This window comes from Littorina saxatilis, linkage group LG6, assembly GCF_037325665.1.
Source record: "Littorina saxatilis isolate snail1 linkage group LG6, US_GU_Lsax_2.0, whole genome shotgun sequence".
In the NCBI taxonomy this organism is placed as follows: Eukaryota; Metazoa; Mollusca; class Gastropoda; order Littorinimorpha; family Littorinidae; genus Littorina; species Littorina saxatilis.
In genome coordinates, this window is record NC_090250.1 from 1,347,675 (window position 1) to 1,491,853 (window position 144,179).

General features: G+C 41.8%; 5 protein-coding genes across 7 annotated transcripts in view; 3 read left to right on the forward strand and 2 right to left on the reverse strand.

Annotated features, from left to right (window-relative positions):
- Nucleotides 1-3,437: 3,437 nt before the first annotated feature.
- Nucleotides 3,438-52,575, reverse strand: LOC138968253 (nuclear pore complex protein Nup98-Nup96-like). Its single transcript, XM_070340815.1, has 39 exons — nt 52,433-52,575; nt 48,041-48,109; nt 45,746-45,784; nt 45,023-45,184; nt 44,107-44,229; nt 43,024-43,134; nt 42,171-42,334; nt 40,299-40,452; nt 38,719-38,882; nt 37,559-37,687; nt 36,295-36,442; nt 35,721-35,903; nt 33,488-33,551; nt 32,718-32,817; nt 32,151-32,300; nt 31,429-31,622; nt 30,441-30,551; nt 29,762-29,978; nt 28,927-29,137; nt 27,058-27,197; nt 25,309-25,422; nt 24,180-24,293; nt 23,082-23,274; nt 22,644-22,772; nt 21,133-21,303; nt 20,397-20,696; nt 19,917-20,059; nt 19,287-19,428; nt 18,818-18,916; nt 17,791-17,900; nt 17,120-17,299; nt 14,905-15,038; nt 13,607-13,894; nt 11,652-11,807; nt 9,517-9,646; nt 8,993-9,116; nt 7,159-7,304; nt 6,649-6,845; nt 3,438-6,018 (listed from the first exon to the last, which is right to left on the reverse strand). The coding sequence occupies exons 2-39, from the start codon at nt 48,078-48,080 to the stop codon at nt 5,916-5,918; spliced, it is 5,577 nt and encodes a 1,858-aa protein (XP_070196916.1). The 5' UTR covers nt 48,081-48,109; nt 52,433-52,575; the 3' UTR covers nt 3,438-5,915.
- A 195-nt stretch (nt 52,576-52,770) lies between these two features.
- On the forward strand, nt 52,771-75,589 carry LOC138968263 (sorting nexin-5-like). Its single transcript, XM_070340826.1, has 13 exons — nt 52,771-52,918; nt 54,277-54,552; nt 55,077-55,207; nt 56,305-56,380; nt 60,682-60,765; nt 61,716-61,790; nt 67,531-67,561; nt 70,590-70,674; nt 71,460-71,499; nt 72,475-72,561; nt 72,983-73,072; nt 74,839-74,904; nt 75,272-75,589. The coding sequence occupies exons 1-13, from the start codon at nt 52,910-52,912 to the stop codon at nt 75,407-75,409; spliced, it is 1,188 nt and encodes a 395-aa protein (XP_070196927.1). The 5' UTR covers nt 52,771-52,909; the 3' UTR covers nt 75,410-75,589.
- A 25,238-nt stretch (nt 75,590-100,827) lies between these two features.
- Nucleotides 100,828-112,366, forward strand: LOC138968241 (uncharacterized). 2 transcript variants are annotated; one of them, XM_070340798.1, is made up of 6 exons: nt 100,828-100,905; nt 101,293-101,442; nt 102,558-102,746; nt 104,433-104,691; nt 106,028-106,242; nt 107,008-112,366. In XM_070340798.1, the coding sequence occupies exons 2-6, from the start codon at nt 101,317-101,319 to the stop codon at nt 107,455-107,457; spliced, it is 1,239 nt and encodes a 412-aa protein (XP_070196899.1). In that variant the 5' UTR covers nt 100,828-100,905; nt 101,293-101,316; the 3' UTR covers nt 107,458-112,366. The 2 variants fall into 2 exon arrangements, with proteins under 2 accessions (XP_070196899.1, XP_070196900.1); XM_070340799.1 differs by lacking the exon at nt 100,828-100,905 and adding an exon at nt 100,998-101,120.
- Nucleotides 112,367-112,783: 417 nt separating this feature from the next.
- Nucleotides 112,784-128,806, forward strand: LOC138968242 (uncharacterized). The gene is made up of 8 exons (XM_070340800.1): nt 112,784-113,044; nt 116,546-116,940; nt 117,969-118,115; nt 119,890-120,037; nt 120,645-120,831; nt 124,062-124,251; nt 125,604-125,753; nt 126,302-128,806. The coding sequence occupies exons 2-8, from the start codon at nt 116,553-116,555 to the stop codon at nt 126,541-126,543; spliced, it is 1,452 nt and encodes a 483-aa protein (XP_070196901.1). The 5' UTR covers nt 112,784-113,044; nt 116,546-116,552; the 3' UTR covers nt 126,544-128,806.
- Nucleotides 128,807-131,541: 2,735 nt separating this feature from the next.
- Nucleotides 131,542-144,179, reverse strand: part of LOC138968243 (TBC domain-containing protein kinase-like protein) — a 40,364-nt gene continuing 27,726 nt past the window's right edge. For both annotated transcript variants that reach the window (XM_070340802.1, XM_070340801.1), the window contains exons 17-26: nt 143,778-143,840; nt 143,173-143,350; nt 142,171-142,254; nt 141,604-141,689; nt 140,872-140,908; nt 140,441-140,602; nt 139,886-140,058; nt 138,260-138,435; nt 137,527-137,686; nt 131,542-134,186 (exon numbers count right to left, since the gene is read on the reverse strand). In XM_070340802.1, coding sequence (XP_070196903.1) covers nt 134,076-134,186; nt 137,527-137,686; nt 138,260-138,435; nt 139,886-140,058; nt 140,441-140,602; nt 140,872-140,908; nt 141,604-141,689; nt 142,171-142,254; nt 143,173-143,350; nt 143,778-143,840 — 1,230 coding nt within the window. In that variant the 3' untranslated portion in view covers nt 131,542-134,075. The remainder of the gene's footprint in view (nt 134,187-137,526; nt 137,687-138,259; nt 138,436-139,885; nt 140,059-140,440; nt 140,603-140,871; nt 140,909-141,603; nt 141,690-142,170; nt 142,255-143,172; nt 143,351-143,777; nt 143,841-144,179) is intronic.

Consider the following 144,179-nt stretch of genomic DNA (forward strand, 5'->3'; position numbering starts at 1 on the left):
CACACACAAATACACACACACACACACACACACACACACACACACAGTAACACTAACACTAACACATGTGCACAAAATGAACACAAACACACACACTGCGCGAGAGAGAAAGACTACAGGGAGGCATGACGTCATGATGCATTAATTGACGTCAAAGACTTTCGACCGTGACGTATTCTTCTTACGCGAGCTTTATCCATAGACTTGGAAACTACGGAATTTCTACCCGTCCAAAGCGGCCTGGGGTGGCGTTTGCTGAAAAAATGGGGGCGCCTATTTTACCCACCGTATTTTTGTTAATATGGTCCCCATTTTTGGTGAACTTCCATCTCCAACTGTAGCACGTAGCCGGGCACAACGAATCCTTCTTTATCATGTATTATTCGGTGTGCACATTTCTCAAATCGATTACAGTATAGCGTTCACGGGATACCTCCAGCTTCGCTGGGATTAAACAAATATCAGAAAAGCCAAGACAATAAGCCAACATAGAAAACAAAAATGATCTGTTTATAGGTTAAAGCTGCCATAATATTTATGACTAGTAGATGGGCTGAATTGATTCCCCTGTACAAATGGGCGGGGATATAGCTCAGTTGGTAGCGCGCTGGATTTGTATTCAGTTGGCCGCTGTCAGCGTGAGTTCGATCCCAGGTTCGGCGGAAATTTATTTCACAGAGTCAACTTTGTGTGCAGACTCTCTTCGGTGTCCGAACCTCCCCCCGTGTACACTACATTGGGTGTGCACGTTAACACTATTGTGACTAGCACTGCCACGGCGTTAACGTCCTGCCTGCCCAAGCTTGCCACCAAGAAACTTCCCAAAAATCAGTAACTGTAAAGAAATCTGTCTAGCAAGCTTGAATTAAGTCCAATCACCACCAAATTTTGTGTACTAATTCAAAAATGGATGCCCAGTTCAGTCGTGCTATTTATAAGTTTGTCACGCGATTTGTTTTAGCAAAGGGGGGTGAAAGGGGGATAATTTGTGTTTTTTAACGTTTTTTTGTGTGTGTTTTATTTTCCACTGCTTTTTTTAAAAGTTATTTTTTAACAGAAAGTATTATAAATAATGTTATAACCAAACAAGGTGTAAAACCTATGAATTAGCTGAAATATTGTTAACATTGTACACAGAAATAAGGAGACAGTACAAAGAAAAAAACAAGCAAATCACGCATTCACTCACAGCATCCTGACTCAAATGAAACAAAACTGTAACACTCACCAAATGATGTCTAGGTAATCCATATTGAATATAAGTCACATTTTCACAACAAAGTACCAACTGTACACCTATGAACAATTCCAAAAGGATTTGAAGGCTCCAGCCATCCATTGTTATCAGTGCTGCCACGCCCCCATAGCTCCTGCACGATTCCGAGATACATGTTCGTCTAGCAGTATCACCCCCTACCACGTGTAGTTTGCCGACTCGTACTAGCAACAACGGGACTGTTTCTTCCTCAATATCACTGCTATTATCGCTTTCTTGAGGCTAAAACGACACGATGTATCATGATCTACAGGATCCTCAAGATCCAACATCCGGAGAATCTCCTCCCGTGACAAGGCTCGCCTTCGATTCATTTTTTTTGTTCGAAAACACCACGCAAATCTGCACTAATTTGATCAAGCCGGAAGAGAAAACCACGTGTATCAAGGGAAACAACTCATTTTATTGCAATCTTCAAAAACCGGGAAGCAATCACGAGTCTTGTACCTTGTATGACTGGTACTGAAAAATGCGCGTCCCGTCCATGGGCGTGTCGGCGCGGTTACTGATTTATCAGTGTCCCGTCGCGAAAGTGTTAAAGATCCCACGATTGACAAAAGGGTCTTTCCTGGCAAAATTGCTTAGGCACAGTTAATAATTGTCTACCTATACCCGTGTGACTTGGAATAATAGGCCGTGAAAGGTAAATATGCGCCGAAGTGGCTGCAATCTACTGGCCGTATAAAATTTCATCTCACACGGCATCACTGCTGAGCGCCTAGAACTGTACCCACGGAATATGCGCGATATAAGACTCATTGATTGATTGATTGATTGATAAAATTGAAGCTGCCATAACATCTATCACTACTTGATTCGCTGAACTGGTTTTGCTGTTTACAGCCAACCAATCAAATTAAAGGGCAAGATTTTTATTCTGCTGTTACCGGAAAGTTAAATACTAAAAATATGGATATATTGTCGCCTCAACAGGGATGATGAAAATATCAGTTTGTGTTTATAATCATGTGTTTTTGAGATCACATTGTTTATATGTCATTTTATTGAATTAAATGAATTACTTTCCTGATGCGTGTCTTAATGCTTCTGTACTTTTAAACCCCTGTGTGCATGTGTATTTGGGTGTGTGTGCATGCGTGTGTATACATGTGTGTGTGTGCGTCTCTTTTGAATTGACGGACAAACTTTACACCTTCAAAGCGCGTCACTTTTGAATCGACTGACTAAACTTTACAACTTCAAAACACGTCACTTTTGAATCGACTGACAAACTTTACGACTTCAAACCACATCACTCTATTCCGCTTCGACACACAAAAAGAACTCAAAAGTACTACGCCTTTGTTAACGTTTATAACAGATTACTTTGAACATTGTATCAGTTAAATTTGAACATAATGGGTTCTGTACCACATAAGATAAGCTTACAAATGAACTACGTTTTGAATAGGCGTGAATGGGCATCTTTTCTTTCTTTATTTGGTGTTTAACGTCGTTTTCAACCACGAAGGTTATATCGCGACGAGGGAAAGGGGGGAGATGGGATAGGGGAAAGGGGGGGGAGATGGGATAGAGCCACTTGTTAAGTGTTTCTTGTTCACAAAAGCACTAATCAAAAAATTGCTCCAGGGGCTTGCAACGTAGTACAATGTATGACCTTACTGGGAGAATGCAAGTTTCCAGTACAAAGGACTAAACATTTCTTACATACTGCTTGACTAAAATCTTTACAAACATTGACTATATTCTATACAAGAACCACTTAACAAGGGTAAAAGGAGAAACAGAATCCGTTAGTCGCCTCATACGACATGCGGGGTGCAGAGAAATAAGGATGTGGAAAAGAAGACTTTTGGTAAGTGAAATAAAGGTGATGGATCCAGTCAGGTAGAAATAAGACAAGAAAAGAATTGGAAAACTGCAGGGAATAGTAGGGAGAGTTTTCTTGGAAGAAAATATAGGTGAAAGGACGGGTAAGGCAGAAATAAGACAAAAGAAGAGAAGAAACAGAACCGTTAGTCGCCTCTTACGACATGCTGGGTAGCATCGGGTAAATTCTTTCTAGTCCCAACCAATATGGGACTCCCCCTAACCCGCGGGGTGTGTGAATGGGCATACATTCAGAGAGAGTGTGTATGTTTGAGTGTTTAGTGGGAGAGTAAACATTCAATTCGACAAAACTGACACAGTCGCAAAAACATGATTCTTTCCTTGGTCCTTTTATTCTCAATACACATACACCATTACTTCACAGCTACAATCAAAGACGATGCTCCGTCTCAATATCGCTCAAAAGACACACAACACAATCACTCTACATACACGACCCATATCATTAAAATGTACACGACACAAACAAAAAAATTCTCACTAACTGATTTAGCACATAGTGCATGCTTACTCTCCTCTGTGAACAAAGAACTGGTAAATATTTTTATAAATTCGCTGTGTTTTTGTTGCTCACGATTTGTATTATCATTTCCCTGTTAAAAGTAAGTTAAGCCTTTTTACAAAGATGTGAGAAGTAACTCTGTCAACATAAGCACAGCGAGTTTTCCAAAGTAGGAATGCTCAAACCCAGTGGAAAGCTAGCAGCAACAAGAGTGGCGCTACCCAGGTGTGTGCGTGTTTAGGTGTAATCAGCCACCTGCACTTATGACAGAATGACCGAGGTCTTTTACGCACCACTGTGGTAAAACAGAGGTGGGACATGGATACTGTCTCTGAGTCTGCACTTTAAGTTGACCTGTGTCCGCCCCTACCGGGATTCGAACCTGTGACCTTAGGATAAGAAGTCCATGGCTCTACCAACAGAGCTACACGGCCCCCAAATGGGTTCTCTAGCAGGCGATATTGAGCGTTCTGGGAGGCATTGGGTCAAGAGTACCCTGTCCCACACTTAGTCCTGCTGCAAGGCCAGTGCACGACCGTCACCCTTCAATTTCTTCAAAATGTACACTATACAGGTTACCAAAATTTTTATATTTTAGAATAATAAAAAAAAGTCACCAAAGCCTCCAAAACATAACTTTCTTGATTTGTATCTGTAGGTGCGAGGGGCATGAGAGGCCACCTCCCATAAAAGAACATTCTATTTGTCCCTTTGTCTATTTCGACCAAACTATACCTTTCATGACAGGTTACCTGCAATGCAGGGACACCTTTGGCTGGTCACACTTCCAAGGGTGTCCTTTCATCACAGGTACCACTGTAGTCATTTTGACCTTCACTCAACTTCACTGCAGTCATGCCACAAGCGCTCACAGAGTTTGTCAACGCAGTCACAACAGACCTCTTTCACATAATACATCATCAAGTTCAAATAAAACAAGTTGAACATATCAACAGTGTTTACAACGTTTCCATAAAGACATCAAGGCAGAATCATATTTACATCCTCATTTTTTTTATTCCTGAATAATGGCAGGGATTTACTGCCTCTTGATTTGGTTAATTTCTTCTTTGCTTTCTGTAATGTAAATACACACAGTGCCTGAAAAAGGGGGGAAAGGGGGGGGGGGGGGGGGGGGCGGGGGGAGCAAACAAGCTGTGGGAAATTTACAGTTATAGTTGCATTTCTGATCTTGAGACAAATGTGTTTGAAACCTACACATGCACAGTTTCACCAAAATGTCAGCAAAGAAATCCCCATCCATGTTCCAAAATCATAACCACAAATCAAAAATTGTTTCTTAGATCATGTCTCAGAAATTTCACAAACTGAATCAACCTGACAAAATGATTTCTATTCTGTTCCTCCATGCTAAAAACTTGAAATAAATTACATCCCCCAACAAAATTCAGTTAAAATCATACTATGCACAAGAATATGGGTAGTTACAACCTCTGCTGTCTGCTGATCGACACACATTTTGTGGACAAAATATTGTGGAGATTTCTGCAATACCCAAGCTTCAAAGACTGCCGTCTGTTACTAGAGGTACATCTCTGCTTCAGAGAGAGAGAGAGAAAAAAAAATCCCCTTGTTCAGTCTATCCAGTCCAAAGGAAAACACTTGGATGATCTCCAGACGGAGAAAGTCTATTGGAGACTTGGATGAACTCTGTGCAGTAGTATGTTAACCATGCAGACTGTCAAAAGCACACAAACTACTTTGCAAATGTTCACTGGTCTTACAACTGATAGTGTTGGCACTGAACACAGTCCAAAACTGACCTCCACAGAAACCTACATCAACTCTGTGCAGTAGTGTCTAAACACAGAGGCTGCCCAGAGCACTTGGCAAACGGAGAAGCCTTGGTCTTGAAAACTGATAGAACTGCAACGTCCAAAACAGAAGTTCGCTGAAGCTCACATGAACTCTATGCAGTACTGTCAAGATGAAAAACGGCCGAGGAAAAACAAATGTCTGAAAACTTTCCAGCCCTTTCTCAGGTTTGTAAGACAGAACCTAAATTTATGAAGGTAATCTGATGATCTCTCGTGACAGCTAGAACACACACACAGTGGATGTGGAATTATGCCGGACTCCTCCATTACTTTCTGGGAGTACATTTTTTCTCTTGGAAAATATTGGATCATGGGAGAGTCCGCCAGCCTGTATTGACGTAACCATGGAGACTGCCCAGAGCACCTGTCAAACACAAACGCCACTGGTCCTTAAAGTGACTGTGATGCACAGTCCATCACGGCGGAAATGTTCCCCAGGCACCACGACTCAGCTGAGAACCTCCATGAGATGTGAGCGGGTCAAGTCACGCAGCTCCTGCAGGGCGTAGTCCTCGGGCAAAGGCAGGCCGCTCAGCGTCTGAGCAAGCAGGCTGAAAGAAAAAGAGAAAGTTATGTAACAAACGTGACCACTGCATTTGAACCACTTTCCACTGTAAGCTTCGAATCCTAAACTTCTTATATCAGGTTTCCTGTAATAATTGTAGAATCGTTTAAGCTGGACCCTCATTTGGGGAAACAAACCTCTCAATTGCTACAGTTCCATTCTTAATGTTAATTCTGCTGCTTCTGATATTACTTCTTTACACACAATCTCTCTCCATCTCTCCGCCTCTCTCCGCCTCTCTCTCTCTCTCTCTCTCTCTCTCTCTCTCTCTCTCTCTCTCTCTCTCTCTCTCTCTCTCTCTCTCTCTCTCTCTCTCTCTCTCTCTCTCTCTCTCTCTCTCTCTCTCTCTCTCTCTCTCTCTCTCTCTCTCTCTCTCTCTCTCTCTCTCTCTCTCTCTCTCTCTCTCTCTCTCTCTCTCAGCTGAAGCATTTTGGCCTTGAAAATATGAATTTACCCCCCTGTGGTGAAAGATAAATTGTGCATGTTAAAAAAACAAACACTAATTTTATTTTTTTTAAATTTGTTGGTGCTTTTGCGGAAATCGCGGAGATTTGGATTGCCTGAACACCCACCAACACCAACACCACCCCCACCCCCAACACACACACACACTCACTCTGTGGCTGCAGCACCGGTCTCCATGGTGGCGGCAGCATGCAGCAGGATGGTACGCAGCATGGTCATGGCTTGCGACGCCATCAGCGACTGGCAGTGCCGGTCCAGCGCACACAGGCAGGGCAGATGACGCACGCGGCCGCACAGACTGCGCACCTCCGACTTCAGGTGCTCCAGGTCATATGGGGTCACTTCATTCTGAAATGAGCGAGGGAATATTTCAGATTTTGTTAGCTTGAGATACACTGAGATGAGTCTGTCAGTCTGTGATAACGGCAATGAAGGATGCCTTGTAATGCGAACAGTGAAAATGGTCACAGAGCCCGTACAGTGAGATCTTTCTTCTGAGACCCCCTCTGTTTTAATAACATCTTGTTTCCAAACATTTTCTCTTCGTAAAGTCTGTAAATTTACCATTATTTTAAGACTTCCTCCGTTATAATGCCAAACAAAACCAACACAGTTATTTCCCAATATTATCTATTTTCAAGACAGAATAACTAAAACCTACCGGAGACTGCTGCAATATAACCATGTGTCGCGACAGGACGATGAAATCGTAGAAGACTTTGCCGCAAGTGTTCCAGTTGAGAATTGCCACGCTGCGCTCCGGTGCCGCCAGCACATCCAGAAACTCCATCAAGTCACTGTGGTTGTCTGGAAGAAAAGAAAGAATATTAAAAGACGGCAATGGAATATATGGACACACCAAAGCAACTTAGCTTTTATTATCACCTCAATATTTTCCAGTACCATTAGAGTTCTGCTGGAAACTTTAAATCAAGTCATACACAATGGTCACACATGTGATTTGACAGAAATGTTCAACAGGACTCTAAAACTATATATATTAATAGTGATAACAAAGAATAATATACACATGAAGCGCCAGCAAAAGTTCATCATGGCAAAACAAAGTGTGCAGAAACCAAGACTACAGCGGTACATGGGATGAAAGGACACCCTTGGGACGAGACAAATGTCCTTCTATTGCAAGAGGCCTGTCATGACAGGCACATGTTGGTCGTGTATTGACAATGGGAGGTGTCCTCTGATAGTAGGGGCCTCACAGGGTAAGTACCACTGTACTGAACATTTTCCCATGCAAAGTTATCTTCTTCAGACAGCAACGCCTGTGGGTGATCAATTCAAAGTTATCTTCTTCTGACAGCAACGCCTGTGGGTGATCAATTCAAAGTTATCTTCTTCTGACAGCAACGCCTGTGGGTGATCAATTCTTGCCAGACCTGCCAACCCCTGTGATTTGGAATTTTTTGGAATAGTCAGCGAAGCTGATGGTGTTTACGTGTAGCATTGTCTTAAATCTAATCCACATTTATGCTATCTTGTGCAAAAATATACATTCGTAATAACCTTATTTGGAAAGCACAAACATAATTATGCCCATAAGAGTGTTTGCAGTGCCTCTTTTCAGTGAGGAATTTTTTTTGTTGTTAACCCATATTGTGACCACTATATATGAAGGGAGAAGCAGAAATGAGTACAAGGACTCACAAGAAAGAGAGCACTGTCACATGATTGTGATTATTTGTTTGAGTGTAGCAATTTTTGGCTTGACGCAACGGCATACAGATTTCTGTTACAGTGGACCCCCCCTTCTAAGACCCCCCCCCCCTCCCCATTTTAAGACACCCCCCCCATTTTAAGACCCCCCCCATTTTAAGACCCCCCCCCCATGTTAAGACCTCCCCCATGTTAAGACATCCCCCATGTTAAGACACCCCACCATTTTAAGACACCCCCCATTTTAAGACACCCCCCATTTTAAGACACCCCCCATTGTAAGACACCCCCCCATTTTAAGACACACCCCCATTTTAAGACACCCCCCCCCCATACCCCATTTTAAGACACCCCCCCCCCCCATACCCCATTTTAAGACATACCCCCCATACCCCATTTTAAGAAATACCCCCCATACCCCATTTTAAGCCTTCTTTTCTTTTAAGACCGTGTTTTCTCACATTTTCTTTTCATAACTTCTGTAAATTTGCCCCCATTTTAAGACTACCTCTTTTTCAAGACCTCTTTTTTCAAATTTGTTTGAGGTCTAACAAGGGGGGTTCTACTGTACAACAGAGCATACTACGCTGAAAGCGTAACAGTTGACAGCTGTACTTGACGTACCATTGACGATGGCATCGGCCGCCAGGTGGGTGACGATCACCTGCCATAACTTCTGTAAATTTGCCCCCATTTTAAGACTACCTCTTTTTCAAGACCTCTTTTTTCAAATTTGTTTGAGGTCTAACAAGGGGGGTTCTACTGTACAACAGAGCATACTACGCTGAAAGCGTAACAGTTGACAGCTGTACTTGACGTACCATTGACGATGGCATCGGCCGCCAGGTGGGTGACGATCACCTGGTGAGCCTCGTTCCAGCGTCCCGCCTCCAACAGGTGAGTGGCCTCCTCCTTGTGTTCCCGCAGGTAGTGAGCTTTGGTCGCCTGGTTGTCGCAGAGAACAAAACATGAGTTAGGTTTTACAGTAGAACCCCCCCCCCCTCCCCCCCCCCCCCCCTTTTCAGACCTTCACAAATCTGAGAAATTAATGTCTGTAAAAGGAGGGAGTCTTACAATGCGGGCAGATTTACCGACACTATGAACAGGACATTTTGAAAAGCAAGGACTTAAAAGGTGAGGGTGAGGGGGAGAGGTCTTAAATGCAAACCAGTCTACCATAACACTTTTACAGTCACATGCTTTCTCCCCCTATATTTCCTATATCAATTAAAACACACATACACACACACACACACACACACACACACACACAGACACACACACACATACACACACACACACACACACACAAGCACACGCACACACAACACACACATACAGTTACCTTGGCATCATGAATCCACTCAGGAGGGATACTGAGGTTGTCCACCATAAAACGTTCCAGCTCCAGGTAGGCATCTTTCTCCGACAGCTGAACGTGCCGCCCGAGTAACTGCCTGATGGCATGCTCTCGTCTGCAAATTAACAGTGTACTTTTAAATTGCTACGTCAAGGAAATCCACGAGGTAAATCACATTATTTAAGCAAGTTTTTTTTCAATGACGTCAAGACTTTTCAGGAAGAGATTTCAAGGCGAGATGTTGGTTTTCAATACAGTCAAACTTCCAAGTTCAATTGAGGTGATGTACATATATTTGAAAGAAATATCAGTCATGAAATGGACAAGTCTTTATTGGGAATCACAAGTTCTGGACCCCATCCCTAGCGATAAAATGTCCAGTTTGAATTTCATTAGCAGGTAGGCAACTGCTTGAAAACTCACTCTTTGCTGTAGTTGTCACTTGATTGAGTTATGTTCCTTGACTTGTTGCTATCAGGGCAAGGGGAAGATAGAGTTATGTTCCTTGACTTGTTGCTATCAGGGCAAGGGGAAGATAGAGTGGGACCCTTCTTCTAAGCCCCCCCCCCCCCCCCCCCCCAATATAAGACTCCCTCTCTTTTAAGACATTGTTTTCTCAGATTTTCTGTTAATAAGCACTGTAAGTTTACCCCCATTTTAAGACTCCCTTTCTTAAGACCTTTATCTTCATTGTTCATGGGTTGAAACTCTCACCATCTTTTACGCGTATACCATTTTTACCCCGCCATTCAGCCGCTTTCGGGTGACTTTTTCAGACCTGATTTTCACCTATATGTAGGTCTTAAAAGGATGGTTTGACGGGCGCAGTGGCGTGGTGGTAAGATGTCGGCCTCCTAATCGGGAGGTCGTGAGTTCCGAATCCCGGTTGCTGCAGCCTGGTGGGTTAAGAGTGGAGATTTTTTCCATCTCCCAGGTCAATTTATGTGCAGACCTGCTAGTGACTTAACCCCCTTCGTGTGTACACGCAAGCACAAGACCAAGTTCGCTCGGAAAAGATCCTGTAATCCATGTCGGAGTTCGGTGGGTTATAGAAACACGAAAATACCCAGCATGCCTCCCCCGAAATCGGCGTATGCTGCCTGAATGGCGGGGTAAAAACGGTCATACACGTAAAAATCCACTCGTGCTAAAAACATGAGTGAACGTGGGAGTCTAAGCCCATGAACGAAGAAGAAAACAAGTCGCGTAAGGCGAAAATACAACATTTAGTCAAGTAGCTGTCGAACTCACAGAATGAAACTGAACGCAATGCCATTTTTCAGCAAGACCGTATACTCGTAGCATCGTCAGTCGACCGCTCATGGCAAAGGCAGTGAAATTGACAAGAGGAGCGGGGTAGTAGTTGCGCTGAGAAGGATAGCACGCTTTTCTGTACCTCTTTTTGTTTTAACTTTCTGAGCGTGTTTTTAATCCAAACATATCATATCTATATGTTTTTGGAATTAGGAACCGACAAGGAATAAGATGAAAGTGTTTTTAAATTGATTTCGACAATTTAATTTTGATAATAATTTTTATATATTTAATTTTTAGAGCTTGTTTTTAATCCAAATATAACATATTTATATCTTTTTGGAATCAGAAAATAATGGAGAATAAGATAAACGTAAATTTGAATCGTTTTATAAATTTTTATTTTTTTTTACAATTTTCAGATTTTTAATGACCAAAGTCATTAATTAATTTTTAAGCCACCAAGCTGAAATGCAATACCGAAGTCCGGGCTTCGTCGAAGATTACTTGACCAAAATTTCAACCAATTTGGTTGAAAAATGAGAGCGTGACAGTGCCGCCTCAACTTTCACGAAAAGCCGGATATGACGTCATCAAAGACATTTATCCAAAAAAAGAAAAAAACGTTCCGGGATATCAATCCCAGGAACTCTCATGTCAAATTTCATAAAGATCGGTCCAGTAGTTTGGTCTGAATCGCTCTACACACACGCACGCACACACACACATACACCACACCATCGTCTCGATTCCCCCCTCTACGTTAAAACATTTAGTCAAAACTTGACTAAATGTAAAAAGGGGGGTTCCACTCTATTTAAAGGTCTTACAAGGGGGGTTTCACTGCATCACTACGTGGGACTTACTGTGTGGGGTGGTGGATGTGAAGCAGGGGGAAGACGGCCCAGTGCCACAGTCCGACAGACTCCAGCTGAGAGGCGTAGTTAGCGTGCAGTGACGCCCTGCTGTGAGGCGACAGGTGGTGGAAGTCCAATGCCTGCAGGACACACTGGAGGTGCCAGCTGAAAAACACACAGAACAAATCTTTAAAAATAATTATACATATAGTTGGAAAAAAGAATTCTGTACACTTATATAAGGACAGCACATACCAAACTAAATCAAATGTTCGTTTATGGAGGCTTCTTCAGGCTTCTTAATAAATAAATAAATTAACCAATATTCTGATGTGAGCTGCTTCAACATCCTCCTTTATTACAAGCATACATGTAGACAAAGGTTGGTCCAGTAATTCAAAAGACTCAAATTGAGTCCTAACCTATTGAAAAGAAAAGGTCCTATTTGTCAACCCCCCCCCCAGGCGGGGATGTAGCTCAGTCGGTAGCGCGCTGGATTTGTATCCAGTTGGCCGCTGTCAGCGTGAGTACGTCCCCACGTTCGGCGAGAGATTTATTTCTCAGAGTCAACTTTGTGTGCAGACTCTCCTCGGTGTCCGAACACCCCCCGTGTGTACACGCAAGCACAAGACCAAGTGCGCACGAAAAAGATCCTGTAATCCATGTCAGAGTTCGGTGGGTTATAGAAACACGAAAATACCCAGCATGCTTCCTCCGAAAGTGGCGTATGGCTGCCTAAATGGCGGGGTAAAATCGGTCATACACGTAAAAGCAGTGGGAGTTTCAGCCCATGAACGAACAAACAAAAATGTGTCAACCCTACGTGATCTTCCTCACCTACCTTCTTTCTAAACCTGCTGCCACTCTCTTCTTTTTTCACAAAATAACTTTTTCACGGTGAATAAAAAGTGGCAACATGGACTGCTCAAAACTCTCAACATTTGTTTGGGTTGTGAAAGAGTGAATACGCTTGCTTTTTTCAGTCAAACTTTCCCGCGTGATATCATAGCCAATCACTACTGTGGGATGTGTCGTAAACATGTGGACAAGGTGCAAGTGTAGAAAGCTTGCTTTCACTACTCATACAAACACAACAGAATTATTTCCAGAATTCTGTTATTACCTAAATCTTGTATGGCCATTTCGGCAATTTCACAACAAGAAACAAGAAGGGCAAAGCCCATACGACTCACATGCTTTACACATTTTTCCTACCAAAATACATGTGACCTTGACCCAAGGTCAAGGTCATCCAAGGTCATGCAACACAAAGCTGTTAATTCAAGACATAGGAAGTACAATGGTGCTTATTGGCTCTTTCTACCATGAGATATGGTCACTTTTAGTGGTTCACTACCTTATTTTGGTCACATTTCATAAGGGTCAAAGTGACCTTGACCTTGATCATATGTGACCAAATGTGTCTCATGATGAAAGCATAACATGTGCCCCACATAATTTTTAAGTTTGAAACAGTTATCTTCCATAGTTCAGGGTCAAGGTCACTTCAAAATATGTATACAATCCAACTTTGAAGAGCTCCTGTGACCTTGACCTTGAAGCAAGGTAAACCAAACTGGTATCAAAAGATGGGGCTTACTTTGCCCTATATATCATATATAGGTGAGGTATTGAATCTCAAAAACTTCAGAGAAAATGTGAAAAATGTGAAAAATAGCAGTTTTTTAGGCAACATTTATGGCCCCTGCGACCTTGACCTTGAAGCAAGGTCAAGATGCTATGTATGTTTTTTGGGGCCTTGTCATCATACACCATCTTGCCAAATTTGGTACTGATAGACTGAATAGTCTCCAAGAAATATCCAACGTTAAAGTTTTCCGGACGGACGGACGGACGGACGTCCGGACGGACGGACGGACGGACGACTCGGGTGAGTACATAGACTCACTTTTGCTTCGCATGTGAGTCAAAAAGAAGGAAATCCCACGCGAGTGCAACTTTACCTCAGACGGTGGTCGAGACTGTTAGCGGTGACACAGGTGGGGTTGAGAATGGTCTCCAGAGGGTATCCCTTCTGACAGAACAGTTTCAACAGGTGGTAGCAGGCATCCAACACGCGGCTCCCGTCAACGTCGCTGTCCTTCAAGAGGTCAAGGTCAAGCCCTGCCGACTCCTCCAAATACGGGGGCAGGGGTGGAGCTGCATAGGATCGTGTGTCCTCCGTGCCTTTGAAGGCGTTTTCGTAGTGCTTGAGGGCTTGTGGAATGGGGGCGTTGGGCTGGCAGTGGTACCTGAACCACAAAGATAAGGATGAGGACACAGTCATGTGAGGTTATCCTCAAGGAAATCCAGATTGCCTTCTCTCTTGGGAAAGCGAGCTGCCATACAGTACTACACAGTCATGTGAGGTTATCCTCAAGGAAATCCAGATTGCCTTCTCTCTTGGGAAAGCGAGCTGCCATACAGTACTACACAGTCATGTGAGGTTATCCTCAAGGAAATCCAGATTGCCTTCTCTCTTGGGAAAGCGAGCTGCCATACAGTACTACACAGTCATGTGAGGTTATCCTCAAGGAAATCCAGATTGCCTTCTCTCTTGGGAAAGCGAGCTGCCATACAGTACTACACAGTCATGTGAGGTTATCCTCAAGGAAATCCAGATTGCCTTCTCTCTTGGGAAAGCGAGCTGCCATACAGTACTACACAGTCATGTGAGGTTATCCTCAAGGAAATCCAGATTGCCTTCTCTCTTGGGAAAGCGAGCTGCCATACAGTACTACACAGTACATTTGTTGTCCCTGCATGTGTGTGTGCTCATGTTTGCCAAGTTCTGACACTTTCACTGTTAACTTGGGACAGAACACAGTTCTGACACTTTCACTGTTAACTTGGGACAGAACACAGTTCTGACACTTTCACTGTTAACTTGGGACAGAACACAGTTCTGACACTTTCACTGTTAACTTGGGACAGAACACAGTTCTGACACTTTCACTGTTAACTTGGGACAGAACACAGTGTCCTTCGCTGTCAAACTCTCCTTAAGCACACCACCACCACCCCCCCACCCCCCTTGTAACACTGCCCTTCTTACGACCGAATTTTACACTACAGACTTAATTCACTACATATAACTGACCCCCGTTAAACCCCTGTTAAATGATGGGAGCGAGAGGGACAGGGGGGGGGGAATGGTTTGAATAGAAATTTATCCGAACACTGGTGTACCTTGCAACCTAACAACATTAAGCCTGAGAAACTCTTTCGACAGGTCTATGCCAGGCGTTAAAGTGGAGCTTACCAGAGATGCAGGGCGAGGGCTCGCTTCCAGTCCATCCCACAGCACGTGTTGACCGACTGAGGTCCGTCCCAGATCAGCAGACCGGCCAGCAAGCAGAACACTCTCTGTCGCTGCTCCCTGATGAACTCTGTGACCTGAAATACAAAAAAGAGTGTACATCATTATAACCAGCTGTCCAATGCCATAAGGCCAGGGCTGAAAGTTGGGTCAATAGACAATCATGAAGGGGGTGGGGGTAGGGGGGAGCCAGTGGTCCACCAGGGATGAAAGTTGGGTCAATAGACAATCATGAAGGGGGGTGGGGGTAGGGGTAGGGGGGAGCCAGTGGTCCACCAGGGATGAAAGTTGGTCAATAGACAATCATGAAGGGGGGTGGGGGTAGGGGTAGGGGTAGGGGGGAGCCAGTGGTCCACCAGGGATGAAAGTTGGGTCAATAGACAATCATGAAGGGGGTGGGGGTAGGGGTAGGGGGGAGCCAGTGGTCCACCAGGGATGAAAGTTGGGTCAATAGACAATCATGAAGGGGGTGGGGGTAGGTGTAGGGGGGAGCCAGTGGTCCACCAGGGATGAAAGTTGGGTCAATAGACAATCATGAAGGGGGTGGGGGTAGGGGTAGGGGGGAACCAGTGGTCCACCAGGGCTGAAAGTTGGGTCAATAGACAATCATGAAGGGGGTGGGGGTAGGGGTAGGGGGGAGCCAGTGGTCCACCAGGGCTGAAAGTTGGGTCAATAGACAATCATGAAGGGGGTGGGGGTAGGGGTAGGGGGGAGCCAGTGGTCCACCAGGGCTGAAAGTTGGGTCAATAGACAATCATGAAGGGGGTGGGGGTAGGGGTAGGGGGAGCCGGTGGTCCACCAGGGCTGAAAGTTGGGTCAATAGACAATCATGAAGGGGGTGGGGGTAGGGGTAGGGGGAGCCAGTGGTCCACCAGGGCTGAAAGTTGGGTCAATAGACAATCATGAAGGGGGTGGGGGTAGGGGTAGGGGGGAGCCAGTGGTCCACCAGGGATGAAAGTTGGGTCAATAGACAATCATGAAGGGGGGTGGGGGTAGGGGTAGGGGGGAGCCAGTGGTCCACCAGGGATGAAAGTTGGGTCAATAGACAATCATGAAGGGGGTGGGGGTAGGGGTAGGGGGGAGCTAGTGGTCCACCAGGGATGAAAGTTGGGTCAATAGACAATCATGAAGGGGGAGGGGGTAGGGGTAGGGGGGAGACAATCATGAAGGGGGGGGGGGGGGGGTAGGAGTAGGGGTGAGCCAGTGGTCCACCAGGGATGAAAGTTGGGTCAATAGACAATCAGGAAGGGGGGGGGGGGGGAGCCAGTGGTCCACCAGGGATGAAAGTTGGGTCAATAGACAATCAGGAAGGGGGGGGGGGGTAGGGGGGAGCCAGTGGTCCACCAGGGATGAAAGTTGGGTCAATAGACAATCATGAAGGGGGTGGGGGTAGGGGGGAGCCAGTGGTCCACCAGGGATGAAAGTTGGGTCAATAGACAATCAGGAAGGGGGGGGGGGGGGAAGCCAGTGGTCCACCAGGGATGAAAGTTGGGTCAATAGACAATCAGGAAGGGGGGGGGGGGGAGCCAGTGGTCCACCAGGGATGAAAGTTGGGTCAATAGACAATCAGGAAGGGGGGGGGGGGGGAGCCAGTGGTCCACCAGGGATGAAAGTTGGGTCAATAGACAATCAGGAAGGGGGGGGGGGAGCCAGTGGTCCACCAGGGATGAAAGTTGGGTCAATAGACAATCAGGAAGGGGGGGGGGGGGAGAGCCAGTGGTCCACCAGGGCTGAAAGTTGGGTCAATAGATAATCAGGAAGGGGGGGGGGGGGAGCCAGTGGTCCACCAGGGCTGAAAGTTGGGTCAATGGACAATCATGAAGGGTGGGGGGGGGGGGTGGGGGGGGGGGGAGCCAGTGATCCACCAGGGCCGAGGTGTACAACAAGGTCAGATTGATTAAAATCGAGATCTCGCAGCTGGTTCTTACCCAGTTGGGTGGCACCCACTTTTGCTTTGTGCATGTCAGCCCAGGTTCCCGGGTGGGGTGAAAGGGGCAAATCGCTAGGCTGTCTAAAAGTAAATTATCTTGCTTTTATTGAGGCAAACTTTCCCACGCGACATACAAGGCCAGTCACAAGCGAGCAGCTTGTGTCCACACATGGTTAGTGAACATCTCCGAACGGCTGTATAAAACCACACGAACCCAAGTGTACTCACCCCCATCTCTGCCCACTTTGCAAGCTGCACGGCCACCATCTGTCTCGGGACGTTGCTCCCCGCTGCCTGGGCCAGTAACAGAGCCAGGCGGTCGTCTCCAGCGTCCTGTGCCAGGCTGCACGCTTCACCGACCTGACGGCCGCTCAGGTGTGCCATGATGCCTTCAAGGTGACCTTCAGTCTGGCGGAACATGAAAGTTTGCAAAATCATCACTTTGTAGAAATGAATCAACTAGGAATGAAAAGGTTATAAAACACTTTGTGAAAATGAATCAACAAGTGCTTTGTTCTTATTTTGTTGGTGTTGAAGGGAGAGGGTGAGCTTCAGCATGGTACAGAACAAAAACGTTATAAAATCCCTTTCCCAAAAGTGAATTCAGGAAAAGAGGCCCTTTACTGTTCTTCTACTCAAAGAATGACAAGCCTCAGCCATAATGCAAATAATGTAACACTTGCCACAGTTGACTTTTCACTAAAATCACACCTCTTCAATACCTTCCCTGAAGGATTCATTCAGAACAAATTACAACAAACTGAATTTCTCAAAATGTGCACATTATTTTCAAATGTGTTACATCCACAAATGCGAACAGCCCACCAGTTAAAAAATTAAAACTCTAAGAAATGATCCCTTTCTCTGTTTCAAAAGGTTGACCAACACAGCATGCTCACCTTATGTGCTGAAGCGGACACTTCTGACTGTATCTTGGTCTGTGCTGCAGACGTCAGCCACCTGGACAGGGCCTCACGTCGCGCCTGGCATTCTGTGTAGCCACCACGCTCTGTTGCACACAGCAAAAGAAACATGGCTACTTTTAGGTTATAGCAGGGTTCCTGCAGGGCAGAGCTGATACAATTCAATGAGTTTTCAAGGACATTTCCAGGACCAAATAAATGCTTTTCAAGGACATGATTTTCCCCAAATTAATGCAAAGCACCAAGCTTATCTTCAGTTTTTCAAGTCTGCAAACTATTAGTCATTCCGTAGTTGTTTCCCTTGCCAACTTCCGGGAAGGGAAGCAACTACAGGTGACTAGTAATAGTTAGTTCGTCTGCTTTCGTTTTCACTCGATCTTTTATTCTCCCAAAATGTGTGTACTGTATTTGACGAAAAAAAAAGGGAGTTGCATTATTTTTTAAATAAGACAAGCTGCTGACGAAATGGATAGGCAACAATTTGGAAAAATCAAGTACTTTTCAATGACTATTTAACAAAACTCTATTTTCAAGCACTTTTCAAGGCCTGGAAAAGGTTTTCCAATTTTCAAGGAGTTTTCCAGGGTTCAAGGACTCTGTACGAACCCTGTTATAGATATGTTAACTTTTCATCTCCATAGATTCTAATATATGTGAGAATTGTCACACTTGCATGAGCCTTTGACACGTAAACTGACAGGAAAAAGAAGAAAAAAAGAAAACTAGGGGAGTTCGAAGGCTTGCTCCCCCCGAACAAAAATTCAGCAGGATCAATGCCATAAGCACAGTCCCTAAGCAAAAGACCAATGATAGTGCTTTAAAAAAACAAAAACATTTTTAACCTAAGATTATTCTTCCCGTGGTCAACACTTTTTCATTTTTGAAATCTATTTTACTGCCGCCAAAATTAGAATTTTCACAGATGATTCTAATGCCCGGAGCTTCTGAATTTGGGTAGTTGAATACATGAAAGTTTTAAGACAAAGAGAAGGTTTCAACTGACCGGTATCTTCTTCCAGTTCAGGAGGGTTTCCCCACAGCGCCACACAGAGCTGCCACACCAGTCTCATCTGTAACTGGGTCCCTGCGTCACCGTGACTCTCTGCAAGTATGTACAGGGAGAAACTTTGAGGTACAGTGGAACACACAAACACACACTAACTTCATTACACCCAAACAGTTCTCTCTTCTTCCTGCTCTTGCAAATCAACTTTCAACACACGCACACAAAATAACCTGCATTCAAACACTCTCCAGCGGATCCAGACATGGCCTGACCAAACAGATCTGAGGACCAAAATGTGGGGAGCACTGGAGGACCTGGAAAGAACGTCCATGTTCATGGCATCCTCCAGATTCCGAGTCTGACACAACCGTCGTACGAAGAAGAAGAAGAAGAAGAAACACTCTCCAAACTGTAGCAAACCTCTACGGTTCCGCTGTATGACTGTAGCAAAGGCTACAAGACTCACCCAGCACAGTGTTAGCGGCAGAGTTGTCAGCGTAACGGTGCAGGGCGTCCGTGCTGGGGGCGGGGGCGGCCACAGGGCAGCCCGCTTCCTTCCCCACACGGCTGTTGGCCAGCGCTATCTCCAGCAGCTGTTCGTGGCTCTTCTGCAAACATTACATGTACAATAGATCATCAGTGAAACCTATCATTTTACAGACATTTTATTATTTTCTTAAACATACTACTGTGGTTTATTTGCCTGAGTGTGTGTGTGTGTGTGTGTGTGTGTGTGTGTGTGTGTGTAAGTGTGTGTGTGAGAGTGTGTATGTGTGTGTGTGTGTAAGTGTGTGTGTGTGTGTATGTGTGTGTGAGTGTGTATGTGTGCCTGTGTGTGTGCCTGTGTGTGTGTGTGTGTGTGTGTGTGTGTGTGTGTGTGTGTGTGTGTGTGTGTGTGTGTGTGTGTGTGTGTGTGTTTGTGCGTGCGTGTGCACATGATCAACGTGGATGTCAGCACAAAAGTACACCTCCCACTCTACCAGACTGCTGATGTTTGATGTGAGTCCAAGTGGAAATATACTGTCATGTTATCTGTGATGATTTACAAGATGTTCTACACAGAAAAAAAAGGTATCTTTAATCAATTCTAACTTACCCTGATGACAGCATCAGCAGGATGGAAGAAGTCGGACACGTTGAGTTGTTCCAGGGACACTGTCCAGGCTTTCCTGCGAGACTGGGACTGACCGCCTCCAATGGACGGCAGCAAAGAATACGCTGATTGCTTGTTGGACTCTCCTGTCAAACATTTAAGTTCATTCACTTGAAATGTCAGTGTGTTTGCAATGATAAGTCAAAAACGGATGAACTAACTTGCCTGTGCTACACTTTTTGATAACAAAAATACATAGAAGAAAAAAAAAGTCTGCCCTCAAAGAAATAAACAAATATACACAAACAGAGACTTCATTAAAAACTCTCACTTTTCCACAAACACTCAATTAAAAACTTTCTCTCCATTTACCATAAACACAGACATCATTCAAAACTCTCTCTCACCTTTCCACAAACAGAATTCATTAAACACTGTCTCACCTTTTCACAAACACAAAATTCATTAAAACCTCTCTCTCACCTTCCTCCTCGGACATACAAGGATTCCCAGCATGCACCAGGGTCCAGCCGGGCCCCCAGCCCACGCGGAAGGAGCGCCCCATGAAGCAGGCAGCGTCCACCGACACCTTCTGTTTGTGGTACACCAGCGACTCACTCAACTCCGGCACCTCGTGCTGCACCCTCAGGCCCACGATCTTGCGAGGGACGTCGTCTTCCATCAGACCGCTGCTGATCAGTTTGTGCTCTGTGGGCGGGAGGTGCAGAGAGGCGGGTGGTGGGCGGCCGAACGTTGTCTGGCCGAAGGTGGCTTGGAAAAGACCTTGGTCAAAATTACAGAAGCAAGTTTTTATTGGGATCCTTCGATACTTTGAATGACATGAAAACTTTCAACCGAGATGATAACTTGGTTGAACATTAGCTACGACAAGCAGAATGTGCGTGTCTTTAGAACAGCAAAAAAAATCTTTGTGCTAAAGGAATGCTTTTTGTGACAAAGTTTGGGTCAACAAACCATGAAAGAAATTTGACTCATATCACTCTGTGAGAATACTCCATCATTGCTAAGGATCAAGCCCCTCAAATTAGTCACGACCATGCATTATTTTCTACACCATAGCTACAAGAAATAAACCTGTATCAAATTTACTTTTCTGTGAGAAAAACAATAACAATCTTCTTTTTGTAAGAAATATCTTTGTTTGTGATCCCACATATATATCAGAGAAAAACGGATTCCCGCAACAACAAAATCTCACTTTTCTTCTCTCTCATCATCATCTCCTTGGGGTCTGGCGACATGGAGCGAGGCGTCAGCGACTGTTTGATTCCTAGCGACGTGTTGAAAAGCGACGGCATGGCTTTCTCTCCACTCTTCAGCATCACACCCTCTCCTCTGTACCACGGGCTTCTTTCTTCATGCAGCGATTCTGGTACAATTCATCAAAAATATTGAGGAGTTAGATGCCAGTGTAGACTGAGTGTGATTAAAAAAAGTCCTCTGCTTTGAGGTACGCAGCAAAACTTACTCATCCTTGAAGAATAGAAGTCTGTTTGCTTGAAAAATCAGCAGGAACCTCTTCCTTGAGACTCTGATCTTCGGAGGTGGTATCATTCCTATCATAGTATTAGTGTATTATGTATAGTGTATACCTGCAGCTTTAGCTGTGACGCAAGAGAGAGTGTGTGTGCCATTAACTGTGAGAGTCAGAGAGAGAGAGACAGAGAGAGAGGGAGAGAGAGAGAGGGAGAGAGGGAGAGAGATGGAGGGAGAGAGAGAGAGAGGGAGAGATGGAGGGAGGGAGAGAGAGAGGGAGAGAGGGAGGGAGGGAGAGAGAGAGGGAGGGAGAGAGAGAGGGAGAGAGAGAGGGAGAGAGAGAGGGAGAGAGAGAGGGAGAGAGAGAGGGAGAGAGAGAGGGAGAGAGAGAGGGAGAGAGAGAGGGAGAGGAGAGAGAGTGAAGAGAGAGGAGAGAGAGAGAGAGAGAGGGGGAGGGAGAGAGGGGGGAGGAGGGGGGGGAGGGGGGGGGGGGGGAATAGAGCCACTTGTTAATTGTTTCTTGTTCACAAAAGCACTAATCAAAAAATTGCTCCTGGGGCTTGCAACGTAGTACAATATATTACCTTACTGGGAGAATCCAAGTTTCCAGAACAAAGGACTTAACATTTCTTACATACTGCTTGACTAAAATCTTTACAAACATATATATTTCTTCTATACAAGAAACGCTTAACAAGGGTAAAAGGAGAAACAGAATCCGTTAGTCGCCTCTTACGACATGCTGGGGAGCATCGGGTAAATTCTTCCTCCAAACCCGCGGGGGGTGTTGGCAGCTCTGTTTCTTCTTCTTCTTCTTCTGCGTTCATGGGCTGAAACTCCCACGTACACTCGTGTTGTTTGCACGAGTGGAATTTTACGTGTATGACCGTTTTTTACCCCGCCATTTAGGCAGCCATTCGCCATTTTCGGAGGAAGCATGCTGGGTATTTTCGTGTTTGTATAACCCACCGAACTCTGACATGGATTACAGGATCTTTTTCGTGCGCACTTGGTCTTGTGCTTGCGTGTACAGACGGGGGTGTTCGGACACCGAGGAGAGTCTGCACACAAAGTTGACTCTGAGAAATAAATCTCTCGCCGAACGTGGGGACGAACTCACGCTGACAGCGGCCAACGGCAGCTCTGTTTGTAAGACATCATTTTCTCATATTTCTGGAGGCCTTCAAAGAAAGTTCCACTGTATCACTCAACTTTTCTTTGGTCAACACCAACCTTTGTCCCCCTCCACCATCTCCTCCGTGAAGAATGAGGCCTTCATGAGCTGAACGTTGCGTGCAGACACGCCCAGTCGCAGGGGTAAGGAACCAGGCTGCGTCTGCTCATCATCCTCCATCGTCTCCGCTGAGGAGCACAAACAGAGAACCAAGAAATGTCATCAACAATGGAAAAATAAACACAGGGAATGATATTGTGAAGGTAGAATGCACACAGTCTGGAAAGTGAATGAACAATCTGGAGATGTGTGAGTATGAGTATTTTTTGTCTAGGCCCGTAAGTTGAATTAAAAAACAACTGGTATTTTACACAGCAGGGGTGCAAAATTATACTTGCCTATTTTTAGCCAGTAAAACGCACATTGAACACACAGTCAACGTGTAGAAATCACAGGCAACACACAGTCAACGCGTAGAGATCACAGGCAACACATACTCATCATGTCAGAGGGGAACTGCTCCTGGGTGATGTCTGGAAGCATCTCCACCCCCTCCTCATCCTCTTCCTCCTCCCCCTCTCCCATCATGGCCGTAGCCCCCATCTCCCCCGCCTCCGCCATCGCCATGCCAACGACTCCCTTCCCTTTCTGCGCCTGCTTCTTGGCTTTGAACATCTTGATCTTCTGTTTCTGTTGAAAAATACAAAGATAGTATTGACACTGTCAGTAAAAACACAAGTTATAAAACCACAACAAACACTTCCTCCTCAAGGCCGTACTTGGATATTTGTCAGTAAAGTTCAGTTTTGGATTGTATTTTCAATGCAGGTTATCAGAAATTTGCACCTGGAACAATAAACGTTTTCCGGAAATAACTGTCAGGGTTCTTTACGGAATACACCCTTACTCAACACGACTATCACTCATAATCTTCACTTCTTAAACTTTTGGGGGAGCAACTCTAGCATACCCCATAAACACTTCAACAGTGTCATTTCTGAACATCGTCTATTCATCACAGATAATGCACATTCACTTCAATCAATCAATCAATGACGCTTATATCGCGCATATTCCGTGGGTACAGTTCTATACGGCCAGTAGATTGCAGCCATTTTGGCGCATATTTACCTTTCACGGCCTATTATTCCAAGTCACACGGGTATAGGTAGACAATTATTAACTGTGCCTAAGCAATTTTGCCAGGAAAGACCCTTTTGTCAATCGTGGGATCTTTAACGTGCACACCCAATGTAGTGTACACGGGGGGGGAGGGTTCGGACACCGAAGAGATTGTTTGTTTGTTTGTTTATTTGTTGCTTAACGTCCAGCCGACTACGCAGAGCCATATCAGGACGAGGAAGGGGGGGATGAAGGGGGCCACTTGTCAAGCGATTCCTGTTTACAAATGCACTAACACCGAAGAGAGTCTGCACACAAAGTTGACTCTGAAATAAATTTCCGCCGAACCTGGGATCGAACTCACGCTGACAGCGGCCAACTGAATACAAATCCAGCGCGCTACCAACTGAGCTATATCCCCGCCCCACTTGTACTTACATCAAGTATAATCACTAAACATCACTGTGATTTACCTGCACAGCTCTCTGCTGTTCCTCCAGAGTTTTCAGTTTCTTTTTCTCCTGCTCGGTGGGTTCGATCTGTTCGTCGTCCTCCTCCACAAGCCCGTACTTGGAGAAATGTGGAACCTGTACACAAAATGTTCCTCTTCATGCATCCGATACAGGTTTTTCTATTTCATAACAACAGCCTACATTTTCATCTTCATGCATCTGAGACAGAATGTTCTATTTCATAAACTGCCCGGCCATCTTTTAAATTGAAAAGGAAGGAAGGAAGGAAGGAAGGAAGGAAGGAAGGAAGGAAGGAAGGAAGGAAGGAAGGAAGGAAGGAAGGAGGGAGGGAGGGAGGGAGGGAGGGGGGGGGGGGGGAGAGGGAGGGAGAGGGGGAGAGGGAGGGAGGGGGGGAGAGGGAGGGAGGGAGGATGGAAGGAAGGATGGAAGGAAGGAAGGAAGGAAGGAAGGGAGGGAGGGAGGGAGGGAGGGAGGGAGGGAGGGAGGAAGGAAGGAAGGAAGGAAGGAAGGAAGGATGGAAGGAAAGAAAGAAAGAAAGAAAGAAAGAAAGAAAGAAAGAAAGAAAGAAAGAAAGAAAGAAGGAAGAAAGAAGGAAGAAAGAAAAAAGAAAGAAAGAAAGAAAGAAAGAAATAAAGAAAGAAAGAAGAAAGAAAGAAAGAAAGAAAGAAAGAAAGAAAGAAAGAAAGAAAGAAAGAAAGAAAGAAAGAAAGAAAGAAAGAAAAAACATGTAAAGTGACATCAAAACATTTGGTCAACCCGTCGGCCAGGAACTAAAAAAATCTACACTGAAACCCGGGATCAACCATAAAGGACACTAGTAAGGCTTGGCTGGACAAAACCGGAAGTTCGAGATGGGTCGGGCCGGTCTCGGCAAGACATGAAAACATAGGACCTAATTTGCGCCAACCAATTTTCTTTATTTTGAGCATATATTTAGATTCAACATGACATGTCTATATATTTTTGGATCAGGGAAACGACAAAGAATAAAATGCGATCATTTTTGTATCTCTTAATGACATTTTAATTTTAATTAGAATTTGATGAATTTTAATGAACAAACTGACTACTTATTGTTTAAGCCTCCGAGATGAAAGGGCATCCAACAGTCCAGACTGACGCTACTCACCTCAAAGACCCAGGACCCTGTCTCGGGGCGGTAGTCAATGAACTTGGCGTTCATCCGGCTGGAAATGTTCTCTAGTTTCTCCTGGTAGTTCATTGCAATCAGTCGCTCAGGATCCTGCAACAAAGCAACTTAACGAATTCAACTACAGGCAACTTGACAACATTCACATCTCAATCAATTGTTCAGCAACAGGCCACATCTAACTTGACAACATTCACATCTCAATCAATTGTTCAGCAACAGGCCACATCTAACTTGACAACATTCACATCTCAATCAATCGTTCCGCAACAGGCCACATCTAACTTAACAACATTCACATCTCAATCAATTGTTCCGCAACAGGCCACATCTAACTTAACAACATTCACATCTCAATCAATTGTTCAGCAACAGGCCACATCTAACTTGACAACATTCACATCTCAATCAATTGTTCAGCAACAGGCCACATCTTACTTGACAACATTCACATCTCAATCAATTGTTCAGCAACAGGCCACATCTAACTTAACAACATTCACATCTCAATCAATCGTTCCGCAACAGGCCACATCTAACTTAACAACATTCACATCTCAATCAATTGTTCCGCAACAGGCCACATCTAACTTAACAACATTCACATCTCAATCAATTGTTCAGCAACAGGCCACATCTAACTTAACAACATTCACATCTCAATCAATTGTTCAGCAACAGGCCACATCTTACTTGACAACATTCACATCTCAATCAATTGTTCAGCAACAGGCCACATCTAACTTAACAACATTCACATCTCAATCAATTGTTCAGCAACAGGCCACATCTAACTTGACAACATTCACATCTCAATCAATTGTTCAGCAACAGGCCACATCTAACTTGACAACATTCACATCTCAATCAATTGTTCCGCAACAGGCCACATCTAACTTGACAACATTCACATCTCAATCAATCGTTCCGCAACAGGCCACATCTAACTTAACAACATTCACATCTCAATCAATTGTTCCGCAACAGGCCACATCTAACTTAACAACATTCACATCTCAATCAATTGTTCAGCAACAGGCCACATCTAACTTGACAACATTCACATCTCAATCAATTGTTCAGCAACAGGCCACATCTAACTTGACAACATTCACATCTCAATCAATTGTTCAGCAACAGGCCACATCTTACTTGACAACATTCACATCTCAATCAATTGTTCAGCAACAGGCCACTTCTAACTTGACAACATTCACATCTCTATCAATGGGCGATCTCTATCAATGGGCGGTTCTGGTGAGGTTATGCCCCCTCTTTCTTTCGGCTGGTAACTGGCGCCACCTCGCGGCAAGATCACACGAGAAAGGAAAAAAAAACCTTGCATTGGTCCCAAATAGCATATCCGTTTGGTAACAGTTTGTGTGTAAGTCGTGCATTTTATACGGTAAACAGACAATGGTCGATTCTGGTGAGGTTATGCCCCTTCTTTCTTTCGGCTGGTAACTGGCGCCACCTCGTGACAAGATCACAGGAGTTGTCTCGCGTTATCACCCCAGAAGCGCTCATTGTTCAACAACAAGCCACATCCAACTTGACAACATTCACCTATATTTATTTAAATTTTTGTTTTAGATTTAAAGACAAATCCTGTCAACTCACAAATTGGCCACTGAAAATACCGAAAGTCATACAACAGTAAAACCTGGACCACTTTTGTTGCTTTTTTTGTTTACTTGTTTGCTGATGCTCTCGTTCTCTCTCACTGACCTTGATAGTCTGCCGTGTTGTCTTGTCAGTGGGCCACACAAAGTTAAGCGTGACTTCAGCGCGTCGGTTCAAACCCTCTCCGACAGGGGGCTTGGAGCTGTCATCTGGGTACACCACAATCTCTTTGCGTCGGAAATGAACTGCAACAAATAGCAAGTAAAGGCATTCAACAACCAGGAAATATACACATATTATGTTTGTTTCCACAACATAAAGCTCCAGTGAAAGTTACCATAAAAGTTCCAAAACTTAAGTTTGTTTTAATCTTTTCAGGTCATCATAATATTTTTAACGCACAAATGATCTAAGCAGAAAATAAACCACACATTCCTCTTCATAAACGCCTCCCAAATTGCCGTGTGAAACAACAAAGGACAACAAGAGGCGAAGCCTTCAAGGCTCCCGTAAGAAATCGACAAACAGTAACACAAACTCAATCACTCCGTCACCCATACAGTAAGCATAGACACGGTGCAAGAGTGGGAGACGCTAGATCTAGATCTGTCTGTCTGTAGCCTACTCAAGTTACGGGGACACGAGTCGTCGACTGCCACTGAGATCGACACTGCCCTTTCGACAGCGCTTCCTCACGCAGACACTGAAAACTTGCTGTGCAGATCAACCTGTAGGAAATCTCCTTTGGTATCTTCTTTATCTATTTTTTCTGGAGCCGCTACGAAACCGAACAATGTGAAATCGTCTTCAAGAATCGGCGAATGCAGCTCGGTTAGAACTGAGAAGTGAATCTATACCACAATCCTTCACGCGATCTGACCTAACCTTGACCCCTGACCTGGTCTACATACCACACCCAACACAAGCCAGTCACCTGTTTTTACCCCCCCAAAACCCACCACCACCCGTTTTCTTTGGATACACACTTTATCTACATACGTGCCGACGAAATGTTGATCATTGCTTCAATACTTTGAAGCTGTTGCTTGGATAATAACCCGGTAAAATTAGTATTTCGGTGTTCAGTCAAATGTTAAAGTTTCTATCACACACATAGACACACACGCACAGACAGACAAAAGTTAGCATCGCATAGGCTACACTAACGTGAGCCAAAAATGACAACTGGAGAATGGTTATAAATCTGCAAAAGTTCTGTTCTTGAGTGTTATGAGAAGAAGAGCAAGTCAAGAGATACAAAAGCAGAGAAGACCTAAGATCTGATTACACCCATGAAAGCTGCTGTCTCACAGCTGTTCCTTGCTTGCATTTCAGCTGAGGAAGGGGCGAGTTAAAAATAGCCAGGGCAGAGGGAACCATTTGGCTGCCAACACTGCAGCCAGCGTGCTCTTGAGCTTGCTTGCTTGTTATACAAATATGCTTCTGCGCTTTGCCAGGAGATGGGACTTATCAGTGGCTGGCCAGGAGATGGGACTTATCAGTGGCTGGCCAGGAGATGGGACTTATCAGTGGCTGGCCAGGAGATGGGACTTATCAGTGGCTGGCCAGGAGATGGGACTTATCAGTGGCTGGCCAGGAGATGGGACTTATCAGTGGCTGGCCAGGAGATGGGACTTATCAGTGGCTGGCCAGGAGATGGGACTTATCAGTGGCTGGCCAGGAGATGGGACTTATCAGTGGCTGGCCAGGAGATGGGACTTATTGGCACTGAGATAGCCTGCTGCTGTTGTGTTTTCTCTGCTGTGGGGGAAGGATGGTTGCTCAACATTGCTTGGCCTGCCTGCAGCTAAAGAGGCAGAAATGAAACCCTGGGAACAGCTGTGGTCTGAAGGAGCAAGGAAGAAGAAAACTCTTTATAAATCCACAAAAGTTATATTCTTCGAGCGTCCTAAAAAAAAAAAGCAGCTCAAAAGAAAACCAACAGACAAAACAGAGGCATCCAATTGCACGAACCTATGGAGTCCAGATCCAAACCGGCGACGTTGATAACGCCGTAGAAGAAGACACTGCCGTAGTTCTCGCGGCCGATGGTCAGCTCCTCCACTAAACAGTTACCGTCCTTGTCCAACATGTGCGCCAGCTCATCCATGGACGGAATGGTGTAGTAGCCGGGCCGGGTCAGGCGGATCCCCGCCGGGTGAGGGGGCCCATCCACTGGTAACGGCTGTTGACAAAAAATGTGGCAGGAATGAGGAAGTACATAAGAGAATCAAGCGGTCTCTGTGTTTGAAACTATTCACATTTAGGTCTTTCACTGTAATGGGTGTCTGCTAGCTCAGCCGGTAGAGTACAGGACCTTTTATCCTCCAGTCACATTGACAAATCTGAATCAGGGCTGACATGTGCACGAAGCGAAAGTGGGTGGGAGCCAGCAGCCGGGTATGATTGGTTGAAATAACCACAAACCACAGTGTCAACCAATCAGACCCGGCTGCTGGCTCCCACCCACTTTCGCTTTGTGCATATCAGCCCTTGAGAGCAGGTGGGTGATTACACCTGACAACGCACACACCTAGGTAGCACCATTCTGGTTGCTGCTAGTTTCCCTTCCAGACAAAGTGAGACTAATTTCAAAGGTAATGGTTAAATGACTGGAATAAAATATCTTTGTTCCTCGAAAAGATTAGTTAATGAATTTGCTGAGTCAGCAAAGAAAAAAGTGTTGTTTTAAATATTAAGAGAGAGAGGCAAGGAATTTAAACAAAACACAAAATGAAATGTATATATCACTGTGCACTTGACTGTATATATATATATATATTTTTTTTTTTTTTTTTTAAATCCTTACATCAAGCGAGGCATTGGACAGGTTGCTGTTGGTGACATTTCCATCATAGGTGACGTCCTGTTCCGCATGGTTTGATTCTCGGCTCCGGTCGTACTCATCTCTCTCCTGGCCTCGGAAATCCGTAGACTCTGGCAGCCTGGGATAAAGGTTTCCACCTGTGTTGGACTCCGGTAATCTGGGGTACAGGCTCTCAATCGTGTCGTCCATTGACCCGCGCCTGAAAAGAGTGTGGGATATGTCAGATAGGCAAACTATTATTATTTTTTTATTTTTTATTTTTATTTTTTTTATTTTTTAGAACAAATGTCTGGATTGAAAAACGACATGTATCTATGCACAAACACATATACTTATATGTTGCACGCTCCTGTGCACAAGAATTCAAACAAGCACACGTTGACGTGAAAAAACTTGTAAACTGACACAAGCACACATATCAACATTACTGAATTAACAAATACCAATGGCTTTTATGTTATATGGCAGATTTTTTGTTGTTGTTGTTGTTTGTTTTGCTTAACGCCCAGCCGACCACGAAGGGCCATATCAGGGCGGTGTATGGCAGAATAAATTCTTCCTTTTTTTTCCCTCCTTTTTCTGAAACAAGTCCAGTTACACATGCACGCACACACAATCTCTCTCTCTCCAAGTCAACCCACTGAACATTTGTTTAACTCACTCTCTGAGCTGATGGTCGTCATTCCTTGGAGGGGGGATGTCGGACAGACGGTTGAGTGTGATTGTGTCCCCCCTGTCTGCGTCGTCACCTTGACCTTGCTGTTGTAATTGCCTGTGTAAAAAACATAGCACTTTTCATTTTGTTTCCCCATGAAAGTGATCCGTTCTACTGAAAGAAGAATTGTTTGGGATTCACTTAGTGGGGCCGTGAACCTCATACTGGGCTAAATCAGGTTATTACCCTTCATTTTATTGCCCCTGACAATATCTCATCTGAATGCATCATCTTTATAGTTGGTTCTCTGACTCCAAGATTATCAATCCATAACCAAGGGTGTAAGCATAATGTAATACAATCAAAGCAAATAAAGTTCAACAGGACGAAACAAAGAATTTTTATTCGGCGCAAGAGGTGAATGAATTGTCCATACCAAACTAGCGAGAGTGATACTGTTTACTTTTTATCAACATTTTAGTCAGACTTTACTGAAAAAGCCACAACTGCCCGTTATTTGCACCACACATGCATGGCCTAACACTCCTCGTTACCAAGGCTCTCCTGAACCCCCCCTTTTAAGACCCCCAATGCAAGCCTCCCTTTCTTTCAAGACTCTCTTTTCTCGGACCTGTTCATAGCCTCTATAAATGTACCCCCATTTTAAGAGTACCGTATTTGACGGATTACAAGACGCACCGTTTTATAAGCCGCACCCCCGACTTTAAAAAAAGAAAATTGGGACGAGCCACGTATAGGCCGCGTAACTGATATTAGCCGCCGTCGAAAAAAAACAAGGAAAATTGCGATGCAATGTCGGGCGGTTACATACATATCAACTTAGAATTAAGAATTGCAATAAAAACGCTAAATCATATCACATTTACTAAGAGTTGAGAGTTGCACTAAATAACATCCCAAATTCCTAAGCAGTCACTCATGGGACACACACACAAACACACACACACACACACACTCACACCAACCAACTCACCTGGTGATAGGAGTGACATTCTGGTTGACCGGTTGAGGGCTGTTGCGACCATCAGAGACCGAGCGACTCATAATGCTGCCTCCTCCCCCTCCTCCTTTCTTTAGCACCAGCTTCTTGACGCTGCGCCGGGGGACGAACGTCTCGCCTCCAAACCCAAGGTCTTCCTCGTTGTCCAGATTATCAAACAGCTGGCCCTGCGTAGACGAAAGATTTGATAGATGTTGAAACAATTCCCCAGCTTACTACAGTATGTGTTGGTGCATAGAACCGATTTTGAATCCAGATATGTTTTCTCGAAAGAAACTGCTTAATTGACTTATTATCCCCCCCCCCCCCCCCCCCCCCCGCCAAATCTCACTGACAATGCATTGGAATAAAAGCCAAAGTGCTATCACATCACAGATACATAGCAACACATCCCCCCCCCCCCCCTCCAAAAACAAAAATGCCCCAAAAGCTTGAAAATAGCTAGGATACTTTCAGGCAAATTCATATGTTAGTAAAACAACACGTTGAAAAATTCTCCACAATTCTACTTTTTATTCACACTGTTAGCAGACCTCTTAAGGATAAGAATTCCTATAGTCCTGTGAGGTTACCCTCATGGAAATTTGGGCTGCTTTCCCCATTTTTTGTTGTTGATGCAACATGCATTCATAACATCACACCAACCAGTGGCCATTATGCAAGATCATTAGTGCAATCAAAGACCGTCATCTTACCTTGCTGCCAGACAGCAGACTGTGCAGAGACTTGGGCTTGATCTTCGCCACTGGTCTAGGGCTGACTTTGTAACCGCCGGAACTCAACACGGCTTTCTGGGCTGCTGGGTTCGTAGGTTTCAAGATCTCCTCACGCTTTCCAGCATTTTGCTGCAAGAATGATACAAAGCATGAGGAAGATTGTTCAGGTAACGTGCACATGACAATAGTGTCATTTAACACCTCTCTCCCTCCCAATTCTCAAAGTTTGACTTCTAAAACTCACAGAGCAAGATTTATGTTAGCACATGCCGGTTTTAATCAAGCTGTGCAAGTTAAAAGACTCCAACAAAGGATATCTAACTGAAGGAAAAAAGCAAACCAACTATGCCTCTCAGCCATCATATTCAAGAATCTTTAACATGGGCAAACAATCCACATAATCCTAAACCATGAATTAATTAAACTAATAGAGTATTAGAAAGGCGCTCATCCATTAAAACATCTGCAGAGTTCATGCTGGACGAATTTAAACCAATCAACAACAGAAACTTGAATATCAAAGACATTATTACATGTTATGCTTACATTTTTGAGATTCCAGAAGAGCGGGGAATCACCGTAGGGCGAGACGGCCAGAAGTTGCTGTTGAAGCTCTGCCGCTGTGTTGCTGGTTGTGCTGGTTGTTCTAAAAATGAAGAAAAAATAACATTTATAACAAAGCCTTTTCTTCTTCTTCTTCGTTCATGGACTGAAACTCCCACATTCACTCATGTTTTAGCATGAGTGGGTTTTTACGTGTATGACAGTTTTTACCCCGCCATTCAGGGTTTATACGCCGATTTCGGGGGAAAAGCGTTTTAATATGGCCCTACTCACCTTTTTTCTGCAAATAGTGTTTTGGCATTTTGTAACTATGTTACCTTCCCCACCTGCCATTTGTCAAGGAGTGAATGTGGAGTGTTCTGTGTTACCTTCCCCACCTGCCATTTGTCAAGGAGTGAATGTGGAGTGTTCTGATGTGTGTGGTCCAGTCACAGAAACTTCAAAACACCATGGAGTGTTGAGGGGAGTTATTTAATATTCAAAAATACTAATGAGAATTAATCAGTTTCAAAAGACTTCCTGACGGGTTTTGACTGAGAAAGAGCGCTAGACTATACAAAGCAACTGTGCAATGCAAAAAAAAAACCAAAAAAAAAAACCATCATACTCCAGACACAGCCCTGTAAAAGTGACATCACATATTGAAAGAAGAGTAAAAATGTGAGATTCCTTCAGTGTGACAGCGAAGCTCACACAGGGCTTAGTCTGAATATTGCCAGACAAACATTGTCCAGTAGGAAGCAAGGACTTACGTTCCAAGAGTTGCTGCATTTCCACCCAGCAAACCACCAGTGGAGGTACCTCCCAGGGAAAACGCTGAAACACAAAAAAGTAAAGGCATAACATGAAAAATGCATCTTGACTTCAAAAGCTGTCAACCACAACATGAATTTCTCAAGTTGAATTTTTAAGGTTGTTTTTTTTCCACTGACACACAAAAAGTTTATATAGTATTATGTTGTACAGCAGTCCCTGCAATGTACGGCCCCCGGCGTGAGCGGACACCTGACATGTACGGACACATTTGCTCGGCACGGAGTGTTTTCCTTCTATATTTGCCCCCCCTTAAACGGACACCTGCAAAACGTGGACACGGACACTCATTTTCGGTCCCAACAGCAGGTCATACCTCCAATGTACGGACAGACCATCGTCAAATTTTCACCACAACAAAATCGATAACAGAGCAGTCCGGCTCTTGGTGCAAAGATCACAGCCGCAATGGCGTGACGACAGTCACTGGTAACTTGAGTGCACCTGTACCCATCAGCAGGGGGGGTAGTTTTGGTCAGGAGTGGAGTACATGCGAAGATGCCAACATGAAACTGCACTGTGCTCTTTATTCTTGTCTGTTGGACGTAAACAACAGAAACCACAGTCGATGAAGGTCCTGAGCGAAAGAGAGTGAAAAACCGGCCACAGTTCTCAGCATCGTGTGTCTGTGTGTAACCTCTTTCATTGACAAGATACTCTTGTTTCCCCTCAGCCTTGACCAGTGAGTCGGTTGCCTAATCTGTGAACCCTTCAGTTGTCTTGCTGTGTCAAAAGTTACGACACAGTCAACTGGTTTTGCTCTGAGTGAACAGTTGGAGCTGACCTCTCTGGCCACAGCCCAACAGTACATGGCTGGAGGGAGTGAGAGAGAGAGCACGGACCTACATTCTAATGTAGGTCCGTGGAGAGGGGGAGGGGGGGGGGATGGAGGGGTAGCTGGCTAAACTCTGTGGGGTGTCCGGTGTCACTGCATGTCAGCAGGAAGAGCATTGGAGAGAAATAGAGAGGTGTACTCTTCCACACAATTTCCAAGCATCAGTTGTCACGGCTTGGGAGGCATTAGTGAGGGAGAGTGGGAGCTGTGTTATGTACAGTGTATTTCCGACTGAAGAGTGAAAAGTCACTGCCATGCCACATGATCGGCATGCAGTCAATAAAGCCAGACAAGATGAAAATAAATTACATGATTATGACATGCAGCTCTATCTGCTGCTATTTATTCAAACTGGGTTTCAAGCTTATTCTTGCAAAGCATCTGCACACGCTCCTCTGTGCTGTGTTTGTGTGGCTGCTTTCGTATGTCAGTGCATGGTGAGTGTGTTCACTGCCTTGAGGATTTATTTTATCTCTTCTTTTCAACACTTTTCATACAAATCATTTTTACAGAATGTTTAAAGAAGTATTAGGAGTTTATTGTTTAGTAGCCACAAGAAGTGATTAGCATAGACTCAATCCTGTTGTTTGTGTGTCTCTGTGTGAGTGTATGGGGGAGGGGGTGGTGTGGTCACCCCTCCCGTGACCGGACACCTGCAATGTACGGACAGTTTTGCTACGGCCCAAGGGTGTCCGTTCATGAGAGGGACTGCTGTATACTGAACGGCAAAAGTTAGGGACCGCCCTTGAAAAAACCCAGGCCGTCCTGACCTGGGCCTCTCCAGAACGCTGTTGGTGGCCTGGAACTTCTGATGCAGCCTGACCACGACAGAATGGGACACTCCAAGTCGTCTGCCCACTTCTCGCTTGCTTACGCCGTCTTGCAGCCATGTGATGGCCCGGGCTTTGTTGAAGGTGGTAACCTTACGTCTGGGAGGCATTGTGAGAAGATGGTGGCTAGCGGAAAATCGCGGGACTATAAAGCCTAACTGGTGACAACAGTTCACTCTCAACACATCCCCCCTGCACGTGCATAACGAATTTTTCATCTTTCCCGCCCAGGCTTGCCCACGCGCCAGCGTAAAAATGGTCCACTTTTTGCAGTTTGGCAGTTTCTGTCTCGTGCCCTAGCCAGGCCTCCGTGGATCCCGAGCAAGTTTCCTGCTAACACAGCATTGCTCACCCACTGGTGTGTACAGCCTGACAGCCATTTGGTTTTATAAACTTAGGAACAAGGAGTTTGGCACAGATGAAGTCAGCTGGTTTTTTCAAGGGCGGTCCCTAACTTTTGCCGTTCAGTGTATAACTACAGAAAGCATAAATCTAAAATAAACTCACTTCCAGTAGTCCCTGCGGGGTTGAAGTTGAAACCAGTTTTAGCCTGCGGGTTGCCGAACATACCCCCCGTGGTGCCGGTGGTGCCCAAGCCGGTTCCAAAAGAGGACCCAGCTCCCAGACCAGTTGGCGCTCCAAATCCACCTGGTTTGCCGGCTCCAAACAAACTACCACCTGTTGTTCCCCCTGTGGAAAAAACGTGGTGCGTTAAATCTTCTTCATACATTTTTTTAAGAAACAAATCAACGTAAACGCTCCATATACATACAACAAGTAAACAAAAAGATATTAACGCTCCAAATACAGAAAAGTGAAAAATATGCGAACCAGTCTACTGGTAATACTCGCTGATTTACAAGTTAAATAACTGTTATGACTCTTATAACAGGCACTCTATTGGGATTTTAACAGGTAATTTACTGAAAAGACACAAATTCTACAGTTAAACAACGGTAACTGAAATTCGGACGCTTGTTCAAAATGCGGGGTTTTTTTAATGGCATTTTTAACTGCACGAACAAAGCCATTGAAGCACAAGGCAAAGTGCCTAAAACTCTCTTCTTTGTGAATGACTTACCACCAAATCCTGTGTTGCCCGTTGGGCCAAAGGAGAAAGCAGAGGAGGCGGCCGGTTTGTTGAAGAGGCTGCCACCACCAACCCCGAACCCTGTGGATGCCGTCGTGGTTGTTCCGAACCCCATGGGTTTGCTGCCCAGCAGGCCTCCCTGAAAATAACGTACAAACGTTAAACGCAACTGAAGCGACATAATCATTGCCTCCCCTGAATGTGACACATTTTCATGGGTGCAACCTGGAAAATTCCAAAAACCGGCAAAAGTTGGGGTCCAGCTTTTTTAGTATTTAAAATGCCAAAAAAATCCTCTCCTGGAACAAAAACATCGGCAGCCGATGAAACCCAAAACCGGCTGCCGGCGTGTAGCCGGCAGAGTTGCACCCATGCATTTTCTGCATATGGCTAGTTTCTTTTGAAGTCAACCTGCGCCGCTCAGTCATTTGGTGTCACTCCCAGTCAATTGTATTTTAGATTCAGAGGTACACAATAACGTGCCATTGCAGATGTAGAGTTGCTTTGAAACCGCAAACGACTCTATAGGTATGAATAAAGTTGGTCACACGGGGCCCCGATTGGCTCAGGGGTTGAACAAACCACGAGAACTGCTGTATGGTGGCATTCAATGTCGTTGAACGCTATTGCGAGTGTGTCCCCTTAGAAAAGTAGAGCTTTCTTAGTGAAAAGTTGTCATCTGGCTGTAAAGCTGAGAGGCGGAGTGGGCCTGACTCTCTCCCTGTAAGACCTTGTTAGGGGCGGGGATGTAGCTCAGACGGTAGCGGGCTGGATTTGTATCCAGTTGGCCGCTGTCAGCGTGAGTTCGTCCCCACGTTCGGCGAGAGATTTATTTCTCAGAGTCAACTTTGTGTGCAGACTCTCCTCGGTGTCCGAACACCCCCCCGTGTGTACACGCAAGCACAAGACCAAGTGCGCAACGAAAAAGATCCTGTAATCCATGTCAGAGTTCGGTGGGTTATAGAAACACGAAAATACCCAGCATGCTTCCTCCAAAGCGGCGTATGGCTGCCTAAATGGCGGGGTAAAAAACGGTCATACATGTAAAATCCACTCGTGCAAACAACACGAGTGTACGTGGGAGTTTCAGCCCACGAACGCAGAAGAAGAAGAAGACCTTGTTTTCTCAATTTTCTGTTCATAACCTCTGTAAATTTACTCCCATTTTTGGACTCCCTCCTTTTTCAGACGCAATTTTCTCAGAATTGTTAGATCTTTAAATGGAGGTTCCATCATTTGTAAAGAAAAAGCTTACCCCTGTCGATCCTGTTGCGCCAAAGCCGGTGGAGGCTCCGAATGCTGTGGACGTGCCGAAGGCTGATTGTTGGCTGGTGCCGAACATTCCACCGGTCTGTGGGGTTGATGTCGGAGTACCAAACAGAGGCTGAAACAAACAAACCAAGTGACATGACAACTGACGTGATCAAAAAACAAGCAAGGTATGTTATACAGTGGACCCCCCATTTTAAGACTTCCTCCCTTTTAAGACCCTGTTTTCTCAGACTTTTTGTTCATAGCCTTTGTAAATTTACCTCCATTTTAAGACTCCCTCCCTTTAAAAACCCGATTTTATAAGATTTTTGGAGGTCTTAAAAGGGGGGTTCCACTGTACAGTAAAACCTGCATCTAGCGGACCCTTATTTCGGCGGACACCTTAGCATAACGGACAATTCAAGTGAGGACGGATGTATTTTACTCTCAAAAACACCTTAAAAGAGCGAACACCTCAAAGGCGCGGACGCGGACACCCTTTTTTAGTCCCGATTGGGTTCGTTACTTGTCAACAACGGACAAACCCTTGAAGCAGACAGCTTTTAGCAGACGCTGGTCCGCCATCTTGGTTGTGCAAATACAATCTCGCTGGCGATGTGAACGCGCGAGAAGCTTATTTTGTAAGCCAATGAGAGCACTTGAAAGAAGTTGATTTTTGTATGGTGCACACTCATTGGTCGATGCCGTGATTTCCTGCTGTTGGTGTTATGTGCGAACGCTCGACACACGACAGCAACCTTCAAGTTGCAAGATTTGTTTGATACAGCTTACAGAAAGTACAGTGAACCCTCCCCTTTAATTTTTCTTTTCTACAGATTTTCCGTTGACAACGTCTGTAAAGTCACCTTCATATCAAGACCTGATTTTCAAACCATTTTGAAGGTTCTTCTAAGGGGGGTTTACTGTATAGCAACTTAAGTTATTCTCTATTCTAATAAGATGAGGAACTGAATGAACCTTCATTCAAGTTCTTTATGGACCCATGATAATCTCTATACTCTGACGTCCTCTAGCCTTACTTGTATTTCTATTCTTACGGTAGACAGGCACAGTGGCCTAGCCGGGTAAAAACGGTCATACACGTAAAAGCCCACTCGTGCAAATGGGAGTTTCAGCCTATGAACGCAAAAAAAGAATTCTTACCTTTGCCTGACCAAAGACGGAGCCTGTCTGTGCGGGAGCGGCTGAGCCAAAAGAAAATCCGGACTGGGTGGTGGCGGTGGCTGTTGCGGTGGGTCCGAACAGGGGTTTGGTGCCCCCAAACAGCCCCCCTGTGCTGGTGACGGTGCCTCCGCTACCAAAACTAGCTGAAACACATCAAGGCAGAATATTACAGCTTTCGTTTTCAGCACCCAAGAGTCGCCTCCTTGTAGTGGTTTGGAGGCTTGCATGGCTCACTGAACTACAGAGTTACACCAGCGGAAGCTTTGTACTAAATGTAACAAGAAGAGCAAACGCTCGATCGAGTCACTTTCGCAGTTCTGAATATTATATGAGGCATCAGATGGACAGGAAGAAATTGCTATTCACAACACAATGAGTCACGTTCACATAAAATTTGAGCCCGGTCACTTTTATAGTTTCCGAGAAAAGCCCAACGTTAAGTTGTGTGTTGCCGAACAGAAAAGGCTAGTTATCTCCCTTGTTTTTCTGATAACGTTCGTAAAAGGCTACAGATGTAAATACTTTGATGTAAAGAATAATCCTACAAAGTTTCAATCACATCCGATGAACTTTGTCAAAGATATAAAATGTCTAATTTTTCCTTTGACGCTGACCTGTGACCTTGAAAAAGGTCAAAGGTCAACGAAACCATCGTTAAAGTGTAGAGGTCATTGGAGGTCACGACTAAACAAAATATGAGCCCGATCGCTTTGATAGTTTCCGAGAAAAGTCCAACGTTAAGGTGGTGTCTACGGACGGACGGCCGGACGGCCGGACAGACTAACACTGACCGATTACATAGAGTCACTTTTTCTCAAGTGACTCAAAAAGCATATTAATTGCAGGAAAAAACAACAACAAATTGCAATTCATAACCTAACGGGACCACAATATAATACAGAACCCAACGCTAACACAACAAGAGGCGAAGCCTTCAAGGCTCACGTAAGAAATAGACAAACAGTAACACAAACTCAATCACTCCGTCACACATACACACCCACACACACAGTAAGCTTAGGTGACACTGTGCAAGAAAGAGAGACACTAGATCTAGATCTGTCTGTGTCTGCATGTAGCCTACTTACAGGGACACGACTGCCAAATAGTCTCGGCCCGCTCAAAATAACAATGACCGAGACCACACACACCACGCGAGAGAGAAAGACTACAGGGAGGCATGCCGTCATGATGCATTAATTGACGTCAAACACTTTTGACCGTGACGTAATCTTATGCGAGCTTTATCCATAGTCTTGGATAACCACTCACACATAGACTCGGAAATGTTAAGGTTTCTACCACAGACATACACACACACACACACGCACACACACACGCACGCACAGACAGACAAAGTTACGATCGCATAGGCTACACTTCGTGAGCCAATAAAAGCAAATGCTTTATACGACTCTCCTTCGTCATGTCCCGTGACAGTGGAACCCAACCCCCCCCCCCCCCCCCCAATGGACAGCCTGCCGGCCGCCTAACACTGCTCATTCCTAAGTAATCAGAAGAGTCAAGAGAAAGCTTGTGGACACGCAGTAACTACTCACAGAAGCCTCCGGTGGACGCGGCAGCAGGCTGACCAAAGGAGAAACCCGTGTTGCCGGCCTGAGTGGCCTGAGGAGCTGGCTGGCTGAAGAAACTTGTGGCTGTTCCTGCCTGCTTTCCCTTCCTGTTGGCTGTGTAGTCCTCCATTCTCAGCTCCTGCACACACACACATCTCACTTTTATCACACAAACATCTCACTTTTATCACACACAAACATCTCATTTTTATCACACACAAACATCTCATTTTTATCACACACAAACATCTCATTTTTATCACACACACAAACATCTCATCTTTATCTCACACACAAACACCTCACTTTTATCACACACAAACATCTCATTTTTCTCACACACAAACATCTCATTTTTATCACACACAAACATCTCATTTTTATCACACACACAAACATCTCATCTTTATCTCACACACAAACACCTCACTTTTATCACACACAAACATCTCACTTTTATCACACACAAACACCTCACTTTTATCACACACCAACATCTCACTTTTATCACACACAAACATCTCACTTTTATCACACACAAACATCTCACTTTTATCACACACAAACATCTCACTTTTATCACACACAAACATCTCACTTTTATCACACACAAACATCTCACTTTTATCACACACAAACCACTGACTGACTCACTATCACTGCTGTGTTCAACGCACCCAACCAGGGAACCCCAATTTTGCAATTGAAGTGGTTTAAAAAAAAAATTTAAACAAGAAGGGCAAAGCCCATACGACTCACATGCTTTACACATTTTTCCTACCAAAATGCATGTGACCTTGACCCAAGGTCAAGGTCATCCAAGGTCATGCAACACAAAGTTGTTAATTCAAGACATAGGAAGTACAATGGTGCTTATTGGCTCTTTCTACCATGAGATATGGTCACTTTTAGTGGTTCACTACCTTATTTTGGTCACATTTCATAAGGGTCAAAGTGACCTTGACCTTGATCATATGTGACCAAATGTGTCTCATGATGAAAGCATAACATGTGCCCCACATAATGTTTAAGTTTGAAACAGTTATCTTCCATAGTTCAGGGTCAAGGTCACTTCAAAATATGTATACAATCCAACTTTGAAGAGCTCCTGTGACCTTGACCTTGAAGCAAGGTAAACCAAACTGGTATCAAAAGATGGAGCTTACTTTGCCCTATATATCATATATAGGTGAGGTATTGAATCTCAAAAACTTCAGAGAAAATGTGAAAAATAGCTGTTTTTTAGGCAACATTTATGGCCCCTGCGACCTTGACCTTGAAGCAAGGTCAAGATGCTATGTATGTTTTTTGGGGCCTTGTCATCATACACCATCTTGCCAAATTTGGTACTGATAGACTGAATAGTGTCCAAGAAATATCCAACGTTAAAGTTTTCCGGACGGACGGACGACTCGGGTGAGTACATAGACTCACTTTTGCTTCGCATGTGAGTCAAAAATACAAAAAATGGTGTATGTTCAGAAAAATGAGTGTTGTTCACAGAACACTGAAAACATTCAACCATTCAGACAAACGATTCACTTTTACCGCTGTGCTAAACAGATCTGGGAACCCCAATTTTGTACTACAAAAAAAGTATAAATAATAAAAACTTTGAGCGTTCTCCACACAACATTGGAAACATTCAACCATTCTTTTGTCCTTTGAGTGTGGGACAACACTGCTTACTCTACAGTGGCACCCCCCCCCCTTTTCAAACCTTTTTTTGTCAGATTTTCTGATCATAACCTCTGTAAATTTACCCCCATATAAAGGCTCCCTCCCTTTCAAAACCTGACTTATTTTTAGGTTTCAAATTCAGAATTCAACTGTATCACTCCACATACACACACATACCTCCATGCTCTTGTTTTCATATTCCTTCATAGCCGTGATGCACTGGTGCCGTGTGTTGATATTGGTGGTCACTCCGCTCTTGGACATGGTGTCCTGCCCTGACGGTGGGTTGAACTTGATGGTCGTTCCACCGGCAGCCCCTGTCCCTGGGGTCGAGCCAAACACTGAAAGAGGAGAGTGCACCACATTTTAGAAAGGACGAGGAGATAAACGAGGGAAAGAGAGTGCATGACATTGAAGAAAAGATGAAGAGATAAACAAGGATGTACTAAGTGTACTACAAATCCAGCAAGACCCTGCCTCAAGCGCTGTACCATCAAGGTTAACAAAACAAAAAGAAGCAACAACAATGTTAACCAGGTAACCAGGCACAAATAAACTAAACATTCAAACAGTTAATTAAGTCTTTCGCTGTCTGTAGGACGTCGGCTGACGTTCTGGGTAACTTGCTTTAATAATGGACAACAAAATAAATAAAAGAAGAATAAAAGCAACAAACAAACAATCTGTGTGTGTGTGTGTGTGTGTGTGTGTTTGTGTGTGTGTGTTTGTGTTTGTGTTTGTGTGTGTGTGTGTGTGTGTGTGTGTGTGTGTGTGTGTGTGTGTGTGTGGTGTATTCATCTATACATCAAAGGCACACTGTAAGTTTTCAATTCATGTAAATACAGTTAATGCTTTGCATACAAATAATTTATTTCCTGGCAGGGAGCAGGTTAAAAACTTACTGAACTAAACTATTCAAATATTTTACCAGCAGACAGCATAGTGTTGTTCAAATACTGATCATAGTTTCTTTGCGAAGATGTACATGTATCCTAGCTGGCATGAAATAAGAAGACAAAAGACAACTTACAGCCACCGCTGGGCTGGCCAAACAAGGACGCTCCACCGGTGCTTGGTTGCTGGGTGGTGCTGCCAAACAAACCCCCTCCTCCGGTGCTGGCGGTCTGAGTGGTGCCAAAACCTGTGCAGTATAAAGGTCACTCTTAGGGGTATACTGTACTTCTAAATGAACTAAACATTCAGTGGTCGAAGAGTCAGTTACTATATATTCAAGAATGAAACTAATTAAGAAATCGGTATGAGCATCTTCTTCTTCTTCTTCAGCGTTCCAGAATTTTTTTCATTTTTCTTCTTTTCTGGTTACGTGTGAGCTTGTTTGCCCATTTGGGTTCCCCACACTATACTCTAAGAGCATAGTCAGCTTCATTCCGCTTTCGTTGGGTAGGCATGCTGGATATTTTTGTGTTTCCATAACCCACCGAACTCTGACATGGATTACAGGATCTTTTCTGTGCGCACTTGGTCTTGTGCTTGCGTGTACACACGAAGGGGGTTAAGTCACTGGCAGGTCTGCACATAAGTTGACCTGGGAGATCGGAAAAATCTCTACTCTTAACCCGCTAGGCGGCAGCGACCGGGATTCGAACTCACGACTTTCCGATTAGGAGGCCGAGGTATGAGCATCAAATCAGTTAACAGACCAATACAAATGGAAACAAAAACAATACTGTATTTATCACATCATTACAAAGCCTTGACAGAAGGCGTCCTGCAACGGGAGAAGTCCACTCTTCAGAAGGGCCTCACAATTGCAGGAACCGCTGTATTAGCTTTATCAACTAAAACCGTAACAGGTTTCAAAGTTTAGCTAGCAGTCTACAAATCATTTGACGTAATAATGACAAGCACACACAAAAACACTCAGCATTTTCTACACCCTCAGATCCTAGAGAATCTTATGCAAAGGAGTAAGACTCATGAGGATTATTATGCCAGGATGCCCTTACTTCCCTTTGATTCTCAGACCAGAGATCCTAGATGTAAGCAGACCCAGACCTTCAAGACTCATGAGGATTAGTATGCAAGGATGTGCTTACTTCCCTTTGATTCTCAGACCAGAGATCCTAGATCTAAGCAGACCCATTATACTCACCTCCAAAGCCCTGAGGCTTGGTGCCAAAAGCGGATCCAGCTTGTGGCGTGGAGAAGAGACCGGAGCTCTGTTGTCCGAACAGTCCCCCAGAGGCTGTGCTGGTGTTGCTGGGAGTGCCAAAATCTGAAAGCAAAGCAAAGACCTCAAAAATGTAAAGTCTTATTTCAATAGTACATGGTTTTAGTTCAATCAAACACACACTCTCAGTTCTTCTGTCAAACTGAACATTGCTTCAGAATAAACCAACTAACTTCTGCTTTAAAGTTACTGCCTTTCCTGGCCTTGCCACAAACAAGGCCGCATTTCTTCTTCTTCTTCTTCTTTGTTGATGGGCTTAGACTCCCACGTTCACTCATGTTTTTAGCACGAGTGGATTTTTACGTGTATGACCGTTTTTACCCCGCCATTCAGGCAGCATACGCCGATTCCGGGGGAGGCATGCTCGGTATTTTCGTGTTTTTATAACCCACCGAACTCTGCACATGGATTACAGGATCTTTTCCGTGCGCACTTGGTCTTGTGCTTGCTAGTACACACGAAGGGCGTTAAGTCACTAGCAGATCTGCACATAAGTTGACCTGGGAGATCGGAAAAATCTCCACTCTTAACCCACCAGACGGCAGCGACCGGGATTTGAACTCCCGACCTCCCGATTAGGAGGCCGATGTCTTACCACCACACCACTGCGTCCGCATTTCAACTCACAAAGTACCAGCACACTGTAGCACACAACCAAGTCGAAACTGTCTATAGTATAATGACCACCCAAAAGTGGTTGTTAATGTAACAGATTGCTGATCTTTACTGAAAGGTGAATTGTAGAGAAAAATAAACTCGTTGGGAATCCTTTGGGTTGTTTTGGACAGGTGGTCGCCGGGGCAGGTACAGCTGTAAAATGAAACAAATAAATACTTACTGAATCCTGTGGACGGCTGCTGCTGCTGCTGCTGCTGACCAAAGCTGCTAGCCGCCTGTTGACCGAACAAGCCTCCAGTCGTGCCGGTGGAAGGTGCTCCAAACAGACCCCCGCTGGCAGGCGTCTGTGCGCCAAAGGCTGAACCTCCAAACCCGGTGGTCGCTGAAAACAAAACAACCATAATTTAAAAACCCTGCATACCATGTCTATGGACCCGTAGCTTCACAATCTGTTTATATTATATGTCTTCATTAGTTTGTGAGGTTAAATGAAAGGGTTACAAGAAAAATAGCTGCAAATAAAACAACAATAATTTCAAAACCCTGCACACTTATCACTATGGACCCGTAGCTTCACAATCTGTTTATATTATGTCTTTATTAGTTTGTGATGTTTAACTGAAAAGGTTACTAAAAAAATAGCTGTAAATTACCACCCCGAAGGTTCTGAAATAGAACATCAGAAAATACACATGCTTTAAGTTTAACAGTAACACACACACACAAAAAATGTGACTCAAATACAAAGTACAGTAGTTAAACCTCTAAGTTCTAATAAAGTATGCAGTAATAACCAAACAGAACAATACAATCATTGCTCTTTGTCTCACTATTACAGAAACATAAAAAGCTAAAAGAGACAAATTTTGAATGTCAGACAAATTTACCCCCAAATCATTGCCAAAACGAATATCGAATGCATGTAATTGAAAGGGACTTTTACCTTGACCACCACCAAAAGGCGTAGCTGTTCCAAAGGAAGCTGAAAACCAAATTTAGTAACTGATTAGATAATTTGCAGATAAAAAACCAACAAAAAAACCTCAAAGGTTCACCTCAGGTATCGCATAATCAATGGATTTTAAAACACATATATATATATGTCTACAATAATAGAAACACAGATATATTTCATTTTTGGCATGAGCTAAACTGTTTCTTTAGTTTTGTACCAAAAAATAATATACACAAATAAACAATCCTCAAATTAAAATACATCGAAGTAAATGATCAATAGAAAAATCATTAATCTGAAAATATCACACAAGCAAACACGGCTTCCGAAAAACATATTACACAAGTAAACAATATACAGTCGAACCCACTTAAAACGAACACGCTAGTTACGAATTTTGACTTATAACGTATTAGTTTTAAGTTCCCAACTGAATACCTCTTTCTTCATGCTTAAAAAAATATGCTTAAAACGAATTCTTTATAACAAATTTATGCTTATAACGAGCACTTTTTGGATTCCCAAGCATGCATAATGTCTGTAATTTACTCACGCTTATGACGAAATCTTTAAACTCGTCCCGAGATCGACATATCATGGGAATTTAATTTGAGAAGTTTGAATACATGTGTCAGTCTTCCCTTGCGTCGACTGCTTGAACCATTGCTCAACCGATCACTGAATAAAATTAAACTGATTACACTGTACTCACAAAACAATTTCAAATTTAGAATCAAAGTGATTGATAGCTCAGACACTGAACATGAATGACTGACTGACATTTATTTCCTTCGCGAATACCAAAAACGAAACATCAATGTTTTGAGCGGGAGCCATTGCCAAAAAATATAGATATGCCAGAGTGGTTTCCCTTGGACAAGGGAAACCACACTCTCAACGTTTGCGTTCGCCGGTTCGCGATAGTTTATCAGTCAGTCAGTGCTTTCGATTTGGATTTGAACATCATGTTGCAACAAAAAAAAAACAAGAAGGGCAAAGCCCATACGACTCACATGCTTTACACATTTTTCCTACCAAAATACATGTGACCTTGACCCAAGGTCAAGGTCATCCAAGGTCATGCAACACAAAGCTGTTAATTCAAGACATAGGAAGTACAATGGTGCTTATTGGCTCTTTCTACCATGAGATATGGTCACTTTTAGTGGTTCACTACCTTATTTTGGTCACATTTCATAAGGGTCAAAGTGACCTTGACCTTGATCATATGTGACCAAATGTGTCTCATGATGAAAGCATAACATGTGCCCCACATAATTTTTAAGTTTGAAACAGTTATCTTCCATAGTTCAGGGTCAAGGTCACTTCAAAATATGTATACAATCCAACTTTGAAGAGCTCCTGTGACCTTGACCTTGAAGCAAGGTAAACCAAACTGGTATCAAAAGATGGGGCTTACTTTGCCCTATATATCATATATAGGTGAGGTATTGAATCTCAAAAACTTCAGAGAAAATGGGAAAAATATGAAAAATAGCTGTTTTTTAGGCAACATTTATGGCCCCTGCGACCTTGACCTTGAAGCAAGGTCAAGATGCTATGTATGTTTTTTGGGGCCTTGTCATCATACACCATCTTGCCAAATTTGGTACTGATAGACTGAATAGTGTCCAAGAAATATCCAACGTTAAAGTTTTCCGGACGGACGTCCGGACGTCCGGACGTCCGGACGGACGGACGGACGGACGACTCGGGTGAGTACATAGACTCACTTTTGCTTCGCATGTGAGTCAAAAAACTAAATTGGCCAAGGTTTGCTACCCGTCGCCAAGGTAAGTGATTCCGGACAAATGATAGGAACACCGCGAATGTGGACAGTGTCAGTGTGTGCGTGTGTGTGACCAAAAACGTAACAACTGGATGAAACATCTGTGTGCTCACTCTCACTCAAACTCAACAATCATCACTCAACATGAGACACACATGAACATGTAACTGAATATGTCACTTTATTGTCTAAACGTGAAGCAGCATGAAAGTTGCGAAAGAAACAAATTGAAACACCATAAAATGTACAAGACTTTATAAAAAAACAAAAATAAAAAATAAAAAATCAATCAATTTTCTTAATACGAATTTTGGTTAAGACGAACTTTTTTTCCGATCCCCAGTGATTCGTCTTAAGCGAGTTCGACTGTATCAATATTCAACTATCTAATGTATGTTAATCTATTTACAATTAAAAATGTAACCTTGAGCACACACACACACAACCACACACAAAGTGAGTGACTCACTGACTGATTGATGAAAGTAACTTACATGTGGTTGTACCAAAGCCACCCAGCTTTGAGCCAAACATGGTGGCGGTGGTTTAGCTGCTACACAATCCTGAAAAAAACCCCTTAGTGAATATATAATTCAGACCTGCCAACCCCTCTGAGTGTGAAGCCTCAAGCAAGGTTTAGCCTGGGAGAAAAAGGCAATCGGATATTTGTCCCCCTCAACTTAATTCCGATGGGACATAGTCAAAGGCAAGAAGCGCCAATAAGGCATGTACGCGTTTTGACCAAAGATGCAAAATGGTGCAATAAGGTGCCATGTGATAATTAGCCGCTATATCGTGTTATCTGTGTGTGTGTGTGTGTAATCCGATGTAAAGTGTCTTTCTTTCTTTCTTTATTTGGTGTTTAATGTCGTTTTCAACCGTTCAAGGTTATATCGCGACGGGGAAAAGGGGGGGGGGGGGGGGGGGGGGGGGGGGGGATGGGATAGAGCCACTTGTTAATTGTTTCTTGTTCACAAAAGCACTAATCAAAAAATTGTTCCAGGGGCTTGCAACGTAGTACAATATATGACCTTACTGGGAGAATGCAAGTTTCCAGTACAAAGGACTTAACATTTCTTACATACTGCTTGACTAAAATCTTTACAAACATTGACTATATTCTATAGATACAAGAAACACTTAACAAGGGTAAAAGGAGAAACAGAATCCGTTAGTCGCCTCTTACGACATGCTGGGGAGCATCAGGTAAATTTTTTCTCGTCCCAACCAATATGGGACTCCCCCTAACCCGCGGGGGGTTAGTAGACACATAGTTACACATAAAAAGTCTGACAATAAAACAGAACTCACATAAAAGCGTACAGATCTAAAACAGAACGAAGATTATTCTTAAAGTCAACAGCTCCAAGCAATTCAAATGTAGTCAACATCATTGGATCGATATATAATACCTTAATTCAAACTTAATACTAAGGCCAAACAGAAAAATATGTCTGTTTCCGGTAACCTGACCGACCCTATTTTTAAGCGCCGACCCTGAAGTGTTTTTTTCGCTTTTCACACACACACACACACAAAAACAACAACAAACAAGTCGCGTAAGGCGAAAATACAACATTTAGTCAAGTAGCTGTCGAACTCACAGAATGAAACTGAACGCAATGCAACGCAGCAAGACCGTATACTCGTAGCATCGTCAGTCCACCGCTCACGGCAAAGGCAGTGAAATTGACAAGAAGAGCGGGGGAGTAGTTGCGCTGAGAAGGATAGCACGCTCTTCTGTACCTCTCTTCGTTTTAACTTTCTGAGCGTGTTTTTAATCCAAACATATCATATCTATATGTTTTTGGAATCAGGAGCCGACAAGGAATAAGATGAAAGTGTTTTTAAATTGATTTCGAAAATTTAATTTTGATAATAATTTTTATGTATTTAATTTTCAGAGCTTGCTTTTAATCCAAATATAACATATTTGTATGTTTTTGGAATCAGCAAATGATGGAGAATAAGATGAACGTAAATTTGGATCGTTTTATAAAAAAATTTTTTTTTTTACAATTTTCAGATTTTTAATGACCAAAGTCATTAATTAATTTTTAAGCCACCAAGCTGAAATGCAATACCGAAGTCCGGGCTTCGTCGAACATTACTTGACCAAAATTTCAACCAATTTGGTTGAAAAATGAGGGCGTGACAGTGCCGCCTCAACTTTCACGAAAAGCCGGATATGACGTCATCAAAGAAATGAAAAAAACGTATGGGGATTTCATACCCAGGAACTCTCATGTCAAATTTCATAAAGATCGGTCCAGTAGTTTAGTCTGAATCGCTCTACACACACACACACAGACAGACACAGACAGACACACACACACACGCACGCACATACACCACGACCCTCGTCTCGATTCCCCCCTCTACGTTAGATAAATACTGTATTCTGTATTCTGTATTCTGAAACATTTAGTCAAAACTTGACTAAATGTAACAAGTCACGTAAGGCGAAAATACAACATTTAGTCAAGTAGCTGTCGAACTCACAGAATTAAACTGAACGCAATGCAACGCAGCAAGACCGTATACTCGTAGTCCACCGCTCACGGCATAGGCAGTGAAATTGACAAGAAGAGCGGGGTAGTAGTTGCGCTGGGAAGGATAGCACGCTTTTCTGTACCTCTCTTCGTTTTAACTTTCTGAGCGTGTTTTTAATCCAAACATATCATATCTATATGTTTTTGGAATCAGGAACCGACAAGGAATAAGATGAAAGTGTTTTTAAATTGATTTGGAAAATTTAATTTTGATAATAATTTTTATATATTTAATTTTCAGAGCTTGTTTTTAACCCGAATATAACATATTTATATGTTTTTGGAATCAGCAAATGATGGAGAATAAGATAAACGTAAATTTGGATCGTTTTATAAACATTTTTTTTTTATTACAATTTTCAGATTTTTAATGACCAAAGTCATTCACTAATTTTTAAGCCACCACGCTGAAATGCAATACCGAAGTCCGGGCTTCGTCGAACATTACCCGACCAAACTTTCAACCAGTTTGGTTGAAAAATGAGGGCGTGACAGTGCCGCCTCAACTTTCACGAAAAGCCGGATATGACGTCATCAAAGACATTTATCACAAAAATGAAAAAAACGTCTGAGGATATCATACCCAGGAACTCTCATGTCAAATTTCATAAAGATCGGTCCAGTAGTTTAGTCTGAATCGCTCTACACACACACACACAGACAGACAGACACACACACACACGCACATACACCACGACCCTCGTCTCGATTCCCCCCCTCTACGTTAAAACATTTAGTCAAAACTTGACTAAATGTAAAAAGGGAGGTAATCGGTTGATGAGACTTCACAATCGAAGAGACTTGTACCTCCCGTTTCCGTCGTCACGGGAAAAAAACATGGCGGCCAATGACGCCGGGAAAAAAAACAAAACGTAAAAAGACGTTAACAAAACGTAAGAAAAAGGTCCAAAAAATATTAAATTTTTTTTAAAACGACCGACCCTATTTTTTTCGGCGATGTTACCGGAAACAGACATATTTTTCTTTTTGGCCTAAGCAATACAGTTTTGTTTCCTTCATAGAAATATGAATGACACTATAGGGACTGCGACAATATTTGATAACTAAGGTGTTGAATATTTAGTCTAAATTACAATGCTTCTAGTTTTATTTAGCAAATTAACCCATCCTTAGCCATCTTGTTCAGACGAATCAGAGATGGAATAAAAACTTGAAATATGTTTGGTTTTACACAGCGTTTATAATAAACACTCTAATAGTAATACTATTACTCAGTGTAACTGGTGACTTCTTACTCTTACTTCTTGATGTCAAATTGAACATACTTAGCTTCAAAATAAACCAACTAACTTCTGCTTTAAAACATTGATATCGGCCCTGCTCTTTACCTTGTTTGCATAGAAATATGCTATGTACGGGTGTGCACAAAACAAACAAATACGGTAATGTTGAACTTTAGCGTTGTAAAATCATAGCTCACAATCCACAGCAATTTAAGCCTCCAATTTTGCAAATCCTGCCCTTGTATTTAGTTGTTAGCATAACGAGTCATTTTAGATACCTTTGCAGTTACGGAATGAACTGTACAGATGCCTTACTTTTAAATGGCTTTTAGAAATAGAAGGAGAACATCGGCACAGACCTTTTATCAAAGGATGCGAGACAACTCTGTCGATATTAGGTTTTTTAATTTTTTTTATTACATTTGCATTTTTTCTCGTCATTTTCGTTTATCAAATTACTTTAATTATGCTTAAATTTGGATCTCAATCCGTCAATTAATTTCACGAGCAATATTCTTTGGTTTGATTAAAATTAAACTAAAGGGACTTGTTGTACCAAAAATAAGTCAACAAAATGAACAGTGGCACTGGATTGTGACTGTGAGAGAGCTCTATGAATGTACAACGCATAAGTTTAAACACTACCACAAATACAATAATAGTTTTTAATACATGTATTAACCAAAGGCATGTTGTTTCTGTTCTACCAATGAATTAGATCCATTCCTACCAATGAATTAGATCCATTCCTTTTGGCGTACATCATAATCATATATATATGTCACCCACACAAACATTCAAATTTTTTAAAACACTGCATGAACAAGATTCATGATCCTTGCCGTGACAGGCTGTTACATTGGCTAAACAGAATCCAAGGAACGAAAAAACAAGAGAATGACGACTGTACAAAATGTAAACAAAGAATGTGCTTTCAAACCTTCCCAAGAACAATTATTATCTGATCTCTCAAAACTTTGTCAATCCCCAAACTGAAACTTGATTTTCCAGGGAACAAGTTTGTTAGGGAGATTGGTCAACACAGTGTATAGTGTATATGTAAGGCAGTTCTGCGCGTCAGGGCAGTTACCTTGTGTGTCTCTGACTTTCACGCCGATTCCTGCCAATATATAGGCACAGAATTTCTGTAGATTGTTCAGTTCCAGGTAGTAGGAACTGCTTGGCGCCGCTTCAATCTGGGCTATGGCGGCGGCGTGGAAATACAGTGTTACTAAAATTAGACCGACGTCATTATTTCGTAGTTTTTTGATTTTTCAGTGGGGCAAAATGGCAAAAGACCGATCAGGTTCATCCAAAATTATCCTACGGATTGTTAAAAACTTTGATTAATATACAAAAGTAAGACAAACTATGACTTTTCATTTGTAACGACAGATTATTGAGTACGGCAAAGGAGACCTCCCCGACCTCCCTGCTCTCGCGAGTTCGCGTGTTACTTCATTTTGGACAATATACGAATTTCCTGTTTGTGAATTTCCCGAAGAGAAGGAAGCAGTGTACACCAACCAGTGCTGGATCGAACTCGACAAAACTTTTTCCAGCAAACATGTCAAACGTAAGACGTGTAGTCCTTTCTCCCAAAATAGACAAAGAGCATAACTCGTGTTGTTGTTTTGTTCTCTTTGATTTTCTTACTTATTTTTGATGGATAACATTATTGTTAAGTTTGAAGTTAGTTTTTCATGGCTGCTGCTGCCTGCATACGCCCCCTTGTTAGCCTTGTAGTTAGTCATGTTTGTAGCTACAGGACTGAACCGCATCTAAACATGAACAGTTCACGTTCTTCATCAGAAAACCGTGTATTTATAACTGTTGACATATTCAGTTTTGTTTTAATCACTGGTTTCTAGTTGGAATGGGATTTATTCATTCACAGTTTTGGTTAAGACTTAAGGTTTTCCATTTGTTTTTGTTTTGTTGTTGTTTTTGTGAAAAAAAGGATTGTGTGCATGCAGCAAAAAACCATGAGAGTGAGGACATTATTATAATAAAGGTTTTAACATTGAATGTGACAAAAAAAGTTAAAAATTAGACACTTATAAATCTGTGGCAGTTTGATAATGTTCTATTATTATTTCATCAATTTTTTTTTTTGGGGGGGGGTAATTTTTTTAAAGGGGGGTGGGCAGGGGATGGGGGGAGGGTGAGGAAAGGTAATTGTAAGTTGTTTAGATAATATTGGTGGTTGGACTTGGAGGTACTCTTTCATTTTACTTTTCTGACATTTTAAACGAATAGTGAAAATGTCAAATGCCCATGCATTAGATACATGTATCTCTTCCACAATTAAACTCTTAACGTAAGAGCTATGTATGCCTTAAAACCAACATTATATTTTAGCCATGCTAGTCAGACAGATTATGCCTGACCAAATATGATATGATATGTATAATGAGAAGATGAACACATAGCTTCCGTGCATCCTTTGAAGGTTTAGTATTGTAGTTTGTTAAATGTTCCTATTATTAACCTATCTTATTTTGCTTGTTCTTTTACTTCTGTTCCATCAGTTTCCATTTCAATATAAGCTCAGAACTTGGTTTGTACTCAGCCAGAAAAATGGGAGGGGGGGGGGGGGGTGCTGGGTAGTTCAGTTGGTAAAGGGCGCTGGACTCGTGATCCGTGGGTCAGACAGACACGGATCAACTTTATGTGCAGACTTAGAGATGATACCCATGTTCCGCCCCCGTGTCACAACTGTAGCACATAAAAGACCTCGGGTCATTCTGCCATAAGTGCAATTAGGTGGCTGATTACACCTATACATGCACACACCTGGCTAGCGCAGCTCTGTTGCTGCTAGCTTTCCACTGGAAGGAAGCAGCCCTAATTTCCCAGTGATGGGACAATCTGAAAATGAAATTGAAAATTATGACATTAAAAATGAAAATGAAATTGAATTTTTTTTTTCAGGATGAAGAATCTCCTACGGTACCTTTTGAGGACTCCGATGACCCAGACCAGGAAGACGATGGAGGTTTCACCCAAGATGTCACCATCAACACCGGAACCTTGCCTCTTTTCCGCGTGTCGGTGACGGAGGCGGTGAAAGATGGTCTCAGTTTACAGTTCACCATCATGGCAACGAGAATCGAGGGCGACCGGGGTCTCGTCGTCTCACGCCAGTTTGAGGACTTGGAATGGCTGCATCACCAGCTGGTGGCAGGAAATGACACTGAAGGAATCATAGTGGGTGATAGTACTATAAATACATGTTTGTTTGATTATTTGTTTTGATAGTGGGTTTTTTTAAATCTGTCTCTTTGTTTGTTTTTTCATCTTTTGACACAAAAAAGTCTGCCCTCGAAGGGAAATAAGAGAGAAATTAATTTCTTCAGATTTTTTGCACTGAGCCTCTGCTGTACGTCTCTGTAGAACAAAGACATATACTGATATAGTGTTTGTTCTTTCCAGCCATTGAATAGATCTACAAAACAATCTTTGTGCAAAATGTTCAAAGCTAACATGCCACACCAAGTTGCCAGTCAGACTTGGTGCACCAAGTATACTAACCATAGAATGATAGCGACCAGATGAGTATTGGCTGCAAAAATAATTTCAAAAATTACAACATAATCCAAGTTAATTGTTACGTTTGATGAGTTTGTAGTGAGTTTTGAGAGTTACTTTGCTGGAATAAGGAAGTATCCTCGTCTTTATGCGCAACTAGGGTTGTTTCCTCCCTTTGTTCAAATTTTCTTTGCTTTCACAAGGTACCACCTCTGCCGATGCGACCAGAGTTTGACCCAAAGAGTGCGGAGTCCAAGACCAAAAAACAACTGGGTTCTGACTGCAATATCCTCAGGCCTGATGACTTTGACTTGGAGTGCAAAGCAGTTGAGAAGTAAGAACATTTTCATCTCGATGCGAGAGAGTTTTTAAAAGCTTTAAACATGTCGCTTAAGGCGGTCCTTTATTGAGCCCGAAGTCGACTTCGCGAAGTCTTTTTACCACAAACGCTGTGATGAAGCTCTGTGCGGCCAGCTTTGTGAAGTATACTTCGCGTAGTCGACTTCGCCCAATAGTCTCCTGTCCGCCCAGCGACCTTCCCCTTGACCCTGCTTGTGACCTCGATGTTTTTTGTCCCCGCAAGGGGTACGGTACTCTCTAAGCACCCAAAACCTCAAAGAGAGATAACTGGCGGAAACCTTCCTATTGTAGTCTCCTGTGTGACGGCTTACTAATACTAGTGCCAAAACCTCATAATTGTAATTATCAAGGGAAAATTAGTAATTTTCCCTTGATAATTACCATTTTCACGTGTTACTTACTAATTTTTTCCGGAAAGTTACTAATTTTTCCGGAAAAATTAGTAACTTTCACCTGTTAATTACTAATTTTTAGTTTTGGCTCACTTCCTGACAGATTGGCCCGATTGCTAGTGCCGAAACTAAAAATTAGTCATTTTCCCGTGAAAATTAGTAACTAACAGATGAAAACAGTAACTGACAGCGTTAATTAGTAATTATCACGTGATAATGGGTAACACCAGGTTTTGGCACTAGTAAGCCGTCATACTCCTGTCCGCCCAGCCGACCTTCCCCTTGACCCTGCTTGTGACCTCGATGTTTTTTGCCCCCGCAAGGGGCACGCACCCAAAACCTCAGAGAGATAACTGGCGGAAACCTTCCTATTAATGACAGGCTTTACAGACACTCTTAGAAACAGAGATTATAAAGGTACTTTTCTGAATGAACTTGTAGACACTGCAGTTTCCCCAAAAATGTTAGCCACATATATGGTTGATGTTTACACCGTTTAATACTCAGGGGATATTCTTCTGTGAATTACATTCAGCATACAGCTTTCAAACTATTTTTTATAGAGAATTCGCATTGAGTTCTAACCAGCTTGTATTGAAAATGTGCGTTGTGAATGTTAATGTGAAAAGGTGATAACGTTAACTCCTTTGTTTAACTCCATTGTTTTGGGTTTCTCTAGGTATTTGTCACTGATGCTGTCCCACCAGACTTTTGGACGAGACAAGAATTTGGAAACATTTTTGTGTGAGAAAGAAGTAAGGTTTTTCCCCCCTATTTTTTCCTTTTTTTTTTTACTGAAAATGTACCGCAGTAATAAAGAAGCTGTGTGCATGTTTAATTCAGAGGTAGATTTGCAACACATATAGATCTAGAATAACGGTAACTGTAAAATAATAATTTAATAAAATTGTCCATTTCTTTCTTTCTTTCTTTATTTGGTGTTTAACGTTGTTTTCAACCGTTCAAATTGTCCATTATTGGTATTTGTCCATGATATAGGTGAAAAGGTTTAGGCAAAAGAAGTACATTTATTTATTTTTATTTATTTATTTATTTTTATTCTTTTTTTTCTTTTTTTTCCCTTCTCAACCCGTTAATTAGGCTGTTGATTTAAAAATGTAAGAAATTGATTGATAAAGAAAAAAGACCTATGAAGAAAAATACCTGTAAAAATATATATATTCTTTTTTTTATAAAAAATAACTAGGAACAAATGCAAATGAGCAGGGTAGTAGCAACCTGCATGCACGAGGATGTATGCACGTGAGTGATATTTGTAAATGTGTATTATTATAATATCATCTTTGTATTTATATTATTGAAATTGTTATATCTCGATGTACAGCGCTAAGAGCATAGTTAAATTTGTGAAGCGGCGCTATATAAGCTATCTTTATTATTATTTATTATTAACTGAGGTAAACATTTTTTTATTAAAATACAAAATTAAATTAAAAAGATAAAGAAGCTGTCAGCGTGTGCGCATGAGGTGTAAGGCATTGGGAGATTTTACGATTCTTGCTGAATATGCTTTTCATAGCTGGGGTTTGGGGAACTGTCTAGAGACTGAGCGTAAAGGAATCTGCTTTTCATAGCTGGGGTTTGGGGAACTGTCTAGAGACTGAGCGTAAAGGAATCTGCTTTTCATAGCTGGGGTTTGGGGAACTGTCTAGAGACTGAGCGTAAAGGAATCTGCTTTTCATAGCTGGGGTTTGGGGAACTGTCTAGAGACTGAGCGTAAAGGAATCTGCTTTTCATAGCTGGGGTTTGGGGAACTGTCTAGAGACTGAGCGTAAAGGAATCTGCTTTTCATAGCTGGGGTTTGGGGAACTGTCTAGAGACTGAGCGTAAAGGAATCTGCTTTTCATAGCTGGGGTTTGGGGAACTGTCTAGAGACTGAGTGTAAAGGAATCTGCTTTTCATAGCTGGGGTTTGGGGAACTGTCTAGAGACTGAGCGTAAAGGAATCTGCTTTTCATAGCTGGGGTTTGGGGAACTGTCTAGAGACTGAGTGTAAAGGAATCTGCTTTTCATAGCTGGGGTTTGGGGAACTGTCTAGAGACTGAGCGTAAAGGAATCTGCTTTTCATAGCTGGGGTTTGGGGAACTGTCTAGAGACTGAGCGTAAAGGAATCTGCTTTTCATAGCTGGGGTTTGGGGAACTGTCTAGAGACTGAGCGTAAAGGAATCTGCTTTTCATAGCTGGGGTTTGGGGAACTGTCTAGAGACTGAGCGTAAAGGAATGTGCTTTTCATAGCTGGGGTTTGGGGAACTGTCTAGAGACTGAGCGTAAAGGAATCTGCTTTTCATAGCTGGGGTTTGGGGAACTGTCTAGAGACTGAGCGTAAAGGAATCTGCTTTTCATAGCTGGGGTTTGGGGAACTGTCTAGAGACTGAGCGTAAAGGAATCTGCTATTCATAGCTGGGGTTTGGGGAACTGTCTAGAGACTGAGTGTAAAGGAATCTGCTTTTCATAGCTGGGGTTTGGGGAACTGTCGAGAGACTGAGCGTAAAGGAATCTGCTTTTCATAGCTGGGGTTTGGGGAACTGTCTAGAGACTGAGTGTAAAGGAATCTGCTTTTCATAGCTGGGGTTTGGGGAACTGTCTAGAGACTGAGTGTAAAGGAATCTGCTTTTCATAGCTGGGGTTTGGGGAACTGTCTAGAGACTGAGTGTAAAGGAATCTGCTTTTCATAGCTGGGGTTTGGGGAACTGTCTAGAGACTGAGTGTAAAGGAATCTGCTTTTCATAGCTGGGGTTTGGGGAACTGTCTAGAGACTGAGTGTAAAGGAATCTGCTTTTCATAGCTGGGGTTTGGGGAACTGTCTAGAGACTGAGTGTAAAGGAATCTGCTTTTCATAGCTGGGGTTTGGGGAACTGTCGAGAGACTGAGCGTAAAGGAATGTGCTTTTCATAGCTGGGGTTTGGGGAACTGTCGAGAGACTGAGCGTAAAGGAATGTGCTTTTCATAGCTGGGGTTTGGGGAACTGTCGAGAGACTGAGCGTAAAGGAATGTGCTTTTCATAGCTGGGGTTTGGGGAACTGTCGAGAGACTGAGCGTAAAGGAATGTGCTTTTCATAGCTGGGGTTTGGGGAACTGTCGAGAGACTGAGCGTAAAGGAATGTGCTTTTCATAGCTGGGGTTTGGGGAACTGTCTAGAGACTGAGCGTAAAGGAATGTGCTTTTCATAGCTGGGGTTTGGGGAACTGTCTAGAGACTGAGCGTAAAGGAATGTGCTTTTCATAGCTGGGGTTTGGGGAACTGTCGAGAGACTGAGCGTAAAGGAATGTGCTTTTCATAGCTGGGGTTTGGGGAACTGTCGAGAGACTGAGCGTAAAGGAATGTGCTTTTCATAGCTGGGGTTTGGGGAACTGTCGAGAGACTGAGCGTAAAGGAATGTGCTTTTCATAGCTGGGGTTTGGGGAACTGTCTAGAGACTGAGCGTAAAGGAATGTGCTTTTCATAGCTGGGGTTTGGGGAACTGTCTAGAGACTGAGCGTAAAGGAATGTGCTTTTCATAGCTGGGGTTTGGGGAACTGTCGAGAGACTGAGCGTAAAGGAATGTGCTTTTCATAGCTGGGGTTTGGGGAACTGTCTAGAGACTGAGCGTAAAGGAATGTGCTTTTCATAGCTGGGGTTTGGGGAACTGTCTAGAGACTGAGCGTAAAGGAATGTGCTTTTCATAGCTGGGGTTTGGGGAACTGTCTAGAGACTGAGCGTAAAGGAATCTGCTTTTCATAGCTGGGGTTTGGGGAACTGTCTAGAGACTGAGCGTAAAGGAATCTGCTTTTCATAGCTGGGGTTTGGGGAACTGTCGAGAGACTGAGCGTAAAGGAATGTGCTTTTCATAGCTGGGGTTTGGGGAACTGTCTAGAGACTGAGCGTAAAGGAATGTGCTTTTCATAGCTGGGGTTTGGGGAACTGTCGAGAGACTGAGTGTAAAGGAATGTGCTTTTCATAGCTGGGGTTTGGGGAACTGTCGAGAGACTGAGCGTAAAGGAATGTGCTTTTCATAGCTGGGGTTTGGGGAACTGTCTAGAGACTGAGCGTAAAGGAATGTGCTTTTCATAGCTGGGGTTTGGGGAACTGTCTAGAGACTGAGTGTAAAGGAATGTGCTTTTCATAGCTGGGGTTTGGGGAACTGTCTAGAGACTGAGTGTAAAGGAATGTGCTTTTCATAGCTGGGGTTTGGGGAACTGTCTAGAGACTGAGCGTAAAGGAATGTGCTTTTCATAGCTGGGGTTTGGGGAACTGTCTAGAGACTGAGCGTAAAGGAATGTGCTTTTCATAGCTGGGGTTTGGGGAACTGTCGAGAGACTGAGTGTAAAGGAATGTGCTTTTCATAGCTGGGGTTTGGGGAACTGTCGAGAGACTGAGTGTAAAGGAATGTGCTTTTCATAGCTGGGGTTTGGGGAACTGTCTAGAGACTGAGCGTAAAGGAATCTGCTTTTCATAGCTGGGGTTTGGGGAACTGTCTAGAGACTGAGCGTAAAGGAATCTGCTTTTCATAGCTGGGGTTTGGGGAACTGTCTAGAGACTGAGTGTAAAGGAATCTGCTATTTCTAATTTGTCAGGCCTTTGTGTGTCTGTCTCGCTGTGTTTGGGGGTGGAGGGTGATTTGATTGGTCTGTCATGACTGCACATATAATGATGCAATCTGTCCAATATAGATACCCAGAATCTTACAGACAATAATTCCTGATAGTCCGTCGGTCTGTTAGGTGTCCATTGCTGCTTGTTTGTTTGTTTGAGTTTTTTTGTTTCTTTCTAATGCTTTGTTGCTCAAATCAGTATATAATGTTTGTTGTAGCACATTGGTACATGTATCAGAACTTTCTTAGTGGTATTTCATAATGATGCAACAAATCTTGTCTGTTCTTGGGCATAGAAGAAGGGCCAGATGAAAAAGAAAAACAGACCACTACTTTTTCAAGCACCCTCATAATATAAATAACAGTCTTGTCTGGTCTTAATTGTCTTTGTCTGGTCTGTTCTGGTCTGGTCTTAATGTCTTGTCATGTCATGGTAATCACAGCTCTGTATTGTCCTTGGTGCAGGCTCCCGTCCGCACCAAAGTGTCGAAGGGAATCATGGGCTGGCTCTCCACCACCATCGATTCTGCCAGGAAAAGTCAACACAAGGTGAGTTTCAAGCTGTCATCGTTAAAGGCACACGCCTGCTCAAACCGTGAACACAGACATTTTTTGACAACTTTTATATTGACCCAAAGCATAAAATATGCATCATCAATTTTAAATACTCATTGTATGTTTTGCTGTCAACTTTTGGAGATATTTGTCCCTACATAGCAGGTGGCCTGTCGTGCAATGTATTTTTAATTAGACAATAGACAGGGACAAGGGTATGTTTTCCTGTATGTTGAGGTGTCCTCTCATCAGAGGGGTCTCACATCACAGGTTTCAATGTATTTAAAAAACTTTTGTTCTCTTAACGGCTTTTTCCCTATAAAGCCTGTTATAGATTGTCAGATAGTAGGGAATGTTACACGCATTGCACAGTCAAGCCTACCCAGAGGACCAACTATCCATAACAACCACCTTTTCAGTACAAATGTTTTTTGTGCTCTATAAATCACATTCACATAGCGACCACCTGCCTGTAACAACCACTTTTACTCAGCCCCCCGGGCGGGGATGTAGCTCAGTCGGTAGCGCGCTGGATTTGAATCCAGTTGGCCGCTGTCAGCGTGAGTTCGTCCCCACTGTCGGCGAGAGATTTATTTCTCAGAGTCAACTTTGTGTGCAGACTCTCCTCGGTGTCCGAACACCCCCGTGTGTACATGCAAGCACAAGACCAAGTGCGCACGAAAAAGATCCTGTAATCCATGTCAGAGTTCGGTGGGTTATAGAAACACGAAAATACCCAGCATGCTTCCTCCGAAGGCGGCGTACGGCTGCCTAAATGGCGGGGTAAAAACGTTCATACACGTAAAAGCCGTGGGAGTTTCAGCCCATGAACGAACAAACAAACAAACAAACAAACAAACTCAGCCCCTTGAGTGGTCATTATTGACAGGTTCGACTGTATATATTTTTTGGTCTGATGCCTGTGTCTTGTATCTCTTGTGTAGGATATTGACGACTACTTCGGCAAGCAGAGAGTGTGGGCAGTGGAGTATACCAGAGTATCCAGAGAAGCGTCGTTGGTAAGGACAATTGATTTTGCACTTCATATTAGAACGTTTGACAGTTTGTGTGTTTTCAGTTTTGATGCTTGGTCTTTGTTTGCTGTTGTTTGTGGCTTAAAGTTTTATGCACGTCTAAATCCTTGAGTTCATCTAATGTCACATACTTGCTAGTTGCTAGAATCAATCAGTTCTGCTTGTGCCATGTTATTGATCCTAAAATATCTTCTTTTTACTCCAAAAGTGTGAATATTGTTTTTGTGTTTTTATACAAAAAACATTTTGAGTTTATAGAGTGATCATATTGTTAGGACTTATTTTGAAGGGTTTAGAAATAGATGCTTAGTCAGAGATTTTTATTAAAGCCTTTCTAGCGCATTAATATTAGTTTGTGAGCAGGAGATGGGGGGGGGGGGGGGGGGGGGGGGGTGGCAGCATGCTGAATTCATGTTATATTTCTCGTGAGAAGAAAAAAACCTTGATGTAATTTGTACATCTGCGCAAAAAAGGAAAAATGTTAACAATTTGATATTCAGATAGAGAACTGCAGTGGGACTGTTGGTGACAGAGTATATAGAGGGCCCCAAAGGGTTTAAAATCGTGATCGTGATTGGCGTTTTTTGACCTTTCTGTGACCGTGATTGCCGAAATTTCCATTTCTGTGATCGTGATGGGACTTTGCTCGTGATCCGTGATGACAAAAAAATCAAGTCTCGTGATCGTGATCGTCATTTGTTTTCGTGATCGTGATGGGCATTATTGCAAAGCATTTTATTTTCAACGTACATTTTTCACAGCTGTATCACTCTATGATCCTCTATTCGTCAAGGAACCAATCCCGATTGAAGGGAAGCAACAACACATTCAGAAATATGATTTTGACAGCGATTGCTTCCCTTTAAGAGAACCAATCACACAAAAAAAGAGATCCAATCAGAAGGCGAATTGCAAAAGTCTGCCAAACTTCATCCAATGGAAGGGCTTCGTGCTAAAGTTTTGAGTGCATTCAGTCAAATTCGAATTCGAAGATCAAAAATGGCGTGCAGCGGTACTGTCATCAAACTTCTGTTATATTTTATGGATTCAAGCCAGACCAAAGCATGCGGCGAGAATGCCTTCCTTGATAGAAAGGTACGGCTACGGGTCCGTCTTTCCGAAGACGAAATGTCAAGGTATGTTGATCTATTCAGGGCCGGACTAGGTAAGTACTAGGGGGGGTTACAGATGGGGGTCCAGGGAGCAAAGCCCTTTGGTGGGGGTCCAGGGGGCGAAGCCCCCTTGGTGCGGGTTGCAAGGGGGCAAAGCCCCCTTGAAGCTGAACGTTTTTTGATGTTTCTGGAGGGAAAGGAAGCCTCTCCTTGAACGAAAAAGGTAAATTCGACAGCAAGCTGAAAAGGCAATGAAGAAGAATTGAGATTGTAAGGACTCATACTTTTCATCACAAAAATCGTTGAAGAAAAATGTCTTTCGAAAGGGGGTGAGAGGTGCGATTTCTCCTCGGATTTCATGATGATCCAGATGCAGCAACGTGGACACGCTTGGCATAGATTCTAATTGTCGCTTCTTTGCATTAAGCTTGGATTTATTTTAGCGGCTGTAAACTTATCAACAATGGGTTAAATTCAGGAACTATGGCGGGGAGACGTGCCAGTTTGGGTCACTTGATCCTCATGTCAAAGTCGATCAAAATCATGTTCGTTGGGGATTTTGTTATCATAGACTCTACCATCACACATACATGTACTTTAATTTCAATCCACCCAATACTTTTTGAGAAAATGGGTTTAAAAGATTTAGCTCTGGAGATGTGAAATTGTGCAAGTATATATTCATGTGTGTGAGTGAGGGTGTGGGAGTTGAATGTGTATGAGTGTATATTCCTTCACCCACCTTCATGATCCGTAGACTGACCGTTAGTCAGGATTATAGACTCTACCATCACACATACATGTACTTTAATTTCAATCCACCCAATGACGGGCGCTGTGGCGTGGTGGTAAGACGTCGGCCTCTTAATCGGAAGGTCGAGGGTTCGAATCCCGGTCGCTGCCGCCTGGTGGGTTAAGTGTGGAGATTTTTCCGATCTCCCAGGTCAACTTATGTGCAGACCTGCTAGTGGCTTATCCCCCTTCGTGTGTACACGCAAGCACAAGACCAAGTGCGCACGGAAAAGATCCTGTAATCCATGTCAGAGTTCGGTGGGTTATAGAAACACGAAAATACCCAGCATGCTTCCTCCGAAAGCGGCGTATGGCTGCCTTAATGGCGGGGTAAAAACGGCCATACACGTAAAATTCCACTCGTGCAAAAACACGAGTGTACGTGGGAGTTTCAGTCCACGAACGCAGAAGAAGAAGAAGATCCACCCAATAGTTTTTGAGAAAATGGGTTTAAAAGATTTAGCTCTGGAAATGTGAAATTGTGCAAGTATATATATTCATGTGTGTGAGTGAGGGTGTGGGAGTTGAATGTGTATGAGTGCAGGGGCGGATTAGGGGGGGTGTTACAGGGGTTCCGGAACCCCCCCCCCCCCCCCCCCCCCCCGGCTGTCAAAAAAAAAATTAATACTAACTTTAAAAGAAATAACGAGTGGCTGCTGACACCAGTTGATCATGTTTAAAATCAGGGATAAGCCATAAATTGTTCATAAAATAGCTAAATCTCTTCAGCTTCTGGGGGGCTAAGCCCCCCAGACCCCCCAACGGGGCCTTGCCCATGTACCCCACAAGGTCTACCCCTGGACCCCAGGTTGTAACCCACCCCCACCTCCCCTCTGGCTTAACTGCTCCGCCCCTGGAGTGTATATTCCTGTGAGTGTCTGTATGAGAGAGAGAGAGCGAGAGAAAAAACAATGAAAACAACATTCTTGTAATTGTTACTGATTACAAATCATGATATGTATTTCTATGTGTGAATGAAACAGAATTAAAAAAATAATAATAAACAAGTCGCGTAAGGCGAAAATACAACATTTAGTCAAGTAGCTGTCGAACTCACAGAATGAAACTGAACGCAATGCAACGCAGCAAGACCGTATACTCGTAGCATCGTCAGTCCACCGCTCACGGAATAGGCAGTGAAATTGACAAGAAGAGCGGTGTAGTAGTTGCGCTGGGAAGGATAGCACGCTTTTCTGTACCTCTCTTCGTTTTAACTTTCTGAGCGTGTTTTTAATCCAAACATATCATATCTATATGTTTTTGGAATCAGGAACCGACAAGGAATAAGATGAAAGTGTTTTTAAATTGATTTGGAAAATTTAATTTTGATAATAATTTTTATATATTTAATTTTCAGAGCTTGTTTTTAATCCAAATATAACATATTTATATGTTTTTGGAATCAGCAAATGATGGAGAATAAGATAAACGTAAATTTGGATCGTTTTATAAAAAACATATTTTTGTTACAATTTTCAGATTTTTAATGACCAAAGTCATTAATAAATTTTTAAGCCACCACGCTGAAATGCAATACCGAAGTCCGGGCTTCGTCGAACATTACCCGACCAAAATTTCAACCAATTTGGTTGAAAAATGAGGGCGTGACAGTGCCGCCGCAACTTTCACGAAAAGCCGGATATGACGTCATCAAAGACATTTATCAAAAAAATGAAAAAAAAACGTTCGGGGATTTCATACCCAGGAACTCTCATGTCAAATTTCATAAAGATCGGTCCAGTAGTTTAGTCTGAATCGCTCTACACACACACACACACACACAGACAGACACACACACACACACACACGCACATACACCACGACCCTCGTCTCGATTCCCCCCTCTATGTTAAAACATTTAGTCAAAACTTGACTAAATGTAAAAAGTGCAACAGTTGTTACTTTGTGTTGAATAAACAATAGATCCAGAGGAGCGAATAACTGTGTGGTTGTGTTTACTTTGACACGTGCTTTCTGTACCTGCAACTTTTACCGTGACCGTGATTTGCCACTGGTGTTCGTGATCGTGAAAACAAAAATCAAGGTAACTGTGATCGTGAAAGCTAAAATTTCCCTTCCCGTGATCGTGATGATACCCCCCCTTTGGGGCCCTCTATATATTGGACTCTGAACATGGGCTGTGTTCATGTTACTGAAGCACATTTTGTCTCTGCTTTTACAGGAAACTTAATTTTGACGGGATCCAGAAAAAGTAAAAATTAAGAATGAATGAAGCTGGAAAAAGGTGCTGTAAACAGCTTAGCTAGTCTGACAAACTAATGTACACATTTTGTATGCAAACTGTCATCAGTTTGGGTAGCAGTGGTGTCATCAGTTTGGGTAGCAGTGCTGTCATCAGTTTGGGTAGCAGTGCTGTCATCAGTTTGGGTAGCAGTGGTGTCATCAGTTTGGGTAGCAGTGGTGTCATCAGTTTGGGTAGCAGTGGTGTCATCAGTTTGGGTAGCAGTGGTGTCATCAGTTTGGGTAGCAGTGGTGTCATCAGTTTGGGTAGCAGTGGTGTCATCAGTTTGGGTAGCAGTGCTGTCATCAGTTTGGGTAGCAGTGCTGTCATCAGTTTGGGTAGCAGTGCTGTCATCAGTTTGGGTAGCAGTGGTGTCATCAGTTTGGGTAGCAGTGGTGTCATCAGTTTGGGTAGCAGTGCTGTCATCAGTTTGGGTAGCAGTGGTGTCATCAGTTTGGGTAGCAGTGGTGTCATCAGTTTGGGTAGCAGTGGTGTCATCAGTTTGGGTAGCAGTGGTGTCATCAGTTTGGGTAGCAGTGCTGTCATCAGTTTGGGTAGCAGTGGTGTCATCAGTTTGGGTAGCAGTGGTGTCATCAGTTTGGGTAGCAGTGCTGTCATCAGTTTGGGTAGCAGTGGTGTCATCAGTTTGGGTAGCAGTGGTGTCATCAGTTTGGGTAGCAGTGCTGTCATCAGTGTGGGTAGCAGTGCTGTCATCAGTTTGGGTAGCAGTGGTGTCATCAGTTTGGGTAGCAGTGGTGTCATCAGTTTGGGTAGCAGTGGTGTCATCAGTTTGGGTAGCAGTGGTGTCATCAGTTTGGGTAGCAGTGCTGTCATCAGTTTGGGTAGCAGTGGTGTCATCAGTTTGGGTAGCAGTGCTGTCATCAGTTTGGGTAGCAGTGGTGTCATCAGTTTGGGTAGCAGTGGTGTCATCAGTTTGGGTAGCAGTGCTGTCATCAGTTTGGGTAGCAGTGCTGTCATCAGTTTGGGTAGCAGTGCTGTCATCAGTGTGGGTAGCAGTGCTGTCATCAGTTTGGGTAGCAGTGCTGTCATCAGTTTGGGTAGCAGTGCTGTCATCAGTTTGGGTAGCAGTGGTGTCATCAGTTTGGGTAGCAGTGCTGTCATCAGTTTGGGTAGCAGTGCTGTCATCAGTTTGGGTAGCAGTGGTGTCATCAATTTGGGTAGCAGTGCTGTCATCAGTGTGGGTAGCAGTGCTGTCATCAGTTTGGGTAGCAGTGCTGTCATCAGTTTGGGTAGCAGTGCTGTCATCAGTTTGGGTAGCAGTGCTGTCATCAGTTTGGGTAGCAGTGCTGTCATCAGTTTGGGTAGCAGTGCTGTCATCAGTTTGGGTAGCAGTGGTTGCTGTTTGATTTATAGAGTATTGCTCCACTAGATTAGAGTTTCAATGTTTTATGATTTAATAGACTAGCTAGCACCCCAGCAGATAAGAGCTTTAGTGTTTTTGTGATTTAATTAATAGACTAATAGCACCCCAGCAGATATGAGCTTTGGTGTTTTTGTGATTTAATAGACTTATAGCACCCAGTAGATTAGAGCTTGAGTGTTTTTGGTTTGTTTTCAGAATTTTAATAAAGTTACCCAAAGTCAGTGGCGTGAGTACCCTCTTTCTATCCCTTTGTGTACTACATATCTGACAAGTCTTCCTGTGTGCTTTTATGCATGTTTTGTTCTGTTTCATTGTGTGTGGTTTTTTTGTTTGTTTCATTTTTAAATGTGGATTGTTTGTGTTCAAAGTACAGTGGTACCTGCAATGTGAGGTCCCTCTGATGAGAGGACGCCTTCCAAGAGAGGACACCTTTTCTTGTCCCAGTGGAACTGCTCTTTTAAAACACCTCAATTTAAGACTTCCTCGATCCCTTTTAAGACTCTGTTTTCTCAGACTTTGTGTTAAATACTCGCTGTAAATTTACCTTCATTTTAAGCCTTCCTCCTTTTTAGGCAAGATTTTCTTAGGTGTTTTATTGAGTCACTTGAGAAAAAGTGACTCTATGTAATCGGTCAGTGTTAGTCTGTCCGGCCGGCCATCCGGCCGGCCGGCCGGCCGGCCGGCCGTCCGTAGACACCACCTTAACGTTAGACTTTTCTCGGAAACTATCAAAGCGATCGGGCTCATATTTTGTTTAGTCATGACCTCCAATGACCTCTACACTTTAACGATGGTTTCGTTGACCTTTGACCTTTTTCAAGGTCACAGGTCAGCGTCAAAGGAAAAATTAGACATTTTATATCTTTGACAAAGTTCATCGGATGTGATTGAAACTTTGTAGGATTATTCTTTACATCAAAGTATTTACATCTGTAGCCTTTTACGAACGTTATCAGAAAAACAAGGGAGATAACTAGCCTTTTCTGTTCGGCAACACACAACTTAACGTTGGGCTTTTCTCGGAAACTATAAAAGTGACCGGGCTCAAATTTTATGTGAACGTGACTCATTGTGTTGTGAATAGCAATTTCTTCCTGTCCATCTGATGCCTCATATAATATTCAGAACTGCGAAAGTGACTCGATCGAGCGTTTGCTCTTCTTGTTAAAGGTCTAAAAAGATGGAGTGACTGTACCAAATTCATGCATACCCATCAGAAGACACTGACAATGTAGGGGCACTTTGGGTTGATCCAATTAAGGGTGTCCTTTCATCGCAGGTACCTCTCTATATCAAATACATTTTCTGGAAATTCTCCTATTCTGTCGCCTGTGCAAGCTTCTCTTTGAAGGGCCCGCGCGTACTTTGAAAAAGAAATTTGTATTCGATGGGTGTGTTCATACTACTGTATATCATGTATTATTATTATTATTATTGTGATCATTTTTATGCGCCTAATCTAGATATAGCCCTAGGCTCTTACATATTAATTTCTGCCGTTTGAAATGGAATTTTTTACAGACAGACAGACAAACAGACATTGTTTACACACAATATATAACGCATTCACATCGGCCAGTAAAGCTCAGTAGCCTATTAGGCGAGCATTCACCTTTCACGGCCTTTATTCCAAGTCAAACGGGTATTTGGTGGACATTTTTATCTATGCCTATACATTTTTGCCAGGAAAGACCCTTTTGTCAATCGTGGGATCTTTAACGTGCACACCCCAATGTAGTGTACACGAAGGGACCTCGGTTTTTCGTCTCATCCGAAAGACTAGCACTTGAACCCACCACCTAGGTTAGGAAAGGGGGGAGAAAATTGCGGCCTGACCCAGGGTCGAACACGCAACCTCTCGCTTCCGAGCGCAAGTGCGTTACCACTCGGCCACCCAGTCCTTATATGTATGTCTTTTGTATATATCCTTGAATGTAACCCTATAATGTTTTCCAACAGATGCAGTACAGTGGAAACCCCCTTTTTAAGACCCCCCCCCCCCCCCCCAACTTAAGATTCTAAGACCCCCCAATTTAAGATTCCCTCCCTTTTAAGACCCTGTTTTCTCAGGTGTTCTGTTCATAACCTCTGTGAATTTACCGCCCTTTTGAGACTACCTGGCGATCCTTTTTAAGGCCTGAATTTCTCCGGTTTTTGGAGGTCTTAAAAGGGGGCTAAACTGTATTCCCCCCGCGTGTTAGGGGGAAGAATTTACCCGATGCTCCCCAGCATGTCGTAAGAGGCGACCAACGGATTCTGTTTCTCTTTTTACCCTTGTTAAGTGTTTTTTTTTATAGAATATAGTCAATTTTTGTAAAGATTTTAGTCAAGCAGTATGTATGGGCTCGTCACCACGAGGTTTACACGCTATATAAGTAATTGTTATTATTATTATTATTATTATTATTATGTAAGAAATGTTAAGTCCTTTGTACTGGAAACTTGCATTCTCCCAGTAAGGTCATATATTGTACTACGTTGCAAGCCCCTGGAGCAATTTTTTTATTAGTGCTTTTGTGAACAAGAAACAATTGACAAGTGGCTCTATCCCATCTCCCCCCTTTCCCCGTCGCGATATAACCTTCCTGGTTGAAAACGACGTTAAACACCAAATAAAGAAAGAAAGCTCCACTGTATTGTGGTTTCACACATAGCGATGAAGCATTGGTGGTCTTTTTCCAGAGGTAAAAATGCCCTTTGTTAACTAAAGATATCATTCTTCTTACGCACAAGATCATGTTTCCCGCCGCAGATCTCTCAAGGCTTTCACATGGAATAAGCTCAGAGCAACCTTTCACTTTTGTCACATACTAACAATCTGCAGCCTGGCAGCTTTCTGTGACGAGTTGATTTAGCAGATTGGCATAAATGTCACTTATGAATTTTTTGATTTTTTGTTTTAATGTCCACTTTGCTCAAGAAGCACCCATGCTTTTGAATTCTGGACATAACTCTGTCATGTTTTAATGGGTTATGGAAGAGTTGCTGATGATGAAAAGAATGTACATGTAATGATACAGTACCGTATGAGAAAGAATGTATTCCATGTGTTTGAGTGTACATGTTATGGGGGGGGGGGGGGGGGGGGCACCAGCATTGCAATGGCCCATGGGTTTCTGTTCATGAGAGGGACTGCTTTACCTTTAAATGATACAGAACTGCATGAGAAAGAGTGTATTTTTGAACGAACCATTACTGCATTTTTATGAGGCTGGGATCGATTGTCATGATGATGACTTGATCTGTCTGTTCAGGCCTGACTAGCGGTCTACAGCATCTGTCTACGTCTCTTTCTGCTACTCTGCCATTCAAGGATGACTCTACTAGAGCCGTGAACAAGTAAATATATGCAGCTGTATTTCAAATTTTTGAATTTTATTCGGGTGCCATTTATGGGATTCTACTCATTCTGCTTTGGTGTAGTTGTTTTCTTTGTTTTTCTGTCCTTGTTTTTTTTGTCTACCTCTCTTTCCACAACCCTGTCGTTCAAGGATGACTCTACTAGAGCCGTGAACAAGTAAATACATGCAGCTGTATTTTTATATATATATTTTTGTAGTGGGGTGCCGTTTGTGATGGGTATGGGCTTTTTCGCATTCTGGTTTGGTGTACACGGTAGTTGTTTTCTTCATTTTTCTCTCCTTGTTTTTTTTCTACATTTGTTCGTTTTACGTACTCTGCCACTAAAGTATGACTCTATTCAAGCTGTGAACAAGTAGAAATACACTCAAACCTGTCAATGAAGACCACCCAAGGATCCAACCAAAAGTGGTCGTTATAGACAGGTGGTCTGTCACTATGGAAAGGTGAATTATATAGAAAAAAACTCATGTGGGATCATTGGGAGTTGTCATTGTGGGAAGTTGGTCGCTTTTGAGAAGAAATCGCAAGGACAGGTTTTCTGCAGGGAAGGGAAAGAAACAGTGGCGTTCTTTAAAAAACAAAAATTGCAGCACTAATTCTCATAACAGAGACTTTTGAATAAGTTAGAGGACATACTTTGTTTCTTTGTTAGTTTATAGTTGTGTTGCCTTTCTATCTTTTTTTAACAATTTTGTTTTGTTATCTCAACCACATAGGTATACTGTATGATAAATGGGTTTCCTTTTCATATTATGTTCCAGGTTGACATTGAAGTTTGCTGAAGCTGTTGAAAGCTCTCGTGTAAGTTGCATTTGCATGTAGAACATAAACACATGACTGGAAACATTATGTTTGAAATGAATACACAATGTAAGGTGTTGCTGCTTTTGCCTTTGAACAATGTGTTTCTTTCTTTCTTTGGGGGCGGGGGGGGGAGGGGGAGGGGGGGGGTTGCATGTGTGTGTGCAAGAATAATAAGGACCTTGTGTTTGTCAAGCCTTCTGAGCAAAAAAGTACATGTTTAATAAATGTCATCTAAAGACAAACACATTTATAAAACAGTAATGTCTGCATGAAGATGAACAGCGAGACTTAAGTGGTTTTTTTTTACTGTTGCTTCAGAAACTGCAAGTTCTTGTTTTTTTTCTTTGATGGGTTTTGTTGATTTTTGTGTGAATACTGATTTAACTGTTAATGTTTTCTGTTTTTGAGTCACTTGAGAAAAAGTGACTCTATGTAATCGGTCAGTGTTAGTCTGTCCGGCCGGCCGGCCGGCCGGCCGTCCGTAGACACCACCTTAACGTTGGACTTTTCTCGGAAACTATCAAAGCGATCGGGCTCATATTTTGTTTAGTCGTGACCTCCAATGACCTCTACACTTTAACGATGGTTTCGTTGACCTTTGACCTTTTTCAAGGTCACAGGTCAGCGTCAAAGGAAAAATTAGACATTTTATATCTTTGACAAAGTTCATCGGATGTGATTGAAACTTTGTAGGATTATTCTTTACATCAAAGTATTTACATCTGTAGCCTTTTACGAACGTTATCAGAAAAACAAGGGAGATAACTAGCCTTTTCTGTTCGGCAACACACAACTTAACGTTGGGCTTTTCTCGGAAACTATAAAAGTGACCGGGCTCAAATTTTATGTGAACGTGACTCATTGTGTTGTGAATAGCAATTTCTTCCTGTCCATCTGATGCCTCATATAATATTCAGAACTGCGAAAGTGACTCGATCGAGCGTTTGCTCTTCTTGTTGTCATTCTTTTTAGAAAGGACTTGAAGCAGTCAGTCAGACAGACGAGAAGACTCTGGGGTTTGAACTCGACTTGTTGGCTCGCTACATGGATTCCGTTAAGGTGACTTCAGCCACGTAATTGATGTGTAGATTATTGAGGCAGAGTCACAAATACAGTGTGTGTGTGTGTGTGCATGCGTGTGTGTGTGGGGGGGGCTGTGCATGTGTGTTGTGTGTGTTGAGGCAGTCACAAATACCGTGTGTGTATGTGTGTGTGTGCATCTGTGCGTGTGTGTGTGGGGGGGGGGCTGTGCATGTGTCGGCGTAGGTGTGTGGGTGCATGTGCGCATGTGTGCATGCATGTGTGTGACAAGGAGAGAGAGAGAAAGCGTGTGTTAAAAGGGGGCTCCATAATATCTGTTCTGCAGTTGTCTTGAGAAAGTAGTTTTTATCATGAATCAGTTCACTTGCCTTTCTGTCTGTCTTTCGTGTGTGTCTAATTCAGCAATTAATTGACACTTTTGTTTCTCGTTTCCTCACAGGAGATGCTATTTCAGCGGACATGCCTCATGATCGTTTATGAAGATGCCTGCAAAGCCTTAGAAAAAGCCAAACCACAGAAAAAACAAGCAGTATGTATATCTTGTAGTTAAAAAAAAAAATTATCACCAGTGCTGGACTGATTGTGTAACCTCTGCGAACGCCAAGAAGAAGAAGAAGAAGTAGTTAAAAAAGAAACTAACGAGGATGAAAGTCTGTTTTGAAAAGTGTAATCTTTTGAGCTGAGGTGTTGTTTCTTGATTCGTGTATTTTGAAAATGACTTGCAAATTCATGATAAATCATCCCAAACAGTCTTGATTCTGATAGTTTGAAGAGAATTTGACTATTCATGCTAAAATCATCAAAGACAGTCAGAATTAAAAGGGTTTCAGTGTTCATAGCTATGTTTTATTTAATTATATCCACTTGCATTCAAAAATCTGTCAAACCATAAACAGCCATTGGCTGCCAGAGATTAAATAGATAACGGGGTTTTTTTCTGGTTTTTTTTCCTCCTAGTTTTATTATTACATTTAGTCAAGTTTTGACTAAATGTTTTAACATAGAGGGGGAATCGAAACGAGGGTCGTGGTGTATGTGTCTGTCTGTCTGTCTGTCTGTCTGTCTGTCTGTCTGTGCGTGTGTGTGTGTAGAGCGATTCTGACTAAACTACTGGACCGATCGTGGGCGGGGATGTAGCTCAGTCGGTAGCGCGCTGGATTTGTATCCAGTTGGCCGCTGTCAGCGTGAGTTCGTCCCCACGTTCGGCGAGAGATTTATTTCTCAGAGTCAACTTTGTGTGCAGACTCTCCTCGGTGTCCGAACACCCCCGTGTGTACACGCAAGCACAAGACCAAATGCGCACGAAAAAGATCCTGTAATCCATGTCAGAGTTCGGTGGGTTATAGAAACACGAAAATACCCAGCATGCTTCCTCCGAAAACGGCGTATGGCTGCCTAAATGGCGGGGTAAAAAACGGTCATACACGTAAAATTCCACTCGTGCAAAAAACACGAGTGTACGTGGGAGTTTCAGCCCACGAACGCAGAAGAAGAAGAAGACTGGACCGATCTTTATGAAATTTTACATGAGAGTTCCTGGGAATGATATCCCCGGACGTTTTTTTCATTTTTTCGATAAATGTCTTTGATGACGTCATATCCGGCTTTTTGTAAAAGTTGAGGCGGCACTGTCACACCCTCATTTTTCAATCAAATTGATTGAAATTTTGGCCAAGCAATCTTCGACGAAGGCCGGACTTCGGTATTGCATTTCAGCTTGGTGGCTTAAAAATTAATTAATGACTTTGGTCATTAAAAATCTGAAAATTGTAAAAAAAAAATAAAAAATTTATAAAACGATCCAAATTTACGTTCATCTTATTCTTCATCATTTCCTGATTCCAAAAACATATAAATATGTTATATTTGAATTAAAAACAAGCTCTGAAAATTAAAAATATAAAAATTATGATCAAAATTAAATTTTCGAAATCAATTTAAAAACACTTTCATCTTATTCCTTGTCGGTTCCTGATTCCAAAAACATATAGATATGATATGTTTGGATTAAAAACACGCTCAGAAAGTTAAAACGAAGAGAGGTACAGAAAAGCTTGCTATCCTTCTCAGCGCAACTACTACCCCGCTCTTCTTGTCAATTTCACTGCCTTTACCACAAGCGGTGGACTGACGATGCTACGAGTATACGGTCTTGCTAAAAAATTGCAATGCGTTCAGTTTCATTCTGTGAGTTCGACAACTTGACTAAATGTTGTATTTTCGCCTTACGCGACTTGTTGTTGCTAAAATTGCTTATTTTATTTTAAATTTAATATTGTTAATTTTGTTTTACAGGCAGAAGAAGCTAAGATTGCGGCAGAAGGTGCATACGCACACTGCTGTGAAAATGCCAAGAAAGAAGTAAGTACATGTATCTCTTATATCGCACAATCATTCAAGTACATGTATGCATGCAAGCACTTGCAGGACTGTACAAAATGACAATCACGCAGAAAAACATACACACACACACACACACACACACACACACACACACACACACACACACACACACACACACACACACACACACACACACACACACACACACACTCATTTACATTAATATGCTGAGACATGTGCACACACACGAACACACACACACACACACAGGAATATATTTCATATGATTGTACTAAATCCTTAGGACAGTCAGTCTGGTTGCTGCCTTATTTGGCTGGAAAGAAGTGTATGACGAAGACTGGACAAAAATAAATGTTTGTTGCAGCTGAAAACGTTCATGAGGCAACGCATACTGACAATGCAGGATGGATTGGTGGCCTTCACAGAATCACAGATCAGAACGTCGCGAGATGTGTACTCGAACCTCGTCCAGGTTTTGAAAGACGTTGAAGCAGAAGCTTAACTTGGTCAATGCACAATGTTGGTTTTTGGTTTTTGAGGATGAAATGGTCAATTTGTGTGCTCAGTGTTTTTTGTGTGTGATTGTAAAAGCGAAGGCATATTAACCTCAACATTTTGTATGTGCATCAATGCTAAAGTGAGAGAGAGAGAGAGAGAGAGAGAGAGAGAGAGAGAGAGAGAGAGAGAGAGAGAGAAGAGAGAGAGAGAGAGAGAGAGAGAGAGAGAGAGAGGGGGGAGGGAGAGAGAGAGGAGAGAGAGAGAAGGGAGGGAGGGAGAGAGGAGAGAGAGAGGAAGGGAGGGAGGGAGGGAGGGAGAGAGAGAGAGAGGGAGGGAGAGAGAGAGAGAGAGTGTGTGTGTGTGTGTGTTTGCAACCTGAATGTGTGTTTCTTCCACAATTTGCAGAGAGACAATATAAAACAAATATTCATTCATATAGTTGCTTATAATGAATTGTTTGTTTGGTTTTGGTTGCATGAAGCTACAAAGAAATGCTGTAAATAGTCAATATCATGTTGAAGCAATATTTTCCCAAATAAGGACCAGAATGTCATAAGTACATAATTATGTGTGATAAAATGATGTGAGCGAATTGCAGACATTTTGAGAAATTCTGTGCGAGGCGATATGTTGATGAGTGTATACAATACATGATCAAGTGTTATAGATGTGATAAATGAGTAAGTATCAGAGTGGCATTATTCTATGCTGTTGACAGAAATCAGATCATGAAGCGAGACGAGAAGAAAGTGTTTGTTCTCAGAGCATTCCATATGTGACCCTCCACCACGAAATGAGTCACATGTCACATTTGCATGATTTTCATATTTTTACATTTTCCTAAAGAGTTTTGTATGCTTTATCCAGTGGTGAAACCCGTTTTAGAAAAGAGCGAAAACTGTTTGAGTTATAAGCCTGTGACTGAGGTGTGACCCTCACACTGTTACTAGACACCCCCGGACTTATATTATGCCTAGGGCAGAACCGCGCGAGGTGACATGCGACTCATTTCGTGGTGGAGGGTCACATTTTGGTGCTAATGTTTGTCTTTAGACAAAGACATTTTGAATATTGGCATGTTGCCATTTGTTTTCTTGAGTACTTTGCCATACTGTTGTCGTCTTATTTTTATCCACCTCATGATCGTGCCATTGTTTTGTCAGGATATACGAGAAAAACTTGGTTAGAAGAATGGACTTGACTTTGTCGACGCCCCTGGAGCAATTTTTTTATTAGTGCTTTTGTGAACAAGAAACAATTAACAAGTGGCTCTATCCCATCTCCCCCCCTTTCCCCGTCGCGATATAACCTTCGTGGTTGAAAACGACGTTAAACAGCAAATAAAGAAAGAAAGACTTTGTTGACCTCAACACAAAAGGTTTTTACGTGAGCATGTGGCTTGTCAGCTTTAGAAACTACAGTCTCAAGAGATGAAGTTGTATCTTTTAAGCTGTGTGCATGGGTTTTCTAATGTAGACTGACTCATGGATAAATGTACTAATAGAATTGATTTGCGAAACTAAATGATTCCAAAGCCAGTGAACAGAACTCGAGCTTCAGTTGTGGCATGGTTATGCTGAGGCTGTCAGTCTTTTCATATGAATACAATTACATGAACTGCATGCAGTAACTTTTGATTAGTGCTTTTGTGAACAAGAAACAATTAACAAGTGGCTCTATCCCATCTCCCTCCCTTTCCCCGTCGCGATATAACCTTGAACGGTTGAAAACGACATTAAACACCAAATAAAGAAAGAAAGATGCAGTAACTTTAGTAACATATATAATTAGAAAATGCAAAAATCGTCCTGCGAAAGATGATCAGTTTGTAATAGGGGCTACAATTATGTATGCTATTCATCAATGCCATGATATTGTAGACTATCAGTGAATTTAAATATATCACATTTATTAACCTGTTTGGGTTTTGATATCTTGGTCATTCATTGTCATGGCTTGGTCACCCTGCTGACCTTTTGGATATGGCCATTTTAGTGGTATTTGTTTTTAGAGAGAGATGGGAAAACATTAAAGTTTCCTGTACAATTTGAATGCTGTTTGCTGTTTTGGAACTACATGTAGTGACGCATTACTCACAGTTCTGTCAGTTCCAGTCAGCGTAGTAATACCCTACATAACACAAAACTTTCTCTTACTGCAAGAACAAACTTTTTGCTGAGAATTAAGTGAGTATTGATGTATATGCTCCTAAAGTATTTCTTACTTCCATTTGTATGATCATATATATATATATAAGAAAACTGTGTTTTAGAAAACAACTCCATTGTGGTATTATTTATGTTACGCATGAGTTTTTATTGGCGTCAGCTGTATTTGTGAAAATATGAAGTTATTTGGAATGTATATGTGCAATAAACCTAGTACTTTGCAATATAAGAAATTAGAGTCAAAACCTAGTCCAAATGGATTGGATTGGATTGGATAAGATTTACAGTCCAGTGAGGTTACCCTCATGGAAATTCGGGCTGCTTTCTCCCCGGGGAAAGCGAGCTGCCATACATACGGCGCTACCCATATTTCTTTTTTTTTTTCCTGCATGCGTGTATTCATGTTTCCTGAGACTTAATGCCGTGTGAGATGGAATTTTTTTACTTTATTCCAAGTCCCACGGGTATTTGATGGACATTTTTATCTATGCCTATACAATTTTGCCAGGAAAGACCCTTTTGTCAATCGTGGGATCTTTAACGTGCACACCCCAATGTAGTGTACACGAAGGGACCTCGGTTTTTCGTCTCATCCGAAAGACTAGCACTTGAACCCACCACCTAGGTTAGGAAAGGGGGGAGAAAATTGCGGCCTGACCCAGGCCTGAACACGCAACCTCTCGCTTCCGAGCGCAAGTGCGTTACCACTCGGCCACCCAGACCCGTGTGACCCCGTTGTCTAATTTATCTGATTAAACTATGCAATAATTTGCAAGTAGTTATAGTTTTGTGGCATATTGCTTCTATCTTCTATCTATCTATCTATCTATATATATATACGGCTTGTGTCTGTCTGTCTGTCTCTGTGTGTGTGTGTGTGTGTTCGCGATGCACACACTTGAATGATTCAAAGTGTCTGTTTTAAAATGTGCAAAACTTGCTCTCCGAAGTTAAATCAGCTCTCCACTGTATTATGTGATAATCAACAAGTATTACCAGTAGTTGTTGACTACTAAACACCAAAAAAGAATTTGAATTAAAATAAGCTGCAATAATATGTGTCCTGTTTGAGTCCGCTGGTACATTTTTTGTTTTCTTTGAGTGTGTGTGTGTGTGTGTGTGTGTGTGTGTGTGTGTGTGTGTGTGTGTGTGTGTGAAGAGTTGGAGGCTTGCATACATTGCACACACACACTCACACACACACACACACACACACACAGTGGGAATTGGATGTCAAAAGAAACTTACTTATCATAATTTTAATGATGAAGGTTGATTCTGGGATGGGCACAACAGATTTGTACTCATATCGTATGTATACACACACACACACACACACACACACACATTCCACTTTCAACTTTTTTTTCATGCACTAAGTTTTATTGTTATACAGATGGGAATTGGAAGATGAAAGAAACTTACTTTTAATTATTTTAATGATAAAGGTTGATTTTTGGATAAGCACAACAGATTTGAACTATTATCGTATGGCGTACATAAAAACATTTCAATGTACAATAGATTACAGTGCAGTTTGCTCTTTTTCTCCTTCTATGCACCTCACACACACACACACACACACACAGACACACACACACACACACACACAGAGACACAGACACACACAGACACAGACACACACACACAGACACACACACACACACACAGACACACACACACACACACACACAGACACACACACACACACACACACACAGACACACACACACACACACACACACACACACAGACACACACACACACACACACACACACACACACACACACACACACACACACACAGACACAGACACACAGAGACACAGACACACACACACACACACAGACACAGACACACACAGACACACACAGACACACACACACACACACACACACACACACACACACACACACACACACACACTGTGATTGTATGTATATGCTCTACCATTCGTGCTTAATTCATGTGTACATGGTCTCAGCGCCCTTAATAGACCCTGTTCAATGCTTTTTTTTTTTTTTTTTTAAACCTCAGTTGCATGCAGGATTGCTACTACATTTTTGTACAATTATTTTTGCCCTTTTTTTTTCTTTTTTTTGTTTGTTTCGTGTGTGGCTTGGAGCAAACCTTCTTCATAGGTCTTTTCTTTTCTCAGTCAAATGTGTACATTTTTAAATCAACAAACTTTATCAGTAAACTAATATGTTTAAGTAAATAAATAAAAATAATCATAACATAAATTTATTCCTAATCCAATAATACACCCAAATCTAACTTTTTCCCATATTTAAATTTTCCAATGGTCATTTTGGTGATTAAAATACAATAATTCACAAAATAAATATAATCATTTTTCAAACTTTCCCTAAAATAACCCAAAAATACATTTTCTTCATTCAAAATAATGGCAACATGTATTTTCTTATAAACAAAATCTTAACATATTTTCCAACCCTTCATCACCTCTTGGCAACTAAAAAAGAAATGTTCAAGAGTGTCTAATTCATTACAAAATTCACATTTATTCGATGTTCGTAATCCCATTTTGTTTAATAAAATATTGGTTGGATATATTCTATGTAATAATTTCCAGTGCAGCAGACGTAATCTTTCTTCTTTTGTGCTGTTAACAGCCAATAACCAGTTTCTTTTATCCAAATCTACATTATGTTTTCGTTTCCAAAAATCACAGGCACTCGGAATCTGGACATCAAGATCAACTAAACATGCTCTAATAAACTTTGCTGTTATTTTTCCACCATTAATAATGAAATCCTGCAATGTAAAATATTGATATGGTAATGTGTCTGTGCGTCTGGATTTAAGTGCTGTGCATAATGCATTATATTCAAACTGTCTGGATGATGAGGGCCCCAAAGGGTTTAAAATCGTGATCGTGATTGGCGTTTTTTGACCTTTCTGTGACCGTGATTGCTGAAATTTCCATTTCTGTGATCGTGATGGGACTTTGCCCGTGATCCGTGATGACAAAAAAATCAAGTCTCGTGATCGTGATCGTCATTTGTTTTCGTGATCGTGATGGGCATTATTGCAAAGCATTTTATTTTCAACGTACATTTTTCACAGCTGTATCACTCTATGATCCTCTATTCGTCAAGGAGCCAATCCCGATTGAAGGGAAGCAACAACACATTCAGAAATATGATTTTGACAGCGATTGCTTCCCTTTAAGAGAACCAATCACACAAAAAAGAGATCCAATCAGAAGGCAAATTGCAAAAGTCTGCCAAACTTCATCCAATGGAAGGGCTTCGTGCAAAAGTTTTGAGTGCATTCAGTCAAATTCGAATTCGAAGATCAAAAATGGCGTGCAGCGGTACTGTCATCGAACTTCTGTTATATTTTGTGGATTCAAGCCAGACCAAAGCAGGCGGCGAGAATGCCTTCCTTGGTGGAAAGGTCAGGCTACGGGTCGGTCTTTCCGAAGACGAAATATCAAGTTATGTTGATCTATGTTGCTCTATGACTGTTCTGAATGTTGGCAAAGATCTTGAAATTTGTTCAAGATCTTTGAGTTTGAGTGAGATCATTGACATTGTCGACATTGCCACGTCCGGCTGTCACTCGCTCAGTGTGACCTCGACTGGCTCGAGATCGAGTCTGCGTGTAGCCAAAACCGAAACTAGAAATGTGTTTTTCATCCCAGCAACGTGGACACGCTTGGCATAGATTCTAATTGTCGCTTCTTTGCATTAAGCTTGGATTTATTTTAGCGCCTGTAAGTGTAAACTTTAATATCAAAAATGGGTTAAATTCAGAAACAATGGCGGGGAGACGTACCAGTTTGGGTCACTTGATCCTCATGTCAAAGACGATCAAAGTCATGTTCGTTGGGGACTGATTTTGTCAGGCATGCTACTTTTCCGGTAATTGCCGGAAATCCGATAAAGCCGTTTTCAAAATCCGGTAAAGTCAAATTTATTCCGGTGAAGTTGAAAATTTTCCGCAAAAACGATCCGTGTGAATATCGCGCAACGCAACCGGGCCAGCGCATAGTAGTGTTGTTTTCACCAGTTTGGAGGTGTGTTGAATGGTGGTGGGGGGAGGCTAAAATGGGATTTTTAACAAGATCACAACACTATTACAGCCCTGAAAATGATGCCCAGAATGCACCAGATTGCACAGATTTTAACCGGGTTTTTTCACGACATAGCACCTGTATACTGGCGGTAGGAAGAAAAATGTATTAAAAAAAATTCACAGACACCAGAGACGGTAAAGGGAGGCAATCGTTTCCACTGCCAGTTTGCTAAATAGGCCAGAAAGGATGAGTTGTTTCCCATGAACCGTTTTCTACCTGGAAGTGTGTTTCCAACCCCACCCAAAAGTGTGTTGGTGTCTCAAAGAGCCACATTTTTTCTGAAAACCAATAATATACCAATTTCTTTGAAAATATTTGGATTATGTGTTAAATTTACCCTCGTACATGTTATGTTAATTAGAAACATTTAAGAATCAAATATTTCACAAAAGCAAACCAATTTAATGTAAGTGCATCAGATATTTAATGATATTTTTTGGAAATGTGTCAAAATTGGGTGTGTTGAAAGCCCACGATTGACAAGAGGGTCTTTCCTGGCAAAATTGTATAGACATATATAAAAATGTCCACCAAATACCCGTGTGACTTGGAATAATAGGCCGTGAAAGTATATACTCGCCTAACACGCTTGAGATTTACTGGCCGATGTGAATGCGTGATATATTGTGTAAAAAATTCCATCTCACACGGCATATTGTAAACGCCATGAGCCTCCCTCTGGGAGGGTATGTGCGTAGAAATACTCACAAATAATAATAATAACAAATAATGCCCCCGGACCCCCCTAGTTGGCTCGCCTGCTTCGCAGGCTCAGGCTTGTGGCTTCACCACTGGCACTGCGCGCTTCTTTCAGGTAAAATCATTTTTGGCCTGCAGCATTCCTGTTTGTTTTTCAAGGCCATGAAACCAGGCGATGGTGTACCTCAAATTGTATGGCAAAGTTGAAAATAAAGAACCCATCACACATACATGTACTTTAATTTCAATCCACCCAATAGTTTTTGAGAAAATGGGTTTATAAGATTTAGCTCTGGAAATGTGAAATTGTGCAAGTATATATTCATGTGTGGGAGTTGAATGTGCATGAGTGGAGAGAGAGAGAGAGAGAGAAAGAGAGAGAGAGAGAGAGAGAGAGAGAGAGAGAAAGAGAGAGAGAGAGAGAGAGAGAGAGAGAGAGAGAGAGAGAGAGAGTGAGTGAGAGAGTAAACAATGAAAACAACATTCTTGTTACTGATTACAAATCATGATATGTATTTCTATGTGTGTTTGAAAGAGAATTAAAAAAATAATAATAAAAAAGTGGAACAGTTCTCACTTTGTGTTGAATAAACAATAGATCCAGAGGAGCGAATTACTGTGTGGTTGTGTTTACTTTGACACGTGCTTTCTGTACATGCAACTTTTACCGTGACCGTGATTTGCCACTGGTGTTCGTGATCGTGAAAACAAAAATCAAGGTAACTGTGATCGTGAAAGCTAAAATTTCCCTTCCCGTGATCGTGATGATACCCCCCCTTTGGGGCCCTCGATGATGTATAACCCACTTTTTCACATAAATCTTCAAAAGAAATAATAATACCATTTTCATTCATGACATCCTTTACAAATGAGATATTATGTTTTATAAAATCTTTAAAAAATAGGCATTTATGTTTAAATTGAATATTCATATTGTTCCAGACCCTGTTCAATGCTAATGCGATCACATACATGACGTCATGAGTTTGTGAGTTCATCATGAATTGAACCGTTCCGACAAAAAAATGAAATATCACAGGAACTATGGCACGTCTTAAATATTCAAACAGGAAAAAAGGTGTGGAAAAGAAGTTTTATGCGGTAAGTAAAGGCAGGGTTGTTGGTATATTTGACAATTGGAATGAAACAGCAAAATCGGTCAACTCATTTCCAAAGGCCGTGCACAAGAGCTACAAGACCCTAACGGAAGCCTACAATGCCATGCGTCTGGCAGGAATACCGAAGCCAACCATCTATAAAGGTGATGATCAGCAAGATGAGAACACCACCACCAACAACAACAACAACAGTATACAAGTGAGTGATGAAGAAACTCTGGTGAAAGCGAGATATCAGGATCAGAGCGAAGAAGAGAACGGCGGTGACCCTGGCAACCATCATAGCTACCATGGAACAGATGACAAAGATTCGAAAGAAACACGCTCAGAACATCTACGAAGCCTCACATGTGCAGATTGCAAAAGGAAAATCCCTTGGAAATCAACAAAACTGCCTGTGTATCAAATATGCCTTTTTTCACGAAAACAAAGACGATACACATGTGAGAGATGTGCAGTTGAGACACTCGATGAGAAGATCATAGAAGATGTCTCAAAAGTCATAAGTACCGAATCTCAGCAAACAACAACATCAGTGGAAGCGGCTGCCACGAATGAAGGCCTTCAGGGTACTTTAGATCATTTGATGATTGAAATGTCACAAACAAAAAGGCTTGTACAAAACCTGCAGAATGCGATGCTCAATGTAGTCGAAACTTTGAGCCCATCAGCAGTGGAGACACTAGAGGCCACTCTCTGAAACTCGGCAAAGACCACTGTAGACTGAACGTACGAAGCAATTACTTCTCCCAGCGAGTAGTGAACACCTGGAACAGTTTGCCTGAAGAGGCAGTAACAGCGCCATCAGTCAACAGCTTTAAGACCAGGATAGACAATTTCTGGCGCCACAGTACTTCTATGTACAACCCTACCTGCCTAGTCTAGATTGTAAAATAGCCCGCCACGCATGCTACAGTCTAGTAATAGGACCTATGTAAAGGCTACACAGCCTACCACATAGTAAACTTCAAGTTCAAGTTCAAGTTCAAGAAACGCTTGAGAACAACGACAGAAACCACAATGAAGAATTTCAAGAACTGTCAGACAACATAAAACGTATTCAAACACAGAAAGAGAGCATGAGAAACAACAAAAGTAGCTTCGAACAATCATTTGCCGACATAGTCAAAAACTCCCCGAAAACGGATCCAAACAAAGACAGACCGTCTGCTTCTAAAGACATGCTTGCCACGCCGCGCGTGAAAAATGGAAAGGGAAAATGTGACGTCAAACATCTGCCGAAAAACGCGTCACAGAAGAAAGCGGAAATGACGCATTGTAGTACCCCAAAACCAAAACCAAAACCTTCGGAGAAAGTCTTGGTCAACAGTACCAAAGCACAGGAGAATGACATCACATTTCAAGACTCGATGTCTTCTGAGTCTCTGACAAGTTTGTCGTCCAATTCATCAAGCGACGACGTGGAAATTGAAAAACATGTCGAGGACGAACATCCAACTGTGTATATCTTACACGACAGCATCCTCAACGACGTTGACCCCGAAAGAGTAGGTGTAAAGTATGGACTGAATGTCACAAAAAGAAAAACAAACACAGTTGAAACAGCATACAAAACCATCTCAAATACACACAAAACACCAGATGGCATCCTACTACATTTCGGACTGAACGATATCAAAACAGAGAACGCTCAAACAGTAGCTGTCAAAATGAAGAAGTGTGTGTCAAAGATAAAAGCAAAATTCCCCAAAATAAAAGTCGTCATTAGCAAGGTCCTCCAAACAAAAGACGACACGCTGAACTCGAAAAAGGAGGTTTTCAATGCCATCTGCTTCGACGAGTTGAGAGATGTAAAAGATGTCTCATTCATTGACCACGAGTTCATCGCATTGAAACACAGAGATGGGATACATCCGAATCAGAGAGGAGCAGCCACACTGGCACACAACATCGGACAACATCTCGAAACCCTCTTCTGGACAAAACAAAAAGACAAAACGAACTCAAGAAAATCAGCTAGACGTCCACCCAGAGGACCATTCAACGGATCCGACAGAAGACCTCTAGGAAGACTCGTCAGTGAACATCCCAGAGAACTATTCCACGCATCGCCAAGAGGACCCTTCAAAGGAACTTTCCGTGAATTTCCCCCCAGAGGGCCCTTCAATCAACCACCTAGGGGACCTCTCAAAGGATCCCCCAGCAGACCTCCAAAAGGACAAGGACCCTTCAGAGGTCCGCCCAGAGGACCATTCGTTCCCTTCAGAAGACCCTTCAACGGACCTCCCAGACCACCTAGAGGTCTCTTCAGTCCACCTCCAAGAGGACCTTTCTTTGGACCTCATGAAGGACCTATCAGAGGACACCCCGGAAGACCCTTTGCTCCATTCTATGACGAAAATTTCGTCAATTTCAGATACCCGTGATCATGTGCCATAGTTCTTTGATATTTCATTGAATACGTGTATTAACATTAATAACAGAACTCTTAAAACATCATTAAAGATTGTTTATTCATTTTTGACTCACATGCGAAGCAAAAGTGAGTCTATGTACTCACCCGAGTCGTCCGTCCGTCCGTCCGTCCGTCCGTCCGGACGTCCGTCCGTCCGGACGTCCGTCCGGAAAACTTTAACGTTGGATATTTCTTGGACACTATTCAGTCTATCAGTACCAAATTTGGCAAGATGGTGTATGATGACAAGGCCCCAAAAAACATACATAGCATCTTGACCTTGCTTTAAGGTCAAGGTCGCAGGGGCCATAAATGTTGCCTAAAAAACAGCTATTTTTCACATTTTTCACATTTTCTCTGAAGTTTTTGAGATTGAATACCTCACCTATATATGATATATAGGGCAAAGTAAGCCCCATCTTTTGATACCAGTTTGGTTTACCTTGCTTCAAGGTCAAGGTCACAGGAGCTCTTCAAAGTTGGATTGTATACATATTTTGAAGTGACCTTGACCCTGAACTATGGAAGATAACTGTTTCAAACTTAAAAATTATGTGGGGCACATGTTATGCTTTCATCATGAGACACATTTGGTCACATATGATCAAGGTCAAGGTCACTTTGACCCTTATGAAATGTGACCAAAATAAGGTAGTGAACCACTAAAAGTGACCATATCTCATGGTAGAAAGAGCCAATAAGCACCATTGTACTTCCTATGTCTTGAATTAACAGCTTTGTGTTGCATGACCTTGGATGACCTTGGGTCAAGGTCACATGTATTTTGGTAGGAAAAATGTGTAAAGCAGTTCTTAGTGTATGATGTCATTGCTAGGTTTAGGTCAAGCATGTGAGTCGTATGGGCTTTGCCCTTCTTGTTATGTCTGAAAATCGAATTTCTTCTATAAACATATTGTCCTGGAACCTTAAAGGATTTAAACAAAAGATCGATGGAGACACAATAAACAAACTCAAAGACCAAGAAGTGATAGATTTTTTAGACAAATATGACATTGTTTTACTGGAGGAAACTCATATGGATAAAAAAGACGAAGAGGACATTTTTCTTCCTGGTTTTTCAAAACCACATAACTTTCCACGTCCAAAAAGGAAACAAGCAATCAGCTCATCAGGAGGAATAAGTCTATTCATCAAGGAAAATTTAGGACTCAAAACAAAACTTTTACCAAGAAGCTCAAGTGACATTGTCTGGATGCAAATATGCACACAAAGTAACACACAATCAGAACCAGATATATTCCTTGGATGTGTATATATACCCCCCGAACACTCTTCTTTTGGAAAAGATTTTACTGACAAACTTTGGGATAACCTAGAAACTGATTTAGAAGAACTATCTGCTCAAGGATCAATTCTCCTCATGGGAGATTTTAATGCAAGGACGGGAGAACTAATAGATTACGTTGAATTTGATGATGATAATTTAAGATATTCTTTACCTTCTAATTATGTAACTGACAGTCTACACCGTAGATTGTCCATGGACAAAACGGTGCATAAATATGGTAGAAAACTGGTTAATATTTCTCTTAACAATAATTTGTTCATTTTAAACGGAAGATCACTTGGAGATATCTATGGAAAATTTACTTGTTATACACCTCAAGGACCCAGCGTAGTCGATTATTTTCTGTGCTCTCAAGAATTATTCAAAGATGTTATGCATATGAAAGTCAAGGACTTGCAAATATTTTCAGACCATTGTCCACTAGAATTAAAAATCCGGCTTCCATACTCATATAGAAACCCAAAAGAAAATTTCAAATCAAAAGATTTTCGGAAAAAAAACAATGAGAAAGAAAATATTGAAGAATTATATTTGTGGAATGATAATTCAAATGACAAACTACAACATACACTAAATCTCCCAAATTTTAAAGACAAACTATCTGAAATTTTGAAACGAGCACAACACATGAAACAAGACCAGTTTACAGCAAACAGCACTGGCATTAACCACTTAACTGACGAGTTAACATTGTTTTTTCAAGAAATTGCACAACAAAGTTTATGTAAGAAAATAAGAAAACAAAATAAAACCAGAAGAAAGAAAAACAATAAAAAATGGTTTGACAAGGAATGTTATTTACAAAGAAAAGAGTTGAAATCATTGTTAAATGCGCTAAACAGACATCCTTTTAATAAAACTTTATGTCAAAAATATTACTCAATGAGGAAAAAGTATACCTCAACAATAAAGAAAGCCAAAGGAATTTTTAAAAACAATTTGGTATCTAAATTAAATGATGAATTTAATAAAGACCCAAGTACAATGTGGAAAACGTTAAAAGAATTAAAATCAATGGGCGAACCTATCAAATCAAATAACCATAATATAAACCCATTGAAATGGATCAACCATTTGGAAAAGTTGATAGGTATGGAAACTAAAGTTACAGAAGAGAGAAAACAGATTATCTCAAATGAAAAACAACAAATAAAAATCAGAGTATAATTCGTATCTAGATCGACCTATCACAAAAAAAGAAATTATGAAAGAATGTAGATCTTTAAAAAACAAAAAGTCACCAGGAAATGATAATATTACAAATGAAATTATAAAAGCAAGTATTGGTAGCACCATAGAAATAATAACAACTTTATTTAATCTAATTCTAGATACAGGACATTATCCAGTTGAATGGAAAAATGGTTTAAGTATTGCTATATATAAAAATGGCGATCCATTGAACCCGGGTAACTATAGAGGAATAACACTGACTAGTAACTTAGGAAAATTATTTTGTAAAATTATCAATTCAAGAATAACGAATTATTTAGAAGATAATGAATTATTGATCAAAGAACAAGCAGGCTTCAGAAAAGGGTTAAGAACAGATGATCAGATTTTTATACTTAAAAAAATAGTTGATGACATCATAAAAACAAAAAATGGGAGATTATATGCTTGTTTTGTAGATTTTCAAAAGGCATTTGATAATGTGTGGCACGATGCCCTACTACTCAAATTAAATAAAATTGGCATAAAAGGTCGATGCTTCAATGTAATAAAAAACATGTATACAAACTCAACAATTTGTACAAAAATGAAAAATGGACTATCACCAAGTATAACAGTAAAAAAAGGAGTTCAACAGGGTAACACATTAAGCCCCACTCTCTTTAATATTTTTATAAATGACATTACTGAAAATCTTCCTGATTTTGATTCCCCACCCATAGGAAAACAATCAAAAAATAAAATATCGTGTCTTCTATACGCTGATGATCTCGTATTATTGTCCAAAACAAAAGGAGGATTGCAAACTAAACTAGATCATCTAAATAATTATTGTGAAAAATGGGGTTTAAAAATTAATACAGACAAAACCAAAGTATTAGTTTTTTGTCGCACAAACACAAACGTAAAGACCCTGTTTAAATGTGGATTGACTTTCATTACAATTGCAGATCAGTATAAATATTTAGGAATAGTATTTAATCAAAATGGTTCTTTACAAAAAGCTCAAGAACATCAATGTAAACAAGCCAATAAAGCAAGCCATTTGCTTAGGAGAATGTTTAGAAAACGGAAAATATTCAAATTGATACTGCTTTACATTTATTTGATTCTTTAGTGAATCCAATCTTGACATATGGATCAAGTATTTGGTTCCCATACAATTATTCCAACAAATCAATCGATAACATCGAGAAGTTTTTTGAATCATGTTTTTCAAGAAATTCTACGATTGAAGACATCCATATAAAATTTTGTCGTTGTCTGCTAGGTGTACACAGAAAAACCATGTGTATACCAGTGCTGGCAGAATTAGGTAGATTCCCATTAGCACTAAGAATGTTAACACAAACCATTTCCTATTGGACTCATATTTTACAATCTAAACGAGATTCATTGGTTCATCAAGTATATGATGACATGTTTAATAACCCTAAAGAAGATTCTTGGCTCACATTCATTAAAAGTTCACTTTCAAGACTTGGCTTTAATCATGTTTGGCAAAATCAATCTACTTTTGATACGAGAAAGTTACAATTTGCCATACAAATGAAATTACAAAGTGAATACATACGTTTTTGGAATAAAGCTAAATCAAAAGGAAGTGCAAGATTAAGATTCTATTCAAATATATGTGATAAATATGAAATTCAGTCATATCTGACAATGATAGAAAATCGAAATCACAGGACAGCTTTAAGTCGATTAAGAACCAGTAGTCACAATCTAAAAATAGAAACTGGAAGACATCATAACATCCAAAGAGAAAATCGTTTGTGTATGATATGTAACATTGTTGAAGATGAATATCATCTTCTGGATGAATGCGTAAAATTCCATGAAAGTAGAGAAAAGTTTAAAAAAGACGTGACTAATATTGATATAGATTATCTTAATTATAAACCAAGTGAAATATTTATGGACAAAGATGTTCAAATATGTCTCGGAAGGTTTGTCGCAGAATGCTTTAGAATTCATAGCAATGTGTCAATAACCTTTTTGGTTTGAGGACAATAAACATTTGTTCTTGGTCTTGTTCTTGTTCTACATTGATGCACAGATTATCAACCACGTGTGTTAACATGCCACTCACTAGTGTATGGCCTACAATGTCACGTGTGTTAACATGCCACTCACTAGTGTATGGCCTACAATGTCACGTGTGTTAACATGCCACTCACTAGTGTATGGCCTACAATGTCACGTGTGTTAACATGCCACTCACTAGTGTATGGCCTACAATGTCACGTGTGTTAACATGCCACTCACTAGTGTATGGCCTACAATGTCACGTGTGTTAACATGCCACTCACTAGTGTATGGCCTACAATGTCACGTGTGATTTTTGCCTCGGTGTCTCCAAGGAAAAGCAACTCTTCCACAATCCATAAAAACTGGAGTTATTTTCGGAAATTATCTATTATGCCAGAGTACATCTTTTGCATCACAGGAAATCAAACTCTCTGAAAAGGTACGTGTCTTCAGGGCCTCTGCCGAAACAACGAGCCCTGAAATGACGATAACGATATTCATGGCAACCGGGAATCCCAGGCCGCATGAAGCCATCCCCTTCTTGAACCTGACCCTCTTGGGGGAAATGATTCCCTCCTCTTCTGTTGTGACGCCAGAAGTGTCGATTGCTATGCTGTCTTCCGGAATCGGCATTCTGAGGATCTGCTGCCTCCGTGGTCTGATACGTTGGATGTTCAGGCGTAGTATTAGGCACACTTTCGCCAGGATTGGTTCCTTCAGCAACAGGTGCATGTTGTCGCCAGCGCCTTCCCCACCAGCCGTGACCGCCATGCTGTCTGTAGTCGTATGAATTGGGGTCACTGAGAGGTCCTGGCGTTTTAGCTTGAAGTGTCCGCGGCTGGTTCTGCTGAGTGTTCTCTGGCATTGTGCTTGGTGAGGTTTCCACCTGAATGATTGAAGCTGCTGCTGACGCCATGTCAAAATCTGCACACACCCACACAAGCAAAAAGTAAATAACTAGTACACTTACTTGGCTTAGTTTAATTGAATAACTTCAGTTCACTTCGATTCAGTTTCTGGGGACTCCTCAAAACAATTTATTTCAATAGTTAAAGAAGTCATTTAGATATTAGTCCCCTTGTTTTGCCATAAAGCGTCCAAAAACCAATTGTCTTTTACGAAATTGTTTTTCTGCTCTAGTAAGCTTCATACAAAAATGTAAACATTTTTTTAACAATAAACATTAAACATTAATTCGCTATAATTTAAATCACATAAATCACATAAAATCAAAACAACTTGCCTGATTTGTCAGCCTCCAAAAGACTTTGCCCTCTTGTTTTCCTCTTGTAATTTCCTCAAGAACAGAAACAGAAAATGTCTCACACACACAAAGCTTCAGTTACTATAGCTTATGCCAGTTATGGTAAGTTGAATTTCATGTAAGAAAACAGTAGTGCAATATAGTCACTCAAAGTATCACAGCAATATCACCGTTCAGTTGTTGCTTCAACTAATTTGGAGAATACTGGTCTCAAGACTTTATAGCTCGTGGTCTATTAGAAAAAGGTGGGATGTGTTGCATGTGTTGGTCATGATAAAATGTGCAACTGGTATTGCAGCAGACAGCTGATGAAATGACAAATAGCATAACAAGGGAGATCACAATAAATAGAGTTGGAGTGATGATGAAACATAATGAGGAGTTATTTCCCCTATACCATCCATTCCTCTCTCTCTCTCTCCCTCTCTCTCTCTCTCTCTCTCTCTCTCTCTCTCTCCCTCTCCCCTCGATCTTTCTCTCATACACACACACACGCTGTGTGTGTGTGTGTGTGTGTGTGTGTGTGTGTGTGTGTGTGTGTGTATCTGTGTCTGGGTGTCGTTTGCCTATGTTTGCAAATGTCAAATGAGCGTGTGTGTGTGTGTGTGTGTGTGTGTGTGTGTATCTGTGTCTGGGTGTCGTTTGCCTATGTTTGCAAATGTCAAATGAGTCATCTTTCCAAGCTTTGTTTTCATATTTATATTTATGACTCAAGATTTGACAGGCTCTTTCTTTATTTTGCCTTAATAATTTGCATTTGTATTTGTTATGCCCTATTTATCACATCCTTACTTATTTCGATTTTATGCACCAATTTAATTTGTTTGAAAATTGTCAAAATCAACTCATTGATTAGTAAAACAAAACATCCATCCATCCATCCATCCATCTCTCTCTCTCTCTCTCTCTCTCTCTCTCTCTCTCTCTCACACACACACACACACACACACGCGCGCGCGCGCACAAACACACACACACGCACACACACACACACTGACACACACACATATATACACACTAGACTGGATGTTCACAAACTTATCGACAGTATCACTGACAATACAGTACATACAAGATCGCCGCAAAGATGGTCCCAGGTAGCTTTATTACATGATGACTTTATTACGGATGCAAATAAACACAACTAAATTGTGATCCCTGATAAAGTATTAGCAGAAGTTAATAGACTGTTGTTTAGATTTTTGTGGAAAAAGAAAGAAAACAAGTCGCGTAAGGCGAAATTACTACATTTAGTCAAGCTGTGGAACTCACAGAATGAAACTGAACGTAGTCCGCCGCTAGTGCAAAAGGCAGTAAAGTGACGAACCTGTTTGGCGCGGTAGCGGTTGCGCTGTGGTTCATAGCACGCTTTACTGTACCTCTCTTCGTTTTAACTTTCTGAGCGTGTTTTTAATCCAAACATATCTATATCTATATGTTTTTGGAATCAGGAACCAACAAGAAATAAGATGAAAGTGTTTTTAAATTTGTTTCGAAAATTTAATTTTGATCATAATTTTTATATTTTTAATTTTCAGAGCATATGTTTTTGGCATCAGGAAATGATGAAGAATAAGATGAACGTAAATTTGGATCGTTTTATAAAAAAAATTTTTGTTTACAATTTTCAGATTTTTAATGACCAAAGTCATTAATTAATTTTTAAGCCACCAAGCTGAAATGCAATACCGAAGTCCGGCCTTCGTCGAAGATTGCTTGGCCAAAATTTCAATCAATTTGATTGAAAAATGAGGGTGTGACAGTGCCGCCTCAACTTTTACAAAAAGCCGGATATGACGTCATCAAAGACATTTATCGAAAAAAAGAAAAAATTATCCAGGGATATCATACCCAGGAACTCTCATGTAAAATGTCATAAAGATCGGTCCAGTAGTTTAGTCTGAATCGCTCTACACACACACGCACAGACAGACAGACACACACACATACACCACGACCCTCGTCTCGATTCCCCCTCTACGTTAAAACATTTAGTCAAAACTTGACTAAATGTAAGAATAACAAGTCGCGTAAGGCGAAAATACAACATTTAGTCAAGTTGTCAAACTCACATAATGAAACTGAACGCACTGCAATTGTTTAGCAAGACCGTATACTCGTAGCATCGTCAGTCCACCGCTTGTGGTCACAAGGCAGTGAAATTGACAAGAAGAGCGGGGTAGTAGTTGCGCTGAGAAGGATAGCACGCTTTTTACATTTAGTCAAGTTATGACTAAATGTTTTAACATAGAGGGGGGAATCGAGACGAGGGTCGTGGTGTATTGTGTGTGTGTGTATGTGTGTGTGTGTGTGTGTGTGTGTGTGTGTGTGTGTGTGCGTGCGTGCGTGTAGAGCGATTCAGACCAAACTACTGGACCGATCTTTATGAAATTTGACATGAGAGTTCCTGGGTATGATATCCCCATATGTTTTTTTCATTTTTTTGATAAATGTCTTTGATGACGTCATATCCGGCTTTTCGTGAAAGTTGAGGCGGCACTGTCACGCCCTCATTTTTCAACCAAATTGGTTGAAATTTTGGTCAGGTAATGTTCGACAAAGCCCGGACTTCGGTATTGCATTTCAGCGTGGTGGCTTAAAAATTAATTAATGACTTTGGTCATTAAAAATCTGAAAATTGTAAAAAAAAATATGTTTTTTTATAAAACGATCCAAATTTACGTTTATCTTATTCTCCATCATTTGCTGATTCCAAAAACATATAAATATGTTATATTCGGATTAAAAACAAGCTCTGAAAATTAAATATATAAAAATTATTATCAAAATTAAATTTTCGAAATCAATTTAAAAACACTTTCATCTTATTCCTTGTCGGTTCCTGATTCCAAAAACATATAGATATGATATGTTTGGATTAAAAACACGCTCAGAAAGTTAAAACGAAGAGAGGTACAGAAAAGCGTGCTATCCTTCCCAGCGCAACTACTACCCCGCTCTTCTTGTCAATTTCACTGCCTATGCCGTGAGGGGTGGACTGACGATGCTACGAGTATACGGTCTTGCTGCGTTCCATTGCGTTCAGTTTCATTCTGTGAGTTCGACAGCTACTTGACTAAATGTTATATTTTCGCCTTACGTGACTTGTTTGTACCTCTCTTCGTTTTAACTTTCTGAGCGTGTTTTTAATCCAAACATATCATATATATATATGTTTTTGGAATCAGGAACCGACAAGGAATAAGATGAAAGTGTTTTTAAATTGATTTCGAAAATTTAATTTTAATCATAATTTTTATATTTTTAATTTTCAGAGCTTGTTTTTAATCCAAATATAACATATTTATATGTTTTTGGCATCAGGAAATGACGAAAAATAAGATGAACGTAAATTTGGATCGTTTTATAATTTTGTTATTTTTTTTAACAATTTTCAGATTTTTAATGACCAAAGTCATTAATTAATTTTTAAGCCACCAAGCTGAAATGCAATACCGAAGTCCGGCCTTCGTCGAAGATTGCTTGGCCAAAATTTCAATCAATTTGATTGAAAAATGAGGGTGTGACAGTGCCGCCTCAACTTTTACAAAAAGCCGGATATGACGTCATCAAAGACATTTATCGAAAAAATGTCCGGGGATATCATTCCCAGGAACTCTCATGTAAAATTTCATTAAGATCGGTCCAGTAGTTTAGTCTGAATCGCTCTACACACACACACGCACAGACAGACAGACAAACAGACAGACAGACACACACACACACACACACACACACATACACCACGACCCTCGTCTCGATTCCTCCTCTATGTTAAAACATTTAGTCAAAACTTGACTAAATGTAAAAAGGCATTTGAAAAGGTTAAAAGGATAATATTGTGTAGTGATGTCGAAAATGGTGGTTTAAATGTGATTGATTTGAAACACATGCAGGCATCCTTTTTATATTTAGTCAAGTTTTGACTAAATATTTTAACATCGAGGGGGAATCGAAACGAGGGTCGTGGTGTATGTGCGTGTGTGTGTGTGTGTGTGTGTGTGTGTGTGTGTGTGTGTGTGTGTGTGTGTGTGTGTGTAGAGCGATTCAGACTAAACTACTGGACCGATCTTTATGAAATTTGACATGAGAGTTCCTGGGTATGAAATCCCCATATGTTTTTTTCATTTTTTTGATAAATGTCTTTGATGACGTCATATCCGGCTTTTCGTGAAAGTTGAGGCGGCACTGTCACGCCCTCATTTTTCAACCAAATTGGTTGAAATTTTGGTCAAGTAATCTTCGACGAAGGCCGGACTTCGGTATTGCATTTCAGCTTGGTGGCTTAAAAATTAATTAATGACTTTGGTCATTAAAAATCTGAAAATTGTAAAAAAAAATAAAAATTTATAAAACGATCCAAATTTACGTTTATCTTATTCTCCATCATTTGCTGATTCCAAAAACATATAAATATGTTATATTCGGATTAAAAACAAGCTCTGAAAAGTAAATATATAAAAATTATTATCAAAATTAAATTGTCCAAATCAATTTAAAAACACTTTCATCTTATTCCTTGTCGGTTCCTGATTCCAAAAACATATAGATATGATATGTTTGGATTAAAAACACGCTCAGAAAGTTAAAACAAAGAGAGGTACAGAAAAGCGTGCTATCCTTCTTAGCGCAACTACTACCCCGCTCTTCTTGTCAATTTCACTGCCTATGCCGTGAGCGGTGGACTACGAGTATACGGTCTTGCTGCGTTGCATTGCGTTCAGTTTCATTCTGTGAGTTCGACAGCTACTTGACTAAATATTGTATTTTCGCCTTACGCGACTTGTTATTACAATGGGCTGTCAGACTGACATCCCTCAAAGTCACGGATAAGTGGAAATGTGTTCCAAAGTCAGTGTTTTCAATGTACGGCTCAAATTGTGAATGTTTTTATTCAAATGTTCATTTTCGTAGACTAAAGGGGAGTGAACTTGTCAAATCCAAATTTTGGAAAATTGTTTTGAAAACCTGGCTTGATAACAACGTAGGCTTATGTATTGATGATAATTTATTTAATCCGCTTTTATGGAATAACCAATGTTTTGCTTATGCCCGAAATGTACTGTATTTTGAAGATTGGGCGAGAAAGGGTCTTAATAGTGTACATGATGTTTTATACAGAAACGAATTTGTTTCCTATCAGTTCATTTGTGATGTTTTAGGAAAATCCCCACGGAGAATTTTGGAATATAACATGGTTCGTGCTGTTGTTCTGAATGTAATGCATAATACGATGCACGGAAAGAAAGAAATTGATTTGATGGATATCCCCTCATATCGTGGTAAGAAAGTACACAGCGCACAACAGTTTAGAAAAGAATTAGTAAGTATGAAAGTTGTTGAACCGTGTGCAATTGGCTTTTGGAGGAGGAAATTTAATTATGAAATTGATAAGAAAGACTGGCTGATTAGTTTTGAATTGGTTAAAGAAACAAGGTTGCGTGTATTACAATGGAAATTACTTCACAATATTTATCCCACAAACATTATGTTATGTAAAATGAAAGTTGTGGAGGACAATGTCTGTTCATATTGTAGTAATAGCGTTGATTATATAGAACACTTTTTTCTCTTTTGCCCAGTGGTGATTGAGTTTTGGAAACAGATAGAATTTTATATTTGGGTACATCTGGATAAACAAATAGAGTTAACAGTGCACGAAATTATGTTTGGTGTTAAAAATCGAAAAATGCAAGCAACTCTGTTGAAAGAATTGAATCGAATTATTTTGGTTGGCAACATGTGCATAAATATTTATAAGAAAACATAGGCTTCAATTCCTCGTTTTGTTTTATTCGAAAAGCAATTGCAGATCAGAAATATAAAATTATAATTTTTATTCCTCTTTTTTATTTTGATTTTTTTATTCTTAATTCGTTTTACATTTAGTCAAGTTTTGACTAAACGTTTTAACATAGAGGGGGAATCGAGACGAGGGTCGTGGTGTATGTGTGTGTGTGTGTGTGTGTGTGTGTGTGTGTGTGTGTGTGTGTGTGTGTGTGTGTGTGTGTGTCTGTCTGTCTGTGCGTGTGTGTGTGTAGAGCGATTCAGAGTAAACTACTGGACCGATCTTTATGAAATTTGACATGAGAGTTCCTGGGTACGATATCCCCAGACGTTTTTTTCATTTTTTCGATAAATGTCTTTGATGACGTCATATCCGGCTTTTTGTAAAAGTTGAGGCGGCACTGTCACACCCTCATTTTTTAAGCAAAATGATTGAAATTTTGTAAAGCAATCTTCGACGAAGGCCGGACTTCGGTATTGCATTTCAGCTTGGTGGCTTAAAAATTAATTAATGACTTTGGTCATTAAAATCTGAAAATTGTAATTAAAATTATTTTTTTATAAAACGATCCAAAACGTGTGAAGGCCGCATGGCAGTATCTGTGCATGATGGTTTACGGGAGGCCGCGTACTCAGTGTGCCTTTAACTCAGGTAGCTCAGTTGGTAGAACGCTGGACTTGTGATCGGAAGGTCGCAGCCTGGGTTCCGAATTCGGGCCGGGACGGACACGGGTCAACTAACTTTATGTGCAGCGGACCCAGAGACGGAAGCCATGTCCTACCCCCGTCAGTGTCACCACAATGGCACAACAAGGAACTTAGTCGATAAATATCGACAGGGGGCGGACAAATGGTTTACATGTGAAATGTGTGTATATGGGTGTGGTTCTGAAACAAACAAACCATGTGAACCCCCCCATCCCACCGCTCGCGGGCTGAACGACTGACGCGGTCTTTTCCAGAAGAACACCGCGTGTACATAATACACAATTCGATCGCGTAGCACTGCCAATGCACATTTTCGCAACGAAAACCGTGCTACTGTTTCTTGTGTGTTAAATCTGAAAGCAATATAAGTGAACGAACAATTGAAAACTGATATCACGTTACTAAACTCCCAAAAGTAATAAATTACTTCTGACTGCGGTACACAATACGGCAGTCACCTCTGCGAATGCTGTCGAAGAATCTAACCGAAAGTAAACATTCTGGGAATCTACGCGCATCGGCCTTGACGCAAGTTCAATACTGAGCCAGTGAGCGCGCCGCGGCGAAGTTGGCCGCTGTAAGTCTCGCAGCGCTGGCTGGCTGAGCGAGTTGCGTGTCCATCCATATTAGGTCCAAGCCGCACCGTAGATCAGATTAGTAGGTGCTTGATTTTGGTATTTTGATTTTACATAACATTAAACCTTTCTTGGGGTTCATGGTCATGGCAACAGCCATAATAATATTATATCATGTATAATATTACATTTCAGCATATTTGAATTACATGTCATCATACCAAACTGTCATACATTTTTATTCCTACATCATTCTGATTGATCACAACCAAACCTACTATCAGTGGACACATCCAAATGTAAGCGCCTGTTCTTGACAACTTTTAATCGATCTAAAAATAGCAACTTGCTGGGCCCTTTGCCGCCAACAGACACTGTTTGGCCTGTAGGTAAAATGTACAATGTATTTTCTGATTTGTGCACAAAAGCTTTTTTTCTTTTTTCTTTTTTTTAACATAACAATGTTTAATGTCACTGTATGTTTAAAAGACCATGGTCATATTTGTAAAAAAAATGTTAAATTAGAAAATAAATAACATTTTGGTTCATGATTTTTCCTACACCTGTGCTAAAAATAAGAAATAAAAATGTCGGGTATATAAGTCACTCAAATACAGCTAGGTATGAATGGCTCGGTTTGAGTTTGTTGCAGTTGACCCTGCACAATGCGACATATCATGTTTTTGTTGAACAATTTTGACGTCACCCCTCCCATAGGGTGACGTATTTCACAACTTCCTGTGTTACACAAACTCTGTGATGACCAATTTTGACGTCACCCCTCCCATAGGGTGACGGATTTCACAACTTTCTACAGATGAACAATGTTGCCTTCACCCCTCCCATAGGGTGACGGATGTCACAACTTCCTGTGTACACAAACTGATGACGTATTTCACAACAAAATGGCGCTGCCCATGGTCAACCTCTAAACTATCCGTATAGAATGGGGGCGTCCTCGCCCCCATAATTAAGACCTTGGTCATTCCCAGTGTCATAAGTGCAGGTGGCTGAATACACCTAAACACGCAGACACCTGGGTAGCGCGACTCCGTTGCTGCTAGCTTTCCATTGGGAGGAAGCGACCCGAATTTCCCAGCGATGGGACAGTAAAGTAATGAAAATGAAATGGAACATGAAAATAATCATTAAGGCTACTCAGCGAGGCGGCTTTAGAATTTTGACAAACGGGAAGTTCTGTATGTGGATAGCGTAGCTTTAAAGAATGTCTTGATCTCCATGCCACGAAACAAAGTAGCCGACAATGTGCAAGCGTGTCGCTGCAGAAGTCACAACGGAACGCAGTTATTTTCATTGAACATCGATGCCCTGGAAATGTCACGAACCGCGTAAATCTTGAGAAGTGAGGGAATGAAATCGAGTCGGAATGTTCACACGAGAAGGGCGGTGCCTGAGAGAAACTGAGATACGTGTAGGTCACAGTGCCATGAAGAAAGGTCATTTCTCTTGTTAAAAGCCGTTGATCGATAACTTGCACATCTCACGAGTCGTAATTAACTATCGCGCATCCTACTTGGATGTCAGGTAATTAAAGAAGAAGAAGAAAGTCGGTGAGTAAGACAACTAAGATCGTTACTTACAGGGCTGGCATTTCAGACTGCGTGTAGGCCCTATTGTGCAGTGTATGTATTGAGTGTATACTGTAACAGTCAGTATTGCCTGTATTTTCTTATCAAAGAAGCTGTCTTAGTGAAGACGGAAAACGAACATTAAAAGTTTTGATTCTAAAAAACAACAAAAACAAAAAAAACACACACACACTAATATATAGAGTAGCACGAAACTAATAAAACAAGTTGCATCACCCTAGTCAGTTTTAGATTCAAAATCTTTTTAATCTAAAAAAAAATTAAAAACATAATTGCTTGAAATAATTGACAAAAACAACACAGTTGTTTCGTTTAAAAAAAAGTTTTTTTTAATAATAGTTTGTATTGATTCATTTTGAATATGTGTGTGTGCGCGTGTGTGTTCACTCTGGCACAGCCACCTGTTGTGTCGTCTGCTAACCCGTCAGCTAGTACGCATGTGCGTGCTGATATTTAGGCCTACTTCCTGTTTACTTGTAAACATAGAGCTCTCTCCTTTCACAGCGAAGGAAGCTTACCTGCGTTGATTTCGCAAGGTAGGTAACCTCGCAAGTTGCGAAATCACGAAAGTAACTGAGTGAGTTAGAGATAAACAAACATAGTGGCAAACATTGCATTGTATGTCATTTGCCATTTCGCAACATTAAAAGTCTAGGTGGATTGGATGTTCACAAACTTATCATATCAGTATCACAACCCGATCGCCAATACGGCAAGAGACATATATATCGACCCCTGTGTCACTGTCACTGTAAGAAATTGTCCAAGGTAGCATTCATTATTATGGATGACATTAGACACAACTAATAGAGATTATCTTGTTTTCGAACAGGGAGTGGAGGGAAAGGACTGATGTACTGCATTAGCTTTGCTCTTTCTGTACAAGAATTTTCTGGAATCTTGTTTGATTTGTTACGTTTCAGATTAACAACATTTAGCCATATAAGATGGGTGCTGACAGCTCCAAGCAAGGTGGCAAGGTGTTGTCCACCAAGCCTCCCCCACCTGTGCATCAGCAACAGGAACCACCTTACCCAGGCCCACCTGCACAGTACCAGTTTGTCAACACACAGGTAAGTTAATTTACCTGTGTCTCGTGTACAGCGGAACCCCCTTTTAAAGACTATCTCCCTTTTTGTTTTTGTCATAAGCTCTGGTCTAGATTTATACCGCTATTTTGTATTCCATGTCAGAGTTTGGTGCGTTATAGAATTACGAAAAGACCAAGCATGCTTCCCCCCAAAACGGTGTATGCTGCCTGAATGGCAGGGTAAAAACGATCATACACATGCAAATTTACTCGTGCAAAAACATGAGTGACCGTGGGAGTTTCAGCCCATGAACGAAGAAGAAGAAGATATCCCCATTTTAATTTAAGGCTCCCTCATTTTTAAGAAATTATTTTCTCAGATTTTTGAAGGTCTTATACAAAGGGTTCCACTGTACCCACAGATATCTACAGTTTGTACAGTGGTACCTGCACAGATAGCTACAGTTTGTACAGTGGTACCAGCACAGATAGCTACAGTTTGTACAGTGGTACCTGCACTGTGAGTCCCCTCGATCCGGTAAAAGAACACACGCACTCTGTTGTCCCTTGGTCTATAAATATTTCTGTCATGACAGCAGTGTTGTTCCCAGACGGCAATAGCTAGGACATCAGTTGGACCTGGATTAAAACTAAGTATAGATCCTAATGCCCTGGCTTTGTTCATTTAGTATGAAAATTGATGGTTTAAACTCAAAGGCCCCATACATGTCAACAACAAAACGACGGTCTAACAGCCAGGGGTCAGAGCAATGCGTCAGATCAAAAAACTATTTGTCAGTGACCAAAGATGGAGGCTTGAGAACAACACTGTGACAGTTAGGCCACCTGTAGTTGAGGGCCTAGTCCCCAGGGTGTCCTTTCATCGCAGGTACCACTGTACATGTAGCTGCATGCCATTACCGTTTGTTTGTACGTTTATTTTCCATGTAACTGAAGAAAAGGTTTAAAAAATGAAAATGTAGACAAGAAAAGAAACTACCAAACACAAACAAGTCTTTTTTTCTTTTTTTTTGGGGGGGGGGGGGGGGGGGGAGAAAAAATCCATCCAGGGGAGGCTCTTTCTTAATTCTTTCCCTATTCTTTTATCAGTTGGAACAATTCGAATTCATTTATTGATTTTTTTCTTTTCCTTGGCAGGTGATGATAAGCACACAGTTGACGTTCAGTTTCTCACAATCACCGATGGTTACCAGCAACATCGATCAGTACTACCCTGCTCTTGCTGCACAGTACCAGGAGGGATATCGGCTTCTGTCGTTCTACAAAATCCCTGGCCAACAGCAACATCAAGGGCTTTTCAACCCGTCTGTTGCCTTGAGCTTTCAGGTAAATCGCGGTGATTATTGACAATCGATGATTATTGACGATGATAATTATTGATGATCGATCATGATGATGACGATGACGGCAACGATGATGATGATGATGATGATGATGACAACGACGACGACAATTGTTTTGCATCAACCAAACCAAACCACTCAAAGTCGGCTTGACCCGGCCCTGTGATGGTGATACTGATAAGGTTAAGCTGGGTTTGGAAGGAAATGTACCATTTTTTTCAACAAATTCATAGGTGTACCAAACAAGTTGTTAGAGTAAGGACTTCCTGTTATGAAAAGACAATTGATAATTTCAGCAGTCATAACTATGTCATTTCACCATAGGTACCATGCACTATGGTTGGGTTTTTTTTTTAACGTCTCTTTCATCCAATAAACCCTATCCAAGCTCTAGCAAACTTGAAAGCAATAGCAAAGCATGTTGTTTGGCTATTTCGCCAGTGCTGCGGAGGCCGATGATTGTAGATCTTGCGACTTTCAAAGCATAACTTCTTCTTTCTTCTTCTTCTGCATTCGTGGGCTGAAACTCCCACGTACACTCGTGTTTTTTGCACGAGTGGAATTTTTACGTGTATGACCGTTTTTACCCCGCCATTTAGGCAGCCATACGCCGTTGTCGGAGGAAGCATGCTGCTGGGTATTTTCGTGTTTCTATAACCCACCGAACTCTGACATGGATTACAGGATCTTTTTCGTGCGTACTTGGTCTTGTGCTTGCGTGTACACACGGGGGTGTTCGGACACCGAGGAGAGTCGGCACACAAAGTTGACTCTGAGAAATAAATCTCTCGCCGAACGTGGGGACGAACTCACGCTGACAGCGGCCAACTGGATACAAATCCAGCGCGCTACCGACTGAGCTACATCCCCGCCCCCAAAGCATAACAAAGAGCTATGTCTCACTGATATTTCGCAAGGGCTCCTCAGATACCTAAACGGTCTATATAGCTATGCGGAACAAACAAAGTTTGTTTTCTTCCTCAGTTCGCATGGTAGTCTCCATGTTTGATATTATTTACATTTAGGTCTATCACTATAGCTAGCAGAAGACAGAGTTGGGTTCAAAACACTGACTTTATGTTGTCCCTTTAGCCCAAAAGCGCACAAGCAGACCTGTTTACCCCCAACACTTGACAAGAGTAATGGTCAAGACAAAAAATAGTAATCTGATGACCAAAATAGTAACCCAGTGGTTACAAACGCCAACATTAGCAACACAAACCTAATTTGAAGCAAAATTGAAAATCGTAGTCTGGACTCAAATGGAGTATTTTTCCCCCCAAAAAGTCTAAAAAATAGTTATAAGTTGCTCCAAAATAATAAAGGTACACAGGTCTGGCACAAGAAACAAATAAAAAGACCAAAAAAACCTGTACTTACGTAAGTACAATATTTGTTGGTCTTTTTATTTCTCGCTCTCACGCGCAGTCACCATTGTTCTGCTACAGTGGAACCCCCCTTTTAAGACCTCCGAAAATCTGAGAAAATCAGGTCTTATAAAGAAGGGAGTCTTAAAATGGAGGTACATTTACAGATACTATGAAGAGAAAATCTGAGAAACTAAGGTCTTAAGAGAGAGGAAGTCTTATATTGGGGGGGTCTTAAAAGGGGGTTCTACTGTATTGCACAATATAGCATATGTACAACTTTTCCTGTCCTTGGTTTCCAGGGCATTTTCTGCCGCTACCCAAGTGTCCCGCCTCGAGAAAGATGGCAGCTGCGAATTGAGAAGTCTGTGCTTCAGCTGCAGAGGGTGTACACAGGAATCATCTCCTTTAGTAACAACCAGACCATCATGTCGGACACAAGCCACCTTTTGCAGAGCATCGCTCGCAACACGCAGGACGGGGGGCGTCTCGTCTGTATCGAAATGACCGGACAGCAACAGCAGCAGAACTTTGGCATGGCCATGCGCGGCGTTTCACCCAGTGAGTTTATACTTGTACAGTGGAACCCTCTTTTAAGGCCTCACAAAATCTGAGAAAATGCAGGTCTTAAAAAGGAGGGAGTCTTAAAATGGCGAATCTTAAGCAAATGAGGCAGAGCACTATTTAAAAATCTGATTAACAAAGGGAAGTAAGCGCTCTAAATGGATACAACATGTGCAATAGAGTAAGTCAGAGTTATGCAGAACTGAGAGGCTAACAAGCAATGTATCGATTGGACATTGGATTTCCCTTCTTTGAGCCATGTGACGTCAGAGGCCTACAAAACTTCATATTTGGGCGTTTCAGGTTTACCGAAACTTCAAAGGAACTACAAAACACACGTCATGTGCTTGATTGCATGTGTGTGTGCTCGTTCAATCGTCAAAACAACAACAAAGTCAGTACATGACGTGTGTTTTGTAGTTCCTTTGAAGTTTCGGTCAACCTGAAACGCCCAAATATGAAGCTTATGCGTTTGATTGCATGTGTGTGTGCTCGTTCAATCATCAAAACAACAACAAAGTCAGTACCTGAAAGCAATTCGATCGATACATAAAGGTTATTTGCGTTTTTGACCAAAATATGACATTTTACACAGATCTCGACAGTCATTGTTCACCTCGACCGCTAGACGGGCGCAGTGGCGTGGTGGTAAGACGTCGGCCTCCAAATCGGGAGGTCGTGAGTTCAAATCCCGGTCGCTGCCACCTGGTGGGTTCAGAGTGGAGATTTTTCCGATCTCCCAGGTCAACTTATGTGCAGACCTGCTAGTGACTTAACCCCCTTCGTGTGTACACGCAAGCTCAAGACCAAGTGCGCACGGAAAAGATCCTGTAATCCATGAAACACGAAAATACCCAGCATACCTCCCCCGAAATCGGCGTATGCTGCCTGAATGGCGGGGTAAAAACGGTCATACACGTACAACTCCACTTGTGCTTAAAACTTGAGTGAACGTGGGAGTCTAAGCCCATGAACGAAGAAGAAGAAGAACCTCGACCGCTATCGCGGTCTCGGAGAGCAATGACTGTCTCGATCTGTGTAAAATGTCATATTTTGGTCAAAAACGCAAATAACGTATATTGAAATGAACAAGCGGCTTTCATCCTCTTTACCCTTTTGTTTATTAGATCTTAAAATGGGGGCAAATTTACAGAGGCTATGAAAAGAAAATCTGAAAAAGCAATTGGGCATAAAAGTGTGTGTGTGTGTGTGTGTGTGTGTGTGTGGGGGGGTTCCAGAGGTGTACAAAAAAACTAGAGAGGTCTGAAAATGGAGGGTCTTAATACAGAGGTTCCACTGCCCTATATTATGTCATGCTTTTTTTCTTCCTCAGTGATGGGAGTGGATCTGTTCTTTGAAGTGCCAGAAACACCGACGCCAGAAAAGTATGTCTACAACTGTGTGTCCGTGCCTATCGGCGTCACCATTCAGATGGGATTCAGACCCGTGCCTCAAGTACATTGCGACTGGATCGGTGCCTTGGCTCAAAACCTTGGCCAGGGATGGAGACTGATTGAAATCTTCATGGATATGACCACACATACACAGGTAACCATTGAAATTTTATTGGATATGACTGCACATACACAGGTAACCATTGAAATCTTCATGAATATGACTGCACATACACAGGTAACCATTGAAATCTTCATGGATATGACTGCACATACACAGGTAACCATTGAAATCTTCATGGATATGGCGATACATACACAGGTAACCATTGAAATCTTCATGGATATGGCGATACATACACAGGTAACCATTGAAATCTTCATGGATATGACTGCACATACACAGGTAACCATTGAAATCTTCATGGATATGACTGCACATACACAGGTAACCATTGAAATCTTCATGGATATGACTGCACATACACAGGTAACCATTGAAATCTTCATGGATATGACTGCACATACACAGGTAACCATTGAAATCTTCATGGATATGACTGCACATACACAGGTAACCATTGAAATCTTCATGGATATGACTGCACATACACAGGTAACCATTGAAATCTTCATGGATATGACAACACATACACAGGTAACCAGAAGCTTAGAAACTTCAACCTCAGGAATGGCTAGAAATAAGTGCAGCACACTTTAGGAACAATAGTGTGTGTGTGTGAATGTATGTGTGTGTGTGTGTGTGTGAGACATTTTTTTCTTTCCGGTTTTTGATTGGCACAAAATGCACCCCACAAAAAAAGGGGAGGGGGTGGAGGTAGGGGAGGAAGGTCTTAAAACTAGAGTTGGGTGTCTTGAAAGGGGTTCCACTGTATCCTTTGTGTGTGTGTGTTCGCAGGCGCACGGTTTCAGCGGTCAATCCACCCTCAACTCCATGTGGATGTTTGAGAAGCCAGTGTCGCGGATGAACGACCCCAGGCCCGTGTACCAAGGCACAGTGGTCGACCACCAGATCGAAATCAAGGCCGGTTTTGGCGGCAGCCGCACCTCAGCCAACTGGGAGCCGGTGATCCAGGACATGGGGAACAAGGGGTGGGAACTAGCCTGCATCCTGGAGACGCCAGACACCAAACTGGTCGGCATGACAACGGTGGTGCAAACGTGCAAGCTGTTCTTTCAGCGCCCGCTTCTGCTGCAGCAGGGATTTCAAGGCGCTGCTCCTCCTCCCTACGATGCGGCTGTTGGAGGTCAAGGTTATGACCAAGGTCATGGTGATGCGGCTCCTCCCCCGCCACCGGCAGGTTTTAATGTCGCTACGCCGCCACCCCCGGAGAAGATGGGATACTAGAGGGGTTGGTTTGTGAGGGAAATAGGTGCTTTCGGTGATGATAGATTGGTTTAAGCTTTTTGGGAAAGTGAAAAACAGAAGTACACTCTCAGTGTTCCATTTAATGCTGTTCTCACATTTAAAGTCAAAGTTTGTGAATCATTTTTATGTAAGACATGATTTATTACAACCACGTGGAATACACGGGAATGTTGCTTGGCTTGTGAACAATCAATAAATACAATCGTTCAAACACAACAAAATGCGAAGTGCTCATCGAATTGCTAACACACACACCATTTTGGTTGACAGATGTCAATGTATGTTTTTGCAATGTAATGGACCAGTGACAATTTGTTTGTGGCTTTTCATATCTTTTATTAACCATTTCTTTATAATCATAAAGGTACCTGTCTTGCTTGGGTTGTCTTTTATTATCCTTCTATGTTGTTCTCTTGGATTGTGTTTTTTTAATTTTTATCTTGGAGCCTTTTTGTATACATTGCTATGGTTAAGTGTGCCTTAATTCTCCTTCGCTAATTATATTTAATAGCAAGACTTTTGAAGTAGTATTGAAGGTACAGTGGTACCTGCGATGAAAGGACACCCTTGGGACCAGACAAAAGTGTCCCTACATTGCAGGTGGCCTTTCATGACAGGTATACTTTGGTAGAGATAATATAAAAAGGGACAAGAGAAGGTGTCCTTTTAAGGGAGGTGTCCTCTTATGGGAGGGTCCACACATCGCAGGTTCTGCTGTACATGTATACTCTATTTTCGATTGACTTGTGTTTTTACACCCCCGGTATAGGGGTGTGTATAGGATTCGGTCGATGTGTTTGTTTGTGTGTTTGTGTTCGCATATAGATCTCAAGAATGAACGGACCGATCGTCACCAAACTTGGTGAACAGGTTCTATACATTCCTGAGACGGTCCTTACAAAAATTGGGACCAGTCAAACACACGGTTAGGGAGTTATTGGTGGATTAAGATTCTACAAGGACTTATAGAGGGACCAAATTAATGGTCAAAGGGAAATAACCTTCTCAGTTGGTGGCAGTGAGAATGGTAAGGACGGGGGTGTTTTTCCTACCTCGGAGGAATTTCTTGTCTATGTGGATTACGGCTAATTTAATTGATTCAAAGTCTTTGAAGTGTGTGTGTACATGGTTTTGTTTGTGTTGTTTTCTTTTTAAAAAGCTCAATAATGTACAAATCCAAAGCATAGAGCAACAATTGTTGTGGTTTTAATCACGATGGCCAGTTTTTTTATCACAAGTTTTTCATTGATTGTTGTACTTGTGCATGTTATTTGGAAAGATTAACTTGACTGTGGTGTTGTTGTTTTTTTATGGATATTTTGCACAAAATGTTCAGAGGCTGCATGTGATATGTCAAATCCTACCGACCAAACCGTAATTTTTCAGACTGAATTCTGTTGAACTTACGGGGGTGTTGCTGAGATTTAATTTTTGGGGTGAATTACCAAAGTGGCAGTTAAAGCATAAAAGTTTAAAATGTCCAAAATATAAGGCAGCCCTTCAAGTTTCCTTTTCCCCACTGTGAACAATGTTTGGCAGATCTGCAGAAATGTCGGCAAAATTTATTTGTGATTAACAAGAGTTTCAGTGCTTTCTTGCTGCTTAACGACATTCCATAACATGTATTGTGGGAAGTATGTAGCCTGTCATTGACTGCTCTAAATAGAATACAGTAAAACCTTTCATTTAAGACCTTTTCCCCAAAAAATGTTCCCTTCATGGAGTCTTGAAGTTTACCTCTAGCTAGACTTTGACCTTTATAAAACTTTTTTCTCTCTCAGATTTTTACAGGTAGTTTAACATAGGTTCCACTGTATTCTTGTTTGAGTTTAATAGATGTGTGTGTGTGTGTGTGTGTGTGTGTGTGTGTGTGTGTGTGTGTGTGTATGTGCGTGTGTGTGTTTTCAATCACTTTGTTTGTAACTATTGATAAAAAGAAAATCAATGATGGCAGTCTGCTTGGAATCAACTATGGCATTGCAAGTTTACTGCATCTTTGAGTATCTGTGATGGAACAAAAATACAGAACTCATCGATTTTTGTCTTTGATGTATTAATTCTTATGCTCGGCAAAGTGTCTTCTTCAAAGGCTGATACAGCACAGTGTTACCTGTGATGAAAGGACACCCTTGGTACCAGACAAAAATGTTCCAATATTGCAGGTTTACCTTTCACAACAGGTATATTTTAGTCAAGATAATAGACAAAGGGACAACAGTAGGTGTCCCTTCGTGGGAGGCAACTGTGTCCTTTCTTCAGAGGTTTCTTTCATGGCAGGTACCACTGTAAAGCAAAATATGTCAGCTATTTTGTTGCACTATAGTGATCTGTCCTTCCAAGCACCCAAAGCTGTGTGATCTTATACAGTAGAACCCCCTTTTGAGACCTCCCAAAATATGAGAAATCAGTTTTTAACAAGTCGCGTTAGGCGAAATAACAACATTTAGTCAAGCTGTCGAACTCACAGAACGAATCTGAACGCACTGCATTTTTTTCACCAAGACCGCATACTCGTAGTTTCGTCAGTCTACCGCTCGTGGCAAAGGCAGTGAAATCGACAAGCCAGAATAGTGCGGTAATGGTCGCGCTGAGTAGGATAACACGCTTTTCTGTATCTCTATTCTTTTTAACGTACTGAGTTTGTTTTTAATCCAAACATATCATATCTATATGTTTTTGGAATCAGGGACCGACAAGGAATAAGATGAAATTGTTTCTAAATCAATTTCGGACAATTAATTTTTATCATATTTTTCTTATTTTTAATTTTCAGAGCTTGTTTGTAATCCAAATATAACATATGTGTATGTCTTTGGAATCAGAAAATGACGAAGAATAAAATGAAATTGTTTTTGGATCGTTTAGAAAAAAAATGTTTTTTATGCCAAGTTTCCGATTTTTAATGACCAAATTCATTAATTATTTTTTAAGCCACCAAGCTGAAATGCAATACCAAAGTCTGGCCTTCGTCGAAGATTGCTTTGCCAAAATTTTAATCAATTTGATTGAAAAATGAGGGTGTGACAGTGCCGCCTCAACTTTTACAAAAAGCCGGATATGACGTCATCAAAGACATTTATGAAAAAAAATTAAAAAACGTCCGGGGATACCATTCCCAGGAACTCTCATGTCAAATTTCATAAAGATCGGTCCAGTAGTTTGGTCTGAATCGCTCTACACACACACACACACACACACACACACACACCACGACCCTCGTCTCGATTCCCCCTCTATGTTAAAACATTTAGTCAAAACTTGACTAAATGTAAAAAGGAGGGAGTCTTAAAATGGAGGTAAATTTACAGAAGCTATGAAGAAACAATCTGAAAATTAAGGTCCTGAAGGAGAGGGGGGGGGGGGGGGGTTCGTAAAAGGGGGGTTTCGGCTGTACTGTTTTTTTTTATACAGGAATATGTATTTGACTATTGGGATTCAGATGTTAAAACTGCCCAGTTTTTAAATTTGTTCATGATGGATGCTTCATCATCTTTTTCAATTATACTGCACGAATGTATGCATGCATGTTATAGCTTTAGTTAAGTCAACATCAGTTTTTGATGAACAAGGCAAGGCAAGGCAAGACAAAATTTATTTCAGAAACCCCCAGGGTTACATGAATTTGGACAAAAATACAATAAAAACACACAAAAATGTAACAATGGGACACAACACTATGTGATTAATAATCAATGATCAAACTGGATTAATAACTTATTGGTTATATCACAAATGTGTTAACAGAACAGATCTTTTATGAAAAGACGTGCAAAAATAAAACCAGTTTTGCCTGTGCTGAACTTGCCATTATAACATCAGCAGGCCTCCGTGAGAAACACAACTGGCTAACAGCGGACTGGGTGGCCGAGTGGTAACGCACTTGCACTCGGAAGCGAGAGGTTGCGAGTTCCACCCTGGGTCAGGGCGTTAGCAATTTTCTCCCCCCTTTCCTAACCTTGGTGGTGCTAGTCTTTCGGATGAGACGAAAAACCGAGGTCCCTTCGTGTACACTACATTGGGGTGTGCACGTTAAAGATCCCACGATTGACAAAATGGTCTTTCCTGGCAAAATTGTATAGGCATAGATAAAAAATGTCCACCAAAATACCCGTGTGACTTGGAATAATAGGCCGTGAAAAGTAGGATATGCGCCGAAATGGCTGCGATCTGCTGGTCAATGTGAATGCGTGATGTATTGTGTAACAAAATTCCATCTCACACGACATAAATAGATCCCTGCGCCTTGAGTCCGAGTCTGGAGATACGCGCGCGATATAATTCTTCATTTTATAACAATTGTTTTGATCCTTGTTTACCAAAATAAATGTGTTTAGGTTTGTGATAGGGTCATGTATTTTGCAGAGAAAACATTTTAATGGTGTGATTGAATGACATACATGTATTGCTATTGTATTACAAGTGCAATTTTCACATCACTTCAACTGAAAATTATTGAATTTATTGTGGATGTTCATGAAAACCATAGACAGCTCAGTTGTACATTTATTTGTATTCCTGCTTTTAGTATGGGGGTGTTCATTTTTACATTTGACTTCTCTGTCACAGTGACTGCTGTGGGTGGCCTTTTTCATTGTATTGGCAGGCTTTTTTTTTTTTTTTTCGAAGAAAATCACAGTTTTTGTATAAACTGCGTGCATATTAGGAATCGAACATATCTCTGTTGTCCTCTTTGTCTTTCTATTTTGCACTTTGAATAAAGCATAATTTTACATTGCTTTTGTAAAATTCAAAAGCCCTTTATTTTGGACTTTCTTCAGGTAGACTTTTCTGCCTGCATATTTTTCTGTTCTAATCAGAATATATGGTCGTCTCCAGTGTATATATATGAAAAAATGTAAGATGGAAAAAAGAAATTTTAGAAACCAAATATGATTTGTTTTGTTTATTTAACTGAGTGCAGTGTATGCGTGCATGTGTGTAAATGTGTGAAGTAATATGTGCACCAATAGCGTTTTTATTACCTGTTATTACTTGACGTAGTACAAATTAAATAATGCACTAAGCTATTCTTATCTAGCCAGCCCCAAAATGATTTGATGCATACACAAACACACACACATGCACACACGTACACACACACACACGCACGCACGCACGTGCGCACACACACACACACACACACACACATGCACACAGAGGCCATTTCAAAAAGAACAAAGTTTTAATTATTTTTCATTGTTTGCAATTTGCAATTAAATCAAGCTAAAAAGCTGGCAGGTAACATAAAGAACACTAAGTTCACACTAAAATCAAACCAAACACAATGATACCAAAGGTAACTCATATCCCAACCCACTCACACACACACACACATTCTCACATCCTCAGCCATGCATGTGGATCAAATACCGCTCTTCCATTCATAAGTTATGTTACTTTATGCTGTTAACAGATTTTGTTTAAACGCTGTATTGCTTGTACAAGAAAAAAGATGCCTTCCCCCTCTGTCTCGGTAACCCCTACCCAAAACGCAAAAATTTGGAAATATTCCGGCTTGTAGTCAATCTGGGCTAACCGGACAACTTTCTGCAAAGTTGAGGCGTCGGTAAGTGTCTTGTTTGTTTTTCCCTCTCGAAGCCTGCAAAAGTGCAAAAACTGAAAAGGCTGAATTCAAGTGGAAAGGAAAAACACTGTGTGCAGCATTTTTTTCTTTAAAGAGTTGATTGCCAGAGCAACTTGACTCCATCTACCATCTGGTCATTGTAATGAATCATTGTTGTCATTTCACTTCGCTTTGCATCCTCCTCACTCGAGCATTCGCTAGCCGAAACAGTGTGCACAGTTATGTTTCCTGCTGGGGAGCATTTTGTTATATGAAGCTCTTGTTTTAAAGCAGAAATAATTGGTGTTTATTCTTATTGTGTTGAATTTAAGCCGTTTCAATTCACATCAGATGTAGATAAATCGTACAAAGATTACACATACGTGACATAGCATGCATGGCCGGTGACCGGTCTGTTGCAAGCGGTTGAAGCTGATGACAGTGAATTCACTCAAAAAACCGGGCATGTGTGGTTGAGGAAAGCACCTTGTTACTAAAAGTTAGGTCCTTTTACCAATATGTACTACAGATCTTGATGTGATTGTGAGATAAGTTATTGAGAACTTGAATTCATGTAAAAGTGAAAATAAATAATTTCAGAAATTCACATCAGTGAGGCAAGAACTTTGGTAAGAATAAGGCATGCTGAAGAATTAAGGTCTACTAGTACTATTAAACTGATAGACATACGCTGCAAATATCATTTTTAACGCACATGTAGGAGCAGGTTATACTCGAAAGGAGCGCGCATGACGTTGCAAGGAATATATAATTCTTTATTCAGGACATGCATGGTATTTGAATCCAAGTTTGTTATTTATTTCAGCTAGTTTTTGGGCAGGCAGGCAGCTTCAGTAGCGCAGAGATAGCTAGCTCAATCGGTAGTAGCACTGGATTTGAAACCTGTTTGTCGTTATATGGCCCGGATCGACCCCATGTTCAGCGAGGGTTTTATTTCCCAGAGTCACCTTGATATGATAGATGTTCAAACACCCCTGTGTGCATACATGCGCACTATAAAGATTGGAAGATCACAGGGAAAGTCTCAGGGCTTGGAAACATGAACACTTGCACGCAGGAAAAAGAAAGAAAAAAAATTAGTTGAGCCGTATTGTGGGCATATATATAAATAGGTTACAACACGAGTGGTTTTTTATGTGTAAACTGTATATACCATGAAGATCCAAAAGACAACGTGTGACGGAAACATCAAGCTTTAGTTGTCTGTTCAGATGAGGCACCTCTGCACATACATTATTCTAAAGGCACGTCTGTTGATCTATGTCAAGTCGGTGCATAATGGTGGCTTGGTTGTCCCCGTCAGCTGAAAGCCTCTTACACAGATTTGACTGAATACCTAGTGGTTACACACGCATCTCCTGAGATCTTGGACACCTTCATCGTCTATAAGGGCCTACTGCACCACAGAAGAGCTAGAAAAACTCGCAAATTGCATCGAACAGCTTGTCCAGAGAACAGTCGTAGTCGATGATGTACCGATAAGAACGTGTGTACCAGGTACACTGTAACTTCACATGAGCATAACATTGCTTCTCGAACGGACTGGGTTTTTAACGATTGCTAGTTTGACTTCTGTTTTAGTTGAGAGCACGAGCACACACACTCAAACACATACGGCTTGTCATGTTGATCACAAGAGAGAAACAGAACTGCGAATAGAAGGAAACATAACAGATTACGTCCCCATAATATGACGCGATGGATGACAGACTTCATGAAATCTATGACGCTGTGATGATAGTCTCGGCAAGACGAGACCAAAACTAAGCTATAGCACTGAACGACTCTCGCGCATGTTCTCAAAAGCGTGGTGACACCTTGCACATCCGGTCTTACAGGTACATTTGCTTTTGGAATGTCAAGGATGACAAAAGGTAGAGCCAGCTATGATGTATTTCGTGCACCTTTATTTATCCACTATTTTATGTGTTAGAAGAATGCAATAGTTACATCATGGATTTGACAAGAGTACAATGGAAATACAAGAAATATACCTAGAGTACATTTACAGAGACAAAGAAGGGAGGTCATGGGATATATATATATATCCCATGACCTCCCTTCTTTGTCTCTGTTACTTCAGTATGGGTATATATGTTGTATTTTTATAGCTCAATAAATACATCATGGACTCAAAAAAATATATGATAGTGCAGATTCCGATTTGGGCGAAGAACTATTTTGCTCCCGACCTTTGACCTCGCGCCGAACAATGTGACACATTTGTATGAAGTTCCAAAATCGTATTGCACGGCTCAGAAAACCATATCAGTTGCACGCAAAAATGAATCTCAGAACTGATCTGATGTATGAGATGCAATAAGCAAACGTTTCTTTCATTATGAAAGCAATGCAGGTGGGAAAAAACGAACATTCAACTTACAAGATAACCAGATGCTAGCGAACCAAAACAAAAACACGAGTACCCTCCCCTTGCTTCGTTAGCAGACGACTTTTGAGAATCTGTCAGACCGTCCTTACCTGGCACGGTTGGGCTTCGCTATCATCAGCTGTTTCACGTGTTTTGCGAGCAAGTCTACTCTTTTGCCTGGCTCTGCAGTAAGTCCACATTGGCGATGAAGGTATCTAAGAACTTAACATGTGTGTATTTTTCCGTAATCCAGTCATATTCTTTCAAAATGCAATCAAGCGGCGGTGACAGACTTGGGTCCTGTTTTCCTCGCACCCATACCAGTTTAGGTTCATGCAAACACACTCGCAAAACAGTTTATCATGTAGATACATTTCAAATAGGGAGCAAATGGTTAAATCTACATATGTGTTCCCTAAAATTTGCTTCTCTGTCAATAAGACTAATTGTATAATAATGCGTTCGAAAAAAACAACGTGGAATCGATTCTGAATCGAGTCGAGTAAGCCAAATGGGGGCCAAACCGGTTTCCCCGTTCCGCCGACCTGAAACGCAAAAGAATTGTGCGCTTCAACTAAATGGATTTCTATACGACTTCATTACTTTCTTGCAACTTATGAACCTTTACTTAAAGCTTTTAAACGGTCTGAAAGTAGTGTTACCGCGTACTTATAGATGCACTCATTCGTTTTATTTTTTCAGCGACGGTCACTTAGTTTAAGGTTGCAAAAAGGCCATGTCTCGCTGAAAACACTGTTTCACACTCCACAGATCGCAACAGTGCCGCTAGTAGTCTACACTTTGTGTTTGATGGTAGAATGGGATATACAGATTACAACACTCGTGGTTTTTTATATGGCTTGTATTTCAGTCAAGACCCAGCGGGAATATCAATCGAGAGCCACTCGCCAAAGGCTCGTGTCTCCCGATGATATTCATCCGCTGGGTCTTGACTGAAATACAAGCCATATAAAAAACCACTCGTGTTGTAACCTATACATATATGCCAGCTACCTTTCCCCATGCAGAGAGAACGCAGATGCGAATTCCCATGAGGGTAACCTCACAAAATTGTATGGCACTTGATACATTATCCTTATTCTTACTAGCAGATCTACGATGGAACGCCTGCCATCAGAACTCCTTTGCTACATCCTGAGCAAGCTGGATGGACACAGTCTGGCGTGCGCAGCCAAAGTGTGTCAGCGGTGGCACGGCATTGTCAACATCCTTGGCAAGGCCTTCAACGTCTGGTTCAAACACTGTCTGCTGGAGCTTGGTTTAGACGATGTTGTCTATCAGACCGGTCTTACGCACCTGCTTACGACTACCGGCAGAACAGCTGCTGAAGCACGCAGAGAGGACTGGGAGTTCTGGCAAGAACTTTACGCAGCTAACAAGCGTTGTAACTGCATCGGAAGTGAAAAGTGGGGTCCTGTGGCGGAGCGGGTTAAAAAATGTGATGAAGTTGTGACAGCTTTGGTTCTGAACCCTCCTACCTCAACAAGTGAGTGTTTTGCTTGGTTTTTGTTCAATAGCCGAACTCTGGAAATAACTCTGTCGTGATTGTATGGGCTGTGAATGAGTGAATACTCTTGCTTTTAGTGAGGCAAACTTTCCACACATGCTCCTCCCCCCGCGGGTTAGGGAGAAGAATTTACCCGATGCTCCCCAGCATGTCGTAAGAGGCGACTAACGGATTCTGTTTCTCCTTTTACCCTTGTTAAGTGTTTCTTGAATAGAATATAGTCAATGTTTGTAAAGATTTTAGTCAAGCAGTATGTAAGAAATGTTAATTCCTTTGTACTGGAAACTTGCATTCTCCCAGTAAGGTAATATATTGTATTACGTTGCAAGCCCCCTTTTTTTTATAAGTGCTTTTGTGAACAAGAAACAATTGACAAGTGGCTCTATCCCATCTTTCCCCGTCGCGATATAACCTTCGTGGTTGAAAACGACGTTAAACACCAAATAAAGAAAGAAAGCTCCTTGTTGGCGTGTTTCAGACACACCACTCGCTAGTGACTGGCCTGTAATGTCAATATTGTCACGTGGGATTGATTGACACAGGTAACATTTCCGAACATCGTCTTATTTGTTTGCATTCTCCTTGGGAGGAAGCTGGATTGATTGTATGCTTAGATAGACCTATGTGTACAGTGAAACTTTTGTTTGAAATTGAAGTCCTTCCATTATAAAACTGTTTTAAAAACCGTGTGTTCTTAGAGTTAGACTTCTGTGAGGTCTAAGTTGTTTGAACTTAATAATTTTTTTATAAATGTTGTGTCAAGCACATCACCACTGATCTGTCTTATTTTGAGATGTAAACATGTCATCAGTTTCTTTTACTTTTAGGCTGGAACTTGCATCAGTGTATAGAATGTTGAAATGTTAAATTCATGCAATTGCAAGAGAGGAAATTTCATGGCATAGCTACCACCGTCATTGTTCAGATTAATTAGAAACAATTATAGTGGCGCGACACCAGCCAGTGTGGTGACTTTCTGTGTGCGTACATGTCATTTTTTGTTTCAGGTTACGGGACATTATGGATGGCATTGAAGGATGGTAACTTTCATGGGGGTACACTGGATAGAAGAAGCTGGTTCTCTCATTTTCAGAGCCGACGTGTGTGTCCCGGCCATATTAATGGATGCACAGATATGACCGTAGTCACATTGGGTAAGGCAAAAAAAAAAAAAGTTGTATGTTTCTGGTAACATGGCTACAAAAAATAGGGTAGGTAGGTGGGGATTTTTGTTTTGTTTTTTGTTGTGGTCAGGGTAGAAAATAACTATACAGTGACGCAAAGAGACTGGACTTACTATACAAAGAGAAAGACAACACATTACAAAACAAATGAGACAAAAGGGATGCGGGCTTATCCCCCTTGTGTCGTTTGCCGTCTGTTTCGTTTTGACGCTTTTTGCCTCCTTTTTTTTTTTACAAATGTAATAAAAAAAAGTCTAGGGTCGGCGGGAAAAAACTAGGTAGGGTCGGGTGACCAGAAACATACAACTTTTTTTGTTGGCCTAAGGCACTTTTTTAGACCAGGCTTGAGAACCCATTTTATTCTCATTTCATTCAACAGTTTGCTGACTTTGCCTTTATCAACAGTAGATAACATGCAAACACGCATGTATACACACACACGCCAACCCATGCACAGATATGCACACACAGGTGCATGTGATTGTGTTCAACACACCGTCCTTGTACTGTTTAGGATATAGAGATTACACAACGTCATCGAGTGAGGGACCGAAAAATATTGAAACTCGAGGATATCTCGGTTGATACCACACACAAAAATCATCCGAGAGTTTCAATATTTTTTGGTCCCTCACAAGATGACGTTTGTGTAATTTGTGTATACAATGATCAACGACAAAGACAAAAATTAAAACAAAAACAACACGAACTCTTTTCCATCGAGGAATGGTGGAAGGAAAATAACACAACCGGAAATAGATCTAGATCTAAATTGATCTCTATGACCCGTGCCTTGATACCATTGAGATCATAGGAGATGCACAGCAGTGCCGATACCAGGTTTCTTTAGCTTCACTTTAAAATGATATCAGAACGATAGTTATTCACTTGAAAGTGAACACAGGAGAGTTGTATACATTATTTTATGTTAGTTTCATAAAAAGAGAAAGGGTCAGTTTGAAGTTAAGATGTTAAGAATTATTTACTGGATTGTTTGTTTAGATTATTAAAATAATGTATTCGTCTTGCATTATAATGCAAGATTTACTTGGAGGTGGACTGTTTTGTTCAGACTAGTTATTGGAATAGAAAGATCTGACACCCCATCGCATTTGTGCTACTTTCTCTTATTAGTTTCTTTGGTGAAGGTTTAGTCAATTCTTCTTCTTCTTCTGCGTTCGTGGGCTGAAACTCCCACGTACACTACGTGTATTTTTTGCACGAGTGGAATTTTACGTGTATGACCGTTTTTACCCCGCCATTTAGGCAGCCATACGCCGCTTTCGGGGGAAGCATGCTGGGTATTTTCGTGTTTCTATAACCCACCGAACTCTGACATGGATTACAGGATCTTTTTCGTGCGCACTTGGTCTTGTGCTTGCGTGTACACACGGGGGTGTTCGGACACCGAGGAGAGTCTGCACACAAAGTTGACTCTGAGAAATAAATCTCTCGCCGAACGTGGGGACGAACTCACGCTGACAGTGGCCAACTGGATACAAATCCAGCGCGCTATCGACTGAGCTATATCCCCGCCCCATTTAGTCAATGACTTGTTAGGATTATCCAAAGGAGCACAAGATGATATTCATTACCTTTGTTATTACAGGGGACCCCCCTCTTTTTAATACTTCCCAATTTAAAACTTCCCCCGTTTTAAGACCATGCCTTTATGTAAATTGACCTCCATTTAAAGACCCCTTCCTTTGGGAGGTTCCACTGTATTATGAAATGCATATTGCAGACGGTTGCCCTGGATACGGTACCAGCAGCACAGAGCCAGTGTCCTTTGTTGTGTCCACTGGCATTCAGGGTGTCGTCAAGGTCACCGACTTTCAAGGTCATCAGAAAGCTGTGATCGAACCAAGGAGCCATCAGGCCTACTGCGTCAGGTTTGTGTGCATGTGTGTGCTCTGAACAGCCCTCAAAGTAAAATCAGAAGAACAAAATTCTGGCTAAGATTTGGTTATTAATGCCTTTACAAATAGACAAATTCAGAAAATAACTCTGTTGGGTTTGTATGGGTTGTGAAAGAGTGAATACCCTTGTATTTACTAGGACAAACATTGGCGGGGCCAATCACAAGCGAGGGGTGTGTCTGAAACTCGTGGACAGGAGCACGTGTGAATTTATTTGTCTGAGAAAAAGCAAGGGTGTTCACTCTTGCATAACCCTTACAAATACCGACACACATTATTTCTGAAAATCGTCTATTGACCAGTCAGACATGACAGACAACCACAAGCCCTCATTCTGTAGAAAGAAAACTTTTGAGAATTTTTTGGGTGTCTTTTTTTCTGTGCAATTATATCTAAACTTTGGTGAAAGAAGTGTGATACGTCAAGGCATATTTTTTTAAATAATTTACAAAATGAAAAAACACCAAGAATTGTTTTGTTTTGTTTTTTCTGAACAATTATGTCTGAAATTTGGTGGAAGAGGAGTAATGCGTCAGGGCAAGAGAAGTTTATGCTGAAGGCAAGCGTGTGTTTGTTTCAGTTCTGTGGGGCCATACTTTGTGGTGGGCCATGATGCGTGCATCACACAAGGCCTGGTTATTTACAAGATTGTCAGGGCAGCAAAGATGGCGGGAGGCAGCAGCAACTCAGTATCTGTTCTTCCCCTTATGAAACTATCAGGACTGAGGAACTCTGCTGTTATGTCTGTCATGCTATCTCACAAGCAGGTATGTTGATTTGGCTTTGAATGCTGCATGCATGCGCACGGTAAAGATCCCAAACTCACAGGGAAAGTCGTAGGGCTAGGAAAACTTGAATACACACATGCAGGAAAAAATGTTTTGGGATAACGTGATTCCGTTGCTGCACGCTTTACTCGGGGTCCAGGCAGCAACCCAATTTTCCTTGAGGGAATTTCCAAGGACAATAAGATTTACCAAATAAGTTAAAAAAACGTTGCTTCACCAAAACTCCTCTCTTTCTCCTGATGAGTCTGTTTGCTCTTTGAAATACCCCCCGTGGGTTAGGGGGAGTCCCATATTGGTTGGGACGAGAAAGAATTTACCCGATGCTACCCAGCATGTCGTAAGAGGCGACTAACGGTTCTGTTTCTCCTTTTACCCTTGTTAAATGTTTCTTGTATAGAATATAGTCAATGTTTGTAAAGATTTTAGTCAAGCAGTATGTAAGAAATGTTAAGTCCTTTGTACTGGAAACTTGCATTCTCCCAGTAAGGTCATATCATATGTTGCAAGCCCCTGGAGCAATTTTTTGATTCGTGCTTTTGTGAACAAGAAACAATTAACAAGTGGCTCTGTCCCATCTCCCCCTTTTCCCCGTCGCGATATAACCTTGAATGGTTGAAAACGACGTTAAACACCAAATAAATAAAGAAAGAAAGACTCTTTGAAATTACTACTCCCATTTAATAGCATGGGCAGATTATTCTGGCTGAAATAGAGTAGTTTGAGATATGATTTACTGCCTAGAAGGCATAAGAAAGTGCCCAGTGGGTTGGGACCCAAGCATGGGCTCAGATTGGTTGAAATCTCAAACAAATCTCAGTTTCAACCAATCCCACCCTGCACATGGTTTCCACTCAGTTAGGTAGTACTGGGGCGGGAAAATAGCTCAGTTAGGTAGTACTGGGGCGGGAAAATAGCTCAGTTAGGTAGTACTGGGGCGGGAAAATAGCTCAGTTAGGTAGTACTGGGGCGGGAAAATAGCTCAGTTAGGTAGTACTGGGGCGGGAAAATAGCTCAGTTAGGTAGTACTGGGGCGGGAAAATAGCTCAGTTAGGTAGTACTGGGGCGGGAAAATAGCTCAGTTAGGTAGTACTGGGGCGGGAAAATAGCTCAGTTAGGTAGTACTGGGGCGGGAAAATAGCTCAGTTAGGTAGTACTGGGGCGGGAAAATAGCTCAGTTAGGTAGTACTGGGGCGGGAAAATAGCTCAGTTAGGTAGTACTGGGGCGGGAAAATAGCTCAGTTAGGTAGTACTGGGGCGGGAAAATAGCTCAGTTAGGTAGTACTGGGGCGGGAAAATAGCTCAGTTAGGTAGTACTGGGGCGGGAAAATAGCTCAGTTAGGTAGTACTGGGGCGGGAAAATAGCTCAGTTAGGTAGTACTGGGGCGGGAAAATAGCTCAGTTAGGTAGTACTGGGGCGGGAAAATAGCTCAGTTAGGTAGTACTGGGGCGGGAAAATAGCTCAGTTAGGTAGTACTGGGGCGGGAAAATAGCTCAGTTAGGTAGTACTGGGGCGGGAAAATAGCTCAGTCGGTAGTACTGGGGCGGGAAAATAGCTCAGTTAGGTAGTACTGGGGCGGGAAAATAGCTCAGTTAGGTAGTACTGGGGCGGGAAAATAGCTCAGTTAGGTAGTACTGGGGCGGGAAAATAGCTCAGTTAGGTAGTACTGGGGCGGGAAAATAGCTCAGTTAGGTAGTACTGGGGCGGGAAAATAGCTCAGTTAGGTAGTACTGGGGCGGGAAAATAGCTCAGTTAGGTAGTACTGGGGCGGGAAAATAGCTCAGTTAGGTAGTACTGGGGCGGGAAAATAGCTCAGTTAGGTAGTACTGGGGCGGGAAAATAGCTCAGTTAGGTAGTACTGGGGCGGGAAAATAGCTCAGTTAGGTAGTACTGGGGCGGGAAAATAGCTCAGTTAGGTAGTACTGGGGCAGGAAAATAGCTCAGTTAGGTAGTACTGGGGCGGGAAAATAGCTCAGTTAGGTAGTACTGGGGCGGGAAAATAGCTCAGTTAGGTAGTACTGGGGCGGGAAAATAGCTCAGTTAGGTAGTACTGGGGCGGGAAAATAGCTCAGTTAGGTAGTACTGGGGCGGGAAAATAGCTCAGTTAGGTAGTACTGGGGCGGGAAAATAGCTCAGTTAGGTAGTACTGGGGCGGGAAAATAGCTCAGTTAGGTAGTACTGGGGCGGGAAAATAGCTCAGTTAGGTAGTACTGGGGCGGGAAAATAGCTCAGTTAGGTAGTACTGGGGCGGGAAAATAGCTCAGTTAGGTAGTACTGGGGCGGGAAAATAGCTCAGTTAGGTAGTACTGGGGCGGGAAAATAGCTCAGTTAGGTAGTACTGGGGCGGGAAAATAGCTCAGTTAGGTAGTACTGGGGCGGGAAAATAGCTCAGTTAGGTAGTACTGGGGCGGGAAAATAGCTCAGTTAGGTAGTACTGGGGCGGGAAAATAGCTCAGTCGGTAGCGGCGCTGACTTCAAAACCAGTTGTCGCTGTCGGCATGAGTTTGATCCCAAAGTTCGGCGAGGGATTTATTTCCCAGAGTCAGTTTTGTGCAGACTCTCTTCGGTGTCCGAACACCCCCGTGTCCACGCATGCCACAACCCAAATTCACAGTGGAAGTCTCAGGTCTCAGAAACATGAGTGCATGCATGCAGGAAAAGGAAAACATGGGGTAGCGTTGTACTGTCTGGCCGCTCGCTTTGCCCGGTGAGAAAGCAGCCCAAATCCCCATGAGAGTAACTTCACAGGAACCCCCCCGTGGGTTAGGGGGAAGAATTGACCCGATGCTCCCCAGCATGTCGTAAGAGGCGACTAACGGATTCTGTTTCTCTTTTTACCCTTGTTAAGTGTTTCTTGTATAGAATATAGTCAATTTTTGTAAAGATTTTAGTCAAGCAGTATGTAAGAAATGTTAAGTCCTTTGTACTGGAAACTTGCATTCTCCCAGTAAGGTAAATATTGTACTACGTTGCAAGCCCCTGGAGCAAATTTTTGATTAGTGCTTTTGTGAACAAGAAACAATTGACAAGTGGCTCTATCCCATCTCCCCCCCTTTCCCCGTCGCGATATAACCTTCGTGGTTGAAAACGACGTTGAACACCAAATAAAGAAAGAAAGAACTTCACAGGGCTATCTGAAATCTTATCTTACCTTCTTGTGCAAATTGCTCCTGGTCATCACACACCAAATAAGTGTTGCTGATTGCTTTAGGTGGTAGCAGGAGATGATCACGGCATCCTGTATTCCTGGGACATTCCCTCCCTGTCCAGCTTTGAAGGAATGTCGCCCAAGTCGGGACAGATTGTGGAGATCGACAAACCTTCGGCCGCCGTTCAGCTGAAAACTATGGTGGAGCAGGTCCTTCTCCACCGCAACCAGGTCATCGCCCTGTCGGCTATGGGTCAGTTCAAATCTTAATAGTGATAAAAGTAATGAACACTTATTAATCGCCCCTTCTCACAAGAGCTCACGGCAATGTACAATAGCGATAGCGTGCACTCACACGCACGCACACACACACACACACACACACACACACACACACACACACACCCACACACACGCACACACACACACACACAAACTAACATACAGTTTGTGGATAACAATACTATTAAGACTCTCATCTAAAACATACATTTATAGATATACATATGACACAAAGCTTCATAGAACTGACTTACAAGGCTATATCTCATGGCACAAAGCTTCATAGAACTGGCTTACAAGGCTATATCTCATGGCACAAAGCTTCATAGAACTCACTTACAAGGCTATATCTCATGGCACAAAGCTTCATAGAACTGACTTACAAGGCTATATCTCATGGCTCAAAGCTTCATAGAACTGACTTACAAGGCTATATCTCATGGCACAAAGCTTCATAGAACTCACTTACAAGGCTATATCTCATGGCACAAAGCTTCATAGAACTCACTTACAAGGCTATATCTCATGGCACAAAGCTTCATAGAACTCACTTACAAGGCTATATCTCATGGCACAAAGCTTCATAGAACTGACTTACAAGGCTATATCTCATGGCTCAAAGCTTCATAGAACTGACTTACAAGGCTATATCTCATGGCACAAAGCTTCATAGAACTCACTTACAAGGCTATATCTCATGGCACAAAGCTTCATAGAACTCACTTACAAGGCTATATCTCATGGCACAAAGCTTCATAGAACTGACTTACAAGGCTATATCTCATGGCACAAAGCTTCATAGAACTGACTTACAAGGCTATATCTCATGGCACAAAGCTTCATAGAACTCACTTACAAGGCTATATCTCTTGGCTCAATGTGGTCTTTAATTGAGCCCCAAGTCAACTTCATAAAAACTCAGTGCCAAAGATTTGTGCAGCCAGCTTTACCCAAGTTGAGGCTTAACAGGGGACCCTGTAGCTCAGTTGAGCACTGGACTTAGGGTCCTCGTGTCATTGGTTCGAATCCGGGCTGGCACAGACATGAGTCTACTGTGACCAGAATTTTTCTGCAATGGGATGATATAGTGATGAAAATTGTCCCTAAAACTAAAAGTGTTTGCCTCCTGACTGAAAATATTTTATTTGAGAGGGGGAGGGGACGGAGAGATGAGCGAGGACTGACTAATTGACTGTGATTAGTGAGATTTTAATCAGTTACCACCTTGGTCATGATATACGTTATGTGTCTACGAGTGTCTGCACATGCCTATGCCTATGTCATTCTTTGAGCTGCTGTGAACAAGGTGTCATGTTGTCGCAGGCCATGGTATCATCTTCGTTCTGAACAACGATGACTGGAGCACAATGTCTGTCATTTGCGAGGAGAAGATTAATGCGCTGGCAGGAATCGGTGGCTACATCAAATGTTTTGCTGCCTCTGGCTCTGTGTTAGCTGTTGGTCGTCGCACAGGTGACTCATATTTTTTTGTTCGAATGTGTGTGTTTGGGTGTGTGTGTGTGCGCGCGTGTGTGTGAGAGAGAGAGAGAGAGAGAGAGAGAGAGAGAGAGAGAGAGAGAGAGAGATTGGAGTGAATTAGAGAGAGAGCAAGAAACGTCTTTTTTGCAATTTTTGTTACAGTGCTATTCTGTTTTGTTACTGCAGAAGGAGGTGAAATGTCCAATGATTAAAATAAATCTTTTCCTCTAGTTGTCAGTCAGTGTTTGCCTCTGCAAATACATGATGAAATCCTCAAAATAACCTCTAATTTAAAAATGTTTATTAGTGCTCTGTTTAAAATATGAACTGTTTGCTTTTCTTATAAAATTAACACACCTTAGTGATCGGTGAGTCTTAGTAATGAGCAGTGTCCGTCCGTATGGACGAGTTGTGGTCAAAAAGTATAAAATTGTCACTTTCTTCCATGCCTATTGAGCTTGAACAGCAGATAGTTCGTTTCCGATTGATATTACTTCTGGCAAAGGCGAGTCGTATAAGCATTAGCTTTTATTTTTTTTCAGGAGTTATTCTGCTATTCCGAATATCTTCGAAGAACTGGCCCAGCAACCTGAAGCAGAACTTCATCGGCTGTTTGTCGACCAACATGATGGACCTGACGACGCTGACATTCTCTGACGACGGGAGGGAGAAGGTGCTGGTGGCTGCGGGCAGTGCAGTGTTCGCCTTTCAGTGGAGGAGAAAGGAAGAGCAGATGCTGACGAAAAAGACCTCGGCTGTGAAGACTGTTCGAGGAAGACCGTGAAACCCCCGTTTTTAAGGAACCTCTCCCACCCACACCAAATTAAGACCTCCCCCCTTTTAAGACCTTTCCTGTTCAGATTTTTTCTTCATAACATCTGTGAATCTACATTTTGAGACTCCCTCCTGTTAAGGGCCTCATTTTCTGATTATAGGGGTGTCATAAAGGGGGGTTCCACTGTAACACAGACTGGAGAAAACATTCCATGAGCTAGTCAGGATCGATATCGGAGATTTTTGAGAAATTCACGCATTTTGATCATTTCTCAAAAATTCGAGTTTTAGCTATCTACGATGTAGTTTGTTCATTCAGTCAGTGTGACACAGGGGCAACTCTGAGATTGTGATTGTTACTAACACTGTATAGTGAAAAGTATTTTGTCAATTCGCCATTGCACTTTGGGAAGTATTCAGGCAAAAGGCTTATCTAGCCCACAGGCTATGATTCATATGAATCCGTCATTTGGTGCAAGCCATTTCTGTTCACAGCAAACGTGCTGCGATATTTTTTAGTCATTGAACTACCTTAGAGTAACAGAATAAGAAGTGAGTGTGTGTGTGTGTGTGTGTGTGTGTGTGTGTGTGTGTGTGTGTTCAAAAGTGCTGCAATATTTTTTAGTCGTTGAACTACCTCAGAGTAGGTAACAGAGAATAAGAACGTATGTGTGTGTGGGCATAAAAAAAGAGTGCGTCTTTTACAACCCATAACATTTGAGTGGAAAAAAAAAGTAGTCAAATTAGATGGTTTAACATGTTCTTGTTGGTTGAGGTTAACAACAAAAAACTGTTGAAAATGTTTAAAAGACTTGTCAAACCCTCCAATATGCTAAGGTTTTTGCAGCAAGTGATTACATTTTACAGTTTATTTCAGCCGCTATTTTCTGTATTAATGTTGTTTATACTTTGTTACCTACATTCGCCAGCTACTCCAGTTAGATAATGAAACAAAACGTTACCCTGGTTACTGTTAGCATTACAAATGGTTTTGTCATAAGTATAACGTTCAAATGACCTACTTTTCTTGTTTTTTGATTCTGTATTTTGGAACGTTGGCAGTCTGTTTATTTTTGGATTACAGTAGTTAGATGATGGTTGAACAACAAAACCATTTTTCACCACTTTCCAATGCTTTTCTGAGATTTGCTTTGTACCGTTTTTTAAAAAATATTTTCCGATTTAGGTTTTCACTTCATTTAGGGCACCTGAAGTGGTAGCTTTGATTCTACAGTGGAACCCCCCCTTTTAAGACGTAAACAAATCTGAGAAAATCAGGTCTTAAAATAAAGAGGGAGTCTTCTTCTTCTTCTGCGTTCGATGTTATATTATTGTGGAAGCGTAGACAGCCGATTTTCTCCCCATGCCAAGTTGGCTGCTGTCTTTCGTCTTCGGTGGTTGAGATTCTTACTCAGGGTTGCCTCCTCCCCAAGAGTAGCTGCCTTGCTGGGCTGTCGAGTCCACTCTACCCGGGTTTGTTGTCGAAGTTTTCCTTCTCGTAGCCTTTGCCTTTCCCAAGGCGCACACAAGGCAGTGCGGGTTTTGAAATCGGAGTTGTCCTTCTCCTAGATGAGCGACCATTCAAGGTTGACGAGCCCCATCTGCCCGAAGCAGCTGGTTTTAAGGCGCCAGGAACTCGCCTGCATCCCTTCTCCTGTTAGTCGAAGACAGGGCCCGCCACGTGAAGGCCAGGAGCTGGATTTGACTGTTAGAGGTGTTTGGAGACACGAAGCCATATGGAGCATTTCTTGGGAAGTAGGCGCTTATCTTTATTTCCACCCCGGCATAACAGTCCTTGGGCCCCAGAGGGAGTCTTAACATGTATGTTAGTTTACAGAGGTTATCAACAGAACAACCCCCCGCGGGTTAGGGGGAAGAATTTACCCGATGCTCCCCAGCATGTCGTAAGAGGCGACTAACGGATTCTGTTTCTCTTTTTACCCTTGTTAAGTGTTTCTTGTATAGAATATAGTCAATTTTTGTAAAGATTTTAGTCAAGCAGTATGTAAGAAATGTTAAGTCCTTTGTACTGGAAACTTGCATTCTCCCAGTACGGTAATATATTGTACTACGTTGCAAGCCCCTGGAGCAAATTTTTGATTAGTGCTTTTGTGAACAAGAAACAATTGACAAGTGGATCTATCCCATCTCCCCCCTTTCCCCGTCGCGATATAACCTTGAACGGTTGAAAACGACGTTAAACACCAAATAAAGAAAGAAAGATGAACATAACATATGTAAAAGTAAGGTCTTAAAAAGAGTCTTAAATTTGGGGTCTTCTTCTTCTTCGTCGTTTGCTCAGAGTTGTCTGTCATGTGAGCGTAGATGCGTTATGCTGCCGTTACGCGCCTGACAAGTCGGGCCCAGCACATCCGACTTCAGCTTGTTTTTATATCAGAGTGTTCGCTCTCCTAGATTGATTGCTTTACCGGGCTGCCGAGTTCAATCTACCCGTTAAATATGGGGTCTTAATGGGGGGGTTCCACTGTATTTATTTTTGTTTTCTTCTCTGTAATGTTTTTGTTTGTGCACATTTTTTTGTTTGATGTATTTGTGATTGTATTTGAAATGATGACCGAGATCACTTCCAGTAACTCTAACAAAAATGGCATTTAACTTAGCGTATTGTATTTGAAATGATGACCGAGATCACTTCCAGTAACTCTAACAAAAATGGCATTTAACTTAGCGTGTTGGTTTTCTTTTTACAGTTTTCTATGGCAGCTTTTTGAGTATTTTGTGAAATTCACAATTTTTACTGGATCAGTCTTCTTTTGCTTTTTGTGTGTAAGTGGTGAGCTTTTTTAAAAACCACGAGTAAATGTTCTGAAGAAAAGGAATACTGTGTGAGCTGATAAAGCAAAATAGTTTTTCTTATGTTATTTTTAAACCATGCATTTTTTTCATTATAAGGTTAGATGTTATTCTTTCATTCTTCTTTTTTGCTGCAATAGTGTCCATGTATTTGATTCTTCTTGTACTTACTTGGTGGTGGAGTGATAATGTCACAAACACGTACGTAAAAAAAACCCTGAAATTTATGAAAAATAAAACTTCCAATATCATTTGATTTACAAGTTTGGCTCAGACTTTATTAAGCATATTTTTTCATGAATTTCACACACACACACACACACACACAGACACTATACCCATCAACAAAAGTATCAATAATAATCATACATATTCCTCTCTACATCAGGACCCGGTGGTAAAGGATTACAAAAACCCACATCAATAACTTACATTACGTGAAAATTGCAAACAGAACATTTAGTCTTGTTTCGTTTCACAGTCATAAACATTAACATCCAATTCATACACTGTAGTATTTCTTTCTCCTTCCATTTTAGGGGTAAGTACTTCTGTTTTTTTAATTTATGGGCCACATAAACATTAGGTCATAGGGGAAGGGCTCCTAATATGGACCGGCTCCTAATATGGACCACCTCCTGTTCTGACAAACTAACGGCGCTAGAGCGCTCCAATTTTTTTTTATTGGCTGTATTCACCCTCTCTGGACAACTTGCACATGTCAAAAGAGTTACAGAAACACAAACCTCAAAACCGATAGGCTTTTTCTCTTTTTTTTACATTTAGTCAAGTTTTGACTGAATGTTTTAACATAGAGGGGGGAATCGAGACGAGGGTCGTGGTGTATGTGTGTGTGTGTGTGTGTGTGTGTGTGTGTGTGTGTCTGTCTGTGTGTGTGTGTAGAGCGATTCAGACTAAACTACTGGACCGATCTTTATGAAATTTGACATGAGAGTTCCTGGGTATGATATCCCCGGACGTTTTTTCCATTTTTTCGATAAATACCTTTGATGACGTCATATCCGGCTTTTTGTAAAAGTTGAGGCGGCACTGTCACACCCTCATTTTTCAATTAAATTGATTGAAATTTTGGCAAAGCAATCTTCGACGAAGGCCGGGGTTTGGTATTGCATTTCAGCTTGGTGGCTTAAAAACTAATGAGTGAGTTTGGTCATTACAAATCGGAAACTTGTAATTAAAATTATTTTTTTATTAAACGATCCAAAAACAATTTCATCTTATTCTTCGTCATTTTCTGATTCCAAAAACATATACATATGTTATATTTGGATTAAAAACAAGCTCTGAAAATTAAAAATATAAAAATTATGATCAAAATTAAATTTCTGAAATCGTTTTAAAAACTATTTCATCTTATTCCTTGTCGGTTCCTGATTCCAAAAACATATAGATATGATATGTTTGGATTAAAAACACGCTCAGAAAGTTAAAACGAAGAGAGGTTCTGTAAAGCACGGCGCAATCGCTACCGCGCCAAACAGGCTCGTCACTTTCACTGCCTTTTGCACTAGCGGCGGACTACGTTCAGTTTCATTCTGTGAGTTCCACAGCTTGACTAAATGTAGTAATTTCGCCTTACGCGACTTGTTCACTTTTGGCATGGTTCACTCTAAATTTGCCGCCTAAAACGGACTCGTTTCTGTCCACATCCAACGCTTTTATAACACAAACATTGCTTTATATGACAGCTAAAACTGTATGTGTTACAATTTAGCAGTGTTGACCCTGAGTTTCTCCTGCAAACAAAAAATAATAGCAAAATAAAGTATGTGCGAGTCCCCTAATATGGACCACCTTCAACAAATCGAAGAAAATAAAAGCTAAAGGCTATTTTCATTAATTCATTAAGAAGCTTGCTGGAAATAACCCATAACTCGCCCTCGAGATTTCAAAAAAATATAATAAATAGTTTTCTTTTCGTGGAAGTTGATAATTTCATTTATTTTCTCTCTGTTTTTCATAAGTTTCTTTAGTTTCCTGTTGTGCTTCAAATGATGTTCTCATCAAGCCGAACGAGATAAATCTAAAATATATTTGAATTAATCAGACCTGCACATTAACTTGTATCATTTTATTTTGAAGTATAAGGGGCTTTTTACCGTGATTCGTGAAGGCCTCTTCACTGTTCCATATTAGGCACCTATGCTCCTAATATGGACCCACCCTTTGTGATTTTTTTCTGTATTTAATTTTTGCTGAATATCTATCAAAGCTATTTCACTCTAATTAGGCCTAACGGTTAACCTAAGAGAGAAGGACTACCAAACACAAAATGAAACTTCTTCGCAAGAAAACAAGCAAGTTATCAGCATGAAACAAAAAGTGGTCCATATTAGGAGCCCTTCCCCTACCTACTGTGAGCAAGAAGGAACACGAAACAAATACATGTAAAATACCCATCCATCCATTCTGTATTGCAACCTCATTCCGCCTTAACACCACTTGCGCTCAAACATTAAGGAACAAAATCAACAGATGCTAAGCACAGCTGTTCCCAGGGCTTCATTTTTGCCTCCTTGGCTGCAGGCAGGCTGAGCTATTTTTAGCATCCTGACCACCACCGCTCTACACAGCAGTGCTGGCTCACTCAGAGCTATACACTGATAATTACCATCTTCCGGTGTTGTGCGGAAGCATTTGGGTATAACAAGCAAGCGAGCTTCACAGTGTGCTGGCTGCAGCTGTTGGTAGCCTCTGCCTTGACTATTTTTAACTCACACTAAAATGCAGGCCAGGAACAGCCATGTAAGATGTTGTACATGAGTCAAATGTGTGAACAATTTGTGAACACAGAAGGACTTCTGTCCAGGTTTTAACATAATGGTTTTCCAAGGGCAAACACAACAATTCTAGGAATATAATCCTTGGGCCAGTGACAGTCCCAAAACACTACCATAAGTTCTAGCCTGTGTAACAATAACATAACAGTCCTTAACCTCTTCACTGCCACAGTATAACAGCATTTTGGTATTGCTGTGTGCCAGGGCAAAATTTCGCTTTCTTCGGTAGGTTCACTAATCTGTTCACTGCTCGATCATTTATTGAGATATCTCTTAGATATTTGGCATGTGTTTTGCTTATACCCTTGGCTATTATAGGATGACATGATCATTGGACTTTGTGATTGTTATAGTAAAAATTGATATAATGACCATTTTCGTCAAAAATTACAGTTTCCGGACTTACACACACACAGTGACACACATTGCAGCACGTAAAACCACACAAAACACTGCTAAAACTGGTGTCAAACATCAGGTACTCACATTACAGCCCATAAAAGTATTCTTCTGTGTGGTAATCCATAAATCACTTCTTGTAGAGCTTCCAGAACACTGTATCGCTTGAAAACAGGTCTACGAGTTGAGGTCCGACTTTCAGCCGCCATTTTGAATGGCGAGAATGCTAAAACAGTTTTCAACACGTGGTAGAACGTGGTAGCAACTTTAGTAACTTATCCGAACGGTCTATGGGAAAGAACTGTGTTTAGAACCCCTACAAGTACTTGGACAGTGGTTACCTCCCATTTAGTTTTCAGAAATGTCCTGAAATGTTGGTGACACAAATCCCACGTATGAGATACGGTTATGGGCGTACGACAAACCAAAAATGACCACGTATTACATACGGGGTGGGCAGTGAAGGGGTTAATATTGGTAGACCCTGTTCGGTGCATCAAACAAGACTACACAGTAATCTGTCAAATTCAAAGTTGGACAATGAAATCTCTGTGATGGCAAACAAAAATAAAAAGAACGGTGTATACCAATACAATTCAGTAACCTGATCGCAATTTGCAATAGACAATTTTCGAAAATAACTCCGTCAGGTTTGTATGGGTTGTGAAAGAGTGAATGCCCTTGGCTTGCTTTTCCTCTGACAAATAACTTGACACGTGCTCCTGTCCACGTGTTTCCGACACCTCCATAATGTCCTCAGTAATAGATATGTTCACGTGTGCTAAAAACACTTCTCTGGTACAAAACAGTTTTGTCAAGAGAAGCACAATCTAGCTTCTCTGGCAAAGATAACCAGATCAAATCACAAAATTTGACACAAATCACCATAACGGTGCACAAACAAATCTGTTGAAAGGACAAGCACATTTTGCTTCTAGCCCCCAATAGTGTTTTCAATGTTCTCTGAAAAGCATTAACAGACTTTTGATATATTATTTTTGTCAAGTGCTCAAGTGCTAGTCTCTAGCAAAGCTATCCAGAGCAAACCAATAAATGTTACACATATGGCAATAACGGTGGGCAGACATCTCTTCAAAAGGACAAGCACATTTTGCTTCATGTACCCTTGTCTTGCTATTGTTCTCTGAAAAGCGGTGACAGATTGTTTAGATTTTTGTTTGTTTGTTCGTTCATGGGCTGAAACTCCCACGGCTTTTACGTGTATGACCGTTTTTACCCCGCCATTTAGGCAGCCATATGCCGCTTTCGGAGGAAGCATGCTGGGTATTTTCGTGTTTCTAAACCCACCGAACTCTGACATGGATTACAGGATCTTTTTCGTTGCGTACTTGGTCTTGTGCTTGCGTGTACACACGGGGGTGTTCGGACACCGAGGAGAGTCTGCACACAAAGTTGACTCTGAGAAATAAATCTCTCGCCGAACGTGGGGACGAACTCACGCTGACAGCGGCCAACTGGATACAAATCCAGGGCGCTACCGACTGAGCTACATCCCCGCCCTGATTGTTTAGATGTCTGGAGGCGCCACGGTCAGCATGCCGGTTGTCTTCAAGACGTCGATCCCCTTGTGCAGAACACACACTCGACTGTAGTTCAGTCGCACCAGCTCATTGGCAAACTGGAACAGAAACAAAAGTCCACAAAGGGAATGATCTTTCTTTATTTGGTGTTTCACGTCGTTTTCAACCACGAAGGTTATATCGCAACGGGGAAAGGGGGGAGATGGGATAGAGCCACTTGTCAATTGTTTCTTGTTCACAAAAGCACTAATCAAAAATTTGCTCCAGGGGCTTGCAACGTAGTACAATATATTACCTTACTGGGAGAATGCAAGTTTCCAGTACAAAGGACTTAACATTTCTTACATACTGCTTGACTAAAATCTTTACAAAAATTGACTATATTCTATACAAGAAACACTTAAGGGTAAAAGGAGAAACAGAATCCGTTAGTCGCCTCTTACGACATGCTGGGGAGCATTGGGTAAATTCTTCCCCCTAACCCGCGGGGGGTACAAAGGGAATGAGAAATAAAACATGACCACATACCCGCCTATTATATACAGTGGGACCCCCATCATAACACTCCCTCTTTGTTAACATCTGATTTTTTTTTAGGTCTTAAAATGGGGGTAAATTTACAGAGGTTATGAACAGAAACCTAAAGTCAAGTCGCGTAAGGCGAAAATACAACATTTAGTCAAGTAGCTGTCGAACTCACAGAATGAAACTGAACGCAATGCAACGCAGCAAGACCGTATACTCATAGCATCGTCAGTCCACCGCTCATGGCAAAGGCAGTGAAATTGACAAGAAGAGCGGGGTAGTAGTTGCGCTGAGAAGGATAGCACGCTTTTCTGTAAATCTCTTCGTTTTAAACTTTCTGAGCGTGTTTTCAATCCAAACATATCATATCTATATGTTTTTGGAATCAGGAACCGACAAGGAATAAGATGAAAGTGTTTTTAAATTGATTTCGAAAATTTAATTTTGATCATAATTTTTATATTCTTAATTTTCAGAGCTTGTTTTTAATCCAAATATAACATATTTATATGTTTTTGGAATCAGAAAATGACGGAGAATAAGATGAACGTAAATTTGGATCGTTTTATAAAAAAAATGATTTTTTTACAATTTTCAGATTTTTAATGACCAAAGTCATTAATTAATTTTTAAGCCACCAAGCTTGAAATGCAATCCGGGCTTCGTCAAAGATTACTTGACCAAAATTTCAACCAATTTGGTTGAAAAATGAGAGCGTGACAGTGCCGCCTCAACTTTCACGAAAAGCCGGATATGACGTCATCAAAGACATTTATCAAAAAAATGAAAAAAACGTCTGAGGATATCATACCCAGGAACTCTCATGTCAAATTTCATAAAGATCGGTCCAGTAGTTTAGTCTGAATCGCTCTACACACACACACAGACAGACAGACACACATACATCACGACCCTCGTCTCGATTTCCCCCCCCCCCCCCCCTCTATGTTAAAACATTTAGTCAAAACTTTACTAAATGTAAAAAAAAAGAGGGAGTCTGAAATTGGGGGGGAGGGGTACCACTGTACTATTTCTTGGACTTAAATGTACAGTCTTGACTTTGTTTGAACAGTCTAATTGACTGCTAACCGTAGTTTCTCAATATGTAAGATCCTGGAATACTGGTCTTCACAAATTATTAACTTTTTCGCGACATGCCGCCCGAATACAAGCGTTGACTGATCATGCCGTTGTCAGCACGCCGCCAGAATCCGTGCGTAAGGTGCGTGAGTCACTTCGCCACACACCGCCATAATAGTAGCGTTGGAAGTGGAAAATACCACGCTGGGGATTTTCCATACGAAAACCCACGTGATAGGTTCAGAGGTCGGCTGCATTATCATACGCGACAAATAACTCCCAGAACAGTTGATTTCATTGGTTAGTTTGGATACTACAGGTCATTGACGACACCAACCCATGCCTTTGTTTCATATTTAGAATTCCAAAATGTCGCGAGTTGTCAGTGTTGTTGTTGCGAAGCGAAGCGGCGTGCAGAAGACAGGCAGTGTGTGCATCAAACAGTGTTGTTGTGATAGATGGATAAGTGAGTGATGAGGGTGAATGAGTTAGCCAAATCAAGAGCTCGAGGTGTCAATGCTACTTTGGCCAAAACCCAATGCAAGCGGACGGACGCGATTCTGGTGCCGGGAATGTGCTGTGGCCACATGGCTGTGGCGCTTTGTGTTGAGCCGTGCTTCGAAGTGTGGCACACAAAGAAGGATGTTCTCCGTGCATAAACCGAGTTCTAAACAAGTCATTTATACAAAAACTGTAAATACTGTGACAGCAAGTGTTTCTTTTCTTCTATGGATAAAACCCAACGCAATGGGACTCGATTCTGGTGCCTGGAATATGGTGTGGCGTTTTGCGTTGAGCTGTGCTTCCAAGTGTGGCACTGTAAATACTGTGACAGCAAGTGTTTCTTTTCTTCTACATGGATATATTCATCATAGTCATCACCCAGTCATCTCATTGTCTCATTCAGGTTAGTAAATTCTTTTTTGAGTATTCACTAACAACATTTTGTGCATATTTTCAAACATGTCTGTAGTATTTATGTGGTGCCTCTGGACTTTTTTTAATTTAAATTGTTGACATTTTCAATAGCATACCACACAAACACAACAAGCCTTTTGACAAATACAAAGTACATTTCTGAAACAATGAAAGATCTTTCTTTAATTGTGTGCAAAAAGTAAGTCTCCACATGTACTAGTTTTTTTACAATATTTTTTTCAAAATACAATATTTTTTTCAAAATTTCCCAATTTTGGTTGTCAGAAGGCTATTTATTGACATTTTCAATAGCATACCACACAAACACAACAAGCCTTTTGACAAATACAAAGTACATTTCTGAAACAATGAAAGATCTTTCTTTAATTGTGTGCAAAAAGTAAATCTCCACATGTACTAGTTTTTTTACAATATTTTTTTCAAAATACAATATTTTTTTCAAAATGTCCCAATTTTGGTTGTCAGCAGGCTATTTATATGCTTTGGCTCAGGCGTTCTGAGTGTATAGTCATGTCATAGGGTGGACGTGTTGAATGAGTTAAGGAGCAATATATCTTATGTTCTAAGATGAAAAATGCACTTGGCAGATTATGACTACTTTAGTTAAAAAACCACTATCAAGGAAAATAGCCTTTAAATTTTAGTGCATTAGTGCAACTCTTGAAATAATGTTCTGTTCACACCTCAAGGAAAATTAAATGATTTTCAGCTTGTCTTTTTTTAAATTTATTGTCTTGACATCAAAGTTGAATAGGCAGCTCCCCCGCAAGCGGCGTCTTAATGGCAGGGTAAAAACAGTCATACACGTAAAAACCCACATGTGCTATAATATGAGTGAACGTGGGAGTTTCAGCCCATGAACGAAGAAGAAGAAGAAAACATAGCACCACTCACATTTGCTGCATTGCGTCCACGGTTGCCAATGACAACGACGATCTGGTTGCGGCGACTGTTGAGCGTGTTGACAGCAGGACAGGGAGACAACTCTCCCTCAGGGGAGAACGCCGTCATGAACGGAATGTTGATGCTGCCCGCAATCATTCCCTTGCGGTATCTTGCACACACTCAGGAAACTTAATTCTTCATGTACATTCACTTTCATATTTGTCAAAAGTGCAGAACGGCAAAGTATGTCACCGTGTTGATAACATGGCTGTCCACCATCAACCTCAATACACCTTAAGACTCAAATCAATTTGGTGAAGTTAAGTCGCAAAGTCTACTTTCCGAAGCTGGCTATACAACGTTTTTGCTTTTTCATTCTCACCCATACAGCTTCTAAACTATGCCAACAGGTAGCTCAGTTGGTAGAGCACTGGACTTGTGATCCTAAGGTCACAGGTTCGAATCCCGCCAGGGGCTGACACGGATAAACTTTAAGTGCAAGCTCAGAGACGGTATCCATGTCCCACCCTCGTGTCACCACAGTGGCTTGTAAATGACCTCGGTCATACTGCCATAAGTGCAGGTGGCTGATTACACCTAAACACGCACACACCTGGGTAGCGCGACTCTTGTTGCTGCTAGCTTTCCACTGGGAGGAAGCGACCCCAATTTCTCAGCACTAGGATAATAATAGAGTAAATCAAATGAAAAATGAAAATGAAAAAATCCCAACAAAGGATACTCTTCATGCGATCTGACGTCGACCATGAGGATCATGGGCTTGCTGTTGAGACGTTTCTTGGAGGGGCTGCGAGAATATGCTGGGCCGGACAGCTCCCCCAGTTCTATCAAGTCCTCGGCCGAGATGCGCGGACATTTCTCTGCCTTCAGCTCCTCCACTGTGATTGGCTCCATGGACTGAAAAAGTGAAAGGAGCTTTCAAAAATACGGATCAGATGACGGCTTCAACAAGAGTCCATGGACTGCAAGAATGAAGAGTCAAAATCATCTCATGATGTATCCTGCTTTTCACTCTTCTTCACTTTATCTTTATTTTATAACATCATTATTGAGCATGTCTTTACATTGGTATGCCACACTGACAAACTAATGTAGGCCTGATCCACCCACACCCATCTCCACCAACACATACTCGCACACCTGCATTTCAAGACACATATGTGACCCTCCACCACGGAATGAGTCGCATGTCACCTTTGCATGATGTTCATAATTTTACATTTTCCTAAAGAGTTTTTTATGCTCTATCCAGTGGTGAAAACAGTTTTAGAAAAGAGCAAAAACTGTTTGAGTTATAAGCATGTAACTAAGGTGACCCTCACACTGTTCCCAGACACTCCCCGGACTTCTATTAAGCCTAGCGCAGAACCGCGTGAGGTGACATGCGACTCATTTCGTGGTGGAGGGTCACATATACACACAGATTCGTCCAAAACCTCACTCCCATCCCCCTAGGGAGGGTAAGTCTTAAATTGCAGGTGGGGGGGGGGGGGTCTTCAAAGGTGGGTTCAACTGTACTGTGTCCATTAAATAAATCAGTACCGTACTTTCCGGGTGACAAGGCGCTACAGCGCATAAGGCGCACCCCCTTCTTTTTAACAAAAATTGTAATCCAGTCACCCATTGGGCGCAGGGGGCCGATAGGGCGCACCAAAATTGAAAAAGTATACCGGTAACAAACGGTCGAAGAATGAAAATAAGCCGCACATCAAAGGAAGAATACAGAGTGGAAATGACCCAGTTTTTGCCATGAGAGGTGGTTCCCCTGTCATATCTGAGAGAGGAAACACTTCCTGCACCGGGGTCAGTGACCGGTCAGTGACCGAGTTTAACAGAGTGGAAATATGTGTGCTCTGTGTGTGCGGCGAGATCAAAGGCAGGTCCATTGTGATAGCTGGGTGGCTTGAGAGCTCGAGGAAACTTGGCCAGGGCAGTACCTAGTAGCTGAAACATGCATTATCACAAGTTGTTTGACTGGTACTCAGGCGGTCTCTTTGATTTTTTTCGTATTTCATACACGGATTAGGCGCTTCGTTATACAAGACGCAGGGGTCGAACTCGAGGAAAAAAGTCGCGCCTTATGACCCGGAAAGTACGGTAAGCATAGCAGACACATGCACAGATTAGATATGACACGAAAGGTACAGTGGAACCCCCCTTTTAAGACCTCCAAAAATCTGAGATAATTGGGTGTTTATAAGGAGGGTCAGTTTTAAATGGGGGATAACTGTACAGACGTTATGAACAGAAAATCTGAGAAAACAAGGTCTTGAAAAGGAGGGAGTCTTAAATTGGGGGGTCTTAAAAGGGGGGTTCCACTGTATCTAGTTCTTCTGGCAAGACTAACCAGTTCGCATTGCGGCTGTTCGTGGTAGTCCCGGCTGTAGTAGGAGACGTTGGGACGATCTTCCCCCTTGTTCTGCTGCTTGCTGGTTTTGTTGTGCTGCCGGTATGCAGCGCTCTTTGGTGTGGCGCAGAAAATCCTTATGGAGTCTTGCACGCAGCGCTCAATGTCAATTTCTGTTAACAAATATTGTCGTAAATGTTGTGAACTTTGGTATAAACGATTCTATTCGGATAATTGCAAATAACAAAGCCGCACACAAATCAATTATATTTTGTGAATTTTCTCTTCTCTTCCTAACATAAATATCTTTCCCATGCATTTTCTGTACAAATACAAATTTTAGTCTTCTTTTCTTTTCTCACTTGAAAATGTTATCACTTTTTCATATAACCACCACCATTAACCTGCTCTGTTTCCATAAACAGAAAATCTGTAAAATCAAGTCTTACAAAGAGGAAGTCTTAAATCGGGGGTGGGGGGGGGGGGGTGAGTGTGTACGTGTGTCTTAAAATGGGGGTTCCACTGTACACAAGACAAAGCAAAACGCGTGTTTACCGGGCAGGTCAGAGAAGAGGAGGATGCACTCGTTGAAGCCGAACGACAGGAGTCGGTCACGCAGCTGGTACAAGATGGCTACCCCAATGCACAGTGGGAAGGAGGAGTTGCCTAGCAACAACGTGTCCCACAGGTGAAGGATCTTGTGCATGGGAAACACGTCTGAAATACAAATAAACCAAACAAGAGCACACAGTGAGCACATACTAAAAAAGCAGCACATTATACAAAATCACAAAAATAAATCAGATTTGTTATTCGAACGCATAAATTTAGACAACACAAAGCATTCACAAACACGTATTCAACGTTCTTATAACTAACCTTTCTTGTTTGGTGTGTGGAGATGCACACACAGACACAAATACACATAAACATTATGCATACACACACACACACACACACACACACACACAGAGGTGGTTACTTACGTGCATACATAGTCAGGAACCAAGGAATGGCGTACAGCTGAAAAGAATAAAAGACTCTGTGTTACAATATTTTCATCAAGTGCAATCGCCCTGGCAGTTAATTGTCATTACATTATGCCATTCCTTCCTGCAAAAAATTCAACGTTGCATGTACACATGGTAGCCCAAGAGCAGCATTCAGAACCAGAGGAAAATTAAGTATCACCATACTGCACTGTGGGATGGATGGAACTGAAAATATATAAGGCAGACACCAAATATCCACTTGGTCCTTTCGACTTTTCACCATCAGAAAAAAGTTTTTTTTCTTGCTCACGGGTGCTTTAGGGGGCATTAAGTTAACACACAGACTTGTTCAGAGAACATCTGCATACATTTTCATCACGCACACAGAAAGGTCGAAGAAAGGAATCTAATTACACCTCCCTGTTGCATATTCAAGATCTTCTTCTTCTTCTGCGTTCATGGGTTGAAACTCCCAAATACACTTGTGTTTTTTGCACGAAAGGGTTTTTACGTGTGTGACCGTTTTTACCCCGCCATTTAGGTAGCCACACGCCGCTTTCGGGGGAATAAGTTTTGGTATTTTTGTGTTTCTATAACCCACCGAACTCTGTCTCTGCTTGGGAGGCCAGCCATCTTATCCACTAGGCCAGTGCACCCGACATTCAACATCTAACTCATTTTTGGATCTAATGTGTAAAACGTCAGAACACAAAAAAGTGGGCTTACATCAGGAATGAATCCGATGCCCTCCAGGTGGTTGCTGAGCTCAGGCTCATGGAATGTAATCAGGTGAGCGAACACGGCCAGGTACTCTGTCACAGGTAAGTCAGAGATAAAGTGGAACGTTTTCTCAAAAGACATTCCCCTATCCTGTGTCTGGAACACGAGGACAGGAGCACAAGTGGATAGCTTGCCTCCATAAAAGCAAGGGAGGTCACTCTTTCCAAACCCATACAAACCCGACCAGAGTTATTTCCAAATATCGTCTATTTACATGTTCTATGCAATACTCTGGCTCATAATCATCAGGCTATTCAGCTAGATGGTTGTAGAGTTCTGATGAACGGAAACATTTTTGTTCGCAAGTAATAACAATTAAAAAACATTTTTTATTTAAAAATAAATAAAAATATAATAATAGAACATTTATGTAGCGTTTCTCTACAGCTCAAAGCGCTTTACAATGTAACATTCATTAAAGATAGATTAAAAAAAACACTGCCCAACCTCCCCCCCAACCTCTCCCCCCCCCCCCAAAACAAAAAATAGACACAAAACATCCTGGGAGTTTACCTTGTATGATGGGCGAGTTGTCCTTCAGGAAGAACTTGTTGAGATATTTGGGAATGAAACGAGACAAGCAGGCGTAGGCCAGAGCTGCAATCACAAAGACAAGTTCTTTCATTTCATTTCCTTGCTGTGAAATTCAGGTTGCTTCCTCGCGGTGGAAAGCTAGCAGCAACAAGTCTTCTCTCTTCATAAATCACATACAGCCATGCGCGCATGTACACTCTCTCACACACACTATCTCTTTCTCTCTCTGCCTGTGTTCTATTCACCTATGGAACAAGCTTTCGACGCTGACGTCTTTTCATTTCTACGGCACTCATTTCGTCATTGATCATTACCTCGCCGGCATCTTGCAAGTTTCAGTTTCTTTGTCTCTCTGTCTGCTTAAATGACCACTGGGTCGACATTCTGTAAATGTAACATTTTGTTTTGTCAAAGGGGTGTTGCAGGTAGCTCTGTCTCCTCCTTGGGGATGAAGCTACCAGGGGAAGGGATTGTGTTGGAGGTGCGGGTAGAGGGGTAGCCCTCCCGGTGCTCCCCCTTGGACCTCCCTAGTCTAGGACCCTGGGTCTTCGCGAGGTGGCCTTTGTGGCGTAATCCCTCCGGACTAGCATAACGTTTCCCTATCCCAAGACCGACCGTGCGTGGTCTATGACCACATCCTCTACGAGGTGACCCTATCAACTAGGCAGCGCAAGCCCCTAGGCAAAACACGGCGGATCTAGAGGAGAGAACCTCGATAAAAAACCTGAGCTGCCATGAAGACGGAGCATGTTGGCTGAGGACAGCGGGCAGACCTCCTGTGCCGACACCCATCTACAGGAGAAAACCAGGCATGCACGCATCAAACCCAACATACGGGAACGCAGAAGAAGAAGAAAGTTTTGTCAATAACTAAACGTTCCAATAACCGACAATTCTTGTGGTTTTTTTAATTTATCTTAGTATCCATCAATTTTTCCTCTGAATTCACATAACGCTAACTACCCACTTCTGCTGGCGTACCTTCATGGTTAAAGTTGAGGGCTAGGAAGGGAGCACACAGAGAGTCCAGGCCTTGCCAGTACACGTACTGCGGGTGACTGACCACCCAGGCTTTCAACACTCGCTTGAACTTGTTGTGTGCTGTGGGGGACGACAGCAGCTCGTGGTATTGGTGGCACCGCGGGATGTCCACTTCAATCTGGTTCAGTGTAAAAATAATATGAAATACATATACAGTGGAACCCCCTTTTTAAGACACCCCAGCCCCCACCCCCCCTCCCCCCCCTCTCTCTCTTTTGAAGTTTCCCAGATTTTCTGATACTGGTGTCTGTAAGTTCACCTCCAGTGTAAGACTCCTTCCATTTTCAGACCTAATTTTTCATATCTGACAGGTACTTGCCTACACACACACACACCCAGACACACACACACACACACACACACTCACACACACACAATCACACACACGCACACACACTCACACACACACTCACGCACAGACACACACACACTCACACACACACACACACACACACTCACACACACACACACACTCACACACACACACACACACCCACAGCTTTGTCAGATACAGTAGAAGAAAAGCACAACTAGTCACAACCCACCTGTCGGTCTGTAGTGATGGGAGTCTCCTTGTCAATGTTGGCATATGTTCCTTCAATATCTCCCTGTCCATCCAGAAAACAAACAATTAGCACTGACAAGATACAAAACAATCATTCACACAATGTTACATTACCAATCTAGCAAATTGTTGTGATTCCTTTCTGCCAAGATGCATGCACATACAGACAGACAGACAGACAGACAAACAGACAGACAGACAGACAGAAAGAAACCATCTCACATGAACACTCGCACACACACACATGAACACACACACACACCGCCAACCCCCCCCCCCCCACACACACACACACCCCCACACACTGACAGTCATTTCAACTCAATTACTGGGAATCAGCTTCAACAAAATAAAATTGCAGATGGTTATCTACTTCCTATCA

Bases quoted from the DNA above. Each gene is read 5' to 3' on its own strand.
- LOC138968253 (XM_070340815.1), bottom strand. From the start codon at position 48,080: ATGTTTGGCTCAAAGCTGGGTGGCTTTGGTACAACCACAT. The intron at 44,230-45,022 runs GTAAGTATTTAT...CTTTGCTTTCAG, and splicing joins GCAGCCGTCCACAGGATTCA to ATTTTGGCACTCCCAGCAAC. The intron at 11,808-13,606 runs GTAAAGTTGCAC...TGTGTTTTTCAG, and splicing joins AGTCTCGACCACCGTCTGAG to CTGGCACCTCCAGTGTGTCC.
- LOC138968263 (XM_070340826.1), top strand. The intron at 55,208-56,304 runs GTAAGAACATTT...GGGTTTCTCTAG, and splicing joins GAGTGCAAAGCAGTTGAGAA to GTATTTGTCACTGATGCTGT. The intron at 74,905-75,271 runs GTAAGTACATGT...TGTTTGTTGCAG, and splicing joins GTGAAAATGCCAAGAAAGAA to CTGAAAACGTTCATGAGGCA.
- LOC138968241 (XM_070340798.1), top strand. From the start codon at position 101,317: ATGGGTGCTGACAGCTCCAAGCAAGGTGGCAAGGTGTTGTCCACCAAG. The intron at 101,443-102,557 runs GTAAGTTAATTT...TTTCCTTGGCAG, and splicing joins ACCAGTTTGTCAACACACAG to GTGATGATAAGCACACAGTT. The intron at 102,747-104,432 runs GTAAATCGCGGT...CTTGGTTTCCAG, and splicing joins CTGTTGCCTTGAGCTTTCAG to GGCATTTTCTGCCGCTACCC.
- LOC138968242 (XM_070340800.1), top strand. From the start codon at position 116,553: ATGGAACGCCTGCCATCAGAACTCCTTTGCTACATCCTGAGCAAGCTG. The intron at 120,038-120,644 runs GTTTGTGTGCAT...TGTTTGTTTCAG, and splicing joins CATCAGGCCTACTGCGTCAG to TTCTGTGGGGCCATACTTTG. The intron at 124,252-125,603 runs GTCAGTTCAAAT...ATGTTGTCGCAG, and splicing joins CATCGCCCTGTCGGCTATGG to GCCATGGTATCATCTTCGTT.